Source organism: Haemaphysalis longicornis, unplaced genomic scaffold, assembly GCF_048455015.1.
Source record: "Haemaphysalis longicornis isolate Haplotype H1 unplaced genomic scaffold, Haemaphysalis longicornis Haplotype H1 scaffold_10, whole genome shotgun sequence".
Classification (NCBI taxonomy): domain Eukaryota; kingdom Metazoa; phylum Arthropoda; class Arachnida; order Ixodida; family Ixodidae; genus Haemaphysalis; species Haemaphysalis longicornis.
The window spans coordinates 30,030,592-30,139,837 of NW_027526204.1; the positions used below are offsets into that span (position 1 = coordinate 30,030,592).

A 109,246-nucleotide genomic window follows, 5' to 3' on the forward strand; every position below is an offset into this window, starting at 1 on the left:
TAATTATATTGTCAATCGACGATCTGTGCATACGGATTCCATTTATCTCTGGCGGGTAAAGGCGTCGGCTCTCGAGGAACCAGGACATTCTTACATGTGCCATGTTCTCCATCAGTTCTCCAATACAGTTCAACAGAGCTACAAGCTGAAAAGAGGAATCACATGTGGGCGGCCGGCTTGTCTTTAGAATAGGAGTCATTTGCGCGAGCTTCCAATCAGAGGGAAGCTTACCGCTCACCCAAGAGGAATAGTAGAACTCTAGTAGACGGAGCAGGGCATTGTGAGGCAAGTGCGTGAAGGTTGCGTAACTAACGCCATCCGGACCTGGACACGACTTGTTTTTTTACATCGGAGATTGCTGCTGTCAGTTCTTGTGATGTAAAAGGTGGGTCCAGTGCGGGAACAGCTGATTCTGGAGGCTTAAGAGGTGCAAGAGTACTCAGCGTTGATTTGGAGAGGATCTTGAAATATTTCTCTGCGACCACTTTCAAAGAGGAGTGCTCGTGCAGTGAGAGGGCAACGAAAGGGAGCAGCTTCTTAGGTTGCGTGCGTAACTCTTTGACAGCACACCGGATGCGCGTCAATGGTGTGTTAGTATTTAACGTTGCACAAAAGTTCCTCCACAGTTGTCGCTGAAGCTTGTTTAGGTGACGCATTACATGTCTATGAGCCCTTCGAGAAGCGTGTAAATCTTCTACAGATTTTGTACGGAGGGCCTTTCGCTCCACCCGGCGACGAATGGCACATAATCATTGTTACTCAGCGTCATTATTGGTTTGATTCCAGCGTTTTGTTCTCAAGCATGTGGAATTCCGAAAACAGTGAAGTATCGTTGGAATAATTTCGTCATCTGGAGTCGCTGCAGTAATGCAGCGGCGTATGGCTTCCCCGAAGGCTCTCCAGTCTATGCACGCGACCTGTTCTTTGTAAGTGTGAGAGTGCGAGTCACGAGTTGATATCAAAACCGGGTACTGGTCATTTCCTCTTGTCTCTAAGTCTGTGAACCACGTAAATTTTGTGAAGAAACCAGCAGTAACGAATTATAAATCGATACAGCTGGTTGTTTTGAGGGATTTGAGGGAGATAATGCTGCCATCATTTAGGCGCTCAATTCCAGGCCTAATTAGAAGTTGACAAAGTGAGACTGATACTCATTCACATTTCACACTATTAAATTTGTTTTTGTCGTCTCGTCCGTACCACACTGGAACCACATTTGACTTATCTGCGCTCATCGCCATTCACGAACTCATTTGCCGCCATGACAACGAATTTATTCTCAAAGTGCACGTGTGCTATTACAGCTTTACCTCCAGTACCTCCGCCTGCGTCGCTCTTCTCGATGGCATGAGTCCTGGCAGGCACCCTAGATGCTTTTGCGAAAGCTTTCAGAATCTAACCCAAAGATAGCTCTATCGATGGGCAAGCAAGCCGTTGGGTAGTGAAATACAATGCAACCGAAATAGCAATTTCGTCGAAAACAAGCGCTATCATGAGGGCGCCCAAGCCCGTTCACCACCTATGCTCACGCGGGAACAATGCGGTAGCCAAAAGGGGCTTATGAAAGCGACCTCTTAAGCAGTTCGATTGTTTTCGGGTCGCAACCACGTTTGACTATTTTTATGCATTTCTTTGCGGGTCCACATTGGGCAAATCCTGGCCTACGTCAAACTTATATCCACACGTGTAAAAAACTGTTGATGATTCGGAGACGAAAGCACAAGTGCATAAAGGAGGTTGAGGCTGGTCTGTACTAAGGGTGCTGTCCCCACATGCAGTCACCTATCTGATCGCACTTGCGCAACTTTCGTAACCACGGAACATTTATAGATCTTTTGGGATAGACAGCAAATCTTAAGTTGCCTTGCTAGACGCCGCGAGAAGGCCACATGCGGTTCCTGGCTCCTTTCTTCGTCGTGTTTTTTGCAACAGTGGTGTATTCGAAGAAGTGGGTAAGTTAGTTCAACTGCAGCAAGTACCTCATTATGGCGGTAATTTACATCGATGTAATTGCACTGAAGCATATTAATGTCGATAGATAAGAAATAGAAAGCATGCAACTATTTAAGACATGGATTGTGTTAGCGTTTCGTAGTCACTTACTAAAACAAACAGCCTACTTAAACCTTGCAGAAAGTACTCTTGTTTGACTTCTATTCTCGCAAGTGCTCTTGCGGATTCCGTGGTTATAGTGATGATAATAATAATATTGTTTGATAATAATAATAATATTGTATGATAATAAAACATTAATGGGGCGTACAGTGTACAGAAGAGAATATACATGTATTTCTAACAATGGGTGAAGTGAATTTGTTTACAGCATGAGTAATGTATCACAAATATAGGTTTCATATTCAAACATACAATGCAACGCTCTTGGGGTTCAACAAATATAAAGAAACAATATTTCACAACAAACAACACTTCAAAGTGTAAAGAATGGTGTGCCATTCCGGACTAGGTATTTTCTACATTCGCTTTTGAATGGGATAAATGGTCTTAGGAAATTTATTTTCATATCACTGCTATTTAATATTTTTGTAGCTTGATAAACAATAGTCTGTTTACCGTAATTAGTGCGGATTGTAGGTGGTGGAATTAAGGGCTTGCGTATTGGGTATGTGCTAGGTTTCGCGGTTAGTACGTTACGTAGGCGGTTTTTATGAATGTGTTGTAAGAGTTTAAAGCAATAGATTTGATCAGCTTTAAGCATGTTATACTTAATAAAGAGCGGGTCTGTCCTTAAATTTAGGTTGTTTTCCTGGTAGTTCTACCATATGAAAAGCATTTGTTTCTGCAAAATATTCAAGGTATTGTAGTTATAGGCCGTTGTGGTTCCCCAAATTAATATGCCATAACTCAGTCTCGAATAGAAAAGACAATAGTAGTGTGTTTGTTTTAGCGAGGGGGTTATCAGATGTTGAATTCGGTATATGCTTCCTGTTACTCGTGACAACTCAGCTTTTGGTTTGTTGACTTGAAACGACCATGAAAGGTCCTCCGAAAACCAAACACAAAGAAATTTTTGTTGAGCCACTTGTTCCAATAAGTTACCCTCATACGTGAGTTTAAATGGGCTGGTATCTCGTTTACTTGCTGGCTTAAATATGATGTATGTTGTCTTATTTATATTAAGGCTTAAATGATTTGTTTCTAACCACGGCTATAGCTGGGCAGAGTGTCTGGGCTGAGATTTCCCGCCAGAAGTTCAACAGTATAAGTTGCCCTATTTGATCGTTGAATTTTACAGGAAATTTTGAGCAAAAATATGCTCGTATGACCTAAAAATTATGCAAGGCATCTAATACAAATCGTGTTGGGAAGTTTGATATGAGTAGCTTTTTTTCTCAAACTACTGCCCTGTAAAGCAGAAGCTGATGTCAAACTCATTTCAATCCAGGCCACTCCAAGCAAACAATGTGCGATAATATCAGCATCAGAAACTTAAACAGCACATTTTAACTTTTAATGTTTTGGGAAAAAACCCGCCCGCATCTTTCCACGGGGGGAACTCGAGTAAATGCGTCGCAGAGTGGTGGGGGTACCGCGTGAATGTTGCGTAATTGGGTACGGATTGGGAATGCTTAATTGTTATTTTGTCTTTATTATTCTTATTTATTGAATAAAGGAGAAGCGAAGGCAAGGAGTGTAAAGTTAAAGTCTGTCTTTATTGCTTGGTGCCGTCAAGCAAAGCGTCAAGTCAAGCGAAAGCCAAGCAAAGACGCCCTTGACTGAATTCCGAACGCACGCTCCGCCGCTTATATACACGCCGCCGTCGTTCGAGGGAGAGGAGTACGGGGAAGAGACGCGCATGCGCACACTTACGTACACAAGCGCGTGAACTTTCCACGCACCTACCACGCCGTTATCACGTGTACACGCCCTGCCGCCGTTACTGTTGAGCGCGACGCAGCGCACGGGTAGCTACGACGCATGCGCGCACAGACACGCTCCCCCCGCACCGCCGCAGCTGTTGTTGAGAGCGACGGAGCGCACGGGGTACACGCGCTCCTCCCGCACCGCCGCACCTGTTTTTGAGAGCGAGGAGGGTACGGGGGAGACACGCGCACCTGCGCCTCGACGCGACGCGCATGCGCAGTGAGCGTGTGGACGGCGCCGACAACATCGACGAGTGACATCGCGAGCCTAAGAAATGCTCCGCATTTAAAAGAAGCGCGGATCCAGCCAGGGTCGCCGGGAGTCAAGATCCCGCTCCAGATCCAGGGGGCCCTTCAGAGACGGGAGCAAGGCACGATCAACTTCCAGGTCCCGCAGAAGGACACCCAGCGCCAAGCGAAGAACCGCAGAAGATGCGACGGGAGTACAGGTGAGCTGGGCTCAGATGCTCTCTCCACGTGCTCAAACCCCTCCTCCTGCTACCCCCAATCCCCCTAAGCGTGACGAGCCGGCGGAGATTAAACGACTAAACGCGCAGCTTCTTGCCGAGATTAAACAACAACGCCAAGAAAACAGACAACTCCATAGTGAGCTTCTCGCCCTGAAGGCAGAAATTAGGCAAGGAGCAAACATTACGCCAGAGAAACGCAAAAAACACGAACGCCCCGAACCAACTGCATCGCAAACACCCAATTCAGAACCAACTTACCACGATAGAAGTCCCGCTGACTCAAGAGAATACCGAAATTGCCGAAACCGTAAAGCAAATGATGGTCATGCTAAAACAAATCACGCAACGATTAGATAAATTAGAAGTACAGGGATAGACGACTGTTGCTCGTCACTCTCGCCGAGACCTCAAACCCTACAGCAGGCCATCACAACTGGCAGAAGATGCCACTTCTCAAGATGGCAACTCCCAAGAATAGGCGGATTCCTACGCAAGCGTCCGAACTCACCATATGGCAGTGGAACTGTAGGAGCTACAAGAACAAGGCCAGCTCATTGGCTCAGTACATTGCCACGGCTCAGGAGTCACCAGATGTTATTACCCTTCAGGAAACAAATTTCCCGGGAAAACTACCCGGCTTTATCTCATATGAATACGGACCCTCAAGTTCTCTCGCCACGCTAATAAGCAAACGAATCACAGCTATACAGCATCCGCTCCAGGAGTCGGAAAAAATTGGAATATTGGAGGAAATATGCCCGAGGAAAGTTAAAGTGCCGCAGAGCCTTTACTTACGAAACATACATTGCCGTCCAAGGGGCCAAGACGCAAACCTCTCTTTCGTCATCAAGCAAGCAAAACGCATTGCATTGTCTGATCCCCTCATCATCGTGGGAGATTTTAACGCCGCACATCCTTTATGGGGATACAGCTACACCAACAAGAGAGGAACCGCGTTGCATTCCATCCTTGAGGAGGAAAACTTCATACTGCTGTCAGACCCGCATACTCCCACGCGCATGGGTAACAGCGTCTCCAAAGACACGTCCCCTGATCTCTCCATCACTACAGGAAACGTCACGGCTATGTGGTCTCACACCGGGGAAAACCTGGGAAGTGACCATTGGATCCTAGCCACGACAATACTTGGAAAAGAATACGTTATCTCCCTGGGAAGGGAGAGCCTCACGGACTGGCCTAAATTTCGTGAGCGAAGGGAACAAGCCCGACTTGACAGTGCAACCACCCCATTGCTCACTATAGAGGAATGGACCATCCAACTCCGCAAGGATATGAATTGTTTCACAAAAAAAAATTCGGACAACCACTACAACCCCCCGTATAGACCCTCACCTCCTCCATTTATGGGAAGCGAGAAGAAGCCTCATCAAACGCTGGAAACGACAGCGCCTTAATCGTCGTTTGAAAAGGAGCATAGCCCTCCTAACAGAAGAAGCAGCCCGCTATGCGGCTCACCTGTGCAAAGAAAGCTGGCTATCCCTTTGCGACAGTCTCCGAGGCCAACCCAGTACATCAAAGACATAGAGACTGCTCAGATATCTTATGGACCCTTCAAAAAGCAAGACCGAGTCAAATCAAACCATGAAAAAATAATTCACTCTTACCCAGGAGATTCCGCTGTCCTCATGAAACCCCTCCTGGACAAGTACCTCCCCGTCCATCCGAAAACGCCACTACCACCATACTCTGGACAACCAAATATAAAACTGGATGAAGACATCTACATCCATGAAGTAAAAGCGGCACTGCAAACCATCAGACGCAATACAGCCCCAGGGGTGGACGGCATAACCAATAAGCTTCTAGCGAACTTGGATGATGATTCCATCATTGAACTCACCGCCCACCTGAACGCAGTATGGAGGTCGGGCCAACTTCCGGAAGGATGGAAGACGGCAGAGGTGCGCCTTATTCCGAAGCCTGCAAGAGCCTAGAGCATATCACTAACCTCGTGTTTGGGAAAGCTTCTGCAGCATGTCATCCACAAAAGGCTACACCAGTACCTCTAACAAAACAACATGTTCCCACATACCATGTGTGGATTTCGTAATCACCTCTCCACGCAGGACATCCTTCTCCAACTGAAGGAAGAGGTTATGCTGAAATGCTCGAAGAACAACCCCAAAGCTATCTTAGCCTTGTATTTAAAAGGCGCGTTTTACAATGTCAGTCATACGGCCATACTTAAACAACTGAATGGCCCTAACTGCGGAGAACGCACCTACAAATGCATTGGGGACTTCCTCGACGACCGAAAAGCCATTCTGAAGGTGGGAGATTTAAACTCAAATACAGTTTCTCTCGGCAACAAGGGCACGCCCCAAGGTGCGGTCCTTTCCCCCTTGCTGTTAATATAGCTTTCATAGGCCTCCCTCTGCTCCTGGATGCCACACCAGGCATACACCATAGATTATATGCGGATGACATCACCATATGGGCCACTCATGGGTCAATGGGGGAAATGGAGACCAACCTACAACACGCGGCCGACATTGTCAGTGAATACGCACGACAATCTGGTCTAGCTTGTGCGCCGCAAACATCTGAGCTGCTTATCGTCTCACCACGTAAAAAACTCCCTCCCGGGTCGCCAACCATCTCCCTAGAAGTGGATGGCCACCTTATTGTTCCAAATCAGCAGGTGAGAATCTTAGGCATGCTTCTACAAGCGGATCGCTCCAACACCAAACTGCTAGACCGACTTGAGCCCACCACGGAGCAAGTCTCCCACAGGATCCGCAGGGTCAGCACAAAAACGAGAGGTATGAGAGAGGCGGGTGTGCTAAGACTTGTCGAAGCCTTTGTAATCTCTAGGTTTACTTATGCCCTCCCCTACGCTGTGCTGTCGAAGGCTGAAAAAGACAGGGTAGGACGCAAAGCGTACAAACTGGCATTGGGACTACCTGTCAGCACGTCGACACAGAAACTCCTACACTTGGGAGTTTATAATACCTTGGATGAACTCCTCGAAGCTCATCATAAGAATCAATTATTACGTCTGAGCTCCACCTCCACCGGCAGGACACTTCTGAACCAGCTGTGCTTGCGCTCACTGCTTCAACACCCCCAGGCCGATGTGACTCACCTTCCGCATGAAATCCGCCAATTCATTGATGAGGCCCTACTGCCCCGGAACATGCATCCAACGCACCATCAGGATCGCAGAGACGCCAGCGCTAAAGCTATCTTCAAACAGTACGGCCAAAACGCCACCACAGTATACACAGACGCAGCCTCCTATCCCGGGAGGAGAGCTATAACTGCTGTTGTGACTACAGCTCAAGCCCTCCTCACAAGTTTATCAATTCTTACCACCCATGCACAACAGGCAGAAGAAGCGGCCATAGTCCTAGCAATTGCTCAAACCGCTGCAGAGATCATAATTAAGGACTGCCAACAAGCATACAAGCATGCAGACCTTTCTCCCACGGCTTCATCTCACCCCCCCCCCGCCACACAAATTCTGCTGCAGAATCCTCCACAACACCCCGTAAGGATTATTTGGGCTCCCGCCCATGCCGACGTGCCTTACAACGAAGCTGCCCATCAGCATGCCCGCGATCTGACACACCGGGCTAGCCAGGAGTTCGGCGAGCAGCGGCGTGACTGTCCCCTTTTGTCCTACAAGGATCACGCAGCACTACCGCCTGCAGCCAACCATGTACCATCCTCCACACAAAAACCCAACAAAAGAACAAGAACGCCACCTTCGAGGTATCCAAACCAATACCTTTACCCACCCAACTAGAGCCCACATTCTGGCTCCCACCCTGTAATCCTCACAATGCCGCTTCTGTGAGGCTCCGGGCAGGCTTTACCACATTGTGTGGGGCTGTGATAAAAACCCTTACCTACCCCCTCTGCCCTTCCCCTCCCCTGAGCACTGGGAGAGAGCACTGTCCAGCTCGGACCCTGATGACCAGCTTTGGCTGGTGAAGAGAGCCCAAGAAGCTGGACGGTCTCCAGGGGTCCTGGAATAAGGACTCTTCCCCAAGGCGAACTTCTTCATAGGGAAGTTTATTCCTCCTCCTCCTTCCTCCAATCCAATGCCCTTCGCGAGAGAGTATTCACTATCGGAGAGGAGAGGGGGTGAGCGGCGGAGAGCGCAGCTCGCGCGGCGAGGAGAATGGGGGAGGGGTGTGGACGGACAACAACAACGCCGTATGGTGGGGCAAGGCGAGTGAATGAAATGCAGTCGCATCTAAAGCCTGCAGAGCAGACGCCTCGCTATACCCCTCACCGACACTGGCCTGCGCGCGTCAATTTGTTGACTGCTGCTTCGCCACCTGTGCATTCTTTGAGACCTCCTCGGTGCTGTTTGATTGGTTAGGGGAGCACAGGTTCGCTCCAATAAACTTCTTTTCCTTAAAGACAACTGTGTCGTCTTTGGCTGTGTGAAAATATTTTCCTTCGCTGTCAGCCCTCGCTTAATGGCGCGAAAAAAGATGAGCAGTGAAGGCATTATTCATAAGTGTTGCACAGCCCATTTAGTTTGAGCTGGGTTGTTTTCCACCCGGGACAGCCCCGTACTCGTCAACGCTCATTTACATTATTTAAGCGCTAATCCAGTTGTTCTTTTTTCCAATACTTCTTACGTCGACCCAAGTTGTACTTCCACTTTCTTAGTAGATCCTCACGTTTTTGCCGATAGGTCAACACCCGTCCTCCGCGTTGTTACGCACGTTCCTTCAAGCGAGAGTAATAGGCCACAATTTATTACTTTAGAATGCTTGCCGGCGGTAACCCAGACGATATAATTTCTGCATCTCAACTCTTTTCAGGCCTACAGTCTCCGCAAGCAACTTTTGCAGGATGCTTGCAGTCTTTCACATCTAACATATCATTTTCTTTTCGAATGGGGCGCTTTCTGTATATCTGTTTCCTCTTGTATTTACTATTTTATATCATACCTTCAACTCTTCGACCGAGCCTTCTGCGCACTGTTGCTAAACTGTAGTCGAACGTTTTGTTCCCAATTATTGAACAACTGACTGCCATCTGCCCATCTAATGTGCCTCAGATGTTCTCAACTTAGTGAACCCCCAAGTTCTCGCAATAAAGCTTCCTTAATTTTTTTTTTGTAGACACGCTCTACAGATCGCTAAGTAGTGCTTGAGACAGTACGAAAGATCAAGATGCACAGGACGGCACTACCTTCCAACTAATTTTATTACGCGTAAACGCAAATACATACTCAGAACAAACACGTGTTCAAGGGAAATCCCTCAATATTGCGGTTCTATAAGCCCAAGACTGCGATATTCATATTTTTACAAACAACCCACCACAATACGGAAAAAATCCCTTTCCCTGTAGCGCCACATAGGCAAGGCTGACGCACTTGCCTTACTTTTTTCTAATATGCAATGCTTCTATTATCTCTCTCGTGAACTGGTGATTGTGCCCCCCAAAATCCTGGTGTTCTCAAAATCGCAGACTGCATTTCACTTGGCTCTTGTTGGTGTGGGTCGCGTATTGCCGAGTGATGTGCGCATAATTGTTCTTGCGGACATCCGGTTCTCCATGAGTCGCATATCGATGCACGTGTCTGCCTGGCCAATATCAACGCGAACGCATGACAATGGCAATGATTAAACAATGCTAGTGTATTACGGGACCAACGGAGAAGCATGCTTGAGGTTGCAACAGCTGCCCAACTTCTGTCCAGACAACTTTCTTTCTACCAATTTTCCGAGAAAAGCGCTGTAACTCCGTATCGTCCGAAAATATTATTCAGGGAATGCTATAAACGGCGCTTGTACGGTATCACACCACCTTTCGTTTTTTTCCGCCGGCCGACCACCTTTCAAGACTCCTCGTTTAAAATCATCACTTTTATCACTTCTGGGCCCATTTGCGCATTACGTGTTCTGGCAAACCTTCCGCGTTAAGCCTGGTGATCCATGCCTAGAAACTGTTCCCAGTTTAATGCAGACAGGACTTACAAACAGCTGACCTTAAAACCGAAAAGGCAATTGCACTATTTGCCAGCTTGTAGTGCCCTTAACTGAAATTTAGAAGTGGTTTCGCAGACCTAAGACGATATTCTGAGCAGACATGTCCTGGTTCAAAAATTTCACGCAAATACAGGAATTGCAGCGGGAAGTCTATCGGAAGCTCACACGTGAAATTAAGCCCAAGGCCCCGATCTTTCAAAAATTTCAGCTCATCGATCACTCGGTGAAATACATTGCACTTGTCCACAAAAGATAACAAAATCGTCCGCGTATATCACAGTTTCGATAGCTAACCCGCACAGGTTCTGCTGAATATGCCTGTAGATAAGAAAGAGAAAAATATTGCTAAGGACAGAAGCCACCCTAGGACTGATACATATCCCGGCTTTTGTGCAATGTTAAGCCCCCATTACACGCTACAAAGGTGTACTTCCAGTATAAAGAGAGAATTTCTAGAAACCCGCTGATTGGAACAACGACACTGTTCATTCACCTAATTTAATTTTTTTCCTCGGTAATGCACCCCTTCCCCCTGTCCATTATTTCATCGTGACGAATGGTGCACGGCCGCTCGATGGAAACTAGGTCCGGCCTGCTCATTCACTCGCCGGCAATGGGCGGCGGCGTGAGAGCGGAGTTGTCAGTTGCCGCCGCTACTTTCGGCGGGGGCGCCACGCATCGCTGACAGCTCCCGCGGCGGTCGCTTCGGGGCGCCTACGGAATACCGACGGTCATCGTTCCTTCAAACGTCGTTCACTCGCGTTGTAACATGCGTATCTGGAAAATAATAACACCACAATTTACGGCAAAGACATGCCTTCAACATCTAAGAATTTCATCTGTTTGACGGCGGTAAGTAATTCTTGCTCGCGGTTTAAAAGGACGAAAGCGATGCGACCGCTCCCGCGACCCAGTTCCCGCGATGTTCAGGAATATGACTGTAGATGTTGCAGTGGCAATTCGGTTTGAACACTGCAGCCCGTTTGTGCTGGAAAATAAAATTATGTTAAGCTGCCATTCACCATATGCTAATTGAAGGACAATGTTAAAACGGCCGTGTTTTAACATGGCCAAGCACAGGCTCAGCAGCACCAGGGCTGTCTCATGTTTGAATTCAGGCACGGTAATTTTGCCCCGAACTACGTGTCCCCAAATGCGGAGAAATAGTTGGTCACATCACTTAGTAAACCAGTTATTTACTCGTTAAACAGGGGCGTAAAGTGCTGAGATGCGCTGCGAACCTGATTGTTTTGCTAGAGAAACACCTGCGTGCTATCGGTAATGTGTTTGTGGTTTGCTTTCTTCTTTCCGTATTTCGTTTGAATCGTGGTTTGATTTCGCATGTGCGATCGAGTGTCCCGTATGTGTGAAATTTGTTGTGTGAAGCATGTGAAGTCTGAAAGGCCGCTTGGGTGTGTATTCAAAGATGTAATAAAAACTGCGTGCGATTGAGAACTTGTGTATTTCTGCGTGATTCTATGTCGTCTAGCATTTGCACTGCTTGTCGTGTTTCATTTTGAACAGCAACGAATTAGCTCAGCTTCCAGTTTTAGTAATCCGTACATGTTAACTTCAGGAGAACAGCAACGAATTAGCTCAGCTTCCAGTGTTAGTAATCCGTACATGTTAACTTCAGGAGAGTGGAACCGGAATAACCCGGGCAAGCAACACGGTTGGAACACGGCCCCTCGATGGGATCCATCGAGCAGCCGTGGTCGGAAGGATTAATGCGGCTTGCACCATGCATCGCGCGTGGGCGACGGGCGAGGTCATGAAAGCGAAGCTTACGGTTGCCGCTTGTACTCGCAGTGGGGCGCCACGTATCAGCGCAGACTACGGTTTGGGCGCGGAAAGCAGCAGTGGCGGGAGTGTTGAAGCTCGCGTGAGCGCTTTGAGCTTTTCGTTTCGCATACTTCCGCGCATTGCGCGCTTGATATAACGTACTAGTGTGCTTCAGGCTATGAAATGCCTAAGTACTGCTGCGTGCCGCGCTGCAAGTCGAATTCCTCGAAAACCTCGGACGTCTGGTACCACGAGTTTCCGGCCAAAGAGCAACTCCGTGACGCCTGGCTGCACAACATCTCCCGTCAAGGTATCGACAAGGGCAGCCAATGGAAACCAAGCTCCCGATCAGTCGTTTGCTCGCTGCACTTCAAAGAGGATGACTACAAGGTGGGATTGAAGCGCAAGTTCTTGCTACCAACAGCTGTACCGACAAGATTCCCGTCGTACCCAACGTACATGCAGCCGGGAAGCCCGAAAAGAAGGAGGGCGCTTGTTCGGCCGCCGCTCGAGGCGTGTGCGCCGTCATCTCAAGCAAGCAATGAAGAGCAAGTGAGCACAATGGTTGCATAAAATTAAACGATTAAACGTTCAATTCTGGACCTAACTGGGAATGAAGAAAGAGATCAACCGCACTCACCGGCAGAGGAAGACACAATCCTGTACGCTCTCACGGACATGCTATCATGCGGCCAACGTAATTTTGAGACTCGAGAATGCCAGACTTGGTTCGATCTGGCAGGCTTTTTCGATAACACCAAGAGAAATGCCCGCCGCCTTAAAATGAAAGAAAACAGACTAAACGAAAAACTACAAAAAATGAAAAAACGCTGCGACGAATTTCGCGAACAAGTGAAGAAGTTCGAGGAGGACCGCGCTGTACAGGCAGTTCGACACAGCAGACAAATTTGTAAGCTCCTTTCAGACACCGTATTCCCACACCTCGCAGACTGTCCGCTGATGTGGTGCACCATCAACAGGGACCCGTACCACTGTCATGAGCTGTGCGAAATGGTCTTGAAAAAGCTATTGAGCCTGCTTCTTGCCACCTGGGCTGGCGACGTTAATAGCTCTGTGGAGAATTCACTGAAGCTTTCGCGAAAACATTTCTCGCCAAAGGTTTTCCGCTTGTAAAGCTGATGGCCGGTGAGCCATAGGCGAAGAGGACTTACATATTTTCTGACAAACCCAATAAATCCCCCTTTAAATGGTGTATTAAATTTATCCTTGATGTCCAAGCGATTTATATTTCAATTACCTTTCAATTGTATATTACTTTTTGCAACTAGTGTAAATCAAAGAACGACTGCCACAGTTTTACCCCATTCCAACTGCATCCTTTCCGAGTTTTGGTTCCCATGTAAATAGTGCTCTTGTTGCAATTATTCAGTTCATAGTTGCCTTCACCGTGTCCACTTTATTCGTGTGTCCTCCATAATTTTGTGTACCCTGTAACCTAACGCGCAGTCTAACAATATTTCCAAAAGAAATGGGCCAATGGACCCTGAAAGGTATTAAGATTATTCCAGTTCCCTTTGAAAACGCAGTTAAATCAAGGTGTGAAAATATCCAGTCACATTTGTCAAACGCGCATTGAGAAATGGGCGTGTACGGCGCAGCATAAAACGTTTACGTAATTTTTACGTACGCGCAAGTTATAACGTCTTTTGTTATAAATAAATGCGGTTGCTCAGACTAGCTTGCCACGCCAAATATTATTCCTGAAAGCCTTGGGAAAGTCTTTAGAAAGAAAGCCTCCTATTGCGCTCGACTTTGTCAATGCGCCACATGATAATGTCGCATGCGGCGCGCTAAAAGGAAAACAAATTTAGCGCTGTGCCTACTTCTGAAATAATAGCTAGTACGTGACGCCTATATTGTGAGTTTCCCCCTCACGTATCACCGCATATTATTATAAATTATATAGATGCTGACTTCTGCCGTCGGTGCAGTCATGAACAACTTACACCGCATTGAAACCGTGACCGCGGCCGGCAGCCGCCGCTCTTCTTTCACCGATGATTAGCGCCACGACTGACGCTGCGGCGGAAAGGGAAACTAACGCCGTCACCGGCGGAGAGGCGCGTTCGGCAGGCCGGACCTAGTTTCCATCGAGCGGCCGTGAATGGTGTAATGTACATCCTCTGCATTGATTCTGAACACTTTGCACGTGTCGGAGTTGTTTGTAATGAAAAATTATACGAAGCTATCCGAGTTGAGTATCAAGAACAGATCGTGATACCCTAAGGAGCCCAGGTGTTTCTGCAACTACCTAAGTATCACCCTACGCCACGAGCTCCAAAACAATAGCGCCAAACGGCACATTGGGTTTGTTCGTTTTAGCGAAGAATAAGAGTTCCAGTGTTAAATCTTTCGATGTTTTGAAGTACCTGCAAGACATTCCAGGTTGTAGGTATTTTGTAGTGAAACAGCACGTTCGTTCACCTTTGAGGCTTTCACATCTATAGGCTGAAAGTTCTTACGAACAGCCAAGATTGTTTACACGGTAACAATCCATCGGGAATGATGACAAAGCAAGCAAACTTATCCGACGTAATGACGCGCAACCGGTTACTCACCGCAACCTCGCCACACTCTCGGGCCGGCTGGGGCTGGAAAAACGCACCTTCAGTCCTGGAGAGTACAATCATGGACAATTCAAATGCGAACCGCGGAGCGCGTGGCCGAAGATACCGGTGCCGTCACCTGGCAGCGGCCGTGGAAAACTCACGGACATGCGCAAGGGAGCGAGGCCGGTGTCCGACTCCGATATGTTGCCCTCTGCTCGCTCACATGCTTGCTTTGTCGCCGCGCCGCAAGAGCGTTGAAATCTGAGCTGTTAGCGAGGCGGCGCAAGATAGTAGGCAACTGCGGTTACTCAGCGCTCGGCGCCCACGATCGGCCGCTCCCCGCCTTTGCCAGCGTCACATGGCTGCGCGTGGGTGGCGTAGTGACTCGAACCAACGACGACCATTGGCACCATGGAGGAAAAAAAAAAGCTAGGAGACGGCATGACGTCACGCAGCTAGCCTTCGCAAGCCCAGGTCCGTTGAAGCCGCTCCCTCCGCCGTTTCCCTTTCTCAAGCCGCGAAGTCGGCCCTCCAAGGTCGGGTGGGCCCGCGGCGGCGGCGGTCTCCGACTCCGGGGCATCTCTCGTGTTTCGTTTGCGGTAGCTGTTCCCCGTCCTTCCTGCATTTGTCTGCTCGGCGATCTCATGCCCGTGTGCGGGCAGGAGTGCCGCGTACGTGCGGAAGACAAAAGCCGTGGGAAAAAAAACCAACATATAGCAGGCTTCGCGACAACGGGCCGCAGAGCAGTTTCGAGTAGACGAAATTGAAGAGCGCGGCGGCCCATACAGAGGCGGTGCGGTGGGGTCACGTGGTGCAGTGACGCCTGGGCCGACTTCGATTTTACTTTTTATGTATAGGCTTCACGTTTCTCCGGCGGCGCCGTCTCCTAACTTTTTCTTCCTCCATGATTGGCACTAGCCCAAAGCCATGTTTAGAGCAGTCAGGAGTTCATCATGAGGCGTCGCATGCATGCAACAAGACCAAAAGCAAATAAATTAGCCCATTGGCAACGGCGTCGTAACTCGGTTTATTTCGGCCAGGTAGCAGCCGCACAGTGCCAAGGCATACAGATCGCAGCATGTGCTTTGTGCCAACAACAACAAAAATAAATGAGATGACGGTGAGCGACAACCCGAAAACTGCCAATTATCAGTGGCATTATTCCAAAAAAATGTTAAAAATGCAAGTGCCATGGCAAACAGTCGCCGGGATAGGCAGCAGCCCCTGGACAACAAAGGCAGTGGCGGAGAGCCTTTTTGAGACACTTCAATACTTGGTGAAGTCCCCCTTGGCAGACACAACAGCCGCCACACGTCGAGGAATGCTCTCGAAAACGCGCCGCGAAGTCGGTAGCCCGGAGGCGCTGCCACCCCTCTTCGACAGCTTGCCACAACGCGTCACGCGAGCAGCCCTGTAGCTGTCGGCTGCTAAAGGAATTCTTCATTGCTCCCCACACGTTTTCAATTATATGCATGTCCGCCCCCTGTGGTGGCCACTTGATCACCATCACGCCTCGCTCTTCCAGTAGGTGTTTTAGTGACCGAGCCATGTGTATCGGGCTTCGGTCATGCTGCAAATAAAACAGACCATCCGCGAATGAACCACCGAGGGCGTAGGCTATCGCCACGCTGTCAACGATGTCCTCGTAGGCAGCCGCGTTGAAGCGGCCCTCGATACGAACTAACGGACCGAGGCCATGGCTTCAAATCGCACCCCACACGCTAACGGTGCACCGGCCGCTACTTCAAATTCGCTGCAGGTTGCACGACTCGAATCTGAGGAAGAAAGAAATCGCAGTATGTTAGTGCAATTATATCGTTCAGACGTTTGTTTATTTCTGGGCTATCGTCGACAGATGCCCCTGACGGACAATTTCGCTCCGGGAAAGGCAGTGCTGTAGGCAAGTAAATGACTGCATATGCTCCGCCGTCGTTTTTTCTATTGTGAGTCACAAAAGAAACTTGGCGCCCAAGCTTGGAAGCGCAATAGTTCTGAGTACTGGCGAGGGCTGCGCCGAACAAAGATATGAAATGTCTGCACTGCAAAACGCGTGGTGAGTGGCAACAATCCTTCACGTAAACGAACATGCAAGCAACACTAAAGCTTGTCGTGGGCTCGTTTGCCTGGTTTATCTTTTAATTATATTCGCACCATCGCTGTGTATTCTATTACTATTTGGTTTTAAAAGAAAAAGAAAAACATTTGCATCACTCATACTTGGTGTTCACGGCCCTCCAAATGCCTTGGCGCTGATCCCAACAGCTTGAAAATGTGGATTCGTCCGTGAAGAGAACACAGCTCCACTCTTCCGCCGTCCAGGTTGCGTGGTCTTCTGCGAAAAGCAGTCTTGCAAGCTTGTTCTCTTCGGATAGCTTGGGCTTTCTAGCGGGGACACAGTTTCGTAGCCGCACATCATGTAAGCGGCGTCGAACAGTTTTCGTTCATGCCGAAAGGTCGAGCTCACACTTGATTTTTTTACAACTCATGGACGGCTTTACTACCGCGGCGGCCACGATTAGCATGTATTGCTCACTTGTAGTAGCCCGTGGTCTGCGTCCTCGGGGAAGTTTCTCGATCCGGGCCTCATCGCGGAACAGTTGCAAGATGCGCTTCACGGTGCATAGTGGTCGTCCTGTAGCTTTCGCAATATCGCGCTGCCTAATACCTTCTTGGAAGAGGTGGTTCATGCGCAGTCGGTCTTCCTCCGGAACGCTTGGCATGGTCGGTTTCAAAAAAGGGCATTGCTGACGCCCTCTTCGCATTTTATACAGTTTTGTTGACGCGTCACCCTTTTCCTGGTGTCGCTGTTGTGTCAACAAAACTGTATTTTATACAGTTTTGTTTACACGTCGCCCTTTTCCTGGTGTCGCTGTTGTGTCAACAAAACTGCATAAAATGCAAAGAGGCTGTCAGCCATGCCCTCAATTGAAACCGATCATGCCAAGCGTTCTGGAGGAAGACCGACTGCGCATGATCTACCTCTTCCAAGAAGGTATTAGGCAGCGCGATATTGCGAAAGCCACAGGACGACCACTATGCACCGAGAATCGTATCCTGCAAGCGTTCCGCGATGAGGGCCGGATCGAGAATCTTCCCCGAGGACGCAGACCATGGGCTACCACAAGTGAGAAAGACATGCTAATCGTGGCCGCCGCGGTAGTAAAGCCGTCCCTGACGTCTAAACAAATCAAGTGTGAGCTCGACCTTTCGGCAAGCATGAAAACTGTTCGACGCCGCTCACATGATGAGCGGCTATGAAACTGTGTCCCCCCTAGAAAGCCCAAGCTATACGAAGCGAACAAGCTTGCGAGACTGCTTTTCGCAGAATACTACGCAACCTGGACTGCAGAAGACTGGAGCTGTGTTCTCTTCACGGACGAATCCACATTTTCAAGCCGTTGGGACCAGCGCCAACGCATTTGGAGGGCCGTGAACACCAGGTATGAGTGATGCAAATGTTTTCCTTTTTCTTTTAAAACCAAATAGTAATAGAATACACAGCGATAGTGCGAATATAATCAAAAGATAGACCAGGCAAACGAGCACACGACAAGCTTCAGTGCTGCTTGCATGTTCGTTTACGTGAAGGTTTGTTGCCACTCACCACGCGTTTTGTAGTGCAGTCATTTCATATCTTTGTTCGGCGCAGCCCTCGCCAGCACACAGAACTATAGCGCTCCCAAGCTTGGCAAAGTTTTTTTTGTGACTCACAATAGAAAAAACGACGGCGGAGCATATGCAGTCATTTACTTGCCTACAGCACTGCCTTTCCCGGAGCGAAATTGTCCGTCAGGGGCATCTGTCGACGATAGCCCAGAGATAAACAAACGTCTGAACGATATAATTGCACTAACATACTGCGATTTCTTTCTTCCTCAGATTCGAGTCGTGCAACCTGCAGCGGATTTCAAGTAGCGGCCGGTGCGCCGTTAGCGTGCGGGGTGCGATTTCAAGCCATGGCCTCGGTCCGTTAGTTCGTATCGAGGGCCGCTTCAACGCGGCTGCCTACGAGGACATCATTGACAGCGTGGTGATACCCTACGCCCTCGATGGTCCATTCGCGGATGGTCTGTATTATTTGCAGCTTGACCAAAGCCGATACACATGGCTCGGTCACTAAAACACCAACTGGAAGAGCGAGGCGTGATGGTGATCGAGTGGCCACCGCAGGGGACAGACATGCAAATAATTGAAAACGTGTGGGGAGCAATGAAGAAGTCCCTTAGCAGCCGACAGCTACAGGGCGGCTCGCGTGACGCGTTGCGGCAAGCTGTCGAAGAGGAGTGGCAGCGCCTCCAGGCTACCGACTTCGCGGCGCGCCTTTTCGAGAGCATTCCTCGACGTGTGGCGGCTGTTGTGTCTGCCAAGGGGGACTTCACCAAGTTTTGAAGTGTCTCAAAAAGCCTCCCGCCACTCCCGTTGTTGTCCAGGGGCTGCTGCCTATCCTGGCGACTGTTTGCCATGACACTTGCATTTTTAACATTTTTTGGAGTAATGCCACGGCTAACTGGCAGTTTTCGGGTTGTCGCTCACCGTCACCTCATTTGTTTTTGTTGTTGTTGGCACAAAGCACATGCTGCGATATGTATGGCACAGGGCTGTGCGGCTGCTACCTGGCCGAAATAAACCGAGATACGACGTCGTTGCCAATGGGCTAATTTATTTTCTTTTGGTCTTGTGGCATGCATGCTAAGCCTCAGGATCAAGTCCTGACTGCACTAAACAGGACTTTGGGCCAGTCCAAATGGTCGTCGTTGGTTCGAGTCACTGCGCCACGCACTCGCAGCTATGTGACGCTGGCGAAGGCTGGAAGTTGCCGATCGTGGGCGCTGAGCGCTGAGTAACCGCAGTTGCCTACTATCTTGCGCCGTCTCGCTAACAGCTCAGATTTCAGCGCTCTTGCGGCGCGCCGACAAAGCAAGCATGCGAGCAAGCAGAGGGCAACATATCGGAGTGGGACATGCAGCCTCGCTCCCTTCATCTCAACTGCGCATGTCCGTGAGTTCCCACGGCCGCTGCCAGGTGACGGCACCGGTATCTTCGGCCACGCGCTCCGCGGTTCGCATTTGAATTGTCCATGACTGTACATCCACGCATTCCGCGATTGATTGTGGATGGTCTTCTTCCGGGACACAACACGAAATAGTCCTATTAAGGATTATTTTCTCAACTGGATCAAATGCTGGTTCGACGCCGTGCTACGGGGCCAGGCCCAAGAGCTCTTTGCGGTGGTTCGGTAGTGTCTGCCCCTTCAGAACGATGACCCGGCCATTAGCCACCTTAGCCCTGTTTGGCGGTGGTAAGTGTGATAAGCGTTGTTCTAGAGCCAATCTGCTGTCTTCTCTCACATCTTTCATCAGTCGTAGAAGAATCTCGTGCAATGGCAGTCTCCTCATATTTAATTGCAGGTCACCCTCAGGCAGACCTTAGAATGTCTTGCTGCCTCCACACCTCCGCTCTCAAAATGAGGAATAATCGTGTGCAGTATCTTCTGGAAGTCTCCATAAATCCGCACAAAACTTGCATTTCTGGGTGGAAAACCCTTGCCTCCAGTGCTACGAAGGCATCCTCACTTTAAACTCACAAACAGCCATTATTGAGGCAAGTGAAATGGGCTTACGTAGTTCATAATTGTTGCAACACAATAAAGGGTCAGATGTATTATAAATGTAGCTCCGTTGAATCGACGGTTGGACTTGTTGTTTGTACGTCGTTAAGTAGCGCATGAGACAAGATGAAATAACAGGAGACACAACCGCGATAACTGGCAACTGTTTTTCATTGCGCATAAACACAAATGTATGCACACAAAAAAACGTGCCCAAGGCAACTCCTCCATAGTGCGGTTCGATAAACACAAGATTACGGTATTCGTATTTACACTACCAACCCCCAACAAACTCAGTTAACACATTCGATAGGAAAGGAAATTGTATGCAATTGTGCACAATTGTACACGTACACCTACATATGTACACGTCGTACACAATTTCGACGAGACGGTGCTTCTTTCGCTTTCGTGCTTCGTGGGCGCGTGCAAGAGGAATTACGTCGTCCGCAAGCACGAATGCCGGGCTATAAATTAGAATACTGCAAAAAATTTAGTATCAACCAAACAACTCAGACAAACAAAACAAACCAGAAAGCGTTGACAGAGTGTCCCATGTTCGCTTACTTCATACGTTTTTACTTGGTTTATCGATAACATCCTTTTTTGGCTTAACAAATACTTGACAGGTCGTTTACAAAGAGTGGTAATTATTGACGCATAATCAGAATACGCATGCGTATCTTCTGACATTCTGCATGGTTCCGTCTTAGGTCCTCTTTTATTTCTTATTTATATAAATGAGATTGGCACAGGAATCGCTTCAAAAATCCGGCTGTACGCAGTCAATTGCATCCTTTACAGAGAAATTAATAGATTCCGGCCGGGTAGCATTACAGACAGCTTTAATTAAAATGTCTTCATGGTGTGACAGGTGGATAATGTCCCTTAACATCTAAAAATGCAAGCATATTTGTTTCACCCGCAAGTGATCACCATGTCGTACACAATATTGCTTGAATGGCTGCCCATTATCAGAAACAAGCGAAGAAAAATACCTAGTTGTCACGTTTTCCCCCGATCTGACATGGAATCGTCACGTTCAAAGCATCCCTTGAAAAGCAGGACGTGTACTAAATTTCATAAATGACCTTTAAGCACGCGCCACTAGATGTCAAGAGAACACTTTACCTAAGCAACGTTCGCCCGATTCTCGAATACGCGTCTGTTGTGTGGGACCCGCATACACAAATTATTGCCAATAGCTTAGGAGCGATACAGAAACGTGCGCCCTGATTCCTAACCGGCATTTACTCATTTCCAAGCAGCGTCACAGCAATAAAACGACACATATGTTTGGAAGATCTTTCTCTACGCCGTGTTGTTTCCCGCCTCTCTTTTCTTCAAGATACCGTCTTCAATCGCAAACAAGTAAACAAAGAAACTTATCTACAATAACCAACATACATACCCGGGGGCCGCGACCACTTACTTATGATAAAAGAAATATGCACGCGCACAACCACATCCCAAAACTCCTTTTTTTCCCGCACAATACACGAATGGAGCCTATTGCCTCCTGAACTAATCAAAGTTGCTTCTGATGTAACGTTCCCCACTGTTCTTCAAGAATATGTTATAGATAAAAATGTACACGCCATTTGAAACTTTCTTTGATATTTATGCTTTGCAATGTTAGCCAGCGTGCTGTGTCAATGAATGTATCTTGTTACCTGGCCGAAACTTATTTTTAGTGCTCTCTCATGGGCTCCCTCAAAATGTACCATATGTGGGATTAGTATTGTACTCACGGTCTGCAGGGTGTGGCTTACTAACTTAAACCTTGTATGTTTCCTTACAACTGATTTTTTTCTTCAACCTTTCAAAGAGTGTGCAATGTTGTATTTTATATCCATTATTTGTTCCCCCTACAATAATGCCCAGCGGGTGAAGTAGGTATGCAAATAAATAAATAAAATTCTTGCAAGGGTAGAATTGGCATTCCCTGAGTTTGACTCCTTCGACCTGAGTGGAAAACAGCACAAGATATCAAATGCTGCTTTTTCACACTTCCTGGGTGTGTAGGGGATTCGAAGCCGTATTATTCGCAACATTCCGGTAGTTTACCATAATGGTAAGCAGATGTCACATGACTTGAGCACCTCCCAGGCTGAGAAATGCAAGCTTAGAAATGGTTTATAAGAGGAAAATAAACAAATTACAACTGATATATATTCGTGAGTTTGAACATTGGCTGCACGACCTTGCCCATAGAAGCAACGTAGGGCACGCTGCTCTCAAACACCTATCTGTAACAAAATAAATGTCAACAAACTCCATAAAATCGGAATCAGCCCTAGGTGCACGCGGTCAGGCTTCGTAAAGCTTGGCAGAACGTGGCTAACGGTTCGGTCATTAGTGCGCCTCTCCTTTGTTTCTAGTGTGTGCTGGTCGGGTGTGAACATTCGCTGCTTGCGTTGACAACCTTATGGCGACCCATGTGCCATACTTTTCGATTAAACTCTAATATGACGAGGTTTTTACACAGTTTGCTTTGCCAGATAAGTGTTGAAGTTTTCTTAAGAGTTCTGAGTGTGCGATGAGTGAATAATGGGTACCTAACACCCTCAGCGAAGATTTTCACGTGATGCCAAATTCTCCTAACGAGTGATGCCTCTCACTGTACCTTGTGTTTCTCTTTGCATGTACACCAACGGTAAACAACAGCGCGAGTACGGATACAGGGAGTGCTGCTCCTGCGACGACCGCGAGAGTAAGGACTTCTTCTTTTTTTAGCCATATTAAATATATTTACGACTAGTCTGCTGTCTCAAACGCTACATGCTCCAATTCAAAATGTCCAACTAAACAAAACTGTAAAGTATGAGCTGTATTGAAGACCTTTTGTCCCAAGCAGGTTACACACTGCAAATTCGCTTTCTCGGTAAGCCATCACACCACTTTGGCTTTAAAACTTCGGCGTGTTTTATTTATGGGGCGACAGCTGTCATGAGTAAAACAATAATGTGGTATTTATTCGTCTGTCCCGACGCATCGCCAAAGAGGTCTTCTCAAACAGGGACATGCACAATTTGTCACAAACCGAACTACGGAAATATCGTATTTTAAGAGGGCGTTTTTTCAGCCTTAAGTTCCTCGCAACCTCAAGATAATAATCATGTTCATTATGCAGCGTTTTTCATGTGTTCATATTACGTGCTATGTGTGGTTGTCTCCTCCGTTGTCATCTCCCTGATCATTTATGTTTTCATGAAAAACGAACTAACCCAAAGCTTGACTATAGTTTTAACTGTTTATTACGTCCTAGAAAAAAAAGGTATCCTCTATGATTCAACGGGTAATTTTAGGTGAAGGTGCTTTAAACAGCAACTTCACCTAAAATTATCTGTGGAATCATAGGTGTTTTCACGTTACGTGCCAATTTTCAGCTCTTTTTGCCATTTTTGCGTTCCTTATGTGAATCTCTCAGGATGACATTACAACTGGCAGAATAACCGACTTCAAATTTTGTTTGCTATTTATGATTATGCCTAACACCAGGAGCCTCGTCAGACATTGAGTGCTCCCGAGAGGGCCACATTAGGAATATTTGTGACTGTAGGAGGAACACTTTGTAGCGCAAGTACCCAACCTTAAGCCGGTACAAACCAGGCATAGAGGTTTTAGGATGAAGCGGGGAAACTTATAATCTTGACAGTCAATGCCATGACCCAGCTCTCACCGATATTTACCCACCTGTTTGTCCCTCTTTGATTACCAGGCAGGGAGTAGGAGACCTTTGTGAGAATTATGGTAAACTCGGTGAAGTCAAAGCCTACTATCCTCCAATTCAGATTCTACAAATATTTGACTCAAGTGGGCTCGACACGATGCCCTTTCTAAGCTTCCATCAAAATTTGTGTTAATGAACCCCGACAACTTCTCAAGTTGTTTGCGATACGATCTGCCGAAAAAGCAACCACCAAAACCAGAAAATACGTCCTGTTCATTCAATTTTTCAAAAAGACCGGGATGCAAAGAGCTACAAAACAACGTGAACTCGCACGTGAAGGCACATTTGTTGAAGCTTAAAAAAAAGAAACATCTAGTAATGCCTTAAAGCAAGCAAACATAGGCGACCTACAAATCTCTGTAACAGTTCACCGAACACTGAACCACAGCAGGGTCTTTATTGCGGGAACTGAATTAACAAATCAATAGGAAACTTTCAACTTCAACAGGAAACTTCAACGCTTGTGCGAAGAAGGAGTGGAAGCGGTAAGGCGTATCCCAAATAAACATGATGGCAAAGCGTCCTGACGTTTAATCGTAGCACCCCGACAGAGTATATTAAAGCAGGTTTTCAACATTGCTAGACGAGCGTCTACATTGCACAACCGCAATTAAACTTCACGTGTTAAAAGTAGCGTGAAATTATAACTGTAGTGACACCTGCCGGTGCGAAGAAACGTGAAATGCTCGAGCCATGGCCACCGCAAAAGTGAAAGAGAGAAACCTGTAAGGGTGGTAGTCGGCTTCTTGGCTATGCACCTTCCAATGCTCGAAACACCACCGATTCAGCAATATAACTGCGACTGACTCCGGCGTGCGTACTTCTGTCAAAAATTCAAAGTGAGAAACAAATATTAAATCGGAAGCAACTTAAAACCTATCATATCGAGAAGCTTGTAAGCGAATCTCAATACCTGCACCGGAACGCTACAATGACGCGGCTCGCTGGTGTGATGGTGACGCGGTGAAGCATAGTAAGGCTTCCTTGGCCACCCAGTCGGCGATGCTGGCGTGGTCTTGCCCCCGCCCCTCACAGGTCTGCTTTGGTTACAATAACACAAAACGCGGACTACTTGGTTAGCATTTATGACGGTAACCTCGCATGCACTAAATGGCCACAAAACAAAAAAATACAAGAGTACCAGCGCCGACTAAGAACTAATTTTGTATTCGCCACACAGCATTAAATGGCTCAGTGACAACTTTTCATTATTGTGCGTGAGCAAATATGTATATTCCGTCACAATACACAAACACAAGACAAAAACACAATAAATACACTATATGATATTGTTTAACACCTCAATTTAATTCACCGATAGGGCGACAGATAGACGACTACCGCATGCTCCCTTTATTTAAGGCAAGTGCCATGCTTCCGCTATCCTCCTGGTAGCCTGATCGCAGTGATCGAAGAGGGTTAATGTTTGGAAAACACAATGGCTCCCCCTGGCTCGTTGTTTTTGTTCTTGTGTTTGTGCATTGCGCATGCGCGATGATCAAGAGTTGTCACTCAGGGTGTAAATCTGGTGTGTGATGAATGGTAAATCACTTGTTTGTCCGCACTGCTCTTTCAGTCTTGTAAAGCGAAGCTTTAGCATTCGCACTGGCTGCATCTCTAACACAAAAAGGAGTGAAGCGAAAGAAAAACACTTCCGTGGCCGGGAACGAACCTGGGTCCCACACTTTGTGAAATCAGCGTGCATCCGATTCTTCCATTTTGACATGCTAGAAGTTGCTTGGATTTTGAGAGGAGTGCATGGAAGTGCAAAATTAGACCAATATCCTGCACCCCATAGTGTCAAAACTACGATGATCCGTCATGAAGAAGCTTCGCGTTCAACCATCCTCGTCGTTAGATAAGGGGAAACTGATTTTTTGATTCGTCCACATTTTGCGCACACAAAGTTGCCGTTATCAACGCCCTTACCTGTACACAATGCTCTCCCCCCCCCGGATATCTAGTTTCTGAGGTGTCGATGAACACAGTTTGAGAGGATTCCTCGCTTTACACTCCGGCTCTGCTGGCCTTCAGAGCCCCAAGGGCACGACAGTCGAAGTCGCTGCATCTGCTTCAGCATCCAGCAGGCCACTGCACAATTCTGCAGCGCGCGAAAAACGCAACAAAAACCAGGAGAAGTGCAGCTGAAGGAGCCAGAGCCATCAGATATTGCGTTACCCATAGACGAGGATGTTAATGTGATGCCGCTCTCACCAGCCTCACAGATACATAAAGCAACAGCAGTCACTTTTAAGACCAAATGTACTTCCCCTCAACGGTTGCAGCACCAAAACACAAGTGGTACACCCACCAGAGATGCAACAAATCACGCTAACTCTACCCGAAAAAACAAGCATATGGCGCAAAGCAGAAATTGTATGGGCCAGTCAAAACCCTTGATGACATACAAAATGCTTTCAACATATTACTGTAATATTGCAGCAAGAAGCACATTTACATCTTAAGCACAATCACTTCTTTAACCAAATTTGTAATAAAGGCGGAGGCCTCTGCACTCACTCCTCAGGCAATGTACGCCTGGTGGTATGCAGGTTGGTAGCAGGTTATAAAACATTCACGGAAGTCTAGACATATTCGCCAGAAGAGCTATTGCTTTCAGTAGTCTAACCACAATATGCGTACTATCCATCCTACCTGATGATGAACTCTTCAGTTCTCGATTTGAAAAACGTGTCAATGAACTGCTATTGTGAATACTCATTGTGAATATTGCGAATACTCATCATTTCCCTTCGGGCTTGCTGATGCCTGAGGCCGAATATTACAAAAACTGCCGGCCTATTCAGAGTCCTGCTCATTTTACATTAGCGTGCAACCAAGTGAAGCACAGCACGCACCTCGTAGGTGCAATCGACTTGGAAATAGTGTCAACCATACCGCTCTCTCCAGACGAGTTGATTGTTATATCCAGTTCATGTAACCGCGGTCATGTTCTAGTTACCCTACGGTCAATTAAAATCCCGCGATTACAAACTGTGCCCCAAGATTCCGTGAAGAAGCGTCCGATTACAAAAGATGCGAGCAATCGACCTAACTGTTCTCCACATTCATTGAACTAGACGTTCACCAAGCTGCGGAAATTATCACCACACACAATCCAAGCTGTCCAGTCTTCCACGTGTCAAACCTAGAGTAGAGCAACAAGCACACCAAGGCCACTCTAAGATGGCTATTGTAAAGGGCACGTAAGAAACAAAACAAGGCGTAGGTTGCCCAACCAGTTGGAACTCAGCGATCTTTAGTGTACGAAAGCCAGATAGGCAGCAACGTGCGCAGCAAAAGGGACGTATGGAAAACTACATTCATGTTGAATCTACTAAACCGGCCAAGACAATGTGTGGATCAGAATGAGCGCATTCGATAACGTAACGGAAACATGGCTTCGCCTATTTGTGCTACTAGGGATGCAATGGAGATCAGCCCTTTTAGATATGCTAATTATGCATAGCAGGTATGACAAGACAAAAAATTGCGAACGTAGCTCCTTAAAAAATGGGTGGGAGGCTACAATTGCCTATTGCCAAAGTACGAGCTGTCTGCTGCACTTTCGGCGTGTGGTACAGTAACCCAGGAGTGGGAATTATACCACACAAAACTCTGAAACATTTAAACAAAGACACACAAAGAGCAATACTTTTGAACAAAGCAATACAGGAAGCTGAATGTTATACAACCTAGTTGAAAGAAGTAACGGTAATTTTAGACCTGATACAAGCAAAGAAGTATCTTCAAACCTCAGCTTCCGGTAAATCACAACTACGAGCTGTCAGGGCAAAGGTTTGAAGAAAATGATAAGCAGTCGCTTCTAGATACCTCCAAGGATATATCACTTTACACTACTCAGGTGGTTTTTTTGGACGGGCCGTAAAGGTAACGACTTTAAGACACTTCGAATCCCAGGGTAGAAATGCATTTTTGCTTAAGCAGCACTGCGTGTCGACTTAGGGAAAGCTTACGACACTGCGTGGGATTATGACATTTTGTTTGATCCTAGGTTACGTGGCAAGAAGCTGCATGCTGTCCAAAATTATTTCACATAAAGCGCTCTCATAGCACTACACAGCAATATTTCGTCATGAACATGCAATCAACGAAATTCCGTCCTCCAGAGAGGCATTGTCAGTTGGTCGCCTTTATTGTCAAGCTAAATTGCTTGACAAAATTTATCTCTCTTTCGCTACAGTATCTCCATGTCAATGACATCGGTCTATGTCTTCTAATTTGCCCATCTGCGAAAGTTCACTCAGCGCCGTTTCAAATGGATTTCTAAACTGGGCAAACAAAAATAGTTATACCTTAACAGCAAACAAAATTATGCCAGTTGTGCTTAACAACCAAAGAGGCATCCTGCCAGCAAAACGTCATTGATGTGAACGAGAGACAGAATGAACGCTTAATCGAGTAAACGAACAAAAATTACTGGCTGTGGTGTTCGATTGGAAACCAACTTGTATACCACACTTTGAAAATCTAAAACTAAAAGGTGGGAAAACACAGACCCTCCTAAAATTTTATCATGACAGTCGTATGATATAGGTTAGCCTTGTATGTGAATATTTGAAAAGCATTATTAGATTCCGGCTTCACTACACCAGCATCATCTGCACGTCGGCCTAAAAAGCAGCCCTTTAAATATCACTCTCCTTACATTACGTTTGATTTATTTATAGCTGATAAAGCGCTTTTCATCGCAGCTCCCAACAACAAATGGACCGTGACCAAGAAAGAGATCCAGAAGGCGGAGAAGGGTGGTGAAGGTGGAGGTGGTGGCGAAGAGGAAGGTGGTGGAGACAGCCGAGGCCTTAAGAAGGATGGAGCGGGCGACGATGGTAAAAGTGGGGGTGGCGAAGAAGAAGAAGACAGCAAACGTCGCCGACTTAAGAAAGTTCCCGATGGCGGCAGTCAGGAGGAAGGTGCCAAAGGTCGCAGATCAAAGAAAGGCAGAACTGATGCCAGTGAAGAGGAAGGAAGAAAACGCCGCAGACCTAAGAAAGTTAAAGGCGGCGGCAGTGAGGAGGAAGATACCAAACGCCGCAAATCTAAGAAAGGTAGAGGCGAGCTCAGTGAGGAGGAAGATACCAAACGCCGCAAATCTAAGAAAGGTAGAGGCGAGGGCAGTGAGGAGGAAGGTTCCAAACGCCGCAAATCTAAGAAAGGTAGAGGCGAAGGCAGTGAGGAGGAATGTTCCAAACGCCGCAAATCTAAGAAAGGTAAAGGCGAAGGTAGTGAAGAGGAAGGCACCAAACGTCCCAGTCGTAAAAAAGGCAAAGGTGGAGGCGGTGAAGAGGGAGGCGCCAAACCACCCGGAGCTGGAGAAACTGGTGGCAGCAAAGGTGGCCACGGGATTGATGGTTACACGTATCATGAAGGGGTGAGTAAAAAATTTTGCACCTTGGACGTTCTGAAATGCCAAAGCGTTCTAATATTTCTGACCCTCTCATTTCTTTGTAGTTTGTCCATTCATGTGCTATGCCTAAGTGCGCTGCTTGAAAGAGTCACCAGGCTTGCCTTAGGAATACACTTCACAGCATTTCATTACTGGCAAGTCTGATATCTCTTCGGACAGCTGCATGCTAATGGAATCAGCCCATTGTGAGCGTATATCTCAAAGCAGGGGTAGGTACTGTGTTTGAGTGTACCCCGTTGGCATGGTTGAATTGAGAACAAGGTATTGCAGACACAAATTTTAGTGTACCATTAGTATAGTGAAAGAAATAAACTAGATTCCCACGTATACTTGATTCTAATGTGGAGAACAATTTGTTACATTAATTCAAGCTACGTACTTAACAATGAAAATAACGTGTATTATGTAGTCCGCTTGCAGACGTAATGGTTTGGCAGGATCTCCTGGTATTTCTAATTGGATAAGTTTTGTAATAACTAAGCCTTTTGCCAGCAGCCTCGCGCCCATATTTCATTCATAATGCACAGAGGTTTAAGCTGGTTTGAAAACATTTGATTACATGAAGGGCGCAGGCGGAATCAAAGCTCCCGAATTGGAGGGAATTGCGTTTTTGAGATCTGATAGTGAACTTTTCAGTGGTTCGAGGTCAAAAAGAGATGGGTATGGTGCGCTAAGTTAGTCTAAGCTTTCTCGCCGTAGAAATTAGTATTTATACATCATGGATAGCTCCCGTCTGCATCTTGTTCCTCTAAAATGCAATCTGTCACTTCGCCCAAAAGATTATTGTTGTGGTTTTTCTAACTCTGTGGTACGAACAGAGCTTAGGCCCGTAGTATACAGTAAAAAAGAATACAAAGACAAAAACACCCTTACTGTACTTTAGCACAATTCATTCTTGCTATGCAGCTCATATGTTGTCCTCGGAGGCCTCACATAATCCATGTCTTAGAATAAAACATGTAAGTACTGCAAGGAGGCATGTCGGCATCACCGGCTACTTCTGTTTGTACGATTTGGGACATCGAAAAACGGGACTGGTTACAGGGCGACCCTCTTTAAATACCTGAAAAAGACAGCCATAAACCTGCTTACTCCCGCGTGAATGCTGGGCATGACTACATTTGGTTATTCTTTCCCCTTTGTTTCCTTTGGTTATGTTTATCCCCGCGTCGCTTTAGGCGACGCGGGGATAAACACGACAACGATAGAAAGCAGTGCGCAAGACAATGTGGGCTTTCTTTACTACTATCCTTTAAGCAAAAATAGCACGATTAATCAGCGAAATGGGCATGCCATCCCAGCTCGAAACAAGCAAATTCCTTTACATCGAAAATGTAGAAAATATATTATATGATTGTCACTTTGTCACATCGTGTGAATGCCGTATTTTTTGTTGTTAAAGTAAACGCAGCCACCGTTGATCAGACGCTTTTACAAGGAAACTCAAAGTTTGTGTCGCGTACTTCAATTTGAGTCGACCCCCCCCCCCCTCCAGTACTATACTCGGTGATTAATTTCGGTGGCAATGCAGCCAAGACTGCAGAGGCAAACCACGCCGTTTCACTGTGCAGCTGGAAGTAGTTCAGCGAAAATATTTTGCTTGGTGCAACCTCAAAATAGATAGTTCCAATATTTAGCCTTGAAGCGATAATTCCAATAAATATAATGGCTTGTATATGCGAAAAAGAGAGCATTATTTTTCAATTCTCTGCTTTTTAAGCTGAACCTTTCGCCACTGAAGCCGCATAGGTTGTCTTAAGAAAGGAAAAACCTTGCGGTCCTTGTTGACGGCAGGTTTTTCTCCATCCGGTAGCTCGCCACTTATATAGATGGATATATAGATCGTTTATTGCACATCATAGCGGTACAAGTGTTTCGATGCCTTCCTAAGCCCGCAGTGCTTGTGAGAGGGCAGACAGAACAGCAGCAGCAACAACAATTGTAAAGCTGATTTTGTGGATAGGGAACACATTACAGGCAAAATCCAAAATTATGTTGATTCCTCTGTCGCAAAGGTCGTCGCAACGCAACAGCCTGCCGTATAGGCCGCAGCGCATAACCAAAGGGGTCGAAGTTTCCTGAAGCGACCCGCTAGCAAAACGTCTCTCGCCAAGCACACCGACAAGACAGCAGCCATATCGCAAATCATGCTCCTTTAGCTGCAGATTTCGCTGCACATTTCACTTTCGTGCTTTCCCTATTGCTGTGACAGAGGAATCAACCGCAGTTTTTTTTGTTCCTCATGACTTTTGCTGCCCTGCCTCGGTGCCTTCACCGGCGCGCTCTCCCCCTTTAAACTCTGATTAGCCCTTGTCCTCTCAAGCTCGCTTTTCCCCCGTAAATGGTCGTTTCCGAAATAATCTTGCCCATTTCTCAGACGGGGCCTTTCCGTTCACGCGTCAAGGTTTAAACATGACGTGGCTCTAACCCGATGCGAACATGAGCGTCTGGACTGGTATTTGCTAACAAATTCCCAGTTTTTAGGTCAGTAGATTGCGAGCCCTATGCTCGTTTTCTTTGCTGCCATTGCCGATTGACATATCAGACTAGCCTTAAGACAAGACCCCTTGCCTCGAATCGGCGTCGGGGTCAGGAAGTAAGCAAATAAAGACACGGCGCTCTAGCCACAATTTATGCCCGAAGCATACCGACAAATCAGCATTGCTAAATACGGGATGAACAAGCCTTTAATGGTCGCTGCAGCTAATTCATTGATCAACGTTGACGCAAGTGTGTTCTCCCTAAACAAGCCATCTCAATACTCGTGGAGCCGCACGAGAATGTTCCTCATGCATCGTCCCTATGCATGTCCTTATGCAACGAAAAGGCTACTGAACGTTACCTTCTCCGCACGTAGAGTGCCTATTTAGCGGCTTGTTCCCTAACACTCGTTCTTTCTTCCCGACACACAGGTTGTTAGTGGTGACGAGCCATTGGACTTCGAGGGCGATTTCACACCAATCATGCGAAAGATTCAGAGACAAGTTTTGAAACGTCACAACAGGTTGAGAAAGAAGCACGGTGTTCCTCCTCTAGAACACAGTGAAGAGGTAAGAAACGTTCGAGCGGGAATAGTGCTTTAAGGGCCCCAACAATCTGGGACGCTTCCCGGGATTTTTTGTTCATCATACGGTGATTTTCTACAACCGAGCCCCAGTTGTTAATTGCTGTTTACTTTGTCAAAGCGGTTAAACAATATACTATGACGGACGAAGTCACACAAACAAATCGAATAGCTTCGACTTCCAAAGTTTGTTGTTTATAATAGAAAAATTGGGTCTATTGCAAACCGCAAATGAACTTGGCGACTACCGGAACTTCCCCTGGTTCAAGGACTGGCAGCTGGGCTAGTTGGTTCATTGCATGAATTGGACAGCGCTGAGCTGGGACAAAGTGAAAAATAACAGACACGGGTGCTGTGTTTGTGACTGTTCCCTTTGTCCCGTCTAAGCCCGTCTTACCCCTCTTATTGCTTCTCTTTCTCAAGCCTATTATGTCAATCTTAAGCGTTCCAGTTTAAAAAGTCTTGAGGTGTACAGGCGTAAAAGAATGTCTCCATGACGCAGTGCCGGTTGTGAGGTTTAAGCATCGGGAAGCCATAGGATTCATAAAGGGGTAGAAATGCTTCGCAATATGGCTAAACGAACAAAAGTGCTATCTAAAAAGCAAGGAAGATCACCTTAAATATAAATGCAGCAAACCGCAGCTACCATGCAACAAACCACTCCTCTACGACCACATGGCATAGCCCGGGGTGTTTGGTAAAGAGTGCCGGTGCTAATATTTTCACTTGCCGTAGTCTGAATCTAACAGGTCCTTTCAGAGATTGGATTGAAGCAGAAGACACTCGTTCCATGAAAACCAGGGGCTCATGTAAGCCAACTCAAGTCGTGCGGAGCGACATGAACCGCATGTTTTGCAAAACTACCCAAACCCAAAGCAAAAATAGTGTTGAGGGTCAAATTATAAAATTTAAAAAGTAAAAATTTGGCACGATACCCGCCAATAATTTTTCAACTTAAAAGTGCGAAAATCCAGCGGCGGCAGAGGAAGGAAATTTTGGAATCGAACTAAAAAGTTATTGAACGAACGCTCTGTTAAAGATTGTCAAAAAAAAGTGAAGGGAAGGGGCAGGGTGAGGAAAACGACGGAACCGAAATGGTAAATGGTAGGTTTATAAAGAAGACAAACAGACGCTTAGTTAAACATTTTTACGACAACATTCAAAGGAGTGCATATCTTTTTGAGGCCCGAGCTGCCTCCTTGAAAACACGGACGAATGTGAGCAAATATTATCAACACCATTGCGCATGTGAGCACCACGAAGAAGACCGGTAGCAGTCAAGAACTCGGTATTTCAATGCCGAAGTGTCCACCCAGTCTGAACTACAGAACAAAATGTACCTTTATGAAGTTCCAGGCTTATCCATCGAGGAAAGCGTTGTGTCTTGCGCAGTGGAGACGGCCACAGAGCGGTTAGAGTAACGGCGGAGCAGAGAGTGAGAAAGGGTGAATACAGGGCCGCGGCAACGGTAGTTATTTTGAGAGAACAAAACATTAAATCCAATAGTAGTCGCACCTAGTTCAACAAATAAAACGTCCTACAGTCAGATTAATTCCCCTGGGAAGATCTTTCTTGTCATCACGCCGATTTAAAAGAAAAGCCGATGGTCGTTATACTAATCGTCATCCCCTCAAAATACATCAAGCACACAATCGGGGACAAAACTTTTACTGAACGCCTAGAACCCCATTCTACTCGCCAAATGAACCTCCGCATTATTACACTATTATACAATTTTAACAGCGTTGAGGAAGTATTTAGGTACAGTGTTTGTCAAAATTTTCTAGGCCAAGCCAAAAGTGCGCAGGCCGCGAAAAATTCAATGCACAAAATTTATGTTACAATCTAGGCTCTACATTTTATGCTGGAAAGCTAGAGAAAACACCTTTCATTCTTGCTGTCATAAAGTATTTTTGTTACAATTAAACGTAAAGCTTATTATTTGAATTCTTTGTCATCGAAAAGGCTTCGAATTGGCCTAGAAAACTTCAACGAATGGTGTACATTAAAGCTGAGTGGTCTCGTGACCACTTTCCAAACAGCTTGCTACACAAAACTAATCCCTGCTTCATTTCTTATTTTCACAGATGTGTCGTCACGCTCAAGCTTATGCCTACAGGCTAGCTCAAATGGGAAAAATGAAGCACCGAACTCACAGCAGGAAGTACGGAGAGAACCTCTTCGCTTTGTGGGACCCCAGCTCCAACAAGGTTTTCCGCGGTAAAGTAGCCTTGGCAACACTCCTTCACTGCTCTTGCCTTTTCTATGAATCTGATCGGTGAATGCCGCAGCGTCTCACGAGGCAACCTAACTGGGCAGACCAAGTTCAGGCCAGTGAGCAAGTCAGCAAATAAATAAATGCCGCCGCTTGCAGTCATGGTGCAAGGCTACCAAAACAGCCGAGCTGGCGGCCCGTCTCCCTTGGTTGGTGACCCGGCTGTTGCACCGCACATGGATTTCCGAACTCACTTCCGAAACTTCTTCATGACTCGCAGGCCCAGATCGTTTTTCTGCAGCCGTTTACATCTTTCCCAAAGTGGACCGAGTTGATACACGCTAGAACAACGCGCGGCAACCGGCTTCGTGATTTCGGAGCCTGTAGCACGAACCTTTGTGCTCCCCACTTCAGGCGCGAGCTCACGTGAAGTGAAAATAATAATGGTCAGGAAAAGAAGAACAGCACTGGAAATAAGAAAATCAATTCACAAATTCGGGGCAGATTGTTCACGAAGGTCAAGCTGGCCGACGCCGGGCCTTTCTCACGACGCGCACGCTCACGTTCGTTCGGTCTTTTCTTGGCATTTTCTTTGGTAAAGCTATACGGCGGAACGAAAAGGTCAAACAACTCTGCTGTCAAAATGGAGTTTTTGCAACGCAATGACTCCCTTGTTCACCATCACCACCATCAGCAGCAGCAGCAGCCCGCTCAGCTCCACTGCAGGACGAAGACCTCTCCCATTGACCTCCAAACACTCCTGTCCTGCGCTAATCGAGTCCACAGTTTACCCCTTAAGTCCCCTATTTCTTCCCTCCATCGTGTTATTGGCCTTCCCCTTCTTCTATACCCATCTCTTGGTATCCACCCTGATACCCTAATTGTCCACCCGTTTTAGATTCGTCTCCCTACATGGCCAGCCCAAGTCCTTTTTTTTCTTTATTTGAACTATGATATCGTCAACTTTAGTTTCTTCTCTAATCCACGCCGCTCGTTTCTTCTTCCTGAGTGGTATTTATAAAATTATTCATTCTATGGCCCATTCAGCCGACCTAACTTTGCACTCTAGTTGATTAGGAAGCCGCCAAGTTCCAGCTCTGTATGTCATTACGGTCAGTATGCACTGGTTGTAGATTTTTCTTGTAAGTGACAGAGGTACATGACTTCATTATTTGGGAGTGCTTGCCGTGTGCTCCGCACCACATAACTATTCTGCGCCGGATTTCTCTCTCACGGTTGGGGTCAGCACAAACCATCTGTCCGAGGTAGTTATATTCTGTTACTTCCTCTAGCGTTTCGTTTCCTATGCTGAAAAAGTCGTTCTTGGCATTCTTATTCCTGAATACTTTAGATTTATTCATATTTATTTTTAGCCCAACGGCCGTGATTTCTGATTGTAGTTCCTCAAGCATTCTATGCATGTGTTCTGCATTCTTACTCAGCAAGGCTATGTCGTCCGCAAACCTCAAATGGCTCAAGTATTCTCCACTTATCCTTAATGCTATGTTTTTCCAGTCACAGTTTCTAAACACCCCTTCCAAACATTATGTGAATACTTTTGGAGAGATAGTACCTACCTGTCTTTCTCCTTTAGAGATCTGAAATTTACCGCTTTGCTTGTGAAGGGATATTGTGAAGGGCCGTGCATTTCCTATATATGTCTTCTAGAAATCTTATGTATGTTTCCTCTATTCCCTGGTCTTTTAGTGCTCCTAAAACGGCTGCGATGAGTACAGAATCAAACGCGTTCTCGTGATCTATAAATGCCATGTAAAGGGGTTTATTGTAGTCGGCGGATGTTTCTATCACTTGGTTAACGACATGGATGTGATCCATTTTTGAGTACCTTTTCCTAAACCCAGCCTGCTCTCTGGATTGATGGGAAGCCAGGCTGTTACCTATGCGGCTAACTATAACTTTGGTAAAAAGCTTGTAAATAACTGAGAGTAGGCAGACAGGTCTGTAATTCTTGAGGTCCTTGGGATCTCCCTTGTTAGGAATCAGAATAATGTTGGCGTTTGTCCAGGATGTGGGCACTTTTTGATTCATCAAGCATTCCTAAAATAGTACAGCTAGCTTTACCAGAATATCTGCTCCCTCCTTCAAAAGATGTAAGGGTATGTGTCGTCACCTGCCGCTTTTCCTCTTACCATGACCTTAAGAGAGCTTTTCTTACCTCTTCTTTAGTTACTAGTTGCACATCCGAAGTTAAGCTTGTACTCTCAGCCTTGGTACTCCCCTTGTACTCCCCTTAGTATAACGTCGCTGGCATAGAGTCTGCTGTAGAATCGCTCTGTTACTTTTATTACCTCGTCCAAGTTGTGCATTATGTTACCCTGCTCGTCTCTGAGTGTGTAGATCATGTATTTGCAGATGCCTTTCTCTTAGTTCCTTTCAAGCTTCCCCTATTTGCAGCGTTCCCTCGACCACTGTCATGTTATAAGGCCGAATGTCTTTTATATCATTTCTGTTAATTTCGACAGCTCAGCCAATTAAGTACGATCTTCCGTACTTGACACTTTCATGTTCCTACGTTTGGCCATCAGTTCCCTGGTTTTTTAGTTAGTTTTGCTGTTTGTTCTCTACGTGTTGCTTTTACCGCAGCTGCTGCTGATTCATTGAGTGCCGATGTTAGGTTTTCATTTAGCCTGTCTACACGGACTTCCTCTGCTCATTCAAAAGCGAGAATTTGTTTTTTTAGAGTTATTTCAAACTCCGGCGATGTAGCTCTGACTGATTTTATGCGGGGTTAGTTAGTTTTCATTTGTTTTGTTCTTCCTCGTCTAAGATTCGGCTTATCTTGCATCTAACCATACTGTGATCGATACTCCGAATCTCACTTACCACGTCTACGTCTTGGACGATACCCGGGTTGTCACGATAAAGTCGATTTCATTTTTCGTTGTACAATCTGGACTTTTCCAAGTCGATTTCTTATTCTGTAGTTTGTAGAAGAATGTGTTGATTAACTTCACATTCTTTCTCTGTGTAAGTCCCACCAGTGTACCTCCTTGACTGTTGCGATTATCTAATCAGAAGTTTACCACTGACCATTCTCCCATTTGCTTCTTACCGACCTTTGCGTTAAAGTCTCTCACCACACTTGGGAATTGCATTGTTGCCTACTTCTTTGCTCATTCGACGTCCTCGATGAAGCTATCTACGGCTTCATCATCATAGATGGTTGTAGGCGCATATACCTGCACTATCTTTAACTTGTATTGCTTGTTTAGCTTAATCACGTAATCTGCCACTCTCTCCCTAATGCTGAAAGACTCTTCCACGTTTCCTACTATTTCTCTGGGGATTGAAAATCCCACCCCTTGTTCTTCCTTCTCTTGGGGCCATCTGTAGCACAGAACATGTCCCCTAGTGAGCTCCTTAAAGTTTTATCCTGTCCTTCTAACTAGCTGCAACCCCATAATATGCCACCTAATGTCCGAGAGCTCCTCTAGTAGTAAGCTAAGCTTCCCTTGCTAGCCAGAGTGCGTGCGTTGAACGTTGCCACGGTCAAGTTACAATGGCCGCCTGTCCGGATCCAGGGATTTTTAGCAACCTTTCCTGTATCACTGTTCTGCCCGCCGCCGTGGACAGGTCCTCTACAGCTGCTGGGGGCTGAAAGCCGAGAGTTGAGTTGGTTCATAGGTGGCGGCCAACTACTACATCAAAGTGGCCAGATCCCCCTCTGATGAGGGAGTGCTGCTTTGTCCCTAAGAGCCTTCCTAGCATGGGTGAACCTCCCCAGTGTGCCCCTTTTTGTTTTCCGGGAAGATGGTTACTTCCGGAGCAGGCAGGACTCCGTACCTGCTTGTGTTCGGTACATACAGCAAGAAGAAAAAGATCGAGAGAGCGGGACGAGTTTCCAGCCGACGAAGTTGTCCTGCGCGCCCGTAGTGATACCTAGCCAGAGTTTGTCGGTTTGCTTTTTTACACGCGCGGTTCTGACGAAGTAAGCTGAGGCGATGGCTTACTGATGACATTCACTGACATCGGGTCATTGGAAAGATAAGCTACATCAAGGCAAGTGTATAGCTACGAAAGAATGGCTATTTGGAAGCTCCGCTTACGAATGGAACGCTGGCCAAGAGAAGCTGGATGCTCAGCCAAAGTTCAGCTGGCTAGTTTTAAGCTCAGCCCGCGCAGCTCCGCAGCGCCATTTAATGGAAGATTCTCGAACGTACGGTGGATGTTTTTTTACATGCCGGTTTTGGCTATAACATTACCAAGCAAGCGCAGGCGAGCTCATTTCACTTGTCAAGCTTCGTGAACAGCAACGCAATAAAACGACTATGGCATTTAAAGGGTCCCTTTGTCGCGGAAGTTAGCTAGATTCGCTTAAGTGAGATTCGCTTAAGTGAGAAGTGAGATCTTAAGTGAGATGAACGGACCACGTGAGATATGGAAAGGATATATTTGTGTTTCTTTTCAATAAACAAATAGTTGCGAGTTAGCGCCGTGTCGTCTCTGTTTTTTTCTACTTTTCTTCATGTTGTGTGAGCGCTTGCTCCTTCAAGATGAACCGCTACCAACTACTCCAATTTTCCGTTCTACTGCGTTAGCAAAGTTTACCACGTAGTGTCCCCAGATCACCCCTGTTTTCCTCATATTCTCGTGCAGGAAAAACCGCCGTGGACTGCTGGTACGACGAAATAAAGTACTACACCTTCGGAAACGAGTACGTACCTAGGGCAGGCCACTTCACGCAGCTCATGTGGAAGAAAAGTAGAAGGCTGGGCACAGGCATAGCAACGTACAAAGGCAACACCTACGTTGTGTGCAACTACGACCCGTCCGGAAACGTGATTGGTGGTTACTCGGAAAATGTGCCCAAGCCCGGCAGTCCTTACAGCGAAAGAGAGGAAGGTGGAAGAAAAGGACACGAAGGTGGGGGCGGCAAAGGACACGGAGGAGGCGGCGGCGAAGGAGAAGAAGAAGGAGAGAATGAACAGCTTCGTACTGGTTTCGAATTTCGTGATGGGGTGAGCACAGATCTGCGTGCCTGCTGTGTTGTCAGACACAAAAGTAAGAGGAACCAATAGGAATTTCTGCATTCTCCTCCGATGATGTATCGCTGTGCTAAATTCAAATGCGGAGGCGCACAGATTCGTAAGGTTTCGACAAGGAATGGTCTTCAGAACACTTCTGTAGTTTGCTCTTCATTGATATGAGCATGATGATATGTACAGACGGAAACAAAATTCAAGTGCATTTGAATTCTTCCCCTGCGCCTATCTAACGTTTAGGCTGCCGTTCGTCACTCAGACATAGATTATGATTTAGGCAGCCGCAAAGAAATGAGGCACGAACCAAATAAATGTCATAAAAATACCCCAATTTTCACTGATGCAAGCCAAATAACTTCGCAGTTCTGCAGCGTTGCAACCGTCAGGAAACAAATTTTATTTATTTATTTATTTATTTATTCAAAATACCTTACAGGCCCGGGGGCATTGGGTAAGGGGGGCAAAAATAGCAGATAAACAAAAAATAACAAGAGAAATTATACAAAAACTAGATATATAATACAGCAACACGTCAGTGAAACAAGAAAAAAACGAACATGATAACAGCTAGCAAGAGTGGCAAGACAATAAGAACAAGCAATAATAACATCTAGTGTGGTAGCCGCAACCGCAAAAAAAAATAGAAAGAAAAAGGAAAACATCATGGTGCTAACAGAAAGGAATGCCAGCGTTCCTGTTTGGTGGTTTCACATGTAAAAATGCTTGTGCAGCTGATGACGGAATGTTTCTGGGTTAGTCAGCGATACGATATTATCAGGCAGATCGTTCCACAACCGGATAGCACGTGGGAGAGCAGATGAATTGAAAGAGTTTGTGGTGCCGTAGATTCTGGTGAAGCTGCGTTGATTAAATAATCTGCGTGATGTGGAAAGAGGGGTTACAGTGGATAATGGGGAGGGTCTGGCACGATTAATGTATTTGTGGAACATGCATAGAAGCGCGATTTGCCGTCGGATATGCAATGGTTCTAGTGAAAGATTATATTTTATTTTTGTTATGCTTGAACTGAAGTCATATGATTTGGATATAAACCGGGCTGCGCGATTTTGTACGGCTTCTAGTTTGTCAACTAAATAATTTTGATAGGGGGACCAAACTGAGGACGTGAATTCTAGTTGTGGTAATACAAATGTTTTATAGGCTAGTTGACGAATGTTAGACGGAGAAGCATGCAAATTTCGGCGTAAGTATCCTAATGATCGTGAGGCTTTAGCACATATGGCGTTAATGTGGGTGGACCATGAAAGATTTGCCGTTAGGAGCACGCCTAGGTATTTATATGTTAGTGCCTCAGAAACTAAATGGTTGTTCAGGAAATACGAAAAGTTAGAGTTATTGTGTTTTCGGCTAAAGGATATTTTCTGGCATTCAGTTAAGTTTAAAGACATTTGCCATGTGTTACACCAATCGCAGATGAGGTTTAGGTCTTTTTGAAGCGTTACGTGGTCAGTCTGGTCATTTATTTTCTGGTAAATTATGCAGTCGTCAGCAAAAAGGCGCATGCAAGATGTGACGTGTGAAGGCAAATCATTAATAAATATTAAGAAGAGTAGGGGACCGAGAACGCTGCCTTGAGGCACACCCGAAGTGACTGGGGACAGCGGCGAGGTATAATCATTTACTACCGTGAACTGTTCCCGCATAAAAAGAAAGTTACGAAGCCAAGATAATGTTAAAGAATCTAGTCGAAGGGCGGATAATTTAGAGATTAAACGGCAATGGGCGACACGATCAAAAGCTTTAGAAAAATCAAGAAAAATACAGTCAGTTTGCAAGTTATTGTCCATGTTATTGTGCAAGTCAGTGGTAAATTCAAATAACTGCGTGTCACAAGAAAAACCTTTTCTGAAGCCGTGCTGGTTATCAAAGAAAAAGTTATTGGTTTCGAGGTGAGAGTAAATGTTAGAAGCTATAATATGTTCAAGCAATTTGCAACATATGCACGTTAGTGAAATAGGACGGTAGTTGTCGGGTGAATTTTTATTCCCAGATTTATGTATTGGCACAATTTTAGCCGTTTTCCAGTCACTCGGCAACTGTCCGGATGATAAGGACTGCAAGAAGATGTGGTACAAAATCTTACTTGAAATAGACTTGGTATTTTTTTAGTATTTTCGAATTAATATTATCAACTCCTGCGGAGGTAGATACTTTAAGCTTATTTATAAGACATTCAATTCCTTCGGCAGTTATGGCAATTGGTTGCATGTATGGACAGTCTAGGTCATCAAAACAAGGAACGCTGGAATAATCTTCTCTACCGAATACTGATGAAAAAAATGTGTTAAATACTATGGGGCAGTCACTTTCAGGAATGGGAATGTGCTCATCATCGTGTAATACAATCTTGTTAGTATCGCGCGGGGGGGATATTTCTTGCCAAAATTTTCTGGGGTTAGTTTTTAGGATAGAAGGTAGGTCATTTGAGAAGTATTTATTTTTAGCAGTAGATATGGCCAACGAGTAATTTTGCAGACACTCTTTGTACTTCTGCCAGGCCTCCTTGGTACCCGAGCCTCGGGCGCTTTTGTATAAGCGTTTCTTCTTGTTTCTTTGTGCATGAAGAGATCTACTGAACCATGGGTTAGCTCTATCATTTGAGATGGATATGAGTGGCACGTATTTCTTAACCAAAGTAGATATTTTATTTCGAAAAAGCGACCAGTTAGTATCAATCGAGCGACTTTCAAAGGAGGGCATTAGTTCTGTAGTATAGAATATCTCCAGCTCTTTATTCATTTCATTGTAATTCGCCTTGTTATAGTCGTACATTTTTTTACATTGAATCCGGGAGGTGGTAATGGTAAGTTAAGTGTTATAATGAGCATGTTATGATCACTGAAACCATCTCTATTCAAGACAGAGTCAACGCTTTCAGGAGCACTTGTAAATACTAAATCTAAAATGTGGGATCCTCGGGTGGGTTCATTAACTACTTGGAAGAGATTGAAATCTAAAGTAATATTGATTAGTTCTAAAGAATCGCGACAGGACGATGATAGATGAACCCAGTCAATGTCCGGGAAATTGAAATCGCCCAAGAGATACGTTTCATCGGCAGCACATAACTGGGTAGCCGTAGCCACACTCGTGCGCAAGTCATTGAGAAAGGAAAACGGAGAATTAGGAGGGCGGTAGCAAACACCTATTAGTATTTTAGTGGCACCCATTAAACAAGCAACCCATATGATTTCCACGGCAGAGTCAAACGACACAAGGTATGAAGAAATGGTTTTACTGTCATATATCAATCTCTTCATTGCTTCCCTTGTCAGAATAAAAACCATCGCCTTTCTGGGTTGACCTCACATTTGAAATGTGCGTTTACCGTAGTGGTAGCCGTTTAGCCGATCAGTTTTTTAATGCGCACCGTATACAAACATGCACCAGCCGTTATCCGGCGGTATTCATGAAGCAACGGAACAGGAGGAAATAGGCGTGCCCGCGCAACGCAGAAAAGCGGCCTTCTGCGCGCGTCCTTATTCCTGTCGACTTAAAAATACCAAGTCCCGCTACGGCACTCACCCACGATTGAGTTGTCGCCCACACGATGGAGTTGGAAATTCTTACAACACAATATAGTAGTCTTTTGTAGTCTCTGTCGTCCTTGTTTGCTTGTCAAAGTTTAAGCGCTCTACACTCGCTGGAGTTACGTTTCCTTCTACGACCAGTCAGGGAAACAAGGAGCATAGAGAAAAACATTTCCCCAAATCTTCATGGTGGTAAAAAGCGTAAACAATACGGCGCGCTAAGTAGACTTCAGCAACGAACATTTCAGACAAACCACCACGCTTGTTATAATAAAGGCCTCTACAGTTAACTGATTTGTTGCGTTCATGAACCTCGAAAACTTTGACGCGAGTGTGCTCTCTCAATGCAGTGACAGCCCTCCCCGCAAAGTGGACCCCGCGCAGGAATGCTGTTTATGAACTTTATGTCCCCAAAAGGTTTCTAACCGTAAACTTGAAGGATCTTGAAGGCAGCTAAGTTTTCTCTCCTCGTTCGTTTTCTTTCTCCCGGACAAACAGGTTATCAGCGGTGACGACGAGCCGGAGGACTTCAATGGCAGATTTACGAAGTCCATGCGCAAGCTTCAAAGACAAGTGTTGCTACATCACAACAGGTTGAGGCGGCGGCACGGTGTACCACCTGTAGAAAACGATGACACGGTAAGAAACGTTTCAGCCGGACACATGCGTCAAAGTGCCTCTGAAGACCGCTTACACCTTTGCTCAATTGGAAAGAACTAGCCTTTGGTAACTCATCAAGCCCTGTTCCAACCAGTAATGACGTTTTTGTGATGAAAAAACGCAACTATTCCAAAACTCAAATTCGCGCTAACGCAACAGGTTACACGTTAGTTATCAATGGAGTAACTGCTCGTTACATTCAAGTGATTCGGTCAAACGAAATAGAAGTCTCACTGAAATGGCCCAATAATGATGCTTGGCGGATCCATAGGTCGGCGGCTCCCAGTCACACAGACAATGTTATGTGACGTCATAGAGAAACCACACGTAAGTGTCACGGCGAGCCACGGGGAAAGTATCCGGGTGTAATCAAGCACCGGAAAATGGCTACGGAGTCCCTACTGCTTGATGTGTTTTCTTCAATATATCGATTACTTCTTTAAGGGTTTGCGATTAAAGTGCCATCTTTGGCATCAGGATACAGCAGCCTTTAAATTGCGCCCTACATTTTTTTTTTCGTGCCCCATGGGCCTCGACACGCAGGACGGCCTCCCGGCGTATTGTCATCTGACCACGATTAGCTACGGCAGAAACGAGGGGTGAAAGAAATGCCTCAAACTAACTGCCAAGTGTAAATGTTACCTGGCAGACAAAGAAAGGAAAGACAGCATAATTGTCTTGTTTTACTATTCCAAGTTACTGCGAATAAGCAGTTTTTCCAGAAACACAAATGTGCGTAGCTACGAAATGGTCATAACGACATGAATGGAAAAAAGGACTATGCCAACCCAATAAGTAGAATAAGTCATAGGGGTTTGTATCTCCACGTTTTGAGCCACGTCAATTCGATTTTTCTAATGGCCTAATCATTGACTTCAATGAAGAAAGACCTCTTAAAGAAGCAATAATGTTGCTAATTTTCACCGTTCGGCGCAGACGTGGCTCAGTTAAAACATTGTCACTTTAGCTAAGCACCATTTTACACGTGATTTTGTCTCATGTTTTATTTTTTGCACTTATCTTTGGCGTCACATTTTGACGCACCTTTAAGTATGCAGCCACAGAAGCTCCTGCTTAGCCTGCTGGGCGAAATAAAATCCCCAACGCAAACCCGTAAAATCGAGTAAATGCAGATTCGCTGAAATTTACCTAATGAACAACAGCTTCCCCCAGTCGACAGCTGCTAAGCATCATTTATTAAAATGGTATGTGTGTTAAGCGGTGCTGTTTAGCTACAAAAATTGCGTGTTTAATAACAGTCTATATTTGAGTAAGAGTTCGTTTTGTGGCGTTCCTACATAAAAAATGAGGGTCAAAAGTAATTGCAGCCGAACTTTGCTAGCAATTCCGTAGCCTTCTGAGAACAGTCAATACAGTGTTTCTACCTTGCCGACAGTATATTTGTGCCAGATTTTTCCGACCCTATGCTTTCACTGGTATTTTCCTTAGGGGCTCATATTAGAAGCCGAGCTGCGTCAAAACCTTGCGGGATTAATACACATGCAATAAGAAATGTGAGATATTGTCGGTGTCCTCCATAAGCACTTAGTCGGAACGTTACCAAATTCGCCGACCAAAGTGAATATATGAACATTTTCTGGTTTGCCTGCTTCTTCGTGCCAAAGACATAAAAGTCTGAACGTGCAGTAACAAGACACATAAATTCTAGGTATGTTCCTAAACCTCCCCAGCCTTATGCTTTATCTGAAAAGCGGTAACCCCACGCACGCGCTTGCGCCCTCGATTTTACGCGCTCAGGCGCCCGGTGACGAGGCGAAGCGCGTCGCGTTCCCGAAGGTCTGGCATGGCCAGATATTTGGCGCCTTAATCACCGAGATGGCACAACAAATCGTCAAACTCCTTACCGAACGAATATCGGCCTTAGAACAAGCAATCGTCCCAGACCTCCCGCAAGCAATGAGAATCCCAACTCCGCATGACCCACCGCTGCAATAATGGGTCACCATCCTTGGTCATCTACCAATGGAATTGCCGCTACTTCAAAGGGGAAAAAAAGCAGCCATCAATCTCCTAACTACAGCATCCCTCCACGCCGTCGTTGCTTTACAGGAGACACATACCCAAACCGTTACTCTAAGGGGCTATGACACGTTCATCAACCCCAACAACAACCGCACAGCAGTTCTAGTGAATCACAACCTTACTGCCCAAGCAATACCGTTGGATTCTCAGCCGGACCACGTCTTCCTAGAAATGCCCCCAAGGCAAACGGGCCGGCGCAGCCTTTTTATCATGAATGCCTACAGCCCACCGCCGCGACCATTATTAGCCATAGAAAACCTACTCCAACAAGCAGTGAAGCGTGCGGCTAACAACCCACTACTTCTACTAGAAGACTTGAATGCCCCGTATATAACGTGGGGATGCTCTCACGCTTCTCAAAAGGGCACAGCTCTTCTACATGCTACGCAACTCTATAGCTTTATGCTATGCAACGACCTAACTGTAACGAGCGTAACGAGGGATACCATTCTCGACCTCAGCTTTGCCCGAAATGCGCCACAACTAACCTGGGAGGCCCTGCCTGAAACTCTTGGCAGCGACCACTTCAGCATCAAACTCACGCTCTCACATCCAGTAGGCCCGCGCCGAATTGTAACTGCCAAACTCACCAACTGGCCTACCTTCCGACAGGACCCAACAACCCTACCATCACCAACAGAGAGCATTGAGTTGTGGTCGCAGCGCCTATACGAGCTACAGCAGGCCCACACTAAGCACATAGCCCTCACTTCTGATACCCCAATGGTTGACAACCACCTTGACCCCCTCTGGGCAGCCAGAAGAGGCCTGCTGAACATGTGGCGGCGCCAAAAGCGCAACCGGTCTCTGAAACAGAAAATTGCTCGCATTATTCAGCAAGCGCTTCATTACGCCCAAAAACTGCACTCCCGAAATTGGGCGCACGTTTTGCGATCAATTAGGGAGAACTCTCCCGACCAAGCAGACTTGATGCATACTGAGGCACCTTATGGGCTCGCCACCATCGAAGACATGTATGGCCCAATATGTCACCCGCCTCCTGCACAACCATCCGTCCACGCCTGACCAACTGTTGGACCAAGTGTGCATCGAGACTTTTGGGGATGATACGACAGTAATCACCAACCCAGAATACATGGGAGCACCCAACCCCTCTGTCGACGCCCCGTTTACTAACACTGAACTGGATCAAGCCTTAGCCAAGATAACCCGCAACACTGCACCAGGCCACGGCCAGATAACCTACGGCCTCCTGCGGAACCTGAAAGAAGAACACCAGGAGTCGCTACTGGAGCGCTACAATCATCACTGGGTTCAGGGCACGGTACTGGCGCACTGGCGACATGCCGAAATAACGCTTTTACCCAAGCCTAACAAGCCCATCGCCATCGATAACCTGCGCCCTATCTCTCTAACATCGTGCGTCGGGAAGTAGTTCGAGCACTTTATTACACGCCGGCTCACCGAACCGACAACTTAGAGGAGAGGCACATGCTCCGAGATACAATGTTTGCTTTTAGACTCCATTTGTCGACCCAAGATGTCCATTTGCAACTAAAAGAGCTAATTATCAACAACCTGAGTTTGACTCAACCCAGCTCCATCTTAGCACTACTGGACGTACAGGGTGCGTTTGATAATGTCACCAATGCAGCAATTCTCAACCGGTTTCAAACCCTCCATTGTGGGGCCGCAGCTTACTACTATGTGCGTGCCTTTCTAACAGATCGCACCGCTAGCCTTCACTTGGGACCCCATGTCTCTGGCAATTTCAGCACACCAGCGAAAGGCACTACCCAAGGGCCAGTGATTTCATCTATTCTTTTTAAAATCACTCTATAGGGGTTACCATCCCAGCTTAAATAAACAGAGGATGTCTCCCACGCTCTGTATGCAGACGACGTAACACTGCGGATCACCAAAGGGTCATCAGGCCACCAGCAAGATCAGCTACAGCGAGCGGTCGACACCACATTGGCATACCTGCAAACGTGCGGCCTGACGTGCGCACCTTCAAAGTCTGCCCTACTCATCATGCGCTCGCGTACACAGGAGCGACCCGTTCCACAAACCCCAGATCCGATTTTTACCATGAAGGATACTGTCGTTCCTACAGTGCAAACGCGCCGAATCCAGGGAATTCCCTACCACCATGATGGAAGCGGAGCGGCCACGCTTTTTAGGCTTCAACTGACTGTGGCCGAGCTGACTCATCTTATTCAACGTGTGTGCTCCCGCCGTCATGGACTCAAAGAAGCAGACACATGCGGAATTCTTCAGGCCATGCTGATCAGCAGAATCACTTATGGAACACCCTACGTGCCTCTCAAGACAAAGAGTCCAACAAAATCGACATAATGATTCGCAAAGCCTACAAAACTTCTCTTGACCTACCAGTCTTCACATCAACTTCCAGCCTCTTCCAACTGGGCTTCCATAACATCCTGGCTGAACTAATTGAAGCCCACACCAACAGTCAGTATCAACGGCTTCAGCTAACTGCTACAGGGCGATATGTGCTAAGCACTTCGGGCTACTCCCTTCCACCAACAATCGACACCCTGCAGCGCACGACAGCGATCCAACGAGCTGCCATACGGGTGCTTCCAGTTCCAAAGCACATGCATCCGACTTACAATGCTGGTCGCAGGTGACAACACGCACGGCTTTTTATTACAGCGAGGTATGCCACGAACACCGAAGCGTGCTACACAGACGCCGCGAGCTACTGCTTTCAACGTGCAGATGCGGCTGCGGTGTTCAGGGCGGATGGTAGCACACGGGCAACAGCGACATTCCATACCGGCTCTGCAAGTACAGCTGAAGAAGCGGCCATCGCATTAGCGGTGGTTCACGCCCCGACGTCCAACATTACCGTGCTCACCGATTTGCAAACGGACTGCCGATGGTTTGCAACGGGGAACATCAACGGCCTTGCAATTGCCATCCTCAAACAACGACGAGAACTGCCAGAAACCCGCATTGTATGGATTCCAGCCCATACGTCCATAACTGACAATGAGGTGGCGCATGCCACTGCCCGCCAACTACCCACCGGGCATTTTTTGAAGGGGAAGAAGACGACCCCCTTAGCTTCCCTCCGGTCCTGCACCCACTCTCACAAAACTACTCCGACATCCTTAATCGGTACAGAGCTTCCCGCAGGGCTCTACCGCCCCCACATGCATTCCTAGGTGTGGCCGACGCACACATTTGGCGACGACTCCAGACCGAGACTTACCACATCCACACCTTCCTCCATTAGATTTTCCCAACCGCATACCCCACAAGTGCCCATACTGCCCCGGCACCCCAAATACAACAACTCATCTGGTTTGAATGTGCTCTGCCAACCCCCAACCCCCAAAACCACGCACCCTTGAGCAGTGGGAGAGCTTGCTGCGGAGTGGCCAGCTCGCGGATCAGGAGTTTCTTGTGACGCGTGCCCGGGCCGTCGCAGTACAGGGTGGACTACCGGACTAGGATGTCCACCCACCGCCTACGGTAGCACTCAATGCGATAGTAAAAAACGTTTTCCACTCCACTCCACTCCTGCGCGCCTACCGGCCGCGCCCAGTCAGAGCCGCCGCTCTACGTGCTTCCATTTCCCTGGCCGGGCGGGCGGCGGCAGCGGCGGCGGGTGAATCCGCCGGTGGCCGTAGCCAACATCGACGCTGTCGCTGCCCGTCTCCTCGTCATAAATCGGCGTAGTTGCTTCATTAGCCGCAAATGTTTTTGGGTGCATGCGCTTCCTCAGTGTCACGCCAGCAAAACACGCTATCGGCGAGTAATAACGCACACGCTCAAACTTCGTCAGCCGGCGGCAAACATGGCTCTCCGCCGTCGTGTGTGCCTAGCGAAGCGACGATGCAGCTGTGATTTAGTTCGAATCTGGCATTAAAGGTAACGTTTCTCTGCTGTAAGATGAAAATCCGACGTTGATGTGTGTTGCGATGACAGTGTTGGGTGCTCTACGGTTGGGCAATGTCGACAAGGCGGTACCGTCAAGCGCGGGGCAGCGCACGCTCGCGCGCCTCCGTCGCCTCCGTGTGGGTCCTTGCCCTCACCCTCGTCACGTGCTTGGGCGCGTACATAACTAGAACGCGTGTGGAACGGAGCGCGCGGGCACGAGCGTCTGGTTACTGCCTAAATACACTAGCATCCAAAATAACTTTTATCTTGTATGACACGTACAAAACTCATTTTGCGGATTTATGGCGCCTCTTTTAAGCTACCAAACGATGTTCTGCGATCTCCCATTTGCAAAAATAGGAAGGAACAAAGCTCCCTGTCTTCTGGTTCGCCAACATTTTTCAAGCGCTTAACCCAAGTACCATTCCGAAGAATTTTGCACAAGCGCGTCAAAAACACTCCTTAGAATCACATGCTGACCGTTTAAAAAAACGCTGAACCCTAACGCGAGAATTTTCACAGCTGAGGCTCATAATGTTGCCATTGTTGTAAATACGTATATTCAACACAGAATAAGTTGCTCGGCTATATACACAGATTCTTGCAGCGTAACGGAACCTCTGTCTTTAACAAAGCATCACAAAAATGCAGTGTCCATCTAGCTCTTGAACACTACCATGTCAGCATACTTTATGTTGATCTACATCACCATCTGCTTGTATACCGATATTGCGTAATAGCAGGAAATCAGGACATGACAAGAAAACATCTGCTGCGGTTTTAATACCAATGCGGACTACATCTTTGTCACTTACCTCGGTCTCAAACCACTCATTAAAAAAAAACCCGTGAACTCTGCCATAATAGTTGGTATGCTCATGCAAAAAAATTTGTGCGATAACCAAATATAGCTACTACAACTCAAGAGAACACAAAACAAATATCTCGATTGCACTCTTGGTCACTTAAACAATGCACACAGGGTACGTTGCAAACAGAACACCACGGTCAACTTGTGCCAAATGTGGAGGAGTTCATTCGCTATTTCAAGAGTAGGCCGTCCTGTCCCTTTTGCAATGGTATTGTCTTTGAAGCGCAGTTCTTTTCTATTCATTCGGTACTCTGTGCCATACTATTGTGAAAAACTGTTAGTCCAAAGATACAGGCATTTGGTGATCTTTGCAAAAACTTCAGCTAAAGAATTTTAAACTGTCTGATGGTGATTTTTCGGAAGAGGATTTCATACAGCACGTAACCCCAGCATGCCGCTCAGTGACGAAGACAGTGCTGAGGGCTCTTCCGTGAAAGTACGAATCTTTGTTTTCTTTCCAAGCCATAGACCTTCTCACCGAGGAGCCCTGCTTGAATGCCCAGATGTTATATTACGCTGAAAAATGCTTTACATCCCATTTTAGGCATACAATAAGTGCCCCTATACAGATCTTTTTCTATTAGCCAACTTCAACCAAATCTTTCCGCTTTTAATTGATTTTATACGCAGCACACTTTTTCTTAGCGCTCTTTTGCAGCGTAGCCCTTGCGGCAAAAATAAGCACAAGAATCAAGAACTCAGGCACACTGATCAGCCAAGCTAAGGGACTGGACTACGACTGCGCAGAGCAAAAATTGCACCGAACTGATTACTTCCTGCTTCCTATCCTTTTCTTACAGATCTCTCGCTACGCTCAAGCATATGCCTACGCCTTGGCTCGGCTAGGAAAAATGAAGCACAGGAGTCGTAATAGGAAGTACGGGGAGAACATCTGGTCTTCCTACGGCACGGACCACGATTCCCTTTCCGTCACTGGTAATGCGTGGCTGTCCAGATGCTTTTTCAATTTGCATGGTCTCTTTTCAAATTTTTTGCAGCAATAACATTTTTCTTCATAATCGTTGGGCAAGCAGCGTTCAAACAATGGGGCCCCACCTTCGTGCTCAGTCGCCCCATTAAGCTGAACAACTTGTTCCGCGATTACACAGCAAGCAATTGAAAAAAAAAAAGCTGTAGTTAAAAAAGTGAAGACATTAGAACCTCTGAAGGTAAATGAAAGCGAAACTGTTTTACAACGACATAGGCGTGACGCAGAATTTAGGCGAAAGGCACGAGCAAAGTTTGTTTTCATGGCCCGTGCCCTTACTTTCTGCCCCTATCCTTTTCTCCGCACCCCTCGTGCGGGACCTACCGCGGTAGCTCAGTGAGAAAGACTATGTGCTTCTGAGCGCGGGGACGCGGGTTCGACTCTCGGCCGTGGCGGCCGGTTGTCGGATGGAGGTGAAAAGCAAAAACGCCCATGTGTAAGAGTTTTAGGCGCACGTTGAAGACCCCCACGTGGTTGAAATTATTCCGGAGCCCTACACTACGGCGCGCATCATCGCCCGCGTTGCGTCGGCGCGTGAAACCCCCCAATTAATCCATCCATTAATAGTTTTCACTGTGGAGCTGCACGATGCGCTGGCTCGACCTTGGCGGCGCTTGCCTCTTACTCTCTCCCTTATACTTGTCTCGGCACCCTTTTTTTGGAAGGGTGCAGAGTTATGCGCCGTCACTAGGGAAGCGCTCAACGCGCTTGCTGATATTGGCTTTGCTTGACGGTAAGATTGACGCCACGAGGAACAGAACCAATCTAAAAAAGTGGGCCAGCATTTGCGACTTAACTTTGCGAAGACTTATGAAACAGCAGCGCTGTTGGCGCACCTTTCGCCCAGCTAAGTTTAAAGGGGCCCTTAAAGGCGTTTTGAGCACACTAAATTGACTAGCGCAATCGTTAGATTGGGTCGTCAACATCATCTGTGCCAAGTATTACTCTTTTACGCGCAGCGGAAAGCTCACACTTTTGTTGCAAAGTTTGTCGCTTTTTTCTCACCCTTTCCTTCGTGTTTTTGGACGCCGCCATCTTCACATGTCTACATCATCGATTCCCAGATGTTCGTCATGAGCTAGACATCCTGCTATTGGGCGGCTTTTTCACGCACTTCCGGCAAAGAGATGAGTCGTCTGCTCAGCGTCGGCTCGCCGGCTGATCTGCCAGCGGAGTGCCGGAGTGCTTGGACATTTTACGACAAACGAAACAAGTGTAAACAAACGCTTAACCGTTTGTATTGAATGCAACAGGGCCATAACACGACATGAATATTCTCTTACTTGAGTACGTTCCATAAAGAAAGCGTTGAAGCCCCGTGGCACTTCTTTCTTGCAATCGCGGAGAACGCCCTGAGCCGAATGCCCGGGTTTGACGCATACATTTAATTCAACTTCCAAACAATCCAGAGATGCGTTTCGAACGAACACAACGTCACAACATGCGTTGCAAGTCCGAACCGCGATTGACAGACGATGGGTTGCCTCCTCCTGCCCCTCGTAAATTCGGCACTCACGTCGCGCGCGGTTTGCGGGGACGAACAGCGAGTCACTTAACTCTGGCCGATCTGGCACAAGCCGAGATGGCTTTTAGCCACGCACACTGCACATACCCATGCGAGGTTGAGTCGTACGCCGCTTGAGAAAGATAATCCAGACCATGGGAAGCACTATCCACCCGCAGAAGCACAACGTCGCATTTCATCGCGAAACAAAGGCGTCCACAACACACACACCATCGCCTCCTGCAACGCCAAACGCATCTCGCACTTCCAAATGGGAGTGAGTAGTATGCCTGCAGTGCCCATATGCCGCGAGGTGGGGCCCCAAGCTGAACCGGGATCACGCAACCGTAACTGACTTCTAGAGCGGTTTGTGCCTTGTTGCCAGGGCAACCGATGTTTGATATTGTCCAAGAAATGGTGCTCGCTCCAGCGCTAGAAAGCTCAGAGCCGCGGCGGAGCATGTTTTGCCAACGTTGCCGCTCTCCACCACGCGTCGCCCCAAGCTGAACTGGCGTTTTATGCACGGGTTCTGTATCGGTTTAAAATGTCTTTTTCACATGCCGCCGGCAGGAATTACCACCGCCACAAAATAAAACCCGGCACCAGCGGGGCCACATCTGATACGGCGCTTTTTGGATAAACAGTGCGCTGTGCATCCAAGGGAGCGAGCGCAGGATCCTCAACGTGCGGCTGCAAGTTCGCCGCCGATAAAAACTCGCGTGCCGCCGATAGCAAAGTTCTGCAGCAACGTACACCGCGAAAGGGCAAGGCCAGGCCGCCGCACACATGGGGCCAGATTTTTTGTTCGCTTTTCCAGCCTTGAGCGGAATGCGGAATTCATGGTGTCAACAAAGCTTGCCCGTAGCAGACGGCTGTGTGAGCAGCGCAATAGCGGAAGTACGTCACCGCCGAGGAGCGCAGCATCATGGGAGGGAAGGCTCGCTCGCCGTAACAGCGGAGAGCAAGTTGAAAGGAGGAGGAAACGCGGCGCGACGATAATGCGCGGTTTCTGATTTACGATTTCTCAGCTAATACTCATCGCTTCAACAAAATTCTTGCGGGAGGAGATTGCTAATACATTGCTTTATTTGGTTACATGTACATCCACGCATCGGCGGAAGGTATTTCAGGACCCCTTTAAACTTATCACGATAGTACACCAGATACTGACGCCGGCGCCCCCCACAACGCCTTTCTGCCACGAGAACACCGCCGCGTCACGAAGTGGCCAAGCTCAGCCAATCCCATACCACAAAGCTCCTCTCCCCGACAGCTGTAGCGCGCCGTGCACTCACACTCACCTCTCCTTCTCCCTCACTACGCCACAGCCACTGGACATCGTAATTCGTTGCGTGCCACGCCTCCCCCTCATCACACTTCGCGCAGCTATTCCTTCCCTCCGCCTCGCTTTAGCTTCCCCCTCTCCTCTTCGCCTAGCGGAGTTTTCTAGCACGCCTTTCTGTTTCGATTATTGCTTTGCCTGGAACAGCACGAGTGGAAGCTCTGTTCTTTTTAAAGCAAAGCTTTCTACCTCTCTACCAGGCAAGGGTTCTTTCGTGGCGGGAGGGACAACAAACTCCCAACGCGGTGGATGCGGAGGCGAGAGGGGAGAATTGAGGGGCGGAGGGTTTCACTTACGGAGAACACTGTAGATGGCGCGGCGAATTTACCCAGCTTTCCTCGCGCGGAAGTGCCTGCTCGCCAGCGGCGGCGTCGGCGGTATGGCTTTGTCGTCTGCTTTAGCGACGGTTGTTTTCGGTCTGTTTTAGCGCAGCTTCGCGTGCATTGTGCGCGACCTTTGCACTGCTTGATTAAGTTCAACAGAACCTCCAGTGGAAGCCGCACGCGACGGAATTCAGTGGTCGTACAGAAAATATACGTTAATACTTCGTTTTCAGGGCTGCAAAACAAAAAATGCACGCATCTCCACGAAGTGAATCATGACGATTGGATAGGCACTGGGGATTGTTCTTACCGTAAATCACCCTTGGCATTGCCCACTTTCGCATGTAAATGGGTGACAACGCGTGTGTACAGTATATACAATTGCAATTGCATCCGATCCGATACAATCAATTTAATCCCATCCAATTCAAATCCAATCCAATGCAATGCTCTTCGCGCATGCTCAACACCGTGTACATGGCCGCCAAGGGACAAGCCCCGGTCAAAGCGGGGTCCTATGGTACTTTGTCCCTAAAATGCCTCTTCCCTCCTCTACCACCCACCACCGATCGTGTCGATGGCGGCGCGGCGGAAGGAGACAAAGGAAGCGTCCCTGGAAAGGTCCCCACTCACCCGGGCAAGCCGGCGATGCTGTCTCCTTTAGGGTCCCCTACAAAGAAAACATTCTTCGACAAGCCGGTGTCAAATAAGAGAAAAAAAGAATAGCCCCCACTGGCGACACCCGCCTGTGGCCGCCTGTGGCAGCCAATCAAAATGCTGTATTACGAAAATCAGTGTGTTTCCTTTTGCTACTTGTATCTATCCCCCCTCCCATTTAATTGACGACAAAAGAACAGTCTTCGCCATTTACGTCGACTGCTTGTAAAAAATCACGGTCACTTGGCCCTCAAAGTGACGGTCACTTTTTGCAGTGTAGATGCAAGTACAGAACCATCGTTCCTGGATAATGGTGTCGCTACTTTCTTTTCTCGATGGTCACGCGCGATGGTCTGCCGGGTGCCCTTCATTCCTTCTCGTGTCGGTCGTCGATGAAATGCTAAACATTTTAGGAAAAAAGCCAGACGTGGAACCCGGGGAGCAAGAAAGCGAAAAGTTTAAGTGCGCCGTATGTACACGGCATTTCGCACAATCTCAAGAAAATAGGAAAACACGTCAACTTTCACGTTGTCTTCTCTGCTCCCAACAAATTGTCGAAAGTACTTATCGGGGTCAATGGAAAAGTAAAAAAGCAAAACAAGTGCGAAGCGCAGCATCGCGACCGGTTCATGAATTGTTCACAAGGCACAGTATATTCCATTCCTTTATCGTGTGGTAAGCAGTACGTCTGACAGTCATGTCGTTGCTTTAATTATCGGCTTGGAGAGCATAAGAACATTGTAGATAAAACAATTACCGCACTTCTGGGCATACACTGCAGAGATTGTGACTGTAGGCCACATTTTGATAAGACCAGCACGGCAGCTCGACACGAGGATCAGCTGACAAGAGAAATCATCGAGGCCTACCAGATAGTTTCTTTGAAAGACAAATGCGTTAGCACAGCTTCGGTAACACTGACAAAGAAAGGACTCAACTTTTTATCCAATCATTAAAATTTGCCTTGCAAAATTGCCTTTGTAACGCGCCCGTTTAAACTGTCGTCCTCCACTTTTCTGTATTTGCTTGTGCTCCTCCCCCTTTGTTTCTTTCGTTTCCTGAGTATCTTCCCGTATAAAAGCGAACATCAAAGTAAAAATTAACGAGTTTATAGCAGCGCCGCCTCCCGTCCACTTCATTTGTCCTTGTTCCTTTGCGCTTACTTATACGACGAATGACGAACTCGCCCAAGAAACTACTATTATGAAGGTCACCACATGTCTTGTTGGGTGTGCCTCGGCGCAAAGGGGGCTGCGAATCTTGAGGTATGAACAAGAAAAAAATCCCCCCACCTCCCCGAAGGGGATCGTGCGGAAATGCGAATGCATTGGGTGCACCGAATTCTTCTTTGCGGTATCGTTGCCGCGAGGGATTCGACTTCACCGACTTCCATCGCTATCAAGGCGCCAGTCGGCAAGCAGTCACGGAGAGAGGCGCGCGCTCCCTGCATTTATATGCGCAGCGAGCGGAGAGGGGTACGCGGAGAGGAGAGAGAGACCCGCGCCAGCCCGCGCGCGCGCTCTCTCCGCCCCGAGCTCCACGATGCGAGCGCCCTCACACGCCGAGCGCGCTCCTCCTCTCCACTCACTCTCCGCTACTCCGCCCGAGCTCCGCGATGCGAGCGCCCTCACACGCCGAGCGCGCTCCTCCTCTCCCCTTGCCCTCCGCTACTCCGCACCTGCTCCGGTTGCTAGGCGCGCGCCACAGCTGTTGCTAGGCGCACGCCGCTCAACGACGCAAGACAACCCACGGCTAAGAAATGCATTCGCATTTAAAAGCCACGGCAGAGTATAGAAATACAGCTCCGGTGTGCAAGGCGCCCCGGAGTCTTGATTACAACAGTTAATCAACACGATTTCGTATTCATGGTGTACAGTGATGGTGTGGCACAAAATTATAACGGCAAGTTAAAAACGCCAATGTACACATTCATAATCTCACTTCTTCAAACAAAATCTTGAAATATGCGCGTAGTTGTGTCCAGCCTGTCATCACCCTTTACGGCCTAAACATGCCAGAAGGCACCAACCGTGCATACGCACTAGGGTTTTGTGCACACCGCGAAGCTTCTGCACCTGTATGGAGGACGTTCACGCATGCCACGCCGACACAACTTGTTGCCCGCTATGCCGCATATGAAACTCACTCATTCTCGCTTAGAGCATACCTGCACCAATTCTGAAACGCAATGTACCCACCATGGCCCTTTTCCCGGCTTGCTTCATGTGCAGGAAAAAACGCCGTCAACTGCTGGTACGACGAGATCAAGATGTACAAGTGGGGAAATACATTCCAGCCTGCTTGTGGCCACTTCACACAGGTCGTATGGAAAGATTGCACAAAAATTGGTTCAGGTGTAGCCAAATATAAGAATAAAATCTTTGTGGTGACCAACTACTCGCCAGCAGGAAACGTAGAGAATATGTACTTGAAGAATGTCCCGAGGCCTGGCAGCCCTCCCAGCAAGAGAGAGGGAGAAGGCGGTGGTGCCGGCGAAGGAGAAGGTGGCGAAGGGCATAGAAAGGGAAAAAAAGAGGAAGGCGGCCGCAAGGATGACTACATGTATCGTAGTGGGGTAAGTCCCGAGTTTTGCTCCTTCCATGTTCGGAAGTACCACAGCGATTGAACCTCTCACTCCTTTTTTTTTCTTTTTGGTGCAATGCTGTGGGCTAAGCTCGAATTAGTGGGAACTCAGAGAGGTCAGTGGTCGCTTTACCAGATTTTACTGACACCCGAATGGCTGCAGTGGTCTCAGCTACATTTTCCGTTGTTGCTCTTCAAGAATTGTACAAGCCATTATGCGCAGCCGCAAACGAACAGGGCACGAGCCAAAGAATCATAACCTGTGCAAACTTTTCTCAATGTCGCTTAGGCGAAAGAATTTTAATGTTATAAAATACATCGTGCCTTTCTTCCTTCAGTTCGGTCCCAGGCATACTTTTCCTTTGTGTTAGCAATAATGCTAGCGAAAACGTAGACCAGGCTTTCAAGGCTCACCGTATAATCGGAGGTCTACCCGCTCTTACAATAGTGCCTAAGCGCGTCAGGAGCTGCGCAGTGGGTGAAAATGCAAACCCTGTGGACAACGGAGAGCAAGCATGACCATTTTCGTACTGCGCACTCATGCCTCTCAGTTTTTCAGTCTCTGGTGAGGACGCTTACATACCGGCTGATCGAAGCCACCCGCTGCTTTTAAAAAATTTGTCGCCGAGCGGGTTAATCTACCAGCTCAGATAGGTTGTCCACTTGCAGAAATATCTCAACGGCAAATTATAAATACCAATACTTTATTGAAGGCACCTAGAGAGGGTTGTTTTTATTTGGTCAATTTTTTTAACACGCCTTACTAGGTGCCCTTGGAAAGGCCTCCGGGGACCATGCTATTTTAAGTGCAGAGCACTTTCGGCGCTCGCCTTGTCGTCCTAGCTCGCTCGCTCGATCCAAGTATATATAGCACCAAGGCGGCGTCCCGGGGTAACGCTGTTGTTCGCTTTTTTTTGCCTTCTTTGACAGGATGACAAACAAAACACACGTAACTGATGATGTGTACACTCAGTACTCAATATAAACACTAGAACTGCAGCCCTTCTTGGGCAACCGTGGTTATTTCAATATTCTTTCATTACAAACAATGCTTCAACTGTGGGTAGCCACTCTGGTTTAGAGGGCTGAAGTTTCTGTATCTGCACAAAAGAAGCTATTGACTCTTTCACGTACTGTCGCATGGGTCTGGCATCTGGGTCGGACTAGTGCGTGGTCTACCTGCGCTGAGCAGTTCGAGGACTATGGGTTCGCTACAGGGCTGCACCAAGCTACGGACGAGGTCCGGGTACGAACACTTCTTTATTGCATGGGTACTCATGCTCGACGCGTTGTAGCATCTTTGAACTTATCTGCCGAAGAAGTTCAGGCATACAGCGTTGTAAAAAGCAAGTTCACTTCGTATTTCGTGCACCCTGTCAATGAAGTTCATGAAAGTTATCGTTTTCACAAGCGGACGCAGCAAGCAGAAGAAAGCGTGGATGCTTTTTACACCGCATTGCGAAACATGGTAAAGAAATGCAACTACGGCTCAGCGCCCGTCGAGGACAGGCTCGTTCGGGATCGATTTATTGTTGGTTTGTTGGACAGCAGGTTATCGGAACAGCTATGCCGCACTCCCGACTTATCGCTTGACAAAGCGCTCCTACATGCGCGACTGCACGAAGATGCGGAACGACAAAAACGGGAACGCGAAACCCAGTTATCGGCAACAACCTCCGTTGATGCAGCAAAACACAGGCCATCGCCAAGGCAGTCACGTAACCAAGCGCAAGGATCAAGGGAAATGCCCCCCGCCACCGCGCACCGATCGTGTCATTTCTGCGGACGAGATGCGCATCCACGGGAATTTCGCACTGCCAAAAGAGCCGTTTGCACGTTTTGCAAGAAGAAAACGCATTTTGAAGCTGTTTGCTTAGCTAAACAACGTTCACAAAGCAGGCAGTCGCACGCTATTGAGATGCATGCCGTGAACACCAGTGAAGTCGCAAGGCGAAAGCCAAGTCTGTTCGTGTTCAAGTGAACGGCGTCCCGCTCGAGTTCAGGGTCGACTCGGGAGCAGAAGTTTCTGTTGTTCCAAGCACTTTTCCCGGGGTTCCTGCGCAACTCGAAAAACCGGAGGGTCATTTCACTGGTCCAGGGAACCATCCCTTGAAGGTATCTGGCCAATTCACAGCTACATTGGAGTACAGGGGCCGCAGCTGCGTGCAGCCAGTGTACTTCATGCCTTCAAAGACTACCCCTCTTCTGGGCTACCCTGCTATCCTCGCATTGGGTGTAGTTAAGTTCATCGATCCCGCCGAGCGAGGTGAAAAACAAGCTTGCTGTGCAAGTGACTCAGCCCCCGGCAAGGATATCTTTGAAGGGCTAGGTACAGTAGGGGAGGTGTACCCGATTCGACTCAAGCCAAATGCAGAACCATTCGCTCTCAGTGTACCTCGCAGAATTCCCATCCCTCTTTACTACACGGTAAGGGAGGAGCTGGACCAGATGGTAAAGCAGGAGATGGTAAAGCAGATGGTAAAGCAGGAACAAGGCGTCATAAGCCGCATTACGAAGCCGACACCATGATGTGCATGACTTGTCGCAGTACCGAAGGCATCGGGCGAATACCGAATATGCGTGGACCTAATGAAGCTCAACAAAGAGGTTCTCCGCAAAAGGCACGTGCTTCCAACGGTCGAATGGGTACTTGGGCAACTTGGAGACGCAAAACTTTTCTCAAAACACGACGCCACAGCAGGGTTTCACCAAGTGTGGTTGTCTCAAAAATGTCAAGAGTATACCACATTTGTCACGCCATTCGGACACTACTGCTAATGCCGTGTCCCTATCGGACTGACTTCGGCACCAGTGTATTTTGAACGTGAAACGAGTCATATTTTGGAGGGACAGCAAAATGCCGTCAACATGATAGACGACATTCTTGTATTCGGAAAAGACCGTGAAGAGCACGACAAGCGACTTGCTGAGGTTCTTGAACGGCTGAGGAAAGCCTGCGTGAAGCTTGAAAAGGCAAAATGCTGCTTTGGTCAGGCCCGAGTGGAGTTTCTGGGTGTTGTCATCGACGGCAACGGTATTTCGACAAGTCGCGGAAAACTCGAAGCACTGCGCAACTTGGAAGAACTTAACGCCATTGCCGGTGTCAGGCGCTTTCGCGGCATGGCCAATCATATCGGTCGCTTCCTGCCCAAACCTTCGCAGGTAACTGCCCATATTCGCGCCTTGTTAGGCGAGCGAAATGCGTGGCAATGGGGATCGCCTCAGGAGGCTGCCTTTAATCAGGTAAAGGCAATGTTCACCTCGGACCTGTGCGTTGCGAAGTACCATCCTGCTCGCAATACCATTGTCTCTTGCGACGCAATCTCATTCAGTCTGGGAACTCTTCTTCTGCAGGAACAGCCACCGGGAGAGCAACGCGGCGCTGTAGCATTTGTGTCACGGTCCCTAGCAGAAGCGTAACAGCGCTGCAGCCAAACAGCAAAAGAGGCACTTGCGGTAGCATGGGCCGTGCACCGTTTTGACCAGTATGTTTGTGGCATCAACTTCACGGTAGAAACCGATCACCAGCCTCTGGTAACATTACTGGGGAACGGAGACTTGGACACGATGCCCCCGCGCATTCTACTATTTCGCATTGAACTTATGCGCAACCAATTCCGCGTGGTCTACGTTCCAGGCAAACAACTGGCAACTGCAGACACTCTTTCGAGGGCTCCTGAGGAGAAGCCATACATCAGTCAAGTGGATGTCGTAGAACAGTTTCTAAATCTCCAAGTTTCTACTGTAAAAGACACGAAACTGGTCTCTGTTGATGATGTTCACAGGCATCAAGTACTGGATGGTGAATGCAACTTGCTTGTCAAGTACTGCACCCAAGGCTGGCCTCGTCGAGACTGGCTTCCCGAACATGTCAAGAAGTACTGGAGTCATCGAGGTGATTTCTCTCTGTACAACGGCATACTGCTCGAAGGTAATCGCTTCGTCATCCCGGCTTCACTCAAACGGATACACTTGAACTTATCCATGAAGGCAACCAAGGAATTAACCGATGTCGCCGGAGAGCCCAGGATTCCTTGCAATGGTACGGACTTTAGCAGCAGCTACAAGACAGAGTCAACCGCTGTAAACAATGTGGCGTCACACGGGTGCAACGAAGTGAGCCGATGGTGGTGACCCAGAGTTCAGAGCAACCATCCCAGGAGGTAGGAATAGACTTGTTTTCTTTCAAGGGACACGACTACCTACTCAGTAGTGGATTGTCGTTCTCGCTACCCCGAAGTCATCTACTTGCGGAGCACGAACTCTTGTGCAGTCATCGATGCAGTCAAAAGCATTTTCGCTCGTTTTGGCATTCCCGCATTAGTTCGAAGCGATAATGGACCTCAGTTTGCATCGCATGCCTCGACAGCTTTTGCGAAACTACGGCTTCCAGCAACCAACGTCAAGTCCATGCTACCCGCAGTCAAACGGGGAAGTTGAAAGGATGGTGCGAACAATCAAAGAATTATTTACGAAAGCAGACGACCATTTCCTGGGGCTATTGTCGTACAGAGACACAGCAGGCGTCACCGGGCACAGCCCAGCACAGCTGCGGATGTGAAGGAGCCTGGGAACCATGCTTCCCACGATGACAGAAAGACTGGAACCGAAGTGGCCTGCACCGGACGACGTCAAGCGCCAAGATGGAGAGGTGTGAAGGCGGCAGAAGAAAGACTTCGATTGCCGTCGTGCCACGACCGTCCTTCCTCCGCTCTAGCCGAGAGATACGGTGTGGGTTCGAGCCGTCAAGGCTATGGCGTGTGTTCTCAGCCCAGCTGCCAAGCCCCGTTCGTACGTCCTGGAAACACCCACCGCTGAGCTCGTGCGTAATAGGGTTCATCTAGTGCCCTATTCAGATTCAGCTACGCAGCCAGCTCGATGTGAAGACGGCGAGGAAAAAGATCGGAGCAAGGTAACACCCACCACGGCGACAGCAACACCAGGAGTCTCCAGTGAGTGCGCAGTGCGAGTTGCAAGGTTCGGGCGTCGGGTCAAGCCGCCGAAAAGACTTGACTTGTGATGTGTTTTCTTTCGTATGTGCTAATCTCGGGGAAGAGATGTAGAGGGTGCAGCACGTTATTCTTGCTATATATTATTGTGAGCAATAAAGGTGGGCGTCATTCGTTCGGCTACCACTGCTCCAGTCACTGGTGCGTGCGCGGCTAGCAGCCGTCAGCACTCATTTCCCTACAGACGGGGATGTAATAGGACAAAACAAACACCAACGGAATTGTCTCTCATCCCAGTCCTCTCCTTTACGCGCAATATTTTTTCTCCTTACATTGCAACACCAACTAGCTCAACAACATGGTGTACACTGCAGATTTCACATTTGAGTTCGCGCATGGTTACGCGTACAGGGTCCGTCTCGGAATGCGGCGTGCTTTCTGCACAAGAGCAATAATACGGTGACCGCGAGTTTTTCATTTCGATTCCGATAACTCGAAGAGATCCCTCGTGGTGTTAAAAAAAGACCTGCCACTGCACCAGAGCACTGAAAGGCTAGGCCAGCCCTTCGTGCCTTTGGTCGCTCCCTTGTTCGATCGCTACACCGCAGCCCTGTGCCGAGAGAGCAGTGCAGACAGGAGGGGTTAGGGCGGATGGAAAGCACAAAAACCGAGCCAAGCTCACCCAGTGAAAGGATTTTATCCAGCGGTTGTGACCTCTCAAGCATTCGCTGCCGCTGCATTGCCATTACAAAGTAAAAGATCCACCCATTCAATCTTTCTAGGTGCTTAACTCTTTCATGCACAAAACTGCATTTTCGGATAAAAATAGTCGTTTATTAAAAAACAGTGAACTTTCGGTTAGAAAATATTTTCTTACAAGAGAGAACATTGCCTCTTTTGGTTCAGACGATAAGAAGTGACCACCACGCAAGAAGAGTCTGCCAGCCCCTTCCGGTGGAAGGCGGCGAAACAGCCTTGTTTCCCCGCAGGCCCAGGGGGACCTTACACGTTTCACACATGCATGTCGTTCTTGTACTGGAATTTCGCACTGCCCACACCGGCCTGCACGTACTGCACATCCACACATGCACGTGATCACGAGTTACAAATTGCCATATAATGTGTTTCTGGATACTTTTGGCTCAACAATGGTTACATCTGTCTTCTGTAATCATTCTTCAGAGCGGTTCTCAATCGTTGAGCGCAGAAAGACTAGCTGCGCGTGCAAGTCAGCCTCCGCGCGTGCACTTATAAATGGGCGACCGGTGATTCGCGCGTGGATGGACGGGAAAGACACCGGCGAAAACATCGTTCTGGAACACCTTCAAGGTGTGCGTGTCTGAGCGGCAAAAACACCGGCCACAACATAACTACAGAAACCCTTCAAAAAGCAGCACAAAATCTGAGGACAAGAAATGTTCGTTTACGATAATTTCTTTGTGAACGCTCTACTGTGAGGCCGCAATACATACAGCTTAACTACAATATTAGTAAAACAAACAGAAATGTAAATTTAAAAAAACTCCAGCACACCTAATAAAAATAACTAAATTACCATTCATGTCGCCAAACAGTCATTTTTAGCGTAGGGTGGAACGTAGGGCCACCAACAATTTTGTGTAGGGCGATGTAGGGCTTTTTGTGGCGCAGTGCGGGGCGTTGCAGTCAAAATTGGTTGGTGACACTTGGCTTCCGGCATAGTATCATCGATGTCACGGATGGACTAGTCACGCTTTCTCACTGAATGAAGCGCCATCTTGTAGGCAGAGCTCACGAACACGAACTAATCCCGATCTTCTAGGCTTGACGCTTACAAGGCGTCCGCCGCTTTTTCTTGTGGGGCTAAGTGGGGAGATAAATGTTGTCTGGAATCTGAAAAATGGTGCGAAAGGCGGTGCGAACAGAAAGTACGGCGTTCTAGCAAGCCTTGAGCAGCGAATCGTTCCAACAAACTTCCACGGCTAAATGTTGTGATTATACACTACTAGTTCTGACCCCATTGATTGGGTCGACACACCTTGGGAACTTTGACGCAAGTGTGCTCTCCTAAAGCAACGACAGCCATCGCTCGCAACTTGTAGTGCAGCACAAGATTGTTCTTTGTTATCTTCATGCCACGAATGGAAGTGTACCCGTGACCTTTTTATGATGGTGGAACGATCTTTAGTGCTGTTTGTTTCTCTTGTCCCGCTCTTTCTCCACCACCCTCAGGTTATCAGCGGAGACGACCAGCCAGAGGACTTCAACGGCGAATTCACCAAAGCCCAGCGCAAAGTACAAAGACAAGTCTTGAGACGACACAACAAGTGGAGGAAGTTGCACGGTGTTCCTCCTGTAGAAAACGATGAGAAGGTGAGTAAACGTTTTTGCCGGGAGCGGAGATTTAGAAGCCTCGAAACGTCAGCAATCTTCCATAGTGTGGTCAAGTGTCCGCGATTACCCATTATCAGAAACACCAAGTCAAAAAAAGAAGTTTCAAAATTGCTCATAAATGTAAATGTTATTTTACTATCAACAGCGGGGAACAAAATATAATTTTCTACAGCGTACCTGCAAGTTACTTCGAACAACAGCTTAAGGCTATTCCAGAACCACAAAGGTCCGTGGCCACGCACGTAATAATTCTTACCGGCAAGAATTCTTGCTGGCTATACGGACATGAATAAATTTAAGGAATCACTCCACCGATCAACACAGTCATTAGGTGTAATGACAGATACCGGCTAGCATCTGCAGGTTCTTAAGCACTGTCTTTCAATTTTGTTCTGGTACATTCATTGAGCTAAATGAAGACAAACCTCCTAAAGAAGTATCACTATTCCTAGCTTTCCCCTTTCGGCGTATAATTGGCGGCGTTAAAGCATTCTCACTTTGGCCAGCCACACTTTTACTCCTGTTCTTGTCTCATGTCAGATTTTTCTCACTGCCCTTTAGCGTCACACCCTATTGCACCTCCAGGTATGCAGCTGCACAAGTGCCGCTCCCTGCGAGCGTGCTTGGCCAAATGAAATGCCCAACGCAACCCTCAAAATCTAGTAAATGTCGAGGTCATTAAAGTTGCCCTCTGAACAAAACCTTCCGTTGGAATACCGGCTTGGTTATGTATACAGACGCGTTTGGCGTAAAAACAGCTCTGTCTCTAATGAAGCCGCGTGAGTATTGAGCGTTCAACTCGCTCTTAAACACCACGGTGTCAGCATATTTTATTCTGCTCCACAACAGTTTGCTGGGTGCCTGGCCACTGCTTGATAGCAGCAAAACGGCCTTCAGACCGTTGCTGTTGCAGCGGCTCTTATTTTCGTAACAGTAGAGAGTTATAACACTCCGTACGCTCCATCCGTTCCGTTCGCACCGTGTTTACCAGTAGAAGACTGGGTATTTGCGCTTTCATTCTGGTGTGGTGGATTAGTTCCGCAAGCCAGCCCTCGCCATGCCCGCTGTTGCATCCGTGAAGGCCGACCAGAGCCGAGCTCCGTCGCCTCCGACATACGTCTGGTAGCGTGGTTTGAAGCGAGTTGCCAGCCAGTGTTGCAGCCGTGAAGAAGTCCAGAAGCCGTAGGCAAACGTAACTGTTTACTTCATAGCGACAAATGAGCCGAAGCCAAAGAACAATGCCCCGACGGGCTAGGTTACAGTACAGGGCTCGAGCAGAGTGACAGCATCGATTTACTGCTCAAACAGGAATGAACTACAGCTCCTTGGGGGTCTTATTTATACCCAAAGCGCCAACGTTCAAAACAAGCGTTCCATCTAGATTGTGCACACGTCACGAACGGCACAAACACACACAACACTCTTTCCAGAGTTCGTGAGGAGTCGGTTGTAGCAGCGCACGCTGAGTCCGAGAGACAGAAGAAAGGAGGCCTCCGCAGTGGACGCGGGGCCTCCGTGTACTTGGGACAAGTCTCTGCGTGTTGCGTCGGCACGCCATCGAAGTTTGATCGCGCCGACAGCGAGGCGCCTGTGATCCAGACGTGTAGCGACGCGTTTGAATTGTCGGCTGCAAGCGTGAGTCACCGGCAGGGAGGACCTGCTTTAAAGGCGCACGTAGTGGAGGCATCGCCGCATATCCGAGTAGTATTGACGGAAGCACAGCGGCGGGCTCATTCGTAACAGCTTCTCCGCCAGGGTTCCGAGATCCCGATGGATAGGGGTCTTCAACCGTTGTCCGGAGGGATGCTTTCGGGGAGAAATGCTCGCCAGATGCTCGACTCCAGGCTTGGTCTGTACGACACCGTGCTCGAGATTCACCGGGGCCGGTCACTGGACGAATAGTGGCCCGCCAAGAACGTCTCTGTCTTGGTCAGGCAAGCAACAGAACAACATAGGCAGACACAACTGCGTCGCCGGCAAGTGCGAAGACAAATTCACACTGAAGATCTACCAGGCTTTCAGTTGCGATAAATACGCTAATAACTAACTACACTAGTTATATTTTAGCCCAGCAGTACTTTAGCTAAGCACACAAACCTGAAAGGTGACATTTCGCGTGATTGTAAATGTCCCACACAAGAAGAAGCGTAATCGTAACGGGCGAAACCTACTTCAGGAAAAACAATGAAATTGAAAAAGTCAGGCGTCTTCAGGCCACTTCTCTCGCTGAGAACTGCGATTTCAGCTCTCGTCATTCCCCTGAACTTTCCCCTTTTTGAATCACACCTTAGGTGCGCCCGTTCCCTGAACGCCGCTGCTACCGGTCGAAAGGACATCGGGCTTCTTCCGTGACGTATGTCGAGCGCGCGAGGAAAACTGCTCTACTTTCCACCGCTCGAGCAACGCGTGGCTTTCGTTCTCAGCCGCTCCGAGGTCCGCTGAGACCCGTCGCAAAGCTTGCGTGCGGCACTACCACTCGGCAGGCCCGCATAGGAGCTCTTGTCGAGCTTTTTTGCGACACTGTCAGTGAGGGAACACCAGAGGGTGTTTTCGGTCTCCTTTCCGGCTCTCAAGGCCAATTTAGGCACGGGCGGCCCGGTCTCCACAGACGGCTCAACCCCAGGCGACACCGGAATGGCTACGAGCTTGGCTCACCGTTGCTCGACATCGAGTATCTGAGTTGGAGGTGGAACGCTAGCGACTCGCTCAGTGGCGCCGTCGTCGTTAAACTTAGCTGCCCCATGAAAACCGCTCGGTTTTTCGACTGCCGGCTCTGCCACAGCGCAGCTCGGTTCTGAACTCGCGTTTGGAGAGGAGGAGGAGGAAAAACTTTATTGGTGGCAAAAAGTAGATTTTCGTCTTCCCAAGTGAGAGGAGCCCTCATTCCAGAGCCCCTGTAGCTTTGGCTGTCGCCCGGGCCCTCTCGACCAGTCTGCGCTGATCTTCCAGGGTCGAGCTGGACAGCACGGCTTCCCACTGTTCACTCGTTGGATTGTCATTCACAGGTACTGTCTTAGTTTCGGGACAGGCCCATGTGACGTGGTAAAGAGTAGCTGTTTCTCGCCGGCACAGTGGGCATTGATTTGACGGATGGACAGCGGGGTACATCGAGTGGAGGAGGCTGAGATGTGGGTAGGTGTTCGTCTGCAACAGGCGCCATTCTACTGTCTCCTCTTTGGTTAGGTGTTTGTGCGGCGGAGGAAGAGAGCGGCGACTTAAACGCTGATGTTGCAGAATATCATGATATGTCAAAGGGATTGGCACTGGAACTGTGGACTGGTCGTCCTGAGGTGGCGGGGCCCGGATAATCATAGCTCGGGCTGATGCATGCGCTCGTTCGTTCCCGCCCAGGGCGCTGTGTCCTGGTGTCCAGATTACTGAAGTTGTGGGTAGTTGACTGGGCGAATGTTTAGTCAGGATTTGATGGGCGATTTTAGATATTTGGCCTTTGCTAAAGCTGCGACAGGCTGCTTGCGAGTCGGATACTACTGTTAAGTGTTTGGTTCGCAGGGCTGACGTGATGGCTAGTGCTATTGCCGTTTCCTCTGCTTCTAAAGGGCGTGGTGTACTCACTGTCGCGGTCGTTCGTTCTCGCATGTCCTCATCAATAACGCTGATGACCATAGCTGGCCTCCCTGGGTAGCTGGCTGCGTCGGTGTACCGCACGTCTTTGGATTTTTGAAATTTGATTTGGAGAGCACGGGCGCGGGCTTCTCGTCTCCCCTGGTTGTAATCAGGATGCATGTTTTTAGGTATAGGTCTTACGTGGATTTTGTCGCGATACATGTGTGGGAGTGTCATCGTGTGGTTATGGCCTGAAGTTTGTGTTGGATACCCTAAGCGTTCGAGAACCTGCCTGCCCGTCGGGGTCAGCTGGAGTCTTTCTCGTTGGCTGACGAGGTGTGCAGCAACGTGTTCTTCTACCGTGTTGTGGACGCCGAGAGCCAGGAGCTTCTGCGTCGAGGTGGTGGGTGGAAGATTTAGGGCTCTCTTGTAGGCTTGCCGGACGAGGGATTCTAATTGCTCCTGTTGTCGCGTGTTGATTGTGATGTAGGGTACGGTGTAAGTTACCCGGCTGATGACGAGTGCTTGTACTAGACGGGTGGTATCTTCTTCTTTAAGACCATGGCGCCTGTTTGCGATTCGGCTCATGATGCGGATGACTTGATTTGTGCTGTGCTTGAGTCGCTGAAGTGCGTGCGATCCACCGCCATCTTGTTGAAGGTAGAGTCCGAGGATTCTGATAGTCCGTACTTGTGGAATATCTTGATTGTCCAATGTGAGGGAGATTTGAGGAGGGTCGTATGGAATTTTTCCGCATTTTTTCTTCATCAAGAGTAGTTCCGACTTTTCCGCCGCACATTCAAGACCACTGTTGCGCGCGTACTGTTGGACAATGTCGGCCGCACGCTGCAGGGCTTCCTGTATCTCGCCGTCCGAGCCGATGTTTGCCCATATGGTGACGTCGTCGGCGTAGATAGCGTGGTGCACGCCCTCTATCGCCGCGAGTTGAGCTGGAAGTTTCATCATCGCTATGTTAAAGAGTGTTGGCGACAATACAGCTCCTTGCGGGGTTCCCTTGTTTGGAGTAGGAAGAGGGGGGGTTCTGAGGTCCCCTATGCCGACCGTGGCGGTACGGTTGCGGAGGAAGGCGCTGATGTACGCGAAAGTACGTTGCCCGCAGTTTATGTCGCTGAGGTTTCTGAGTATGGTTTTGTGACTGACGTTATCAAATGCAGCCTTGAGGTCTAATGCCAGGATGGCTTTGGTGCTGTAGGGAGAGATGTGCTGCGTAATTTCTTCATGGAGTTGGAGGAGAATATCTTGTGTGCTAAGGTGCAGACGAAAACCAAACATTGTTGGTGGTAAAAAGTTATTGTTTTCTATGTAAGGCTGAAGTCTGTTTAGGACAACGTGCTCGAACAGTTTGCCTATGCAAGAGGTTAGGGAAATAGGCCGCAGGTTTTCCAGCTTGGGTGGCTTGCCTGGTTTGGGAATCAGGACGATATCAGCGTGAGTCCATTCTCTTGGCAGTGTGCCTTCTTCCCAGTGGTGGTTGAAATAAGTTGTAAGGGCCTGTATGGAGGTATCATCTAAGTTTCGGAGTATGCGGTTCGTGACCTTATCTGCTCCCGGTGTGGTGTTATTGGTGAGGGCCTGAACCGCCTGCTTGACTTCAGAGAGGGTGATTCGTCTATCCAGGTCTTCGTTGGGGTCGCCTCTGTACTCCTCTGGCTTGTCCGACGGTTGCTGTTGACCTATATATTTGTCCCGTAGAGCATCAAGGATGTCTTGGTTGGTTCCTGGGTGTTGGTGCATGATTTTCTTGATGGTGTTTTGCGTAGCTGAGCGGCTTTTTGTAGGGTCCAGGAAATTTCGCAATAGCGCCCAGGTTTTTGCACTACCTAACGTGCCTTGGAGTTTGTTGCACAGTTCGTTCCAGTTTTGACGCATGAGTTCCGCTGCGTACTTGGCGGCTTCTCCAGTAATTTTTGCTATTCGAATTTTGAGTCTCCTATTCAGTTTCTGTCGGCGCCATCTCCTGAGCATACTTCTTCGGGCTTGACAGAGGTGAAGTAAATGAGGGTCGAAGGCTGGTTTTTCTTCCGATAAAGTCAGCTCCTTGGATTGGCTGGATACGTCTTCGTGCAGATCACGAACCCACTCTTCTATGTTGGTAATCTCTGAAGAGGGGTTGTTTTCTCTCTGCTTTCGAAATGCATCCCAGTTGACGAGGCGTGTTTTCTTTACAGGATGGTTCTTGCACGTGAGAGGGACTGTGGTGACGAGAATACAATGGTCGCTCCCAAGTGTCTCTTCAGAGTTATGCCATTCTGCTCTTGAAAGGTTTTTCGTCATCGTCAGGTCGGGACAGGTGTCTCGTGTTATGCTGTTACCAATTCTTGTTGGGTAGTTAGGATCCGTGTAAAGGGTCAGGCCTTGTTGATGGATGAGTTCCCATAGCTTGTTTCCTTTTGTGGTTGCTTTGCCGTATCCCCAGGCCGGGTGTGGCGCATTAAAATCTCCCAGGATGACCACTGCGTTTCTCTTGACCAGTTTCAGGGTTGTAGCGAATAGGTAATCGAAGTCCTCTTTCCTGCGGCTCGGAGGACTATATAAGTTCAGTACAAAAAGACTAGGCTGACCCCTTTTGGTGGGCAGGATCTCTATAAGGATGTGATCAATATCACTGCCATCTATTGTATGTTGTACGACTGTAAGGTATCTTGCGACAAGCGTGGCTATTCTGCTATTTGGGGATGATGTTGTGTGGGTGCTATAGCCTGGTTGTGATGGTGTAGATCCAGTTTCTTGTATGGCTATTATGCCTGGGCGGTCTTCTACGTGCCGTATGTATTGGTGTAAAGCGCCACTTTTCTGTTTATACATGCGACAGTTCCATTGCCAGATTGTTAGGTTGTTTCTGTTTGGCTGAATCGGCTTATTCATAATCATCCATTGTGTCAGGAGGCAGAGGCAGTGCTTCTGGGCTAACGTTAAGTTTTACCTTCTTGCGGTTGCCTTGATCATCCACGTTTGGCTCAGGGGTAGTTTGTTTTAGGTTAGTGTGTTGCATATGTTGCCATAGTTTTTTCATGTTTTCTTCGTTTAGGGTGCTGTGTTGTTGCAGTTGCTGTGTTTGCATCACTATTTCCTTCATTTGCTGCTGAACCTGCATGATGGCTTCGGAGAGACCAGCTACTGTTCGTTCTAATGTTGTTACTACGGGTTCGGCAGGAGCTGGTGTGGGACAGGGGTCACTCATGGGTTGGGGAGTTGTTTCGTTTTCGATTTGTGTGTGGGTTTGAGGTGAAGGGATTGAATTTTTGGTAATTAGCAATGCTTTCAGTTGTCTGTTTTCCTCTCTTAGCTGTTGGTTTTCAGCTCTTAATTCTCTGAGTTGACCTATTATTTCGGCTAGTTGCTGGTTTATGTCGGTGGTCTGTTGAGATGAGGATTGAGTCGGTTTGTTCTGATTGTTTTGTGGGAAGAGGCGTGCTGACCAGCTCACCTTGCCATTCCCGTGCCGTTGACCGGATCCGCTGGGATCCATGGTAGCTGGTTGCTGTTGGGCAGGTTTGCCTTTTGGAGCTGGACCGATGTCTCGCTCCGGCTCCGGCAGGTCCTTGGGATAAGGATCGTGACTGGTCATTGTTGAAGGTGTCTCTTCGGCTTTGGTGTTGGCTCGTCTGAGGTGACGGTGGTGAGCGTCGGACCAGTCTCTCAGGGCACCTCTTGTCGCCCGTGGGGTGTGCACCCTTGCACAGGACGCACCGAGGTGTGCACTCGTGTTCCTTCGCGGGGTTGGAGAGACCGCACACTGCACATTTCACGGTGTCCGGGTTGGGGCACACGTCGGCGCGGTGTCCTACTTCATGGCAGACGTAGCATACGGGGCGTGTGGGCCGATACAGGCTACAAGAGAGCATGGCGTGTTCGAAGATGACGCCTCTGGGCACCCGCTTTCCGGCGAAGGTTACTAGGGCCGTCGATGTCTTTCCAAGCATTCGGGCGGTTAATATTTCGTATCCAGGCGCGTGGAGGTTGTCGATGAGTTCGCTGATTGGAGTTCCGGGTGGAATGCCGTGTACCACTCCACGTGATGAGTCATCCGGGGCAGCGATGTACGCAGTGATTTCGTACTCATTGCCTAATATATGTAGTGATTGTAAGTCTCGAATGCTTCGTGTCAGGTCTTCGTCCGGAGTGCTTACGATGGCGATGTTCTGTACTTCGTCTACGCGTGTTTGGAAGAAGGCTTTCGCTGTCCGCTTGCTGCCGTGTTGCGTCTTTTCAGCGACCGCTCGTGAGAGGTGAACGATCTCTAGGTTAGACAGTTTGAGTGCTCCCCTTGGGCGTATGATGATTTTGTAGTCATCTCTTGGTAGGGGAGGGAGTCTTTTCTGTTGCTTAATTTGTGACCTTGATGTGGATGTGATGTCCGGCTTGGGGCTTCCTACGTCGGGGTTGATGGATTCTGACTTTTTCTTCTTGTTTCGTCTTCTTCGTTGTTCTACCCAGTCGTCTTTCTCGAGTGCTTCTTCTTCATGATGGGTGTTGTCCATGTTCTCGGTGTCTTCCACGTCACAGTCCATGCCTGGATCGTTGGCCGGAACCGCCGGACGCTAGGCCTAACCTCGGTTAAGCTTGAGGCAGCCGGCGCCGCCGTTCCTCGGTGCGCCGTGTTCGAATTAGGGTTAGCTTGGCTGGGCCGCTTGAGATAGAAAAGCTGGCCGGAAAAGGCCAGCCAGGGCTCCTACCTTCCAAATGATTTTCGCCACTAGGGGGCCGAGCTGTTCAGGTACAGTCCACATGGGCTCTGAATTTTCTCACTTTCTGTGGCGATAATTCTACACTCACCTCGGAAAGAACCATTGATTCGAGTGTCTCCATCCATCCGCTACCTGAGGCGCGTTTGGAGAAACACCTTTCGTTTCAACGGTCTCGTGTTGCCTCCTTTCACTAGCGTCACGGTTTAGGCTTTCCCGTGGAACGTCGTTATTTATTTATTTATTTATTTATTTATTTATTTATTTATTTATTTATTTATTTATTTGTTTGTTTATTTATTTATTTATTTATTTATTTACTTTACAAGTACTGCCAGCCTTGTTACAAGGCCTTAGGCAGGAGTGGGCATTCGGTACAAGCACAGATCAACAAGTTAGAAGACAATAAACAAATAAATGCACAATATTCAGCACGAAGAAATGTTTTTCCTTGTCACTTCGGGAACAAACAAAAATTAACAAGAAAGCAGACAACGAACGTGAAACTGCAAAAAAATCAGCACAAGATATTTTTCCGTGCCGCGATTTTACGGGGCAAGACGGGATATGAAAGCTATGAATTATTTGAAAGTGCAGAAAGAAATGATGAAACAGCCTGGCAGTCAACAATGGGGGCGGGTAGTGCGTTCCATTCAGAAACCATGGGTGGGAAGAAAGAATTTTTAAACGCGTTGGTCCTGCATGAAAAATTTTTGACCTTTTTATCGCGATTAGCGCGTGCAACGGTGGCTAGCCGGTAGAATGTATAAAGTTTTATCTATTCCTGTTTGACCATTGTAGAGTAGGTAAAAAATTTCATTCGGTCTCGATAACGTCTTGTTGCAAGGTTCTCAGTTCTGCAGCTTTTAAAAGACTTGACGGGGATGTGCGCCAGCTGTATGAATTGTAAATAAATCTAGCTGATTTTCTCTGGACTTTCTCAATTTTAGTGATGTTGGTTTACGTGTGTGGATCCCAGATAATCGAAGCGTATTCTATAATAGGTCGGATATATGTTTTATATGACAAAAGTTTTAGATCAGGGGATGCGTTTCCTATAGACCGCCTTAAAAACCCCAGTTTCTTCATTGCTTTATTGTAAATGTATGTTATGTGCTCATTCCACTTAAGATCTGATGTGATTACTACCCCCAAGTATTTGTAAGAAGACACAACAGATAGAGGCTGGTTGTTGATGCTGTAAGAGAAAACTAAGGGATTCTTTTTGCGGGTAACGGTCATTGTAACAGACTTTTTTAAATTTATAGTCATCTGCCATTTCGAGCACCATGTTTGTACTACCGCTAGCGAGGTGTTCAAGTCTGCCTGTTCACTTGAATTGCGTATTTCGTTATACAGGAAGCAGTCATCTGCAAAAAGCTCTATCTTGACGCGTATGTCACTAACGATATCATTTATAAAAACGACAAACAGGAGCGGCTCTAATACTGATCCTTGCGGAATGCCTGAGCCTACATTTGCAGGTGACGATGATGTGTCATTGATTTGCACACATTGTTTTCGTAGTGACAAATAAGCTTCAATCCAGTTACCTAAAATGTCGTTTTTTAAAATAGGTTTTAGTTTAAGCAGTAGTTTGGAGTGAGAGACACGGTCGAATGCTTTTTCGAAATCTAAGAATATGAGGTCAATTTGACTTTGCCTATCTAGATCTGCTGCCATGTCGTGAACTGTTTCGACGAGCTGGGTTACGGTCGCAAAGCCTCGCCGAAAGCCGTGTTGTCTTGCATCAATTATTGCGTTCTCGTTTAGAAAGGTGGAAGTGTGTTTGAAAATTATGTGCTCCAAGACTTTGGCGCATGCGCAGAGTAACGATATTGGCCAGTATGATGTGGGGACAGAAAGATTTCCTTTTTTTGGTATGGGGACTATTTTGGTGTACTTCCAATCAGCTGGGAGTTCCCCGCATGACAGTGATTTCTCGAATAATAAGGTTAAATATTTTGAACACCACTCAGCGTACCGCGAAAGATTGATTGATTGTAGGGTTTAACCCGCCGAAGCAACGCAGGCGATGAGGCGCGCCGTAGTGGAGGGCTCCGGATTAATTTTGACCACCTGGGGATCTTTAACGTGCGCCGAAATATCGTACACACGGGCGTTTTTGCTTTTCGCCTCCATCAGAAAAGCGGCCGCCGCGGCCGGGGTACCGCGAAAGAAATGCATTCAGAATTCCGTCAGCTCCGGGTGATTTTTTTGCGTCCAGTTTAAGCAGAAGCGCTAAGACACCTTCCTCTGAAATTCTAACATCACCAATTGTCATAATGTGTTCATAGCTAGAAAACTGCGGGCTGATACCGTCGTCACGCGTGAACACCGTGCAGAAGTATTTGTTAAGCACATCTGCGATTTCGGCACTTTCAGTTAAAACGTTGTCACCAATACAGAGTTTGGCTGTAGCAATCTTTTTTGGCGATAAGTGCTGCCAGAACTTTCCCAGAGAAGACACAAGGAAATTCTTTTGCGTTATTTTTTGTAGTACTCTTTCGCTTTTTTTATTTTATCAGCTAGTAATGCTCGTAAACCAAGAAACCTACCGCTTCTGGGAGCGGTTGGGCGTTGCTTGTGTTGTTTTCTTGTCTTTTTTAGCTTCCGTTTGATTCGTACTATTTCTTTTGTCACTCAAGGATTACGGTTCCGCAGCACTTTTCGCTTCACAGGTAAAAAGTCACGGACACAATTTAGAGCTAAAAGCTTAAAGAAGTCCCATATTTTGTCAATAGAATATTTGCTTGATTCACACATGGCATGAAATTCAGACAAACAGCCATCTAGCGCGTCCAATACATCAACATCACTGGCGCACGAGAATACTGGAACCATTCTTTCTTGTTTTTCTGTTTGTGGGGAAAATTCACTTCCAACGAAAGGTGTACAATTTTGTGGTCTGATATGCCTTCGAAAACCTCAATTCGTGGCTTTAGGCGGGCAGCGGCTGCGTTTACAAGAAAAAGGTCCAAAATGTATAGCGTATTGTTTTGAATACGGGTGGGTTCTTTGACGAGTTGTGAAAGGTTGTGAAGTACAACTACATCAACGAAAGGTTCACCAGAACTTGAAAGGGCCTCAGGGGAATCGCTTGCCCAGTTTACACACGGAACGTTAAAATCGCCCGCAATTGACATACTGCAGCGCTTATTCTTATGGGCACACAAGAACTCGTTACGATTTTCAAAGAATATGTTGCCACTATTCAGGGGCCAATAGAACCCTCTCAATATTAGATTGCACTCAATAAAAAAATTTCGCGACAAAACATTCAATTCCTGATATATCAGACAGCCTAACAACACGCAATGTCTCTTGAAAAAGAATTGCAACGCCGCCGCCATGCGAGTCCCTGCCATGTCTGTAGATTCCATAAACACGAGGCGCTATTTAACAATCGGCGATATCACTACGCAACCAGATTTCTGTTATAATTACAACGTGGGGTTTGTGGGCAGCTACGACACTCTAATTCCGCGGTTTTGTTTACTATGGTCCGGGCATTAAGGTTTAAACACTGGAACTCTTGTTTTTCTTTTGAAACACATGAACGCTGTCATTGTGGCCTTTCAAAACTTTCCTGGCGCGGACTTATAGGTACTCTTTTCATCTCATCACTGTCCCATCGGAATGCTTCATTGTCAACGTTAATTTTGACGTACTGGAGCCTTATTTTCATACCTGCTTTCCTCTCGTCAACCGTGCTGTCCCAGAGGTGTTTCCTTATCTGACGATTCCTTAGCTTCTTTTCTAGGCTCTGTATTGTTCGCTGCATGTTCTCGACGTGTACTCCGAGTTCCGCTTGTTTTGCTGCTATCGCTTCCACATTCGCAAGTTTGGACTCAATGGCTTCTAATCACTTCTGCTTTTTTTTTTTTTTGGCCATCTAAAAGTTCCCTCAGCAACTCTTCAGTATTGAATCCAGGATTGGATTCGATATCACCACAAAGCAGTAGCAACCAGAGCAAAAAATTTTTTGCGCACATGTAGGCAGTACAAACGCTGGTAGGACACGTCAGCTGGACAGAACATCGGTTAGAGGTTTTGACCTAAGAGTGCGTGTTACTAACCTGCGTGAAAAACAACAACGGGATCGTCATGGCTCTGACGGGTGGCCAGCTGACGTGCCCACTAAAGGTATCCCGAGGCAGGAGGCTGTTTAAGTAGTCGGGTGGAACGGACGTTGAGTGCGGTGATTTCCGGTGAAGGCTTGCCAAGGCATCCAAGTGAGGCAGGGGACCCATTGCGAATTCTCCGCTGGGCAGGGAAGGGGGGAGTGCGCGGGTGATGCTGCTGCGCGTGTCTCGAAAGGCACCGGCCATCGCTGTCGCTGATAGAAGAATCTGCGTGAAATGAAAAACCACAATGGGATTGTCATGGCTCGGACGGATGGTCAGCTGACGTGCCTGCGAACTCCGCGCGTTCGGGTCGGTAGCCGTTTTCAAGGCCTCCCGTGAACCTGCGCACTCCGATGACGACGACGCTGTCACATCACTCGCAGAAACGTCGGCTCACAGTAGGGCCCTTACACACAGTGTACTTACGCTGCCCTCTGTCGTGAGCCTCCGGAAATGCCCCATCTTCGCTATTTGTCTGAGTCTCGCCATTACTCTCAGAGTTGGCGACACTAACCTTACTTGAGCCCTTCGCAGCGAGCCCAGCTGATTCTTCCTTTGGCAGTTTATCGAAACTGTACCCCTTGTCGCGTAACAGCTGATCTGACCTGTTCGACAATAGGTACCTGTATTGCAGAAGAAGTTGTGGGGATACCGCCGCCTGCGTAACAAGTTAATCAAACTGACCTGCGATGCTGACCTTGGCAATCGGCAGGCGCCCGTTTCGTGCTGCTACGGCCTGCTTCACCCAAACACTGTCCCGTCAGCTGATCCGGTTCAACGTACGAAGGGTGGATCATGTCTACTGTCGCCGCGGAATCGAGAAGAACTCGGCGCGGTTTACCATTGACCACGAGCTCACGTACGTACGTCTGCAGAAACTGCCTGCTATCCTAACTCTGGTGTAGCACGTGAAAGACGAGTTTTCCCTTCTTGCAACTCGCAGCGAAATGCCCCGTCTCGCCGCAGTTGTAACCCGCAGCCTGTTTGCGCGCTTCAAAAGCTTTCTTTCTGCGCTGCTCCTCAGCGTCTGCTCTCATTTCGTTTTCGCGGCCAGTTTCACTATCCGAAAGAACGACTTTGCTAGCCCCACCATCTTCCTGGGGAGCTCTGCCTTTAGGCCCTGTCTGATCAGGCCTTGGCCTGAACCCTTTTGGGCCGTCTTTCGGCCCCTGCGCACCTCGTCGTGCGACGAATTCGTCGGCTAGCTGAGCTGCATGATCCAAAGTATTTACCCCAGGCCTATCTTGCACCCAGAGTCTCAGGTTTTCTGGTAGACGGCGGTAAAACTGCTCGAGACCGAAGCACTCAACTACCTTGTCGTGCTCTCCGAAAGCCTTTGCCTCTTTGAGCCACTCTTCCATGTTAGCCTTCACCTCATAGTTGAACTCTGAGTACGACTCGCCCTCAGCTTTCTCGGCTTCACAGAACTTCTGGTGAAACGCCTCTGCTGACACCCTGTACTTACGCAGGAGGATCGAATTGACTTTCTCGTAGTCCTCCGGCTTCTCCTTTGGCAAGCGGGCCATCACGTCGAATGCCTCACCTGGCAAAAGCGCAGGCAGCTTTTGCGGCCATGAGTCTCGGCTAAACTGGGTCCTCTCGCACGTACGCTCGAAGTTGACCAAAAAAGACCGATGTCTTCTCCTGCCTTGTAGGGTCGTATTAGGTCCCTCATTCGTAACGTAGGTCGCTCAGTCGCCGCAGACTGCGCGATTGGTGCGCTGCTGTCACTCTCACGCCTAGGTCAAGATGCCTAGATGTAAAGACGCTTCATTTCCAGCTCATGCTGTCGCTCCTGTTCTATCCTTCTATCCTCGCGTTCCTGTTTCGGCCTCTTGAGCTCCTGTTCTCGCTTTCTTTCTTCGCGTTCCTCACGCTAGCGCTCAGCCTCTGCCTCTTCAGCCAGACATTTCTCGGTCTCCCTGCCAATGATCCACTCAATACATTCCGACAGCTCATAATCGTCAGCCCCAACAGCGAGTATGGCCTGTATCAGCTCTGGCTTTCACAGCGCGTCTGAAAGATCCAAGCGCAACTTTTTTGCAAGCTCCAACAACTGCGGTTTTTTCAACGCCTTCAAATTCATGGCCGGTCTAGAGTACTGCTTTCCCACTGCTCCAAAAATGTTTTGCACGAATAACCCATGCTACAAAAACACACGCCCTACCAGCTATCCTCAGAAGACTGGTAAAACTCAGTGAAGAAATGTCCCGCACTCACCATTGACCACCGTGAATTCTGCGAAGTCCGAAGCCGCCTCGACGTCCGTGGTGTTGGATCTCGCACCGCTGGCTCCAGGTGTTACGAAGTTGCCATCCTACCGCTGCCAACCAGTTGTTGCATCCGGGAAGGCCGACCCGAGCCGAGCTCTGTCGCCTCCGACATACGTCTGGTACCGTGGTTTGAAGCGAGCGGGCAGCCAGTGTTGTAGCCGTGAAGTCCAGAAGCCGTAGGCAAACGTAACTGTTTACTTGATAGCGAGAGATGAGCCGAAGCCAAAGAAAAATGCCCCGACGGGCGAGGTTCCAGTACAGAGTTCGAGCAGAGCGACAGCATTGATTCACTGCTCAAACAGGAATGAACTGCAGCGCTTGGAGGTCTTATTTATACCCAAAGCGCCAACGTTCAAAACAAGCACTCCATCTAGATTGTGCACACGTCACGATCGGCACAAACACACACAACACTCTTTCCAGAGTTCGTGAGCAGTCGGTAGTAGCAGCGCACGCTGAGTCCGAGAAAGGGTGAGCGGAGGTCTCCGCAGCGGACGCGGGGCCTCCGTGTTCTTGGGACGCGTCTCTGCCTGTTGCATCGGCCCGCCATCGAAGTTTGATCCCGCCGACAGCGAGGCGCTTGTGATCCAGACGTGTAGCGACGCGTTTGAATTGTCGGCTACAAGCGTGAGTCACCGACAGGGAAGGCCGGCTTGAAAGGCGTACATAGTAGAAGCTTCGCCCCACAGCCGAAGAGTATTGAAGGGAGCACAGCGGCGGGCTCATTCGTAACACCGCGCATTTGTTACGGGCCCTCGTCGCCGTGCCCGCGTGCAGGCGCAGTAGGTTCCAGGTCAATACAGTACGAACACAACGAACGGAGCATACGGAGTGCTAAACCTCTCATATGTGGAAGCTATCTTCGTCCCTTACTTGGACGTCAAACCATTCATTAAAAAAACTCCGTCAACTGTGCAAGAAAAGTTTGTATGCACAAGTAGAAAACAAACTTCCCGCGATAACCAAACATAGGCAATTCAAAAGAAAAAAAAAACGAATCTTTCATCTGCGCTCTTTATCGCTTAAAGGTTTGGCCAAAACATTACAGACACAGATGCGTTCTAAGCGGAGCACCACGGCCAACTTGTGCCAAATGTGAAAGGGCTCATTCGGTACTCCGTGCCGTCATGTTGTGCTAAACTCTTGGCACAGATGCTGGTTTTTTCGCGTTATATGCAAAATATACGTACGACACAACCCGGCTAAATAAAAATCCGCCACAAAAATTAGAATAACAGCCAGAGGGTGATTTTTCAGAAGAGGAATTCACGCTGCGCGTAACCCCAGCCCGCCCCTCAGTGACGAAGACAGTGCTAGGGGCTGTCTGTAAAAATAAGCCTATTTCTTCCACCACCATAAACTTTCTCCCCGAGGCGCCCTCAATGAAGGTCCAGGTATTATGTTACGCTGCGAACTGCTTCGCAAACAATTTTAGTCGGAAAAATATTTTTCCCATGCACATTTTCTAGATTAGCCCATTTCACCCACATCTTTGCGCTGTAAACTGATTTTATATGCAACGCACCTTTTCCTTAGCGCTCTTTTGCAGCGTAGCCCTTGCGGTAATAACAAGCACAAGAATCAAGAACTTAGGCACACTGATTAGCCAAGCTAAGGGAGTCTACTATGACTGCGCACAGCAAGTGTTGCACCGAACTAATTATTTCCTGCTTCCTATCCATTTCTTACAGATGGCTCGCTACGCTCAAGCATATGCCTACGCCTTGGCTCGCCAAGGAGTCATGAAACACAGGAGTCGTAAAAAGAAGTACGGGGAGAACCTGTACATGGAATTCAACAGCAACCCTGATTTCCACGTTCCAGGTAATTTAGAGCCGCCCACAAGACTCTTCTTCTGAGTGGCCTTGTTAAAATACTTTGCGGCATTGTTCTTCCTGGTGTCCGGGATGCCAGAGTTGACAACTATTATTATCGTCTTGCGCAGCCGTCTCTTGGCCCTAACTTCTTTTTTTGCTCCATCCCGTCGCAAGGCATGGGGGCTACGTGACGCCCATTTCGTAGCTTTCCTTTTTGCGCCTCCGCTTTAGCCCGGCCACGGCCTCCCTGGTTTGTTTTGCCTCTTCACAGAGGCCACACCGAATGTTGAGACACGAAGGTGAAAAATCTACTTGAGGGTAGTCAAATACAGCGCTGATATAAGAGATTCCGTTGCCTTCCCACCGCAACATTTAAGAAACAAGATTTCGTATCCGCAATCGGCAGTGATGGTGCTGTTCAAATAAATACGCATCTGGTATCTTAAAAACACAAAGACACACATTCATAATGTACTTTCTCCGAACAAAGTGTTGAAATATGCGTGTGGTTGCACCCCCCCCCCCCCTTTTATCAGCCTAAACACGCCAGAGTTTTTCAAGCGGATCGTGATTGGGTTTTGTGCACACGGCGAAGCTCCTGGACACGTTTGAAGGAAGTCAAGCAATGCCGCGCATGCGCAGCTTCTAGCCCGCTACACCGCATGACAAACTCACTCATTCTCGTTTAGAGCATACCTCTGCCAATTTGGCAACTTCATGTATCCACCGCGCCCCCCCCCCCCCCCCTTGTCCGCCTTGCTCTTTGCGCAGGAAAAAAAGCTGTGGACTCCTGGTACGAAGAGATCAACATGTACAAGTGGGGAAATACCTGGCAGCCAGCCTGTGGCCACTTCACGCAGGTCGTATGGAGGACAGCAAGAAAAATTGGTACTGGCATAGCCAAATATAAGAACAAAATCTTCGTGGTCACCAACTACTACCCCCGAGGAAACCACATGGGCCACTTCTTGGAAAATGTTCCGAGGCCAGGCAGCCCTCCCAGCGGGGGAGGCAAAGGTGGTGGAAAAGGCCACGGAGGTGGTGGCGGAGGTGGAGGAGGAGGAGGAGGAGAAGAAGAAGAAAGCGGAGGTGGCAAGAAGGATGATTACATGTATCACGAAGGGGTAAGTGCTGAATTTCGCACCTTCTATGTTTTCAAACATCCGTGATAGACTATGCGATGGATTCCAACACTTTCTAACAAGTAACACGTTCAAATTTAGTTTTTTTTTCCTTTAACCGCCGAATACTGGAACGGATTGTTTGGTAACGCCCTTTCCCTTCCGCTCGAGAGATGTATTGTGTCCATTTCTGATTCCTCGTGATTGTGCTTTTGTTATATTGTTCCGCCGCTCTGTTTTATTAGTGTTCAAACTTATTGTGTTGTATGCTCACTCATGTCATAGCCCCAGGGTAGGGCTGCAGTATTTAAAAATAAAGGAATAAATAAAATAAATAACATTTCTCGTTTCTTTTCGTTTTGCGCACTGCTGTTTCTAAAGGGAGCTTACAAAGACTTACAAGCGGTCCCTGCCAGTCATGTTACCCGCATTCGAATGGTTGCAGTGCTGGCAGCAAGGCTTTCTGCTGTTGCTCTTCAATGAGTTCTATATCCTGATATGCCCAGCGAGAAACGAGATAGTCTTCTGGCACGAGCCCGAAGACTGTCAGTTAAACAAAAGTTTTGAACCTTCGCCTGACCCGAGCCAGATAATATTGTAGTTTTGACACCTTTTGGAGGTTTCATATGACGAATTATAATATAACTTTCGCGCTCTTGCCACTTCTCTCTCACGGAGGAAAACAATATTTCGGTTTTACGCCTATTTTTCGTTTCTGGTTTGCAATAAATCTTACGGGAAAGCTGACGAGCTGATTATCAAGGCTGCCCGTATAGTGCGAGCTTCATCCGCCATTACATCAATGCCTTAAAGGGACAGGCAACAGATTTTTGTCGAGTATATTTTCTTCATCACAAATAAAAGGGCTTTACTTAAAATAACTTAGTCCGAAATGCTTTTGTTGATAGCGCCCTAGAACTTTCTGAAATCAGAATTTTTTATAACTACCAGTGATAGGTGTTCGGCCAAAAGGAATTCTTGCAACCATTACAGTTTGCCCTGCGGCAACGCACTTTTTACTGCACGTTAAATGGAAAAAGGTATTTAAAACTTGTCCCAGGATAAAACACCAATAATATGCGATCTTTCCTATTCATTCATACGGTTTCTGAATCACACGTTGAAATCGACGGAATGGTTCGGACACGTAATGTAGTGTCCAATTTAGACACCACGAGGCACCACCTTTCGGACTTCAGAAATTTAGTGCGAAATTATAATTATTTCCGCCTGTTTTGTTTTTTAGATATTACTTGGGGGTACCCCAGTATATAAAACGCTGGCTTTCATATGAGCCAGATGATATGCACTCCACAAAATCAGTTGTCTGTCCTTGCAACGCATCACTAAGCAGCAAAACAGGTGGAAATGCAGAGCTGCGCGGAAACGGTTCAAGCATGACCGTTTTCTAAACGCGTTCTCATTCTTAATTTTACCGCACACAGCGTGTTAAGATGCTCACAAACCGGTTGACCGTATCGACTCGATTCTGTCAAAAATTCGCCCTTCGAGGCATTATTCTTGCAGAAGAAATATATTGAGCATTTTCGATCGTAACTAAAGGCAAAGTATAAAATTTTCTTCGTTCAGTGAAGGCACCTCAGAGCGGATTGTTTTCTTTAAGGTAAATTTTTAAACGCGTCTTTTAAAGGCTTTCAGGAATCATCGTGTTCTTGAGGTAAACGCGAAATGTGCTTTTATTTTTAAAGCGAAACTTCATTTGCCTCTCTCCCGGGTTCATTTGCCTCTTCCCGGGTCTCTCCCGCGAAAAAAAAGTTACACCATCTTCCCGTAGGGGAACCCTGAGTAGTATGCAAAGCACCCGTGGGGTCGCCTCAAGTGCACATTAGTTTTCAATTCATCGTTTCCGTTAGGTTGAGGTACGTAGCTACCGTTATATTTAGTTTCGTTTCCATGGTAACTACCACACTTTTCCCTTACCGGAACTACGAAATGGGAAATTGCGTTGAGCCCATGGCTGTTTCGCATACTACTCAGGTTTCCCCTACGGGAAGATGGTGTAATTTTATTAGATGCGACGGGGCTATGTCCCCCCCTTGTCGTTGTTGCGCCGTCCACACCCCCACTGCGCATGCTTGACTTGCTGAATGCCCGGTGGTGTCTTACCCTTTAATGGCACCTGGAGCGACAGTGTTACCGGTGTCTTCCTGGGCCGGCCCGAGATGAGCCGAGCATTCGCAGTGGGGATGTGGACGGCGCCACAACAAGGGAGGGACATAGCCCCGACTATGAGATTCAAGATTCAAGATTTATTTCAACATGAAATTTACCATACATTTGTGTGTGTGCAGTTGCTGAGCTAAAAGCTGCAATAGCAGCTTGACAAGGCCCAGCAAACCGTTACATGGCAGTAACGACCATAAAGACAACATAAGAGAACATAAAGACAACATAAGAGAACGTGATATACATAATCCAATATACGGAATTTGCAAAACAACACGACCGTAAATCTGATTAAACCATCTTTCACTTAAATGACAGATTACATACATTGTCGGACTGGTTTTGCTTTCGAATGGAAATTATACAAAATCAATCCCAAACAGCAGAACATTACAGGCAAAATAAAAACCAGGCAGCACATACATTTACAACTTGCAGAGAGGAAAAAACGAAAAGAAAGTCTGCAACTGTCATGATAATTACAAACTTGTCTACAAGGTCACAAAATATTTTCGCAATTCCCGAAAATTAAAGTTTGCCGTGTGCTTATATCTGTTGCTGGAGATGCTGGAGCTACAGTGTTGCCGGTGTCCTCCTGGGCCGGCACGAGACGAGCACGCTTCCCCTTAGAGGGCTCCTGGAGCGGCAGTGTTGCCGGTGTCTTCCTGGGCCGGTAGATGGACGGACGACGGACGACGGAGCCGAGAGAAAGAGATGCTTTGCATCTAAAAGTACTAATCAGGTCTCAGCGGCGCGCAATTCAAGAAATCCGTTCTTTCTTTCAGGGCGCAATAGAGCTCTCACATGTCCGTACCTGCCTGTTTCTCTGCTCTGCTTCAATTATTGGGCGTGCTACATCGCCAGCACACTTTTTTCAGAAGTGCTCTGTAAATAACAGCAATCAATCTGCGTGCCCAGACATGGAGGTCCATACAGCCATCTCGCGCATTCTGGTCGAAAGCGCTTGTTACAATATCACGGTCCCGTAACGAACTGTTGAAGCATCTTCCACTCTGCCCGAATAACTGTCTCCTGCCACTCTCTTGGATATGGCAGATAACACCTTGCCCGCATAGAGCGTATGCTCTTCTATGCTCCACTCCACAGCTTGGTTCCCTAATGACCCCTGAATTCCTCCTTCCCCAATGCTTAACAAGCACACCAATGGCCTTGTTTGCAGCTTCTTTAATGCTTGTGGGAGAACTTCACCGGGCGACCGCAACCTGCTGCCTGCTCTCGCAGTTACTGCGCAACACTGACCTTTTTTGCGCTATGTTCCAAATACTTCCTCGCACAAGGAATGTGCATGCGCTTTATTCGAACAACAAAGTTGTTGATATTAAGGACTGGTAAGAAGGGTAAGGCAGAAGTGATCATCCATACCACCAAACTTCCTGGTGGCCTGGAGCCGAACTTGGAAAGAGGGATGTCGCCACGCGTAACTCAAAACGTTATTTAAACGTGGTCGTATCCGTTGTCTTTAACCTAACCCCGCCTAAAACATGCCAAGCCATGTCAACACGCGATCCTATAAAGCGTTTTACAATACAAAATAGAAAGTGGTTAGACCGACTGGGTCTAACACCCAGGCCGTAAGCCCGACTACTCGGAAATCTACCTTGTGGTCGTAAAAGCGGAATGTCGGGGCCATTTTAATACTTTCTCAATAGGGTAACGCGCGAAAGGACATCACACATGTCTCGTGGGGGCGCTGGGTAGCAAAGAATTTGGAAACACGATGCCAGAGAGTTGCAGACAAAAAATACGCCCTTCTAGCAAGACTTCCACAACGAAGCTTTCAGGCGAAGCAACACTGGTAAAAACCGTCTTAGGAAAACCCCATTTGGTCACCGTACGTAGTGGCTGTCTAATCCTTGACGCCAGTGCCGACTTTTAAATACCGATGAAGATCTCCCCAATGCTTCTATATGCCTTTTGAGACTGTTACGCCAGAAACGCTAAGTAGCCCTAAACTCCTTATACGTATGTGGCTTGCTCTTTTGTGCTGCTTCTTTTTTTGTTTATTTGTTCTTGAAGCGCTCTTTTCCCCGAAACGCAGGTTATCAGGGGCATCGAGCCAACGGACTTTAACGGCAAATTCACCAAAGCCATGCGCAGGCTTCAGAAGCAAGTTTTAAAAGTTAGCAACAAATACAGGCGGATGCACGGTGTGCCACCTCTGGAGCACAGCGAGCAGGTGAGAAAAGTGTTGGTGGCACTGGTCTTTAGGGGCCGCAGACTTACTCGGAATGTACCAGGTGGGTTGTCAACCGGCAGAAATTTGGAGTAACCACTTTTCAAGCTTTTCTTTAACGATTCCTCCTAATGTTAAAGGAGCCATGAAGAGAAAATACAACTTCATTTAATTTGAAAGAACTAGGATTCAGTATCTCACTCAGCTCCATTACAGCCACAAAAGATGTTTTTTTTAACAAAAAAAGCAAAAAGTATTAAAAAACTTTCAAATTTTGCGCCACAGTGACGTGTTATGAGCAAGAATGACGTCATATGGGCCAACAAAAAAAACATAATTTTCAATGCGTTAACTGCACGTTAGCATTCAAGTGATGCAGTCAAATAGAACTAGAGGCCCCATTACAGACGTCCAGTCAAGTGTCGTCAATACAGGTCAGTTAGGCGGCCGCCAATCGCACAAACAAGATTCCGTGACGTCATAAAGTTTCGGGAAATTGGCTAGGGGGTAGCGACTGCTTCACACGTTTTCTATCATATCTCCGTTATTTTTTCGAAGATGGCGATGATATTGGCATCATTGTTTTCAGGACTAAGCAATCTTTCTAATTCATCCTATTTGTGTTTTGTCGTCATGGCTGCTTCAAATATTATTTCTCCATAAAGTCAAATCACAGAGGATGGCTCTCCAAATGACAGCAAGTGAATTTGGCGGAAAACCTTGGTGCAGTCCAGAAACAACAAATCCCCGTGGCAACGTTGTGGGCGTACACACTTTTTAATCTAAAAAATTACTCGACCAGTCTGCCCAGTCTCTAATTATGATGATCGTTTTTGTCTTGTCGGAAGGCTAACTAGGACAAAAGTGTCCTACAAGGTCTGTAAGTGGAACTGCTGATGCCACCTAGCCCTCAACGACATTATTTTGTCTTTCCGCCCACCTAATTGCCGACTTCAACAAAAGTGTACCTCAACCCTATTCACGGCACTACATATTCGCGTCACTACACATCACGTCACTACATGTTCAACATTTTGCGTCAGAGCTTGTTACGCTAGAGCAATGTCCATCTGGCTGAACGCGAAGCGCGTGCTACCGTCTTATACCGGTGCCAGGAACGACTTAAGCACATATGTTTTGTTTCTTTCTTTATCCCGGTCACATTTTAAAGTATCCAGTGGGAACTAAATTGCAATAGGTGAGGCCCAAAAAACAAGCCACCTGTGCACAATCTCAAAGTGTCAAAATGGGCGTTTCTTTTGCATTTGTTATGATTTAATGCGCAGCTTATAACCTCTCACTTATTACCTATGTAGTCCACCCGTAATGCACAGCAGGAAGGCCAACTTTCAGTGACGATGGTGATGGTCGTGGGTGAATTTAAATCAAATTGAAACGCTTCTCCAGGTCGGAGTCAACCTTGGTCCCCCCGCGTTATGAAGCTGACGTCTGTTTGATTGGGCCATTATCCGAAGCAGCTTGGATTTGGAGAGAGGTGCATAGACGTGAAAAATTAGACACAAAATGCACCCCTCTGTCTAACGACTACGATAGTTTAATGCTAGAGAATGTCATATAACGCCCGTATCAATAAAGCACAATCGCAGGGCCCGATAAGAAACAGGTTTTCGCATGAATAGCGCAGTCTTACTTCATACTTTACTCAACACACAAGAAACACTACAGAAATATGCAACTCATTTCTGGGTTGGTTCATTTGCTGTTGGACTTGATTTTGGAAAACTTCGTGCTGCCACATCATTCTCGTTCCGACCTAAGGGCAAAAGATTTAAGTAAATGTTGCGAGGAGGAATGCAATTGTATGAAATTGGATTTGAGTTATCCTGGCAATGCCACGCTAAACTAGTTATTAATTAATTCTAGTACTGGTGTTGCTGGATGAAATTGTGTTACTAGCAAATGAAGCGGAGGACTTACACAAACCGTCCGACATCTACGGTGGAGAAGAAGCAGCATCTCCGAGCAACCATAGATATCGCAGGTCATGGTGTATAACAGCGAATCTGATTTCGCGCTAGTGAGCATTCAACAGACGCCATACCATATCCAAAGCAGCGTGAATTTTTGGGGGTACATCTAAATGAAGGAAGCGCTCATACCTCGTAACGATACGCAAGGTGACTGGGAGGCGAAACGCGGTAATGTTGAAAAATGTACCGCTGCTGGGAACCAGTGTCCAGTTAGTGCGACTAATTTAAAAAGGAGTCATTGTGTCACCACTCGCATTTCTGAATGCTGTAGCACTCGGAAATGAAAGTGTAGTTTCTAGACTTGTAGCTTTGACTTCTAGCCTTAGAATTGCACTTTCAGCTTCGACGTGGACTTTTAGTCTCTGCCGACGTAGACGTGAGCCAGAAGGCTGATGAGCGAGAACCACGAGGAGTACTCGAGAAGACAAAAAATAATACCACTGGTCGGTGTGCGCTGGGCGCCTTCGGAAGCAGTGAAGCACAATGTAAAACATCTTTTAGGGAGGTCAGAAACTTGGACAAACCAATGGGGCACACCGAGGGCAGGAGTGGACGCGCGTCTTCAAAGTGTGGAGGCTCGAAGCCAGGAGAGCGCGAAAAGTTGCGAAAGGATACAAAATTAGTGCAGCCAACTAATTACCAGAGCCATTTGCATGGGAAGAGAGCATACACAGATAGGATGACGGCAAAAATGAAAAAAGTCAATAGGGGTCTGTAAAGCAGGAAAACGAGTGATGAACAAATAGTTTCAGTGCAACACCACAAGGAATTCATAGTTTTTTGTGGCCTGAATGCTCGCCATAGGTGAGGATGTGTATAAGAAAAGATAAGAACAATCGAGCACTTACAAATAAAATTCATCATCCACCCACTCTGTAATTGCTGGAAAGACCGTCAACCTGAAGCAATAGGTTTTAACTTTGCAGGTAGCATTACTGTCCCGTAGGGGAGGTTAGCGAAGAGCGGTTGGAGAGCTGCTAGGCAAAAATGAGGTAGGGCTCCACACAAATCCATCGCAACCATAATTAGTTTTACCGCATAACACGATAAAGATCTCCAGGTGGTCAAAATTAATCCGGAGCCCTCCACTACGGCGCGCCTCATCGCCTGCGTTGCGTCGGCGCGTTAAACCCCACAATCAAACAAATCAAGTTTTACCGCATAAACCGAGAAGAGATATAAGCCGTGGTGTGAAAGGATTAAAAGTAATTTATAGAACTAAGCATGCTAAATGCCCTTCGCCATCTTTCCCGTTACAAAGGGAAACATTTAGTATCACCATCAGCCCAAGCATTACACGCCTTAGTGCTGTACTTTAGAGGATTACGGCATGTCACGAATATTAGGAACGTAACTGCATTAGGGCGACCTAAGGGTCTCGGTGACTACTGTTCATGCAACTGGGTAGCGAATTGAGCGAGTTGGAGTATGTTCATGATGGTCAGCGCAGACGAAAACAGGACAAGAAGATGTTGAACCACAGCACTGACGACAAGACAAAGGACGATATCAATTAGGACAGACGAAGCACTTCGTGTGTCCTCTTGCTATCGTCCTTTGTCTTGTCGTTGGCGCTGTGGTTCAACATGAATCACAACTCGCCCCAGTTTTCACGCTGCTAAGGACAAGAAGAGCATGGACGACACGAGCACCGTCTAGAAACTGAGTTTTTATTAAAAAAACACCTGTTATGTAAGCAAAAAAGGGCAATCAGAAAACAAAGAAAATGCACAAAAACCACAAACGCCTCAAAAGCACTTACGTCAAGCAAACACTTAAAGACCCGACTTGTCTTGGAAGACAACCTCGTCATCTGTTAGCGAAATTGACGGATGGCTCACGCACGTGTCTCCGGTCTTTATAATATTATATGCTCCGGCTTTGGCACTCGAGGGAAATAGCGTAAGCGTATGAGACTATAAAGAGCGGAGACACGTGTGTGTAAGCAATCCGTCAATTTCGCTAACAGATGGCGAGGTTGTCTTCCTAGACAATTCGGGTGTTGTCTAGACAACACCCGAATAGTGGTTGCGTAGCATCAGTTATTTTGAGACGTTTGTGGTTTTTGTGTGTTTCCATTGTTTTCTAATGGCACGTTTTGCTTATATAAAACGTGTTTTTTTTTAATAAATGTTCAGTTGCTAGACAGCGCTCGTGCCGTCCATACTCTCATTGTCCTGTTTTCGTCTGCGCTGCTTATCATGGACTACTGTGCGTGCACGGCACTTGCTGCACGTAACTAATGGCTGCCTTTTTTCCACTTTTCGCAGATGTGTCGCTATGCTCAAGCCTATGCATTCTATCTGGCCAAGATAGGAAAAATGGTGCACAGGAGTCGCAACAAGAAGTATGGCGAGAACCTCTTCTATGGTTGGAGCATGGACCCCGCATATCATGTACACGGTACTGTAAGGCTGTGTACACGCCGTTTTCATTACTACGCCTTCTTCAACCTGTGGATTATTTTACCCAATAACTGCATTGTGCTTTGTCGTGGCTGTGCGCCATTATCTCGTGAAAACATGCTTACAGTCATCGATGAACGCTGATAATTACAGTGAACACTTTTGGGCTGAACTCCTTGTCTGCACATATTCTCCCCTAAATATTAAGTGGATGCTTTCCCTGGGAAAGGAATGGTTTAACCAGAAAACTTAAAGTAAAAAACAGTTCCCGGCGTCTTGAGTAGAATAATATTAACACAGGATTACCTTCAGAAAATTATGATGTGCTCTGATTAAATTGCTTATTTAAGATGTATCTCGTAATCAAGGAGCAATAGTACATGCAGGAGGCAAAACGACCCATTGTGACAGGCGGGAGCGAGCGATCAGATGCTTTGTCTGCTTTATTTACCTGCCCAGAACAGCTTTGAGCATTTCCTGGGCACCCCAAAACTGCCTCTGCTATACAAATTGATAAAATACGCTCCAATCCACGCTGTGAAGGTGGTTGGAAAGCAAAGCTGTGGACGACCCCCACAACAATTCCACATCCGACGTCACTTGAATTCACACACGTGGTTTTAGAAACAGTGAAACCAGAGATTCTGCCAGCCGTTACCTGGGATTCGCGTAGGCGCCGTCCAGAACGCCGCAGAATCGGCCACAGCCGGGTTCGAGCGGCGGACGCCGCCGCGGTATCCAGGCCGTGCCTCGAAAGAAATAAAACGGAGTGGAGCGCCTTCTGAAATGTTAGACAGCAGGACCTAGCCAGCCTGATGTGCTAGTTCGGGGCTACACCACCGCTCGACGCAAGCGCAGTCTCCGAAAGAATCCGGCATGTGAGCTTAGTGATTCCCATTTATACAGATTTAATTGATTGTGGGGTTTAACGCGCCGACGCAACGCAGGCGATGAGGCGCGCCGTAGTGAAGGGCTCCGGATATTTATACAGATTTAAAATAAATAGTTTCGTAATTTTGAGAATTGCGAGAAAGGAGAGGGAACTTTTATAATCGCTATTTATCAGAACCAGTTGCTCCCTTCATCTTTTGTAATACCTGTTAAAACACAACCGAATCGGCATTCAGCAATTTACAAAACGCAGTCCCATTCATGACAAGCAGTGCGCAAAAGGTGGCGTTGCTCTAGCGGCCACATGTCTGTAAATGGTCTCTATATTTTACGAACATACTGAGTGGCGCAGGTACACAACACAAGAAAGCAGGAACGGACAGGCGCTACACTTCTAACAGTTTAATATCAACGACACCAACGTACTTTTATACCTACATCCCGATATGCGAAATAGACGTGCCCACAGCGTCTCTACATTTTGTTTTCCCGCCCTGCAAACCAATGTTTAACGTATCTTTGTCGTACGACCGCTTCATTCCGTCTGGTCCGCGATACCCAGGAGGTGATACCCAACGAGTTAATCAAGCCGTGCGAATTAAGCGCCCAATAGACGCGAAGCTGCGCCAAAACAGGCCCAACACCGGCGCTAGAGCAGACGACAAAGCCGATGGAAGGGTGCTGCCGACGCACCAACTTGCGTGAACACGGGGAACGCTGGGTAATAACGCCCTATCGCTACGCCATCTACACTGTTCTCCGTGAGTGAAAAGCGCCCTCCGCCTCCCAGCTGCGTTGGGAGCATTGAGGAAAGAATACTCAGGAGAGGCCCCTAGCATGCCAATGCATTGCGAAAAGTGTGGAGGAAGTGACGTCATTTTTCTTGAGCCCACAGACAGCGTTGCCTAGTTTTTTACGACTGCAGCGGCTCAATTTGGCCAAATGCCACGGACAATTTTTTACGGCGCTTTGACTCTATCTGCCTCGCCACGCTTGCAACACAGCGCAGTCGCTACGGCAAACGTTTTTACATTAGGTCAGTTTGAAAACTTCGCCGTTGGAGGCGGCCCCAACTCGTATCATGGCCGCAGCGGCGCTGGCGTCACCTCGAGATCAGCGGAGCGAGCAGCCGCCGCCGCCGCCGGCTGCTGCTGCAGGCAAAAGCCTCCCCGCTCAGCGCTGGCGAGAGCCACAGTCGGTGTTTTGCTTCTTGTGCGTTTCTTCATTGTGCAGCAAAGCGAAATTCTTCGCAGCTGAGACGTAGCGCACACCGCCGTGCTGTACGGACCCAAACACTGCTCCCGTCGTCTGCGTTCGCTTTCGCGAGCCGCCCGTACCGCGAAGCTGTTATCAAACCGGAGAGAGCAAAGGATGATGGGAAAGAGTGCTGGGCTCAGTGGGCTCAAGTCATGGCGGGACTCGGCTTCACAAATGTGACGTCAGGGCCTCTCCTAACCTTTGCTTCCTCTCATCGTTGGGAATTTCTTGTCCCGCACGCCATGAAAGAACCGTTGGCTGATAGAGGTAGAAAGCTTTGCTTTAAGATGCAGCTGCTTCGAGATGGCCATAACTGCTCTGAGCAGGGAAATAAAAGAGAACAGCTATTACAATGAAAACTGGCACGTACTACCAAGCTTCGTAGTTGCGACCGCGAAGGAGTGGGTAGCGGCACCCAACGATCCCAATGACAGCAGCCACAATTCATTCCGCGGCTGCGCTGCAAAGTGGCGATCGCGGCGGCCACGCAGTTTTTTCTCCCGCGAGGAATGCCGAAAGCTTAACTTAGGCCAAGGGCGTGTTACAGTATCTAGCCGTCCTAGAAACCGCCGTTGCTTCTCCTATTTTTATCTTACTTTTTTCTCGCTATTCAAAAATAGACCGCTAAAACGACCGCCTTTCATTCAGCACCTGCCGCTTATGCACGCCAGAAAGTATCAACCGAGTGTTTTTGTAAGCGCGAAGCTTTTATTTGCCTCACTGATGGCGGCCATAAGAGAAAATGCGCTGCAGGAAAGCCACCTTTGCACAATGGGAATGCAGACGATGATTATGGGTTTCACAAAGGCACACCACGTTCATTAAATGAAAAAAAATCCTCACACAGTCGGAGGAGTTTGTAAACTTGCCTTGCACTCAGGTTGCATGGAAAAAAGCTTCGCGTTTTAACCGTCGTTCTATTAAGAAATGCGCTTTGATTTCGAATTTCGCACGCGCTGCGAGGAAGCTGCAAGTGCACAAACCATGCTCAGGAGTTGCACGTGCACGCGCACCGCGTTCTCGCTTCGGCACCAGCGACATTTCTTCAGCAAGCAGTCACATGCTTTTAGCGCAATTCTGCCACCTCACCCACTTACCCTTCCCTTTTTTTCCCGCAGGAAGACGAGCCGTGGATGGCTGGTACGACGAAATCAAGCTGCACAGGTGGACAAATGCCTTCCAGTTTGCCAGCGGTCACTTCACGCAGCTTATATGGAAATCAAGCCGGTACTTGGGCTCAGGCATTGCCAAACATAACAATAAGATCTTCATCGTGTCCAACTACGACCCTCCGGGAAATGTACACGGTTTGTTCTTGAAAAACGTCCCCAGACCTCGCAAATAAACGGCAACCACGAGAAGGACAAGGAAGACCGCATGAGTCGGTGTGTTCCACATCAGTCGCGGCGGTTCGACGTGGCACCTGAACCATCCCGACTTCACTCTGGGTGCTTGTTTGCGGTAATAAATGAACGAGTGGGGCTTAGCGCCCGTGAAAAGGACTCATGTTGTGGACTCGTATTGCTGCCGCATGAACGTGCAAAATAGTTACAAGAACAGGCAGATACAACGTGTTTTCTGTTTCGTTGTTTATGTGCGAAGCAAAATCGCTCGGTCGTGTGCACGATTCTGGCTTCAGGATATAATTGGTCCTTTTTGTAGCAAAAAATCTTTGGCAGTCTACAAGCGCGCTTCAATGCCAAGCTGTAGCTTTGTGTGCACTCGTGGCCACGTGATCCGTTTGATGAAGCCCTCCTTCGAAGTTCCGGCGTGACGAAGACGACTTCCAGCGGGTCGTTCCGCATACGTGCAACCTGTGATTCCCAAATAAACAAAACCCCTCCCAACCCCCCGTGAAATGAGAGCGTTATATTGCGTAAATATTCTTTTGCGAGTACCCCAGCCTGTCCGTGACGCGCTAAGCATCACAGCAACGGGAAATGTGCAGCGCATTGAATCGGCACACGGGGTTCTGGTCAAATCGGCTACACCTCCCGACCAGAACCCTGCTGTGCCTCCCGCGTAAAAACGTACAAACGCTGATCCTGCAGCCAAGATCGCCCTGGGGAGGATCTCCTGACTGCCCTCAAAAATAACTTGCCCAAATTCATTGATACCATCCCACCATAGGCGTCGGCAGGATTTTGTCTTGAGGTAAGTGTAGCAGCTCTGCAGTGCATCGGAGCAGTGCATCGCGTGACCTCAGAGCCACGAGGCACGAGTAACGCGGCCGGCATTTGGGATCGAGACACCGAGCCGACAGCACTGCGCTCGGAGTCTGCCACGCAGGACCACCACCGGCGCCATGACTCCCCTGTCTCCGCCGCTGATCGCCTTTAATCTCTCGGCCCTCCTCAATAAAGGAAGGCGGGACCTCTTCTCACGCCCCCTTAAGAAGCAAACCCAGTGCATCCCGGGTGGAGAGGAGGAGAGCGAGGAGGGGACGTGGCAAGTGATGCTGGTTCTTGAGGGGGGGGGGGGGGCAAGTGTCCGTTTTGCACTCGCCTGCCGGCGCCTCTGCATCCCACAATTTCTAGCCTCAGCTAAATCCTTGATGGAGACCCCGCAGCGAAAAATATGTCACATTCTTTTCCTTTTTTATACGTCAATGGCTACTCGTCATCGCGATCTTTTTTTTTTATTTTCTTTGTTTCCTTTCCACAAAATCACCTCTACTGCCCGTCTGGTCAAGCGCTGCTGTTCTGCCTGCCTTTCACAAGCACTGCGTGCTTAGGAAGGCAAGGAAACCCTTGTACCACAATGTACCACTCATTCACTCACTCACTCACTCACTCACTCACTCATCCATGCTCAGCCAAAACTGCTAGACCCAGATACTTGCAATTCCGAGACTTCACTTGTGCCATGACGTAGGGCCTCACAAACACAGGATTTTTCAAAGTAGTCTCCTAAGCGAGGGAAAGGGGAAAATTGTGTTTTCGTATATTCGTTATTATCTCGCTCACCTATCGAAGTGCTTTTTGGTGATATGTGTACCCCTTAGCCAACACTATTGGGGCGATTCAGCATTTCTAAACAAAGTGGGTGTTCATAAAGATTCTGGAATAAATGTTTCACTGATTGATTTATCTATTCGGTTTTTGCTATTAAATGTTACTCGTAAAAATGCACAAAACCGATTTTAAGAATTTTTCCTTGTGCTGTCGCTAACAGGGAGAAACAAATGTTTTTAAATTTGCACATCTAACGGGCCGAAAAGGATTTCATTTCATATGAACGCCAATGCAAAATGCTGGTTGTGGAAACTTCAAATTTGGCAAGCACATTCCTATTATGGATTAGGAGTTCAATATTGCTGAATTTTTGAGAACTTACACCCCTAAGAGCGTGAGAAGCGTTAAAAGATTGTTCCACAAATTTCTGTTTTTTCTCGCAAGCCCATTCAGATGTCAAAGTTTTTGTTTATATACGTAAACAATACAAATGTGTAAAACCGCTTTACAGTTTGTACCACAGCCATGTAATACAGAGAATTCGTATTTTCAATAAATTACCTTTTCTTATGGGTTTACTAATAACTATTCTGTCATTCGGTGTATCCAATTCATGTTTGCTTACCCATGCTACCCATAAAGTTGTCCGGATACCAGTTTGAGGATTTTGTCCCTTGAAGCGTATAAACAGGCAAGCGGGATTTTTTTTTGCGCCTTTCAAGGTGGAATTTATTTCAATTTTCCCGATGATGATGATGCTTAGTGGCTTCCCCTTTGTAACGGGGTGGCGTTGCACAGCGGCCTTAGTCGCAACGCCACTGTGCAATCACCTCGCCAAAAAAATACAAACAAAATAAATAAAAAATAATGTCAAAATGAAAAGAAACTACTTTTACAAACTTTTTGTGCTAGTCTGACTTCTTTGTTCGCATGTCTTCACAGATTGTTCTCTGCTCTTTTCCCACCAACATTCTAACCTTCTTTTACTAACCTCTACTGCTGTCCAGTTCAATTTTCCGATAACCTTAAAGCCAAGGGCCTCCGGAAGCTGGATGGCTCCATCACTGAGGACTGGACGGGTACTTTTGCACTCCGCTACAATATGTCGCATGGTCTCTGGCTCATTTCCGCAGCCTGCGCATAGTTCTTCCTGTACCGGATTGCGGATAAGCGGTTTTGTCCGCAAGCAACCCGCCCGGGCTTCAAAAAGCAATGCACTCCCTTTGGTATTATCGAATTTTCCCCTTGTGATCTCCTGCTTCCCGATCCTGTAGATATCTAAGGACTTCTTCGCATCCATCCTCTTTTTCGAGGTCGTTGTCTCTGCTTTTTTTACTTCATTTTTTATTGCCTTGGTCCTTTCCACTGCACTTCCAGGTTTCATATACTTTGTCCGGAGCCTTCTGGGTCTTTTCCTCCATTGTGTGTCCACGCTTTTCATGTAAAGATACCGTAACACTTTAGCTTCCCATCTCTGATCATCCATATTTCTAAGTCATTCTTCAAAACATATTTTGGTCTGTGCTTCTCTCACTTCGAAGGATGCTCATCCCATGTCTCCCTGCACTTCCTCATTTGTTGTTTTACTGTGTGCTCTTAGTGCCAATCGACCTACGGCCCTCTGATTTACTTCTAGCCCTGATTGAATCTCTGATTTGACAAGCTCTACTGCGTTTGAAAAGGTGAGTGCTGGTACCATTACTCCCTTCCAGATTCCTCTCATTACTTCATATCTGTTATATCCCCACAGTGCTCTGTGCTTCATGATAGAGGCGTTTCTTCTGCCTTTCATTCTTAAATGCTCCTCATGAGCTTTTAGATACACCTGACCTTCGTTTAACCATATGTCCAGATATTTGTATTCTGTTTTCCACGGTATTGCTGCTTTTTGAACGAATACCGATTCGTTACGGGCGTTGTCATTTAAAACTAGAACTCCCGACTTTGCTGTGCTAAACTCCAAGCCCAGTTCAGTTGATTCTTCCCCGCAGATGTCTGTGAGCTGTTGCAGACACTGTTTGCTATCTGCTAGCAGTACTATGTCATCTGCATATATCAGTCCCGGGATATGTTGTTCCACTTCGTGTCCTTTGCGGCTATAACATAGAGGACTATGTTATCCTTTGCGGCTATAACATAAACCTATTTTACTGCCTTCAAGCTTTCTTTCTAGTCTAGCCATGTACAACATGAACAGCAATGGCTCCAGAGGACGAGCCTGCTTTAAACCTGTATTTGTGACTACTGGTTCCGTGCACTTTTGGTCCTCTTAGGTAATTTGCACCTCGCTCTCACTGTAAATTCCCTGCAACAGCTGTATAAACTCCTGGCCTATCCCTCCCTCCTGGCCTAATCCTTCCCGCATAGCATAGCGGTCGCCATCTGTTGGGAATTTATGCAACCAAACGCCTCCAGCTATGGCCTCCCAGCGCGGGGTGATCTCGGAGGCCATGCTCCCGTAGAAGCCCATGTTATTTGTCAAAGAACTGTGACAGATGGGTATTCGTTACATCTACAACTTAATACTTCCACTGAGTAAGTAGTCCTTGGAGCACACAATGTTGGTACAATTTGTTTCGGGATACTTCAAATAAAGCACGAGTTCTAGCACGAGTTTCGGCCGTTTCCAATAACCACACGCCTTCGGGAGAAGCCCAGGTTTTAGCAGGCAGGAGCTCCTATTTGTGTACAACATCATGGTGCACTACCTTATTGTCTGAAGTAAGAGATAAGTGCTACACCCATTTGTGTAATTAGTATACTGACCCACGCGGGCATCGCTCGGTACTACACACTAAACTTTTTACACTCTTTTTGGCCGAAAAGGGTGTAAAAATCTTGTCCCTTGGCTAACACCCTAAAAGGTGTTAAAAAAAGGTGTACATAATAAAAAAGGGTGTTGAGCTCAACACCCTTAAAAAAGGGTGTTGAGCATTCTCACACTCTTTTTTAAGGTGATGGCATGCGCAGTGGCAATGTGAATCGGCGCAGCGCGCAGCTTTCAACATAAACAGTCAATACACACAAGTTACAGTTGGAACCCAAATGAATTAAGCAAGAAAACCAACGGGGATGCAAGTGGTACAGGGAGAGCGTACTTAGTAATACATGTGCTGTTCTTGCATTTATATCCAGCAAAGGGAAGCCCCGATCGAGTCGGTGGGCTTGTCGCCAACAACAGATATTTTAGCGCTAATTCTGGAAGTATGGATTTTACTATACGAATGTGCAAATCAACACGCGTATTTGCAAAACCTTTTTAATTGGGAGGTAGTTTTTTATGTTCCATAACTTTTAAAATTTAATTAAAAACAAAACAAATCTTCCCCGCCACCTCAACACCCTTCAAAAAGGGTGTTCATTATTTCACCACCCTTTTTCCTGGAAGGGTGTAAAGCTACAAATTAGGGTGTTAAAAACTAAGAAAAGGGTGTCAAGAAAAAGGGTGTAAGAAAAAAGGTGTGCGAAAAGACTGCCAACTAAGAAAAAAGGTGAAGAGACCTCCAACTTCGGAGGCATTTTGTACCTGTTTACACGGGTGGACTGAACATTTTCTACAAGCGGGGAGTGTTTAGCACCTCACGATGTTTAAGCAATATGAGTTGGCATAATTTATTACCAATGAAGCTCTTTAAACTCGAGCTAGTTTCAGTGGCATTAGCAAAAAATTACAAAGAAAGAGAACTGCGGCACCTGTAACAAGTGTACCACCACAGATGGGGTATTATAAGAGTGAAGTCAGCCTTCGAGCTTGTTAGAGTGTGAGCAGAAGGGGCGTATGCGTATCGCACCTCTTACTATACCATTTCAAAGGTACAAGTCTTTTTTGGATTCTAAAAGGCAAAAACATTGGCGCTGCTTCCAATAGTGGTGCAAGGCTGGAGAAACAGCATAGCTGGAGGCCGACCTAGCTTGTTGCCCCCTTCGATCCCCTGGCAGGGGGGGGGCACACTGGAACAGCCTTGTAAAATCCGGTTAAACTTGGACTCACCCCTCAGCGGTCATCCTAGCTTAGCAAGAATATTGCAAAGCTTAGCAAACATAACAAAACTTAGCAACACCGGAAAGCACTAGGTCGACCCCCAGCTCCGCTGTTCTTTTTTTGCCATTAAACACCTATTTCACACCATCAACAACCTACCAAAAGCCAAGCGTGTTGCAGTCGGTAAACACCCTTTTCGCCACACGACTATGGTCTTTTTAATTCGGATGGTTCAATTTGGTGTTTCACGTGCCAGAGCTAAACTTGGGACATAAGGTGCACCGCATATGGAAACGAGCGATCATTTCATACGAGCAATTAAAAGCTCCCGCCCTATGCTCAGATCTCCTTGGCGGGGGAATCTTTGAGTCACAAGCAAGGCCAGCAGAAGCAACAAGCGTCAACGTCCGTGCCTTCGGGTGGACTTACTCGACGATCCAAATCGATACCCGGAACCTGCGACTTGTGTCCACGCGGGCCTTCGACTGAAGCCTCCTCCCACACATGGTCAAGTGCCTGCCGGTGTACAACGAGCCGCTCCGGACTCACAGGTTAGCTGCCCCGTCGGTACCGCCCACTGCTCATCTAACTCCCCCCCTCCCGCTCCTACCCTAATCCCCTCCGCCGACATACTCAACGCGATTCGGGCTGAAATCTCCCTCCTCAGGCGGGAAGACGGTGCTCTCCACCAGGAGAAGCAAGCCCTGAAAGCGCGTGATTCTGCCTTGCAGTACACTCCCTCCTTTCCCACTCCACCTTCTCCCAGGCGTGAGGCGGTGTCGGACTACTCTCTTCCTGAATCCGTCCTACCCCCCCTGAAGAATCAGTTACTAATCACATCACTCAGGTTGAGGCTTCCTGCAAGCAGGCGTTAACGGAGCAGAAAGCCGAATACTTGAGTATCCATGAGACACTTCAAGCCTAACAAACTTGCAGACATAAGAAACTTGCACGCCAATATCGAAGCCCTTCACTGCGTACTGCCATCCAGCATACGGGACATAGTCAATACAATCAACTCCATTTCCGCCCCTATCCCTATCCCTATTCCCAACCCCAGCTACAACTCCGCCGCTCAGTAACAGTTTTAGCATAGCGGCTTGTGGAGGCTCACGCTACGGCGGCGGGTTAGCGGAACCCGACTGCGCAGCGGCGCGCGGGGAGGGCGAGGAAATTACCCCTCAGAAGACCGAATGCGCGGGCACTACGAAGGCCGGCCCGCGGAACTAATCCGCCCCACCGGAACGAATTTGCGCCTTCTCAGTCGGGCCTCGCTGCCCGCTCACCTTAGCGTAGCGGGCGATACCCGCTATGCTAAAACTCTCTTACAACGGGTCTGGCAGTGGAAGTGCAGAGGATTTCGTCGTAAACGGCGTGTCTTACAAATAATGATACAGACAGCCGAATCTCCCGCCAATGTGATAGCCTTACGAGAAGTAGGTTATGCTGACGGGCCAGTTGGTACATTGTTAAACTAAGAAAAACAGCGCGAACGACGGGACGAAGAAAGGTAAGACTAAACACAGGCGCTGACGAACTGAGCGCTTTATTCAGCAGAAAACATATATATATATATAGAAAAAGGAAAACAACAGAAGGACCGATAATGACCTAGGAGATATCACATCGGGAAAAAACACGATATCTCGTAAACATGAACCGCCACGTGCCGATACAAAGTCTAAAGTTCAAGATAGGAACAGCATTTTCTTTTCCAGAAGGGAAACTGATGCCTCACTAATACAAGCACCTCCTTTCTTTTTGATCTTGAACGCTTCAAAGATTTCCCGCTCTCTTCGTCCAGGATTGATTGATTGATTGATTGTGGGGTTTAACGCGCCGACGCAACGCAGGCGATGAGGCGCGCCGTAGTGGAGGGCTCCGGATTAATTTTGACCACCTGGGGATCTTTATCGTGCGCCGAAATCTCGTACACACGGGCGTTTTTGCTTTTCGCCTCCATCAGAAAAGCGGCCGCCGCGGCTGGGAATCGAACCCGCGACCTCGTGCTCAGCAGCGCAACGCCTTAGCCACTGAGCCACCGCGGCGGGTGCTCTCTTCGTCCAGGATACCGCGCGAGAATTGTTCGTTAGCGCCTGTGTTTAGTCTTACCTTTCTTCGTCCCGTCGTTTGCGCTGTTTTTCTTAGTTTAAGAAGTAGGTACCATTGGCGAAGCTCCCAGGTTACAGGGCTTTTCAGAGCAATAATAATCCAATCGTTAACGTGTCTTTGCCGTACGACCACTTATTTCCGTGAGGTCCGGGTTACCCAGGAGATGCTGTCGAGCAAGTTAAAGGCCAACCGCTCTCAAATTTCACCTCGCCCAAGCTTATTTTTAATGTGTAGTAAGTACCCCCCAATCAGCTAGGACACGCGGGTGGTAGCCCCCTGAAACGCTTCGTTAATCGGCGAGAAGCGTTTCAAAAAGCTCCGCCGCAGACCACGCTGCCCCTGCCGGCGGATCGCGTAAACAGCCGTGACGCGCCTCTAAGAGCGTTTACATGGATGCGACAGTAGCGCATCGCATTGGATTTGTCGCATTACCATACCGCATCGCATCGCATGTAAGCAGGACAATTCGCTTGGAAGACGCGTCGCATCTTATGCGCTAAACCAGGGTAGATGGAGAACGCAAATGCGACTTTCCGAACGCATGTAGCGGCAGTCGCATCGCATTTCTCGGCTAGGCGCGGGTGTTGGGAACTTCAGGCTTAGCGTCGTCATTTGATCGCCGCTGTTTGTAGACAACCAATAACACAACTTTTCTCCACATTACCATCCCCCTTCTCGTGTGCAGAACTGTATTTCCGCGATAATTGCCGTTTGAGCGATCGGTGTTCAAAACATCTGCCGTGGCCTGTCTTGATTCTTCCGTGCAGTTAGCGCCATCTTTCGGCCGCACACCACACCACGCGTCGCGGTGCTGGGTCTCGAACCTTGCATCGCGGCAGATATCTGATCGCCGCTCTTAAAATCAGCGCTGATAATCCCTAGCTCAATTTTTCACCACAATAGCATCTACTTTCTCGCATGTGCAACTTCTTTTTCGCGATCAGGTTGATTTGGAAGAGTGGCGACCAGCTGTTGCTACCGTGGTATGCTCCGGTTCGAGCCGCTTTGTGAGCCCTGCAGGCAGGCGCTTCCGGCGCCTGCGCGGACCGTTACCGAGGGCAAGTAAACGCTTCACGATTGTCTGGTGTATCCATATCCTGCGATCGACGCGCGGAAGGCACACATTTATTTCAGCGATCGTCGTAGTTGATCGGGTGGACCGGGGAACGACCCGCAGGTTTCGCTTCAGCTGCAAAACGAACACAAGCAACTTGCTATCGTAAACTGGCAATGCCGGAAACGAGACCCCACAACTCCCAGATATGACACATAGCGGCGCTAGTCTCCAATGCGCACGCATGTCAACGCAAACGCGTCGAATTCACCCGATTCGAAGAACCAATGCGATACGCTACTGTCGCATTCATGTACACACGCCTTGTGACGTTCCAGCCGACGGGTGCTTCTTCCTCTGGCCATTGTTACGTATTCGGCGGCTGGACGACCGACGGCTGCCGAGGAATAGGCGGCTCACGCAGTGCCAAGAAGACAATCCCGTCTATTCACTCAGCGATGTCCTTTTTGTGCGCTGTGGAACCAATCAGAGGGTGGCAAAAAAAAAATTCCCGCGCCTTCCCGCGAAGGGAGCACGAGTAAATGCAGAGCATTGGGGCCTCAGTACTGATTGAAGGCAGTGTTGCTTCCATCGCTTCTTCCGTGATGCTGGAGTAGCAGACACGAGTAAACGTGGGCACGAGCGTCAACCAAGGAAGGAAGGAGCAACGCAGTGACTGAAACACGAGCGACCGCTAGCCGCTATATTTGCAGCGCGCGCAGTAGAGGGAGAGCAGTACGGGGGGGAGAGCGCGCATGCGCAAGCAGCGCGCGCCCTTCCCCGCCCCACCGCGCTGCTGTCACGCACCTGTTACGCCGAGACCACGACGGAGCGAACGGGCTGACTACGACGCATGCGCGCGCCAGCTGCTGTTGAGAGAGAGGAGGGAAGGAGAGGCGCACCTGTTGCGGACGCGGAACTGTTGACACCGTCCGACGCAGGAACAGGCGAGGCTAAGAAATGCTCTGCATTTAAAAAAGAGGAGCCGATATCGCGTCAAACGGACAAGCTGATTGGAAAGCCAAACGGAAGAGCGTGGCAAGCTCAGCGAATGTTACACCATCCACGCAGCTGGTCGAGCTCTGCTGCGAACGCTTCACCCATTAGAGAGTTTTAGAATAGGGGAAGCCTGCGTTCGGGGCCCCCCAAGAAGTTGGGGGAACCCAAACGCAAGGCGCTCGCGCGCGGCGAATTTTAGAAGAGGGGCGCCCCCGAGAGCCCGCAACCGGCTTGCGTTGCTCGGGTCGGCTCGGGTAATGGGAACTTTAGGCTCAGCGTCGTGGCGGAAATTTGATCGCCGCTATCTGTGCAACTGCGAATGACAATCCGTAACACAACTTTTCACCACACTATCATCCCCTTTCTCGCATGTGGAAGTCATAGAGTTTCTTAGTAAGTATACTAGAGAGGAAACTGCGCCTTTTAAGCCATGTTGTCATGGGGGTTAATGGGAAGACCACCCTTTTTGGCTTGGGCTTGGCATAACATTTGGATTCTTAAGCGGTTTTTGGGATTTGCTTTCTTCACTATGTATTAACACGTTTACGAGCTACAAGGAAGCCGAAATCCTGCCTGTTCTGCGGAAGCCGTTTTCGGTGAAACAGCAGGCTGTACGTGATCGCACCTGACGTTGCTCATGCCGCAGTCGAAGGACGTATGACTGTGCGGGTAATATGCTGCCGCGAAATTTGTAACCGACGAAGAGAAGAAGCAAAACGTACTTCGACGAAGACAAGATACGGCAGATATATACGGGCGCTTGTATGCGTCCTAGCTTGTCATCGTCCACGACTGTTTAACGCCACGTTTTCTTTTTTCTTGTTAAACTAGCTGACGGTCGGTGCACCGGTTCACCACGAAGGCAAAGTTTTCATAGGCACGCTCAAAAAACTTTCCAACCTCTTCAAACAACCTAAATATTTGAATATTTGAAATAATGGTAAAATTATTAAAATCAGAGTTTCTGATGAGCCCCCCCCCCCCTCAAATATTAACATTGTTCGTAACTACAATCTTGGCCTGCGGAATAGCAGGCACAACCGTTCCGGCAAAAGTACGCTTTACTTCATTTTTCCTTAGTTTAAAACAGCCTGTTTTTATTTTCCACATACATAATTGCACACTATTCTTCTCGTTTTTCTGGCACTTTGTTTAAATTTGCGGTCACTAAAACGTTTCAATACAAGCCAATGATGAAACTAAGGCGAGCGCGATGTATAATGGCGGTCCATGACGACACAGACGGCTTTGACGTGAGCCGCATAGACGCTAGCGCCAGATTCCTCTCTAGTGTATATTGTAAGAAACTCTATGGTGGAAGTGTATTTCAGCTATAACTGCCGTTTGACCGATCGGTGACCAAGACATCTGCATTGCCTGTTTCGATGCTTCCGCGCATGTGGCGCCATCTCTCGGCCGCTCCGCTCACCGCGCGCCGCGGCGATCGGTCGGATCGCCGGACGTCCACGTCCGGTCAGCGTAGGCTTAGCATCGCGGCAGATGTCTGATCTCCGCTTTTAAAATAAGCCCTGACAACCAGCCCTAACACAATTTTTCATCACACTAATACCTACTTTCTCGCATGTGGAGCTTCTTTTTAGCGATCAGATTGATTCGGAAGAGCAGCGACAAGCGGTTGCTACCATGGTCTGCACCGGTTCGAGCCGCTGAGCGTGCCGAGCTGGCAGGCGCGGCCGGCGTGTGCGCGGACTGTTTCTGAAGGCAGAAAACGCTTCACGATTACCTGCTTTATCCACTTTCAGCGAACGACGCGCGGAATCAACAAATTCAGCTCAGCGATCGTCGTAGTTGATCGGGTGAGTCGAGGAACGAGCCGCAGGTTTCGCTTCAGCCATGGTCACGCGCAGTCTCGCTGGCTGCGAGAGCGACGCAAGAACGCAAACTCCAGCTTTGGGGCGCCCGCTATTTCAGCAAAATTGCGTGCGCGCTAAACGCAAACCCAAAACCCCAAGGACGGCTTGGGTTCTGCGCATGCGCAGTACGACGCCCCAAGACGCTTGGGGGCCCCAGAGCATTGGGGCCCCCTATTCTCTAACTCCCTATTAGCTGCCCCGTGCGTGCGTAGACCTTGCGCGCAGGCTTGCTCCCGAGCTGCTGACCCTCCGGCCACTCGCTGTACGGCTGCAACGTCACTTCAATGGCTGTGCTCTCCTCAATTTCGGTTTAAAAATCGCCGGTTTTTGCCGACCACTTGCGGAGTCCACGCGAGTATTTCAGCTGTTGTATTTTGCATCTCGCTTTCTTCTTCAGCAAACTAATATGGAAATAGTGTTTTCAAGAGGTCGAAATTTTTAGTGCTACCGATGTTAATCGAGCCGTGCGAAGGAAGCGCGCAATGGACGTGAAGCTGCCAAACAGGACCAAAACAACCGTCGCTAAAGCAGACGACTAAGCCGTCGGAATGGGTCCCGCCGATGCGCCCGCCGGAGGGAGCAGGCTCTGGCGCGCGGGGAACGCTGGGTAATAGCGCCATTCGCCGCGCCATCTACACTGCGCTCTGTGAGGGAAAAAAACTCCCCCCACCTGCCCGAAGGGGATCGTGCGGAAAGGCGAATGCATTGGGTGCACCGATGAGTGCGCTGCGGCAAGCAGTAACGGAGAGAGGCGTGCGCTCCACTGCATTTATATACATTTTCCGAGCGCAGCGAGCGGAGAGAGGGTACGCGGAGAGGAGAGAGAGAGACCCGCGCAACACGCCCGCCCCGCGCGCGAGCTCTCTCTCCCGCCGAGCTCCGCGATGCGAGCGCCCTCACACGCCCGAGCGCGCTCCTCCTCTCCACTCACTCTCCTCTACTCCGCCCGAGCTCCGCGATGCGAGCGCCCTCACACGCCCGAGCGCGCTCCTCCTCTCCCCTTGCCCTCCGCTACTCCCGCCCGAGCTACCACCTGCTCCGGTTGCTAGGCGCGCCACAGATGTTGCTAGGGGCGAGGAGGAGCGCGGAGAGATAACACCTGCGGGCGCACGCCGACGGAGCACGACAACCCCCGACAAAGAAATGCATTCGCATTTACGACGACGACGACGACGAAGGCAGAACTACGAGGCGCGCGCTGACGTGCGCTCGCGCTGGAGGAATGCAGGCGCACGCCGGCGGAGCACGACAACCCCCGACTAAGAAATGCATTCGCATTTAGAACGCCCTCCCCCTGCTTAGCCGTGGTGGGAGTTTCTTGTGGCGCACGCCACGACGAAACCGTTGGCGGGTAGAGGTAGAAAGCTTGGCTTCAAAAGCGATCTTACAGCGTACACGACTCGTGTTGACGTGCGTAGATGTCTGTCAGTTTTTGTCTACGCACGGCTGTTGTAGTTTCCATTGTTCTTTTTATTTGGCATATTTTACCCTGAATTCTCCTTCGCAGATATATTTTTTTTGTGTAATCGTGTGATTCCTAGAATTACATTTCAGTATCAGCGACTGTTGTGGTTATTATTATTATTATTATTATTATTATTATTATTATTATTATTATTATTATTATTATTATTATTATTATTATTATTATTATTATTATTATTTCTTTTTATTGTCACCGATTTTTGGTATAATTCCGGACCGAACTACACACATTTCTTCTAGACCAAATCACCGACTCGGTATGTGGCTTGGTTTGTGACGCGTATATTATTCAGCACCATTATTCTTTCGCCCTTCCTACTGGCGCAATCAATCTCTGTGGATACGTGCATACGATTACGACGACGACGACGTTGATAAAGAAGAAGAAGAAGAAGAACAAGAAGAAGAAGGCAAGAAAGACGGGACTGGGGTCCTCACTCCGCCGTAGCCATCGCCTCAAAGAACAAGATCGCTGCCTCCAGCAGTCTCTGTGGTGCTGGGCTCCCACAAGTGAAGCAGACCTCAGGCAACGCTCGTGAACACCGATGGAAATAATGGTGCGGAGAAACACAGCTCAAAACCGAAGGTGCTGTCCCTCTCAAAAGTGCTGCATCACGGCCATGACATTTTGCCTTGTAGGAGCTATAGTGCTTGCCATCCCCGTGGTTGGCTTCCTGTTTCCAGCCATCAGGACCACCTTGTTTCTCGCTACCGAAGAAGACTCGAGTGCCACGTCTGCAACGCCATCTTCCAGGACCGTACGCTCACGGCCCCCAAGACTTTCACCCGCACCAAGTACTTCGA

The 109,246-nt window shown here is 47.9% G+C and overlaps 2 protein-coding genes across 2 annotated transcripts; both read left to right on the top strand.

Annotated features, from left to right (window-relative positions):
* The first annotated feature begins 1,596 nt into the window (after window positions 1-1,596).
* On the top strand, window positions 1,597-58,170 carry LOC144159771 (uncharacterized). Its single transcript, XM_077691462.1, has 9 exons — window positions 1,597-1,952; window positions 22,957-23,002; window positions 28,738-29,414; window positions 32,363-32,500; window positions 34,602-34,734; window positions 39,347-39,708; window positions 43,782-43,922; window positions 51,531-51,666; window positions 57,776-58,170. Exons 1-9 carry the CDS (start codon window positions 1,890-1,892, stop codon window positions 58,168-58,170), a joined length of 2,091 nt encoding a protein of 696 aa, XP_077547588.1. The 5' UTR covers window positions 1,597-1,889.
* Window positions 58,171-82,877: 24,707 nt separating this feature from the next.
* LOC144157671 (Golgi-associated plant pathogenesis-related protein 1-like) lies at window positions 82,878-95,479 on the top strand. The gene is made up of 4 exons (XM_077688480.1): window positions 82,878-83,060; window positions 87,304-87,441; window positions 91,700-91,832; window positions 95,101-95,479. The coding sequence occupies exons 1-4, from the start codon at window positions 82,893-82,895 to the stop codon at window positions 95,325-95,327; spliced, it is 666 nt and encodes a 221-aa protein (XP_077544606.1). The 5' UTR covers window positions 82,878-82,892; the 3' UTR covers window positions 95,328-95,479.
* The last annotated feature ends 13,767 nt before the right edge of the window (window positions 95,480-109,246 follow it).

Excerpts from the sequence above, each read along its gene's own strand:
- LOC144159771 (XM_077691462.1), top strand. The coding sequence starts at position 1,890 with ATGCGGTTCCTGGCTCCTTTCTTCGTCGTGTTTTTTGCAACAGTGGTG. Across the intron at positions 23,003-28,737 it reads CTCCTGCGACGACCGCGAGA|CTCCCAACAACAAATGGACC; the intron begins GTAAGGACTTCT and ends TTTTCATCGCAG. Across the intron at positions 32,501-34,601 it reads CTCTAGAACACAGTGAAGAG|ATGTGTCGTCACGCTCAAGC; the intron begins GTAAGAAACGTT and ends TTATTTTCACAG.
- LOC144157671 (XM_077688480.1), top strand. The coding sequence starts at position 82,893 with ATGGGCCACTTCTTGGAAAATGTTCCGAGGCCAGGCAGCCCTCCCAGC. Across the intron at positions 83,061-87,303 it reads ATTACATGTATCACGAAGGG|GTTATCAGGGGCATCGAGCC; the intron begins GTAAGTGCTGAA and ends CCCGAAACGCAG. Across the intron at positions 91,833-95,100 it reads CCCCGCATATCATGTACACG|GAAGACGAGCCGTGGATGGC; the intron begins GTACTGTAAGGC and ends TTTTTCCCGCAG.